Source organism: Zosterops lateralis (genome assembly GCF_965231275.1).
Source record: "Zosterops lateralis genome assembly, chromosome: Z".
Taxonomy (NCBI): Eukaryota; Metazoa; Chordata; class Aves; order Passeriformes; family Zosteropidae; genus Zosterops; species Zosterops lateralis.
In genome coordinates, this window is record NC_139800.1 from 8215905 (window position 1) to 8360083 (window position 144179).

The window sequence follows — 144179 nt, forward strand, 5'->3', positions numbered from 1 at the left end:
GGGATGTGTTGAGGAAAGCTATGAGAAAGGGAGGTCTGGAGATCTGGGAGCCACAGTTACACCCTCTGGAGCAAAGATGAAAGTGTGCTGCCTTTTTTTGGTGTGCTCTGGTGTGGCCTTAGTGCAGAGTGCAGCACAGAGGGTGAGGAGTGAAGCTCAGGTGCACACTGGTGAATGAATATGAGGGGCTCTGGAACAGGGACCTCAGTAAGGTTTGTTCTGAGTTTTGCTGCAGTCACTGTGCTCCAGAGAGGCTGATAATAAAAAGCATGAGCATGACTCATCCCTCACCAGCTGATGGGAGGCTCCCTTCATGGCTCATAAAGGCTGCATGGATTTAGCCTAAATGTCTCTGTAAGCATCAGAACTCAACTGCCAGGCACCGCTATTGCTCACGGCTTGTCATTTGACAGTGTAGGTTCTTCTGAATCTGATTTTCTAATAAAAGATTCTAAATTTGAACATATATTTTGCTGGCAGGTAGACATCCAAATGATAGTGCTGTCCAGGGAGTAACTCATGACTAAGTCTTACTGGAATTCACAAAATTTGCCTCCTCCTACTTATTTAACTTTGCAGCTCGTTGTCACACGTATGCCCTGAGGGTACTGAATACAAAGAAATGTGGAAAGCAGGAAGAGAGAGTGGGCACCACATCATCTGCTTTCATCTGTTGCTGAACACCTCCTCATAAGGGGCCAAGAAGAGGATGTGCTTACAGCTGGAATGCCTATGAGTTCAGGCTGGAGCACCCATCACAGCTGAGATCCTGTAGCTGGCTAGGTCAGCTGTGCCCAGAAAAATATCCTCATTCCTTTGTAGTCTGAAAGAAAGCCTCTCTCATCAAGACCTCATCTTGCCATCCTGCAGTATAGGAATGACACCTTTCCTCTACACTAATTATTTGGAAGAAGAGTTTAGACTCCTAAGATTGGGACAGTGTTCACAAGACAATAAATCACCAATTTTTCCCTGGAAAGCTTTAATCAAAAAACCTGTTTCCTTTCCAACTCTGCTATAGATCAACATCAAATCAATACTGTAAAATAAGCCCTCCAAATACATGTTTCTCTATTAAATATGGGTTTGACCATTTCCCATTTTGTTACAAAAAATGCTCACCAAGACTGCTGTAGATAACATCTATTTGATTTAGGTTGGTCTGAAGTGAATTATAAATTTTGAGAGAGAGGCCATGTTTTGTAGCATTATTATTGGCAGGTAGAGGGGGAGGAGAGGCAGAAGGAAGACAAAAAGAGGTCTGTACTAAATCTAGTGGAAGCGGCATTCTGATCTTCTGGGTTTCCTGGAGTGGAAAAGGAAATCTCAGGGACATTTAGCAGTTTGAGTAAAGACCAGTGAAGACTGGGTTTTCTTAAAAAAGGTTCCCAATTTCATCTCTTAATTAGTAACTGATATTACCTGGGTGTTATTAAAAAAAAAAAAAAAAAAGAAAAAAAAAAAAAAAAAAAAAGGCAAAAAAAGAAGAAGAAACCAAACCAAACCAAAACCAAAAAAAAACCATCATCAAAAAACCCTACAATGACAAAGCTTTGAAAAGGATGCCTTGAAATCCCATCACACTGACCTGTTCTTACTGAGAGGGTTTTTTCCTACATAATCTCACCATTTCATTAGTTCTTTACTCATTTTCATCTCCCTAATCTGCAGAGTATTCTAGCTTGCATTTTTGATGAAAAAAAAAAAAAAAAAAAAAAAAAAAATTCCCAGGACAAGGGATTTTTGTTTACTATTCACTAGGGCAGAGATTTGCTGGACCACTGGGATCTAGAAGCTGTGCGGCCAGGTCCTGTAGCTACCATGACAGTGGCAATGATGTGAAGAGAAGTCACCCTTGTCTCTGGGCTGTCAATGCCATGGTGTGGAGTCTCTACATGGTCATGTCTGCAGTGCTGAAGTGCTGTCAGCAGCCTGCACCACCAGGCAATCAGCTCTCCTCACTGGAGTCTGCCCTGCACAGGCACTGAAGAGTGTCTGTGCAGTGCCACAGTGCAGTCACCCCTCTGACAGACTAAGTGCTGTCTTTCATTCTTACTTTACAGCTGCATCTCAGCCCCCACAGGGAAGGATAACACTCGAGGCCCCCATAAAAATGGCACAGCACTCTACAGCAAAAGAAATGTTTCTGTTTTCTGTTCCACTCATTCTTGCTGAAAAGGCAGGGCTGTTGACACACAAAGGCACACAAAAGTGATGTACAGTGGTTAATTATTCCTTAGTTCACTTCCCTTTTTCTTAGAAATACTTTTACATTATTACATTTTTACTCTCAATAAAGTTTGATGCCAAATCTGATATGGACCTATGGTATGACTTGTATATTAATGCTTGGCCCAGATCATGTCATTGATATTTCTTCTCTTCATTGCAAAATAACATAGTATACTTACATTTTCACTTAAACACTTTAATGATGTGTTACTGCTGCCTTGAAAATCTTTTTCAAGTGTGGGTAGACCTTTTTCTGGAACATTAGCTTTCAATCTAAACCCTGCTCTAAGAACAACTGCACCCTTTTCATGCTGAAAATACATCATTCAACACCTCTCTTTCCACACTGAATATTTTTGGTCTCTAGCTTTTAAGAAATGCTGAGTGAATAAAATCATAGGTCTCATACACAGCCCTTCAATGGTTAAGTAGAGGTAATTCTTCAGTGTGCTGACTTCATCCCTGCAGGCATCCCTTCAGACCCTTGGTACACTCTGTCTTTCCTTTTTCTGATGCAATGCAGCCAGTGTTATTGAAACACTCCATTGCTGATTTACTAATTAGCCTTTATTACCAGAATTGGTCTGACCTTATCTACTTTCAGTACTATTCTTACTGGCTCTGTTCCTCCAGAGCATTCTCATCTATTCCCATGTACAATGCATATTCAGGAGCTTGTTTGGGTTATGAGTCAGAAGATAAGCCTGTCTCCCAATCTTCAGCTGGAGCTCCTGAGGGTTAGCTGTGATCTCCAATATTCTTTACAGTAATTGCTATTTTTTTTTTTTACAAGATCATTTGAGGGATCAATATCTAAAAGCAGCAGAGATATTATTATAATTTGCTTGATATTTGTTATCAAAACTATAGACTACACAGAAAATTTTGCAGGCATAGAAGTGCATGTCCTGAATACTTTTTCCTGCTGTTGTGCATAGGGTGAGTCTTCAGTATGAGGTGAACAGTGTTTGCAGGTTAAGTAGGGTTTTTTCTGCCATGTACTTCGTCTGACAAGGATCATGAAGGCTGGTGGGAAGCAGTTGTCCTACCTTCTACTTCCTGAGCAGCTGTGCCAGCAGGGCCATGACATAAATAATCAAGATAACAATAACTTAAACCAAGCACTAACCAGCCCAGGAAATCTCTCTGCTGTATGCTGCACTGTCCCACAAACCTGCTTATTTGCTCACCAGCCTCAGGTGATATGCAGGAAGCCTGGCTGGTTCACCAGCAAACAGCAAGGTTACACCAGATTATGGGTTCATTTACTGAATGTCTAGGGTTGCTGCAGGAAGCCAAGGAGCCCAGCCAAGGAGAAAGTGGGTGCTATCAGAAGAATTGTGTGCAGAGCACATTGGAAACTGCTAGTGCTTGGAGATTAAAACAGGCAAAAGAGCAGGGTATTTCTCTGAGAGGCTCTGATTTGTTCATTCCATAGAACTTGTCTGGTTTCTTCACACACCTGAGCCTGCTCCCTTAGTGGACCAGCAGCACCCTAAAGACTTCAGGGCCAAAGCACAAGGAATTATGTATTTTAAAATTGTTATTCTCACCCTGCATTTCAGTAATGTCACCACGTTAGTGTGGTAGCTTGTCAATGTTAATGTTTTGCTACCCAGACAAAAAGTAGGAGGAATTCCCTGAATTATGTAACTACATTACTCTGATCACATAATTTACACAGAGATTTGGGAAAGAATTTGTGTAAGACACATTTTTGCATTGGAAATGAAAGAATTTCCCACAAAGTGGGAAGTACCTCTTCCCAAAGGCTCTCTGCCTTTGGCTTCCCCTTCTCCCCCATCAGCCAGATGCAATTTATGCTGCTTTTTTATTATGCTTATTGTATTTTTAAGCACAATGCATAATACCTCTAACACAACACTGTGGATAAGCTTTTGTCATGTCGTCTCCCATCTTTGCAATAGAGGCAGAGCAGACAGCTGGTGCATGGCCTATACTGTAAGCAAAGAGGAAAAAAACATTTTCTTGTGAGGCATTGTTAAATACTGACAGCATAGAACTGCACAGTTTTGAGCAGGTTTAGAGCATATTGTAGTGTTTGGAGGAACACCTGCAATTTTCCCTGTAGATTTTGTCCTAAGAGAAGATGGTGCTGTCATTATTCATTCTCTTTATAAAGCTATAGCAATTTGGCAGTCAGTCCTTTAGTTAAGGGAGAAGGGGACTGTGGTCTTTACTCAGATGTAGCCATTTTTCAGAAAAACACAGCTGACAAAGACAGAAGACTTCCCAAAGAGTACACATATCAGGATCAGGAAAAAAACCTCTGAAGTGCTCCAACAGTGGAAGCTAAACTCTTCAAATGAAGAAAACAATCTTGTGGTTGTGGCCAATATCCTATTCCCAAGCAGAGGCTTTTGAAAATAAATTAATTTATCAATTCTTTTGATTATGATGGAACAACAAAAAGACTGCAAGAGGCTGACTAAAAAAAGGGAAAGTGAAATTAAGAACTAGATACAGTACTAGATGGTGGGAAATGCCATCACCTACATCAGAACATCCAGCAATGGAAGACTGGGAGGCTCCATCCAAAATTTTAAAAACACTCAAAAAACACACTTAGCTCCCCAGAGATTTAAAGCAATAGTCTATTTTTTGAGTGAAAATACTCAAAAAAAGAGAACAAGAGACTGATCAAATTGATCAAATTACAATGAAGGGAAAAGGCAAGGGGCTGACTTGAGCAAGGAGCAACTATAAAATGTGAGACAGTTATTGCTAGATTCCTAACCATGATGAGAAGCAATGGCATTCACAGGAAAGTGACCAAAGCAGCCATGTAACTCCACAAAGATTTGGGCAAGTCTAGTACACAATCTTCCATTTGAAGACAGAGCAAAGATAGGATACAAAAAGGAGTTGCTGCCAGAAAATGTGGTGGGATAAACAGTGAAAGCATGCCCAAATAGAGAGGATACAAACTTCAGACACTCTGAATGTCATGAGGAAAAAGGTCTACAAAAATGGAAACAAAGGAACAAAACCACAAAAACAAGCAGGCATCCAAGGAGTGAAAACTTGTATGTACATGAACTCACAGTAGCACAAAAGAAACCAAACACAAAAGATACAAATGAACAGAATATGTCTGTAGGGCTCAGTGTGGCAGCAGATACAAGAGAAGGGCCAAAATGATGTATAAACTGCAACCACCAGGAAGGTTGGAAGGGTACTCTGGAATTCATCTTGTCCAACCTCCCTGCCAAGGGGGCTGTAAGGTAAGTAAATTACCATATGTTTGGTGTTGTGGGTTTTTTTTTTTTTTTTTTTGGTTTTTGGGTGTTTTTTTTTTTGTTTTTTTTTTTTTTTGGTTTTTTTTTTTGGGCAAGAGTATCTTCCAGACTTGTTGTATATGATAATAGATAAAAGAGTTTGGCTATTGTAGGAGCTGCTCCCATTATAAGAGCCAAACAACCAACAATGGGAGCCACAAAGAGAATGAGAGAATGGAGAAGCAGATCATGTTGTCAAAAAAGCCACTGGTTGGATGAGTAGCATGTTACTTCCTCAGAGATGAGGCAAGCTAGCTGTCAGAGACTCTTAACACTTCAAACAAAGTACTAAAAAAGCTCAACATCAGAGGTCTGCAAAAGGAGACAAATAAACTGAGTTGACAACAGCAAAACATGCTGGCAAACAGTGCCAACAGTGGATATTAATAAATGTCATTAGAGCTACTTTACCATATTTGGTATGTCACTAGGTTGGTAGAAATGGCAAAGAAACGCATTTGGGGTAAAAACTGAGGGCAACTCCCAATGTTACCAGAAGGATATATAAACAAAATTCCTACAAAGTCTCATCATAGCGGATGATGTTCTGTTAGCAAAGATGCAATCACTGGGGGAAGGCCAATGCAAATCATGACAGAAATCTCCTGTGACCATTCAGGGGATGCAGGACTGCAGTTGGAAGTGGTGTCACTGAAACACTGACCACATAAGGCTTGTGGCCTGGCCTTGGGAAGGCAGAAATAAGAACACTCAAACCCACATTAAACGGATGCAGTCAGTTTACAGACTATTAACACTGTTAAACTAGCTTCACTTATTTCTCCAGAATTTTTAGGTGAAACGAAACTTTCATGATTGCTATTACACTAATGAGCCATATAGTTACTTTGATGTAGCATAGCTATGTCACATCTCAGACATTACCTACGCACCCAAAAATATTGGGACTATCACAGAAAAATGTGATAGAGAAGAGTCCTACTTCAGAAGTGGCAGTAGGTGCCTTCTGCATTGAAGGCCACACTGACACAGGGGCTTGCATTTTGCACATATAGATGTGAAAAATACATGAGAAATATGTTCAGTTTGTCCAAGCACTGGAAACCTTTAAAGAGAAAGTGACCATGAATGACAAGTCTTTAAAAAAAGACCTTACTGGAAGTTTCTGGAAATTTTCATCACGTGTTATTTATACTACAGAGCTGGCACTTATACAAAATACACTTCAGTGTACTGAGGTGTGCCTAGCTGGCTTCTTTTCCAAGGAGATATTGTGACATGAAGCATGGCAGCTCATCAACTTGAAAGGAATGACTTCATCCACTTGAAAGAAATAAAGGAAACGATGCGACACAGAATGCTTCAATTGAGGTAGTTATGAGGCAATTTCAAGACAGAGGCTGAAAGAGTCAGAGAACAATCTGTTTAAAAGAGCAAATTGCAAGTGTTTCTACCAATTGTTCTGTTGAGAGGATCAACAGTAAGAGCAAGGCATGACCTTCCTCTGAAAACTGATGAGATGGAATGAGTGGACCACAGCAACATCACATGTGAAAACAACCATATCACAGGAAAAGCTTATTCTCTAGGGCATATTTGAGCCAATATAGAATAAAATCTGGAAAAGCAGAGAGACCATAAACACTTGATCAAAATATCCTGTAGTAACTTCTGATACAAGTCAGAAAATTCAAAGGCAACAAAGCACACCACTTGTCTAGCAGACCTGTCTTCACTGCAGAAGCGGAACATTTTATTGCCATTTTCTAGTGTTCTTTTAATAAAATCTGCTTCTCAGACTCCTAGAGACCAGAGACATGGAAAACATAATCACAGCAACTGCCCTGGGTAATGCAAGGAACACATGAAGGCCTTCAATCCCACGGTGTGGTTTCATGGGGGAAAAAGCTTCATTCAAGCTACCTGTGTCTGGGAAGTCACATCCATCGGATCACTGGTAGTGGAAGGCCAGGTAGAAATGGGTTTTTTTATGTCCAATATGAGTTTTTGTGGTTACCACAATTCACCACTTCTGCAGTAAAATTTACTGAAGGCATTTGATGCTCATATCAAATATGTGATTGTGAAAACCATAGCAGAAAAAACCCACATGCAATTGTAGTCTAAAGAGGGGCTTCCATTTTTGACTGTGGTGGATTCAGGGTTCAAGTTCTTTACCCAAGAGGGAGGACACACTTTCAACTGTGGCTTCCATATTACAGAAGAACATCTTTAACTGAAAACATGTTCTGTGCTGAGTCCCTCAATATTACTCCTGAGTTTCTCCCCCTTAATCCTTTGTTTTTCTGTTCTTCTGGGGTGAGGAAAATGAGGAAAGGAAACAACTATTTTTGGTAAGGATAGGTTGAAAAAAATCAGTGAGAGCAGTGCCCATAGGGGTGTCTCAGGCCATAGGATATTATCTCAAGCATTCTTCCAGCCTGAACTACTGCAGCTTGGGGATATCCTGACTTAAATGTGCATCAGATTATTTGTTTTATAGTGGGTATTTGTCCAGTGTACCCTTGAGTCCCTGTTAACCTTCAGTAGTTACTGCTTTGTCACACTCTTGTTTTATGCTTGTACACTGAGCCCAGCCACCTGCCTTAAGCTTTTGCTTGATTTGTCCATGTGGAGAGTTATAAACTACCCTTTTCAGTAAAGAAAATCCTTGAAGTGGCACAAGTATCATAGTCTGTAGCTACATTAATTTATAGGAAAGTCCTTGCTGAAGACAAGAAAAATAAAACATTTTAGATTTTCATTTTATCAGCTCACTATACCAATGGCATCACTTCCAATTTATATTCTATACCCACTAAAGATAGTTATATACTGAACAGAAACTTACATCCAACAGGATTTATAATTAAATTACATTAAAACATTCCTCATTCATTTTTTCATGGTCCTTGGACATCAGCCTCAGGCTGCAATTTTCTGAGATGTCCTGAACACCAGCTGATGTGGAAGCATCTGTTTGTCCTGACCATCACTTATTATCCGTAGGCACACAAAGCTCATTCCTAAATCTACCTGTGGGAAGCTCCAAAACCTCTAATGACAGCCAGAGTGGGCTGGACACAGCTGGCTGGCAGCACACACTCTTCCCCACGCTGAACCATCTGCCACCACCTGCACTTCTTCTCCAAGGACAGATTTGAGAATAAGGTTTGAACCTTAGAGAGAAGATAGGCCTGGTATTAAGTGTTAAAAAGTTAAAAAGGCCAGAACTGCCTGCCATTGCAGACAAGGGACTTTGATCTGAGTTCATGGCAGAGATGTTAATAGCTAGACTGGAGCAGGGCTTTTTCTTTTTTTTTTTTTTTTTTTTTTTCAACCTGAGGGAATTTTTTAGGCTTTCACAATTCTTTTGTAGCTCAGATCAAGGTAGAAAGGTGAAATAATGGAAGCCAAGACAAATACTCTTCCCCTCTTTTCTTCTGTGTCATGTTTTTCAGTGTCTTTCACTTTTATTTTTCCTTTTTATTTTAGTTTTGTCTTTAGGAAGAAGTTATGTGTCATCTTTGATCTGCTATCCCTTTCCACTGCCCTTGCCCTTCACAGTAAATGTCCACACTTCTTGCTGGGTGCTCTCACCACCTCCCTAAAAACAGTGGGGCTAAGCTGGTGTAAGGTACTCAGCACTTTCCCTCTAATTGCTACTATAATACCTACCCAGCATGATATAACAAATGGCTAAAATTTTAAATTTAGAAAAGCCTAAATGAGATATTTCAAATGTAAAGAGTCTTTTCTGTGCATTTCAAGGCAGGAAGGCCTTCCCTGGGTATATTGTTGTGAACATTAGAATTAGATAAAGCTCTGCTTTGGTGGCTGGGCTGCCTCTTAGGTAAAATGCAGTGAAGTTCCAAGACTGATATTTGTAAAAGAGAAAGAGGAGCTGAGCTTTTGCACCCTACAAGTGACTGTAAAGGGAATGGTCTTGTAGTCCAATGCTGGTTACTCCAGCAAGTCCAAATGAGGTTTAGCACTTTTGAAGGGCAAACCTTTTTATCACGGGCTCAAGCATAGATCCTGGATTTATCTTCACATGCAAATGTTTGTGCCCAACGTTTTTATAAAGACATTTACAGGTATAGCCTTCACCAAGATGGCTGTGGAAGTGTCTGGACTTTTTCTCAGACTATGACTATGTCATGTAGGGATCTATACTGCTGTAAGCTTCTTCTCAGAGCACCTTCAGAATTCTTCTGGGGTCTGGTATGCCCGTCCTCTATTTATCTCCTTTGTTAACTCCTTTGATTATTTTTCCAGTTGATTTGCTTAAATTTAAATTAACTTTGTTGAATTTCTTGATTCTCAATCTGTACAGAAGAAAAAAGGGCAAACACATTACTTCTTGTTTTACTTCCATCACCAAAGTACTCAGTATAGTCATGTCTGTGGTGGGCTTATATGTACTCTATTAAAACAAGATTTAATGTCCCATTCAAAGACAGAGAGAAGTTTTATTTAAAAGAGATGTGTTAAGCTTAGCAGCTGCTGCGATATTCTCTCTTTGGTGATACCACAGATGCTGAAGGATAAACACACCTGCAGGAATACAAATACTTAACATCAATAAGGACTGTCACCAAGGTGGAGATGTGCACATTCTGTTCTGATCACATGACATTTCCTTAACATGTTGCCTCCTTTCTCATTGCTCATTTGCACATGAAGCAGATTGTAAGAGACACTTTACAGACAGGGAATAAGTTGTCTTCCTCTTGAAGAACACTTTTGTGCACTGGTGCCCCTGCTCTGTCATCTAAGAGCCCTGCTCAAGGTCCATGACATTCTGGTTCCTGGGCCAGATGAGCACATCAAACCCACAGTGCTGTACCTTATTTTTTGCTCTCATCACGTCTCTTTTAATGACAGGACACAACATTCCAATTAAGACCTCTAGGCTGCACCTTCTCTTGGTCCAGCAGTGGAAGCACTGCTAGTTAATGGCATTACTGCAGGAGCTGGCAGTCGTTGCTGCACACTGGGAGACACAGTGCCAAGCAGACAGCAAGCACAGGGCAAAGACACTTTTCCCCTCTTGCAGCACAGCAGAAAGTGGAGTCTTAGGCAGGTGGAAGATGGGGAAGCAGAAGGAGGGAGCTGGCTAAGCAGAGACTGTATTTGTAGTGAAAATAGCACATGGGTAGTCTAATGCTATCAGGTGTCCAGGGACAACTGCAAAAATCAGCCAAGCCTCCTTCACCTGCAAACTGCAAAATCAGCTGTACCTCCTCAGTTGCCTTCTGATTCTGCCAGATACCACCTGAGTGCACAAAAAAACCCCATCAGGTAGAACAGAATCAGAGGTCTGCTTGAATCCACCTCTATGCATGCAGAGATGGGAACAACTAAATAGGACTGTACTCAGGGATGTGCTGGATTCCCTGAAACCCCAAGAATTTTGTCACCATGAACCCCACTCAAAAATATCCCAGAGAAAACAATCATGGTCCTGAAAGGTTTTCTGGGCACCTTAACTTACAGCTCCCAGGGATGGCCACCATCCTAGAAAATTTTGCCAATGATACCAGGAATAGAAGTTCAAACAGGGACCTGATTCACTGACGTTTGTTCTGTGAAATCTCACACTGATGCAATTTTGAACAAATGCACATAGATGGAGTCAACCCACTTCTGCTTCAGGCAAATAGCATTTATTTATTTTCCATGCCCACAAATTAGCAGAACCAATCTGCTTTCTCCTTTAGCCTTGCATGATAGGCCCAATAAGCTCATACAGAAGTAAAAAGTGATTTTTGCAAACCAACATTAGTACATTTTCAAGTCAACCCCATTTTTGCAAGAATCCTAGAAGATTGAAACTGCAACAGAGCATAAGCAAAAGGGATGACAGCAAAATTAAAAAAACCCAGTTACTGGAGATTAAAAAAAAAAAATCTGATTAAGAGAAAATGACTGAGCAGTGTTTTTAATGCCTTGGCTTAGTGCTGATTTAGCAGAGAGTATGGGAGAACACTTAGCCTTGTATCCCTAGCTCTGGCCCAGATCAGTCCTTCATGTAAAGAAATCCCTTGAAGAAGTTTAATGAGGAGTGATGGCAAGGACAAGGCAGTGGGGACCCTTGGCAGACATCTGTCCTGTTGGATCCCAGCAGGAACACACAGTGCAAATGACACAGATACATAACACAGTGTTTCATTTGCACTGCAGGGCCTGTGTAAAACAGCTTGCTCCAGTGTCTTCCAGCTCCTCCACTGTCTTCACGACGGACAGAAAAGTACCAGAACTCAACATGAAGGTGTTGCACGTTCCCTGACAATGCAACAAAGTGCACTTCAAGCACAAAAGAGAGCTCATGTGTTTGCATACAGGGCTGCTGGGCTGGCTGCAGCAATGCACACTCTCACTCATCTCCTAGTTCAGTCTTCAGCAGGTTTTTAATTTATTTGCTCAGAAGTATTTATCTGCCTTTTATAAATCTCACACTCACAAGGTTTCAGCAATTGAAAAAGCTTTAAACCATTTTCACCTCCCTGCTTCATTCCCATGTTGAAAGAGCAGATACCTCGTATGCATTATTGAACACTGAAGTCAGGGAAAGAATAAAAAAACCAGAGAAGCTAAATCTAAGCAAAATATAGTCATTACTATTCTTACACAGCTCAGTAAGACCTAGACAAAATTGTCCTGTGAAACCCAAATTGTGCTGTGCACCATTTAGAAATCAGAAGCTGAGGAAGATCTTTGGCAATGTTTTGTCAGCAGATAAGCTGGCTAAACATTAACCTCTTTTTTTTGCAATCCCTAATCAGACGTTTCCATTCAGAGGTTTCCATACAGCTGCTCTGTACTCTGAACCTTGAGTTAATGTATCTCTATTTTACAGGAAAGCTTTGCTCACATTGCTTTTGGACTCTGCAGACTTGACAATGTGACCTCCTGCTGCCAGCTCAGGAGGCAACCTGATGATGCCTTTGCTTAGGTCATGTTAGTTACCAAGTTCACGTCAGGTCTAGTGCTTAGCTTGCTAAGAATGACTTGTGGTTTCCAAATGAAGTGCACTGTCCTGAAATTAGGATTTTACTGACTGAGAAAGAGGATGATGATTTGGAAGGTCATATTAGATATACAAAAATATTTCAAAATTCCGGTGCAGGAGTGCAGCAATCCTGGAAAAAGTTGCTTTCCTGGAAAAGCAGACCCTGCCAATAGAGCACCTACAGGTTCTCAAGAATCTTCTTCCATAGGAAAAACCACAGACATATTGGTGTTTATTGATAGTATATCAATGTGGTCTATTTTTTACATGTAAATAAGAAAGAAAGAGAGAGAGTAGCTAACTGTTGTCATTTATCAGTATTAAGTATTAAAAACCAAATACAGATAAGGGGCACAATAGCAGCAGAAGTGTTAGATTTGGACTACGAAGAGTGAATTTTAATTTTGGTATTTGAGAATGTTTTGTGGTTTCTCAGTGATGGGGAGCAGATGCAGTTAAACAGATTGTGGGACATATGCAGGGTCCAGAGGTCAGAGCAGCTCAGTGGCTTTCTGGTTTGTGATGGAGCCTGGGCAGCAGAATTTGGTGGGCAAGACTGGAGGATCTGAAGAGGAAGATGCATGGAACAATACTCTCTGTCCATCCTAGCCTGCCTGAATTCTGGGAAAGTTCTATGGGTAGTGCTGGGCCAGCAAACCCCTCCACAGTGGAACCATTCCATCTTCCCCTCCCAAATTCTCCAGCTCTGGGACTGGCTAAATACAATGAGAGCTTGAGGATGTTCTGCTTGCAGTGTCTTGGATACTAGACGCACATGCTCAAGTATTCCTCTGCAGACTTGGTCTGTCTCTCCTGTGTCCTGAGAACCTAGTTTTGAAAAGCTTTTCCTCAGCTTCTGCTTAGACATTTAATTTTCCAGGCAAGAAATATGGCTCAGTCAAAATTCAGAGAACAATTCCTATGTGACACAATACTTCATCACATACTTAACTGTAACTTTAGCAGTGACCTGAAGGGGATGTGAGCACATACTCAACTTGCTGTCCATGCTAAATTATTTTCCTCAGCAAGGACTGACAGGAGGATCAACCCCCAGCTGAACTGAGGCCTTGTCAGATTTTATTTCTTAGAGTTCAGCTATTTTTGCTGTTGTTTATCCTACCCCTCCCCCCCCCCCCCCCCAACAGCACAGCAGTAATGCAAGAATTTCTTTTGCAACACAAAGAAAAATATATTTTATGTATTCTGCCATAACTCAGTAACAGTAGAAGATATACAGGCCACTAAAATAATTTATTTCTGTTGGAAATCACAGATGATTTCAAGCTGAAAAAGCGAATGTTTTTCAGACTCACAAAAGGTGAGAACTCAAGGATGATAACTGCGACTGCCTTGGGTCTTATTGCAGCCTTCGTGCAGAAGCTCCTGGGTAAATTAGATCTTCTAACATGCAGTTCAAGGCAGTAAAGCCTCTTTAGAGGTTCTTACAGTACTGCAAAGCAGTGGAGTGAAGGCAGGACCAGGGATTATATTTATTCTTCCAGTTGCATAGCTCCAGGCATACTGACATGAGGCAAGTAAGGGACAGTAGCAGAGTACAGGGTCAAATGCAGACCCACATTAAGGACACAACACTAGTGATTGCATTAGCTTTGGATTTGAGTGCAGATAAAGATACTGTTCTCTGATTGCATTACAGCTTGGCCAGGATGAGCTCTACACCAGCTCTTGGCAACCACAATTCAAGCCTGAGGATCTAAATTTTAGGCTCATGCAGAGGAGAGCAGTAACACAGAAGCCTTCCCTCTCTCTCCATGTCCTTTGTGTATGCACCATGCAGTGTTAGCTGCAGCTAACAGCTGTTTGTAAGTGTGTACTCCTGTTCCAGGCACAAATTCTCATAGATCAGACCCAGTCCTGTGCATGTAGGAGGGAGCAGACTCTCAACATGGACCTCAACTCTGACCTAATACCCTGCTCAACTGCCTTTCCAGCCCTACATGGCACCCCTCCTGAGGCTTTTCCTGGAGGGACTGGAGTCCTCCAGTATCCTCCCTCTCCTGCCTCGACTAAAAGTAGTTTTCTCCCAACCATCCTTCCCTTAGAGACTTCTAGAAAGTCTTTCTACAAGCTATTTCTCCTCACCTAGGTGGATCTTCCTCTCTCCAGGATCTTTCTGTGCTCATTTAAGAGACTGAGAAAATATTTCCATTTTAAGTAATCATACACAGCTTTATTCATCAATGCCCTGTGACACACTACCCTCATGAGCAGATTTTTTACCATTTTTGATGTCAGTTACAGTCTACCTTTCATTTACATGTGTCCTAGGCTTCTGCTATGCAAAGGATTTCCAGCATACTGAAGCAAAACCTGGTAACTGTTTAGGACTAAGCAGTATTATCTGATTTTTTTTTTTTTTAGTGTCTTGAGAATAGTAATATACATTACTCTGCAGTAAAGCCATTATATAATGACCCATCTGTGGAAGAAAAATTCTCATGAACCTAGTGGTAAAGGGACAACCCATTTTAGCTGCCTATCTCTTCTAGATGAAGCAGAAGAGTATGGCTAGATTGCCCAAAACCGCCTCTTCCAGGAAGCCTGGTGAGAAGAAGAAGTCCACGGATGGACCCTGGATTTCTGAAATACTGTTTAGTATGGACAGGCTGCATCACTACAAATGTCTGTATCTGTTTAGATTTACATCTGTGGTCACTGAGGGATAGCAGAACCATATAGTGTCATGTGCAGTTACAGACATCATCCTTCTCTGTGTGGGAGGAGACAACACAGTTTTCATTAAACATTTTCTTATCCCAAATGAAGAACAACTGATCAATAAACTGGAAAGCAAATCATATCTTTTATTCAGACAAATGAAATCTCAAACTGAAGTATAAGCACAAAGGGTCAGACTCTGATGGCCTCGAGGCCAGAGAACAACACTAAATATGAGATGGTGGAGGTAAATATTGGGTGCAAGGGAGATAAGGGATTAGCACTGCCATAAGGCAAAACAGAAAAAAAAAATAGAATGAAAGAAGGAAACGTGAAAGGGATCAGTCTGATGAAGTACTGTCATGGTTGCATTAGAACTGAGTGGGTTGTCCTCTGCAGAAGTATGTGAAAAATGCTTGCTGATATTCTGTGTGTTGATGCACTGACCCCTCTCTCTCAATGGATTTGCCCATTTCAGATTAACCCATCTGAAACTGCATATGTTTGATATATATGATATGTTGTTATATATACTTATTTTATGTGTGTATATTACATACAGTTACAGGCCATAGACTAGAGACCATATAATACATGTTCTCTGCTTTAGTGGCCAGAATAAGCAGCAGAAAAACAGCAGTGATGTTTTAGGATATCCAACCTGCTGAGTAAACCACCAAAAGTATCTTCCTGCCCTCACAGCATATGGAGTAAGGATGCACCTCCTCAAGACTGAAGTGGCTCCGCAACTCTTGTTTTCTTTGCTACTGTCTGAGTTTCTACCAGTTCACCTGATTTGTGCCTCTCTCAAGGCAACAATGATGATGTGAAAGCTGCTCTGTGAGTTTTTTCTTTGAGTTGCCTGTACTTACAGGTGATCACAAGATTTTGGGTTGTTAGTTGTTAGTGATAATTGTTAGTTGTTAGTTTCAATGATTTTTTTTCTCTTGCAATTTCCCTCTTTTGGCTGGTAGGCATGATTTATAGCTTGATTTATTTTTTTTGTGCAAGAGCAATTAATAATTTCCTTTCTGCATGAAAACTTCCAGACACTCTTTGGTGGCTGCTTTCTCCTTCAGGTTTGCTGTTTCAGATGATGTAATAGGTCCTAACAATAACAATTAGAATTGTTGACTGCTGGTCAACAGTTAGAACACCTGGGACAGTAGGGCTGGATGGAAGCTGCAGTGGTGGTGAGGGAAAGGAGCTGAACAAACAATGCCAACAATGCCCTGCTTGCTGCTGTGAGAGCCAGATGCACACACAGATGCAGGACTGTCTCTGAGGGTGCATCTCTCCCTCCATCTCCACCTTCCTATGGAGAAGAACTCAGAGTGATTATGTGCAGGACTTGATAAGCCTTCATTTGTTTGAGGAGCCATTCTCTTTAATCAAGACATTAGGACAGGCCCTCAGCACACAAACAGTAAATGATATTAATCTGCCCTTTGCTTATTTTACACCAAAATGACTTAATTATGTGTGTCAAAGACAGACATCCTCCTTCCTATCCAGCTCAGTATGCACCACCAGCAACTGCCAGTGTTGTCCCTGAAGGTGACTGATTCATTAAGAATTCTTTTGAAATCTAGCCCCACAAGCTTTCTGCTTTGCCACAAAGCATAAACTCCGATTTATCTTCATAACCATGTGCAACTGCAAGTATAACTGACTGTGACAAAAATAATCTCCCATCACCCAGCCCCAGCTTTTAACTCTGTAGCCATTTTTGAAGCGTGAGCCAGACATAGGTACAGTTCTGCTGCAGAAAGGTGAGGTTTGGAGGTCAGTATTTTCTTCTGTGTAAACAATGTACACAATCCAAAATAGCTTACCATTGTACTCTTTCCTAAGACAAAGCCTCCAAATAAAAAAGTGTAAGCAAAAGACATAAAAAGAGAATCTGGAACATTCAACTGAAGCTGAGTTTGTCTGTCGTAACTCCAGAAGCATGGCCCATTCTTGTAAGCATGTGGAAAGAATTTATGGACACTAGAGGTTTGATGACTGACTTGAGGTCCTGCAAAACATGGTCAGTTAATAGTAAAATACTTGTATTTTATGGATGAATCTTCACATTCATGCAATGCAGCTCTCCATTCTGCTGTTCACAATGCACTTCACAAACCTCAATTTGCATGATCTCTAAGCATGAACAGGAATTCTCTTATTTCCACAAATGAGGAAAGTACATCACACACAGAAAAGTCAATTTTCCCTCAGCCACACAAAGTCAGAAACTGATTGCAGGAGCAGGTGATTCATCTTCCTGTCCTGAACCACCAGATGACATCTGCTTGTGATACCTTGAGTTTTAGCTTTAATGTTATTCAGATTCTGTGCTGCCTAGGTGTGTACTTCTGAGCCTCGTATGAAGTGTTAATAAGTGTAACTCTCTTCACAGAGTAGGTAGACAAAACAAATCCTTTTCCAAATGGAGACCAAAGTCAATGGTTACAAGTTTTCAAGACCAAAAGCAAAAACAACAGTGCATTAAAGAGAGAAAGCAAGATGGATGGAACTTCATAATAAAAAGCTGTAATTAGACAATTAAACCCAATATGGAAATGGACCAAAACTTATAAAAGTGTGAGACCTCATGACTGGTTGTCCATTTTGTGACCACTTTGGGTCCACCTTTTGTGTAGCCCTGGCCAGGCTCTTGTGCTGCCCAAGGTGTATCCTTAAAGACCTTTTAATAAATATCTACTTTATTCTCTTAGCTCTGTCTAGTCTCTGTTCCAGCTCAGCTTTCCCAAGGCATCACTTGGGATGAAGAAAACAGGTTGCTTTTGCAATAGTAGGTCATAATTGCTCCACCACAAGGAAGATGGTAAAGCCATTTTTCTTGATGTTTATAGATATGAAGGACACTATTTTAAAAGTTTAACAAAATGTGAACTATCATGATGAAATGAAGTTCCATTCTCTGTCCTTCTTGGTACTGGTATTAAAAATATCTTCTGTGCCATTCTGAAACCATGCCATTTTGTACCTATTCTTACCCTCTAAGAACTTATGCCATGAGCTCTGCGGATATGTTTGCTATTTTTGATAAATAGTTTTGTGAAGGGTCTTAGATAATGAATGTATTGGTCAGTCCTACTGCCTGTATAGGTGGTTCCAGAGCCTTTCACAAGTCAGGAGGATAGTGTGCCAACTCCTGACAAAGACCAAGATCTGACTAACCAACTTCTGTGATAACTTATAGGGACACTGCACAGAATAGGTGTTATCTTTCTTTCCTGAAGTGCTCAATTTGAGACAGATTTAAAACAAGGAAAGTGAGGGGAAGTAAAGGAAAAAATTCCAAACCCATGACCTTAATAAGAAAATAAAGAGAAATTAGTACAGCAAGAAAAGTTTTAAATAATGCAAGGATCCAGTTCTTCAAGTAGAAAGAGGTTTCAACGATTTTAAAATATTTAAACTAGAAAATCTACAGTAGGAAATATTTCAGATAATTCATTGCAGTAGAAAAAATATTACCAGAGATATGTGTGAAAGAAGACTAGGATAATTCAAACCCAGGATGATGAGGGATTCATAGTAGGCTCCCTGTTATTTTCTGGGCCAATACTTCTTATCATTTCCTGAATCCAGCTTTTCTTCTAATTCTGTTGCATTTTTCTAATGTGTCAATTTTTCTAATTCTTTTGCATTTCCAGCTACCCTGGAAGCAAAAGGAGTGAGCATGCTGGCTGAGGAAACAGAGGCAGACTGGCTGTCAGGAAGGTATCTGCATATGAAATGCCAACCAGAGCACCTTCCAGAAGAGAAGAGAACAGAGGGAATGATGCAGGGACCCTGCTGTTTTCCTTGGATGAGCTGGGCAGAACTTTGCTCTTTCATTTCTGGGACACTCTCTCTTCTTTGTGCTTTGCTTTCCTGTCTCATCGAGAGAGGTAAGAAGGAAAATATTTGGATGTGGCTTGATTGGAAATAATGTCTTTTGCTCATACACACACACAAGAAAGAGAAACGTAATTGAGGTGCTAGGCTAATAAAAGGAGTGCAATGCTATATATTTACAATGGAGCAATTGGTGGAAAATCATTCCAAGAAAGTATAACTTCCCCAGAGGAAGTGTTTCCTTCCATCTTACAATTTCCTGTAGGCTCTTCTAGTCTTGGGGATATAAGAAAAAAGGCTCTCATAGAAGAACAAAAGAAATCATCAAATCATAGGATGGTCTGGGTTGGAAGAGACCTTAATAATAATTTAATTCCAAATCCCCTGTGATGGGCAGGGGTGCCACCCATTAGATCTGGTTAAATGAGAAATAGCTTGTCTGTCAAATGTAATGCCATTTGTCTTGTAATCACTGCATTCAGGAGCTTTCTTTGCTCTCTAAAACTCTCTTCTGGGTTCAGCTTTTTGGGGGAGTGAGGTCATTAGGCATATCCAAAATGATTAAATCATCTACATTTCCCTGAACCTTTTGCTTTGCCACCCTGTGGCACATCTGCAGTGTGGTGGGACAGTGAAGAGTGGTTGGCACAAGTAGAATAAATCTCACAGGTACAGTATCATAGGATGGCTTTTGCTTGTTTGCTTCCAGATGCAAGATATTAAATGCATTTTGGGGTTGCCCTTACATATCAAACACAGCACTCACCATTCTTCATAGGAGTCCAATGTTCATCTAACACTCAGTGTTTGGCTCAGGCAAACACTCTGAACAGTCTGAATGAGACAGCTTGCTGAATTATAATCTATTCTGATGCTGTAGGAGCAAACTCCTTTGATGTAGAGACATGTCACAATGTTGTTTGCTCATCTACAGTACTTGTACTCAGGTATTTTTATTCCATTTGGTCGTCACTCGAAGTTCACTCCCTTCCTGGTTTTTTGGTGCTAATCAGGATGAATGTGTTTCAAAAGTTTCTCCTTCAACCTTTTCTGAGTAATTTCCGAATGGAGATCAGTATCAAATCCTATGAACAATAAATATTTTTAATAGACTTCAGGTAGATGCTAACATGTTAGCACCTTAACATGTTGCAAAACTATGATTTAGTCTCAGGAGTTTACCTGCTGGTCAAAAGATTTAAAAGATAATATTTCTCTAGTTGCTTCATAATCTCATTACTGAGAAGTGTTATGGTGACAAGCACAATTTATAGAATCAGTCAGGTACAAACGTTTTTCTAGGAGATTCCAAGCTCTGGTTCAGGAGAACCACCTTCCTCATGGCAATGCAGAAAAACTCTCTCTGTAATGCTGTTAATTGGTGTTTTTCATTAGCATTTCAATAGCTGTGGCTAAAATGGGTTTGACTTATATGTGGTCACTGGTTTCTTGCAGCACTTCTCTGATACTTGGCTCTGTTAATGTGCTGAAATACAAAAGAAGGGGAAACACACCATTTTTTGTTTCCAGTGTGGTCTTCCACATGGAAAAGTCTTCTGCAGTGCCAGGAATGCCTAACATTTGTATCTGCCATTGACAATGTGCAAAATCCCTGACATTGTGCTAAGCTGATCTCTGGAGAGAATGGGGAGCACTCAGGGCTGAAAAGGGATGTAAATGTCTGGGCACTCTAGACTGTGGGAAAGAATCAGACTGCTGCAAAGACAGAACTGAAACTTCATCCTGCCTTTGATCCATCCATTTTAGAGGATGTGGGGAACACTTGAAGCATATCAGAATCTGGTAATCTTTTCCATACCTTCTGTTTTACTCTGCTTTTTCGTATTTAAAACAGATTTCTTCTACAGGAGTGGTTTGGGGACAGCTTGCACTCCAGTCATAGCAGTCCTTATTGGTATTTAACTATAATCAGTTTTTTTGTGCTTAAAGAAGGGGGCAACAGTCCTGCAATGTACCCCTCAACTGTGAAGCAGTGAAACATTTTGTGGATGAAGGTGGAAGAAGAAGTTAACACACAGAGAGGAAGTATTGCTCTGTTGTGTTCTTAGGTGTGAAGGCAATAGTTCTGTATCATACATCTATCTCTTCATTCACTCTTACTGTAGTATAAAATGCCCTAATTGTCTCTGTGCTTCTCTTCTTTTTGGAAAGTATATAAAGAAGAGCAGCAAATGATTAAAAGAACCCTGGTGCACTAAATAAATAACAAAAAAACCCAAATCAAAACAAAAAACCCACAAAAACCAAACCAAGCCGAACAAAAAACCTCCCATGAAAACCAAACCAAACAAAAAATGACCCAAAAAACCCCAATCAACCAACCAAAAAAAACCCCAAAACAACCCAACAAGCCCCTAAAAAAGCCCAACAAACCCCTCCCGCTCATAAAAAAAAAAAAAAGAAAAAAAAAAAAAAAAAAAAAAAAAAAAAAAAAAAAAAAAAAAAAAGTAAAAATTGAACCCATTTGGATTTTTAGGAGAATTTATGCTGTCTGCTTTAACATTATGAATACCAATTATTTTTGGGTACACAGAAGAAGGTTGGTTACCTTCTTGTTCAAGTAATTACAGAAGAAGCTTTTTGGTTTGGCTGGATACTTAGGGTATTTCAGTCTTCCTATTCTTAACTGAAAAGAGTCATACACAGATCCTGAGAGTTCAATGAAAAAATAAAGGTTGGGGTGATGACCTGGGTTGTAAGTTTTATTTGGATTACCCAAAAGAGCAAAAGTCTTGAGAGAAGCAGAAAAGCTGAACAAGCATACTGATGATTTCAGTCAGTAAATTTGTTTCCCATAAATACAGTCATTAATACACTTTTCAGTGGGGAAGGATTTCACATTAATGTTCCTCATCCTACTATTCCTGTACTTTTTTTGTAGAGGGCCTAGTCAGCTGTGTTGATGCAGTAATTCATGTCTTGTGTCTCTTCAGCCTGATCAAGCCTTTAGCATAGGGACTAAAACCTCCAAAACACTCTCTGCTTGGCCCAAATATAGTCCTTTCCCAAATCATCAGAAAGACTAGTTCAGTCCTTCTTTAAGAGTCTGTCTTCAGGCTGTGTTCTCTTTACTTGCAGCACTTTGCTTCCTGCAATGCTGGTGAGTTAAAGGTTATGTATATCTCAGTGAACGAGTGTAACTAGTGGCAAAAAACTTCTTCAATGAAAAATTATCAAGCTGGCAATAAGATGATTCACCAGCTGCCTTGTGAACAATTAAAGATTTCTTCAATGTCATATATTTTAGACAGAAGACCTTTTTTTAAAATGAAGCAATTAAAATGTAATAATTCCATCATAAAATTTCGTTGAAAAATAGTGGTGTCCTTAGGAGACTTGTGGCTCCTAATCAAGGCTAATAATAGCAAAAAGGGTAACTGATCACAGCAGAAAGGTAGAGCAGTCTGTGTGTTATCAGGCTGAGAAATTAAAAGATGAAATATCCATAACTGGTAAGGAGTTGGCAGTTAGAGATCTGCCCTGTTATTGCAACCTCTCACCACTTTTAAGACAAGGAACAGTTTGATCAGGGGTTTTCAAATATAATTAATTTATCAGCAAAATTTCTCTCTGAAGGACAAGACATGGCTTGGGCAGATGGGTGAGGTTTTAGCACGTGCTGGGAAGAGGGAAAATGCCTTCTCCACAGCAGGTTTAGCTGAGGCAGTGCTTGCCTGAGCAGGGCTGGGGATGGAATGATCTACTCCAGGTGGGAGAGACAGTGGAAGAAGTGGTCTGTAGACAGCTGCAGCCATGGGGCAACAGCCCAAAACAAATATGTAACTAGGAAAGACATTTTCCTGACAGAAAGTGCAGGTTCTGAAGGAGCACAGAAAAAAATAGAAGAAAGAGATGGAAAAGGCATGTGTGTAGCGAACAGTTAGTAAGAGGAGAGAGCTATGCAATGAGCTTTGAATAAAGTCCAGGTTTGAATTTGCCAACATCTTGTGTGTAATTACACCCAAATAATTTCATCTTCCCTGTGTTTTTTTTTCTCCTTCACACTATGGTAATGTCTCTTGCTCCAGGTTTGCATGTGTCCTGATTCCAGCCAGGATACAGTTAACTTTTTGCAGTAACTGTGATGGGGTGTAGGCAGAACACAGAGGTTATTCTCCACCATTTCATACCACTGCTGGGAGCTGGGGAAAGGGGCTTTCACTTCTAGAGAGAAGGGGCTGCTTCTAGCCAAAAGAATGTGGTGGAGGGAGCTGTCCAGTATTTTCTACTTTGGGGGGTGTTTGCCCATGTGAATAACTTATTTTCTTACAGCCTTTGTTAATAACAATTTTCCTGTAACTGTTTGATTTCTTATCTCATCGCTGTTTCCGGTAAATTGTTCTTATCTCACTCAGCCCACGACCTTTGTGTTTCGTGCCTCCAGTAGGAGCAGCATATGGTTGGGAGAGTCTCCATGGGTCTCTCAACTGGGAAGTACCATTCCTAAGTCACAGCAGCATGGTTCCAGCACAGGAGAGCCTCAGATTTCCTGGGACCTCCAGACACCATGGCAATGAAATATTACCTTACTGAAACAGAAATAATGGAAAGGAGGCCAGGTCCAAGCACAGGCCTGGAAAATTAAGGTAGTGGTGCACAAAGAAAGCACAAAATGTCCCAAATCTTTTCTAAGAAGGAGACATGCTCATGGCCTCTGAAATGTCTGGATGTCCTTCTTTTGTCCATCCTTTCCTTCTTGCCATTCCCCTTGTATTGTGCCTTCATTTTATCACTATCAGCCAACATCCAGCAGCTAAACTCTGCACGTGTCATTCGCAACTAAAACTTGCACAATACTAAAAACTGTGCCTCTGTTTCCATGGAAACAAAAGCTAACAGCATGACAATAAAATAGGAGAAAATCATCAAAAGAGAGCAGTTGAATACCTTTATCTTACTTCTGCTCAGTAGTGGCAAGAAGGCAAATGTTTTCCATCTAGAGCAATTTCCAGTGGTGGATCTCAAAATTCTTTCCAAGAGTAAGTACTGCTAGCCTCAAAATGTCCTTGAGGAAATAGTTCTCTCATTTCCTAATGGACAAACGGGCTTTTTGGGCTCCCTTCCCATGTGAGTGTGAACGTCCTTGTGTGAGATTGGGCCTTTCAGACACTACATAGCAATGTCTTATAGCATGTGACATGACAGGACTATATTAATATGATCAGGAATAGATTCCTGTAGGAGATGACTCATCACCTCATTTTCCCTCAAGAACAATCCTTTTCCTAGGTGCAGAAGGAAGGAAAATGGCCTTTCCTGGCTTTGTGGGAATACAGATTGAAATTAAATTTCACCAAAAATAACAACAAGTAGGGTGTCTGACTTTTATTCCCTGCACCATTCTCAGATGAAAATTAGATCAGGGAATAATAAAGCCTTTCAAGCTCCTTTAAAACAATTGCCTATACCATACACCTGACCTTCTTCCTCCCATTTCCATGGAAACAGAGGGAAAAAATGCAATAGAATGGGACAGGAGACAATTATGTCAAATACATGTAATAGCTCTTACTAATAGTTCTCACTGCAGTTTCAGGTTGGGTGCATTTTAAGGAAGAAGAAAGTGAAAATCTGACGGGTATCTGAAGGTGGATCACACACCAAAACAAATTTTCTGCAGATAGTCAAATCTCTTTTTCTTTATCATTCACATCATGATAGACTTCATTGCATTGATGTGAGAGTGATTGAGCACTGGAACATGTGGCCCAAAGAGGCTGTAGAGTCTCTTTCTAGGGAGATATTCAAAACTTTCTGGGCACCGTCCTGAGTAATGTGGTCTAGGGAACTCTACCTGAGCAGGGAGGTTGGTCTGGATGACCTCCAAGGGCTCCTTTCAACTTCAACCATTCCGTGATTCATAAATCTCTTGGGTCTTGGTTGCACCAAACTTGGCCTTGTGGAACAAATATACCAGAATAGGCACAAATAAACACCACAGCCTTAAAACAAATCTCAGACACTTTGGAAATAAACCTGTCAATCTATTTGTGGGTCTATGCACTTTTGCAATATCTGTGCACTTCTGTATTTCACTGGGTCAAGCATCCAGCACTGATTTCATATGCAAAATTCCATATAATTATCTTTGCTTTCTGGGGTGATACAAATGCTTTAATGAATTATATTAATCATTCTAGATGGTACTACAGCTTAATGGGAACACAGCAGCATTTTTCCTGTTGGTGAAATATGCATAAATGAAAATTTGTGTATCCATCAACAATGCATGGGAGGCAGCAGGCTCTAGACTTTGGCTTCTGGTGCAAAAAGGCACTCAACTTCCTCCTTTTTTTTTGGCAGAGAGATGAGGAGAAACTAGTGATCATGGGTTCACACACACTTGTTTATTTTGTGTCACTTACAGAAGCAATAAAATATTCCAGAGCAGTCAGTAATATACAGCTGCAATATTTCAAATAGATCAAATTGACATAAGGAAAAAAGGAAGGAAAAGACTTCCAGAAGCTTTTGATGTCACCATTGGATGGAGACCTGCACGTGCATGAGGTATCACATCTGCATGGTCTGACTGTTGTGAAGGTCTGTTTGGGCTCAGAAGTTTGCATGTGGGCAAGTCAAGAGTTCTCCAATGAAACCCTCCAAAATGAAGTATATCCTCCTAAGAAGCAAGTGATCTCACACAGAAGGAAGAGGAGGAAACAGATTGTTAGGATTTTTGCCCAACTAAACAGAGCTCACTCTCAGGAAAGACTCTTTGATCAAGAAAACCAGGTGGCCTTAAACAAAAATTTTGTAAGATGCTGCAATTCTTCATTACAGTTGCTTCACAGCAACTGCATACTATCTTCTGTCATTACTATGGGCCATTCAGTCAGAAAATACAGGACAAAAATGTCCTAAGTTAGTAGCAGCCTCCAAAGTCTCTTGTTAAAATACCCAGTATTACTCATAAAAGGACACTGAAGATTTTAGTGAGAAAAGGAGAGTTGCTGAGGACATGAGATGGACAGACTTGGGGAAAGAAGAGCTATTTAAGGCTCTTAGAAAGAAGAGTCTGCTGGCAGGAGGAGGAAGGAAGCAAGTCACTGGGTATAGTCTTGGAGCATACTCATTGGGAAAATGCAGAGTAAGTGGTCCAGAATATCCAGATAGTGGAGCTGTGGTCTGCTTATGGATATTCTAGAAGCAGACAAATAGGCTGATTTAACTGGATAAGTTATTAACCAGTAATTGCTCTTTCCACCTGGACGATTAAAAACTGTTTATCTTTGTAGCCCATTTTGTATTTCTTCACAGACCTCACAGGTAAATGCAGGACTGGTTACTTAGGTAAGGCATTTTGATAAAGGGACAAGGTAAATTAGTCAACTTGATTACAGTGGCTTCCTGCCCAAGGGCATTTGACAAAGATTACATTACACAAAGAAATAATTCAGATGTGCCCCTGAAACAACCACATGACTAGCTTTGACCCTTTATAAGAAACCTTGTCAATTGCCTACCTGCACAATTAAAAGTCTGTGTCTCACTTCAGACTGAGTAGAACCAGTTCAACTCTCCTTGAACTTTACTCAGAAAACTTTGAGTTTAGATCCAGTAAAGAAGATGCATCTTTACTGACAAAACTGAGATGTTTTTGCAAGGTTGATCTGAACTGTAGAGAGCTGTTAAGTGATTGTGTCCTTTAGGTCCAGCAAAGGAAAGAAGGAACTGCTGCCTAATTTATTTACCCTAAGATACTGCACAGAAAGAGAACTGCTGTCCTGGGAGAGGCCTACCTTTTGTTCTAGGAAACAGCCAGAACAAGGTTGGAAAAAAAAAAAAAAAAAAAAAAAAAAAAAAAAAAAAAAAAAAAAAAAAAAAAAGTGCAGCATTAAAATTCACCTACTCTTTAAACTGTTTAGGAAAGCTTTGCTTTCTGCTGCATCTAACTTTGCAATAAAGAGATGACCTGGAATTTATCCACCAGAACACCAAAGAAGGCATAAGGCAGAGTGAGGTATGGTAAAGTTGAAGGCGTTTTTGCTTGACTCTATTTTGGAAGTCACATGGCTTTTTCCCAGGAAATCCTTTGAGTCTTTAGAAGAGGGAGTTGGCTACTTAAAGAGAGAGAGTCCTGCACCATCTCTGGATGTCAGGATCCCAGGAGCTGCTTTCAGAGCTGTCTCTTTGTCCCTGAGACCAGCTCAGTTCTAATCCCCCTGTGGTGCAGTGCCCCAGACTGCTGTGTTGCAATGCGGGATGGTCCTGCTGGGAGGTGGCACCAGAGGTGCCCTGCTCAGAAATCACAGCTATCAGACTAGGGTGAATATGGGTGTGGGGCCATCTCCTTAAAGAGATATAAGTGCAGCCCTCTTACTTTGACTTTTCTGCCTATGAGCTCAGGAATGTAACCTTGGAAATGCTGTTCAGTTTTCCAGATACTACCCTTTGCTTCCCAACATTCTTCACTAATCTTATCAGCAATGCTGTACCGTTTTTGCATTGAGCTAGATTGCCAAAATAGCTATTTACTTGGGTTGTCACTCAAAAGATCTGGTGTCTGCTCCATACTCTGCTACCAAGATCATCTGCAACTGTGAGCAAATCCCTTCTTCTATCTGTAATGCAGAGGTGAACTAACAGCAAAGTGAGGGGATTTAATCAGCTAATGTTTTGCTTGTTCAGATGCAGAAATTATTATGCCCCTGTAACATGATAAGAAGTAATGCAGTGAGTGAAAAACACAGATAAGGTCTGCAAAGCTTCAGCATAGCACTGGAGAACAGAAAAAGAAGACACAACCTTCTAGAAAGTTCCATCTAGTCTTTCAGCTGCCCAGAGCCTGTTGAAATATTTTAGCATTTATCAGATCACACTGATACTTAGATTTATTTACAAAAAAGCTGTATAGCTATATAGTTGTAATTAAAAACATAGGTTGCAGTTTTAAGATAGTTTGAAGCTCAATACTTTATATATACATATATATCTACACAAGCATAACACACTCTCTTAGATGTATACATCTGTTTCTCTCTGTTTTAAAGGAGTGAAGATTACTTCTAGTATAATAAAAGTCTTAACTGAAAAAAACCCAAACAAACACAAAATCAGGTCAAGCCTAACTCTCTGCCTTTCTAAATGTGGTAGAATTCAACCAATCTACTCAAACCATACTGAAGAGACAGCAGACCAACAACATAATCCTTGTTACTTTAGAAAACCATGCCAAAAATCAAGCCTAGACTTCTAAAAACTTTTATGGTGCTCACACTCTACCATTTGAATTATATTAAAACAATTTTACAGAAAAAAAATGTTCTATCAATTTGTTTACTTTTCTACACTCTAATTTCCCTAGATTATTTACTGTGCTTTTCACATTTGTCCCCAAACCTCTAAGCCTTTACTTTTTACTGTTGAAAACAACTTATGAATGACCCTATTAAAAGTCAGCATATCCTCAGACTCAGGTTAGTGGTACATTGGCTCAGCTCCTCCCTACTCAGCAGGTCTACAAGCAATTTTCAAATTAATCTTGCCCACCTGGCTGATCAGTGACTATACCCATCATGTGAACTGATTATGTACAGCTCCTAGAGAGATCTGACATGTTTCCATGTGTTGTGAAGAATGTCCATGTCCTGAGTCCCTCAGCCATTGTGGTGTCCCTACAAATATCCTCAACCTCTGATCATTCTACAGACTCCTTGGTCTGTAGAATGTCCCTAAATGTCACATCTCACTTTTGGAAAAACTGCCTGACACAGGACTAAACTTCAAATGAACAACTTCTCAGTTGTCTTTCAGCCAATACTGAATCATGGAATTATTAAGTTTGGAAAAGGCTGCTAAGATCATCAACTAAGACACTAAGGCCCTCCCTTACATTGCCCCAAAATTCCACCAATGAGTGCTGTAGAAGTTGACCAAATTGAGAAACAAAAAGAGATTCAGGAACAATGAAGAATATAGGAAAAGGGCAAAACCACTAAATGATTGTATTGTCCAGTTTTGTTTTGACCCAGAGTGTTTATTCCTTCTAATTGATCCTAATTACAGAACTGTTTTGCATTACTATCTACATGGCATAATTAAGTTCTTTTCTTATTCTGAAGAAAAATGTGGACCTATTACTTGCTGATAAGCATGAGGAACCTTATCAAAATTCTTGCTCAGATTCTCTGTGGCAAGAACCAGAGCTGTTCCCTCAGCTCTCCAAACCTGGACTGCTAGCACATCCTATCCACGAGTTTGCTGCTGTGGTCATTGCACTGACAGCCTTTTCTGAGGACATTCTCACTAAAATGATCATCAATAGTGTCACTTCTCCACTCCGCTGAAATCTTTGTGGATGTAACTCCCAAAAGTGGCCAAGCACTCCCAAGGACTGAGCTGCTATAGACAGACTGTTTGTGACCTTCATGTATTTCTGAGCACTGTCCTGCCAGGGGCTCCAGCCTGACTCCAGTGATATTACAGAATATTGAAGGAATTCAGCACCCTGTACATAGGGCTTGGCCCAAATAAAGAATTCATTGCCTTTGGATGAAGCAGTTTAAATTGACTTTTTTTTTGGAGCATGAATGACACTCTCAAAACAAACTGTTACAAATGATGCAATAGGTATTAGACTAACTGTGAAAACTAGGAAAAATTTTTTTCAGAAGAATTTTATAATTTCAAATTAAAAAAAAAACTTTACATATTCATGAAACTGTCAGTTTTGTATACATTTTTTAATGACCAGGAATTGAGAATACCTGTGGCCATTTTCAAAAACTTTACATTTCTTGCTACTTCCCAATCACAGGAACAAGTGCAAAAGATTCCTCTTAGTCCCACCTACACATGAGTACCCTTCCTTTCCTCTCTCCACTCCTCCTCTGTGATCCTCATTATCAAATACAGTTTAATCTTCCAAGACTTCTTACTCAGCAGGTACAATTCCAGGAACAGGAAAGTCTTTGCAGCCTTTTAATGTGACCGTTTATTAAACTCTGTGTGCTGGCCCTGCTTCTGTTTTAGGTAGTTGCTTACATGCTCTGCAGGCACTGGATTTTGATCACATCTACATCCTGTTGTAGCAGCCTTTGTGGTCTTTGCCCTGCTTATTCCTCTTCTCTCCCTCCCCTCCAACATCCTGCCTCAACTCCAGTGAACACTGTATGATGGCAGAAAAATAGAAGTTATAAATATTTGCAACACCTCACAATCTACCTTGGAACTAAAAAGACCAAACACTTTGCTTGTTGTTTTTTTTTTTTTTTTTTTTTTTTTTTTTTTTTTTTTTTTTTTTTCCTGAATCCTATTTCTTTAGGTCTTTCTGCTTTTTAAGTTGCTTCTGTAAACTTATAGGGCTAAAATTATAACTTAATTCTGGTTTTGCATCTTGTTTATGATAGTGGATTTGTCCACAATGATACAGTAAGTTGTTAGTGAGATGACAATGGGTTTATATGCAATAGGATAAAATGAAGTTAAACAGTGCCAGCCTGAAATAAACATCATGATTTTTGGAGCTTACTGATAAGCTCTCATCCAAGTCATTAGTTGATCAGAGCCATCAGAATAAATGGATTATCAGATTGTGTGGACTTCTCAGTGTTTCAGCAGCTATCCTGTCAACTGCAGAAAATCAACTTTTTTCTGAAGTTATTCAGTTACATAAAGAACCATTAACCCATCAACATATAGGCTGGACTACTGGAAAACAACCATGTGACACCTCATTTTTGAGAGTATATGTTTCTCTCATTCTTCCTGGCTGTACTACTAGTCCTCCATCTGACAACTTTTTTCTGTAATCCAGTCCCAAGGGGAAAAGCAAATGAAGATACTTTTACATCGTGCAGTGCTGAGAATCCCTTTGTTACAGTCCTGTTTCTCCTTTTTACCAGAAATCATCTGCTCTGATTCTGCTTATGAGCACCCATTTAAATAGGAAAAAAAGCAGAGATCTCTATCTAGATTCCATTATGGTCTTTTCCATTATGTTCTGGAGGCATTACAGTTTGTCTCCTTTTTATCTAACTATGAGTCCTATGGGGGAAAAATTTAACCATCTTTGAAATGTTGCATGATACTAGATGGATTTAGGACTACAATATTTAGAGAAATAAAGAATGTCATATCAGATTATGTAAACAGAGAATGAGGGAGGGGAGGTGAGCACATTTTAACTTTGTAAAAAAAGTGAAATATCTCAATCACTCTGTGGAATAACACTCAGTGGAATCAATGTTGTTGAAGAATAATTTTTGCAGTGCAGCCTTAGCCTAAATACATTCTCCGTGCTGCTGTAATCTGTATTGGTTGGCCACAGATTTTTCAAAGAAGATGAAACATTGTTCTCTCACAAATGTCACGTTTATTAAAAGATTTCATCTTCTCCTGTGCTATGTTTGCATCACAACACAAATCATCAACTTGCTTTGACCCTGACACCATTTTATAGGCTTAATAACAATAAATCTATGTCCTGAAATAGTTTCTGCAGATTACAGCAATCAATCAAAATTCAGGGAGCCTTAAACCATTAATGTCATTGGCAATGATCCAGCACCCTGGGAATCCATCTAAATCAGCCATTATTACTGAAAATGCCTCTTAAGAGCCTTAAGATAAAGGTAGTATTTGGGAGCATAAATTGCAGTTCTATTTTTATCAGCCACTGAGGGATGATTTTCATGGTGATGTTTTTTGTATCTGTTTAGAACAAGACAAAGCCAGAACAATTCCTTCTTTTGCCTCATGCAGCTCTTTTGGTTATTGTTACAGAAAAATAGAAGCCAATACATAGCAGATTGCTTTGCCTATGTGAGACGTGTTTGTTATGTAAAAGAGTCTCAGGATTTTTCGAAGGAAAAGGAAAGAGCTGCTGTCAAAAGCCCTTGTTGTGCTTCATGGAGACCTTTCTAGTTCAAGGCAGTGATCCTAAGAGAAGCCGTGCCCACTTTATGAGACTACAGGTATCTACAGGTTTGGTAATTTCACATTGTGAAGTTTTGTTTTGCAGAGAAACAATGCAAGACTTCAGGACAAAGCAACTTTTTCACTGAGAGATACATCTACAACTCTTCTTCTCAGCATTTTCTGTAAATTACCATTAGCAAAGTAGCTGAAAACCTTTCATGTAAAATCAATGGCAATTGTGTAACACTGCACAACTCACATTAATTTATCTTTTATTGGTAAAACTGTTTACTTTCTGGTTTGTGTGTAGATTTATTTTTTGATAGTTTTCTTTTACCTGTTGTAATGTGATTTTTAAAATATTATCTTTTACTTAACTGTTTCAATTGAAGGCTGCTAGTGAAAAAGAAGGGCCATATGCTTTGGAACAGGGTCTTTTGAAAGTGTCTAAACTGTGTCCTGCTGATTATATTGCTTATTGTGCTCTGACAGCTTGTTCCCACTCAACTGTGAGCACACAATGCACCTCAGACAAATCAATGAGGGCTCTGCCATCAGCATTGTTTTGAGAACAGCCATCATTTTGTAAAGACATGATGTCCATCACTTGTGGCAAGGGATTCAAGGCACCACTGAAGACTAGGCTGGGCTCACAGGTTTGCTAGAGGATGTCTGACTGCCCAGCAGCCTGACCCTGATGGACAGTGCTGAGGCAGTCCAGCAGTCTCCATCTTCATCCAGTCTCCAAGCAGAGATCCGGCCAGATGGCTGTACAGCATGCTAGCAAGCTCAAAGAAAAAAATGTTTAAGTCATGTTGCAGAGAGCAGCATTTTAATCAGCTGGTCAGATTGTGAAAGATGAGGTTCACTTTTTTGGTAAATTTTATGAGATAGGTTTAATAGAAAAATTAAGACAATTAGGAGATAAAAAAAAGCAAAGTATGGCCAGGGTGACATGGCACTCAGCTAAGCCCACATCCCACTATATCAGAGACATTTTTTAAGTACCCTTTCTATTGCATCAGTCTGTTGCATATTCATATTCTTCCATAAGCCAGTTTCCATATTCCAGGAACTGTTTTGCATGGTCCCTCCTTGGGTCCGCCTTTTTAGAGCATGTGTGTTTTGTGGCTGTGTCTTCATTATTGTCTCCATCTTGGGCCTTGGTCCATACTTTCTTCAGATAGTAGATGTTGATAGTTGGTATATCAGTAGCAAAGTCTTCTTTACATGCTCACTGGATGTTATCCCGACCAAACAGACAGTTTAAGCATACTTACATCAACCACTACCACTATGCCAAATTTTCTTTACTAATAGCAGAAATAAAAAAGATATATCCTATATTCTTACCACAATGTTATTAATCATATAGCACACATCTTGCCAAAAGCCAGCTTTATAATACACATTTATAACAGACTGTCCCTAACACAAGACCTGTCCTAAGAGAGAACCATTTTTTTTCCCCCAATGGCCTAATTCATCCACAGGTACAGGAACTGTTTCCTTCTTCATGACTTGAACTTTCTGCAGAAGAGAACAAACGTGAACTGCATGGACGAGTTTGAATCTTCATACCAATGAAATAAAAGATCACAGATAAAATCCTGTGTTGGAAACCATTTTTAATGAAAAGCACTGTAAATTTTTATCTAATTCAAAGGAAATATATCTACAGACAGGTTTTAAGCTTCCCATCTCATGCTGAAAAGTGGAATATGTAAGGGAAAAACTTTCTGGTTCCCCACTCCAGTCTGATTTGGTGGCTCCCTGTTTTTGCAACTGCTTTAGTTTCCTGGTAAGAGACCAGCTGAGTTTTGTCCTTGAAGTATGACATAGGTACTGTTGTCTAATAATAGTTCAAACCAAACTTCAAGGTGTCAAGGCAAAAACATTCCCACAGCTGACCCATCCCCAATGAGAAATCTCTAAACCTGGCTTCCAGTAACCAGGAGGTTACTGGGTCTATAAAATTCTGGTCCCATCAAAGCATGACAGGTTTCTTTACTTGAATCTGGATTATAGCTTGTGGAGTCTATGCAGTAGAGAAAGACAGTTGTAAGGAAAAAACAAACAAGTTATGTCCTTTCTCATCTGTTCTGTGACCTAATGGAAGACTAAGCTATGAATATCATTATCTAAGGAGCATGCAGCTAAATCTCCTCTGTTTCTTCCCTTAACCTTGTATTGTCTAAAATGGTACACTTGACCTTTTACATCTTTTAAATTTGATAGCAGTATCTTTTAAAAAGGGACAGGGAAATGTGACCTTGTCAATGTCAAATAAGTTTATCTACCATTAGATGCCAGTTCTTCTCATTTAACTGATTTACATTTGGGACTGCAACTCTCCCTGAGCTGGTGGCTGTTAATGGGGCCTCTTGCTGTGATGGTTGATGCAATGAGCTATAAATGCTACCCTTTATCTTAGCTTTTCCTATCCAAGTGAAACCAGTTACTGGAAAATCTGTTTGGTCAAATGGGTGACAAAGCCCTTCAATTGAACAACGTAGCCCTTTCTACCTCTGAAACTTTGCTACAGGCATTGCAGTTGGACAGCAAAGGTGTGGATTAAAAAGCTGCACATTCAAGACTTTGGAGATGGATTGCTGCTACCTTAATTGAGGAGCAGAACTAGAAGCAAAGTTTTTGTTAGGTTATTTCTGAGGCAAGTTTTCTAGACAAACTGAATAAAAGCATTCGGTTGAAAAGGAGATGCACATGAGAAGGAGAAATTTAATTTCTTGGAGTTCATTATATTCCTCAGTATCACAATTTTTTTGCTGGTCTAGGCTCTATCTCACAACTGCTACCATGACATGACGTGACAGGACAAATTCAAGTTTTTCTGAGTTCTTGCTCTTTTACATCTCTCTGTGTAACGCCTATCAGTTGTATGGGACTTCTTCAGGCTCTGCTCTACAGCCCTAATTAATGGTTGTGAGATCAGTATTTGAACTGGTGCTGTGGTGCAGAAATGAGCCATAAAAGATCCCCTGATAATGATGAGACCCATGGATCTGGGCAGTAACAGAGCTCAGGGATGTGCCAGGTAGTGACCTAATCCTCAGCTGAGGATACAACTAGCTTCTTCCAGAGTAGCATTTTATCTTAGCAGGGCAAGCAAAGGCTGATGAAATACCTATATATGGTGCAAACAGATTTGGAAGATTGAAATCCCTGGGAAGTTTTGGTATGAACATTTGAACTGTGAACATCTAAATCTTGACACGCTATCTCTGCTCTCTGAGGAGGGTTATCTTATCTAAAAGAAGTGCTAATTTGCACTGAGTTGTATTTCTATGTAATCTAAAGAGGAAGAGGTATTGCAGAATTGTGATGTCTGGTGTGTGTGGACTCCCTGTACTCATGAATGTTTACTGTTTAGCTTAATGTTTGACCTTCCAATTCTGTCTGTCTGGTTCTGGAAATCTGAGGGGTTTCATCTGTGAACTCTCATCTTTCCCCTAAACTGCAAATTAAGACCTTGATGCCATCACAGCAAAGGGGAAAAAATGAGCAGGATCATCTGCATGCAGAGTATCCTACACGGCACAGACAGTTCTTCTGGCACCTAACTCCATCTCAGAGATTTCTAATTCTCTTTTAAGAAGCAGCCCAGGTTTCATTACATTGCAGTCTGGTAAAACTACATAAAGGAGATTTGCTGACATAGTGACAGTGTTTATACCACAGTAGATAAATTAGATTATAATCTTACATCTGATTTTTACAAATATGTATATATATTCAAAAGAGAGTTCCTTGCAGTTAGTTAACCATATGCAGAAAATATCTCTGAGAGCTGAATTTAATTGTTGAATGCATTTCATCCTGTTCTACATTCTTGCAGATTTATACCAACAAGAGAGTGAAAAAGTCACAGTTGTGGGATAGTCCTGAAGAGTATGAAGAAAATGAAGACAAATTAGTATAGAAAGACCTGGCTTTAAAGTATATATGTCTTTCTAAGCAAATCAAACAAGTTCTTTCTGACTTTGGATTGGTTCAATCTTAGCAGATTTCAGCTTCCTCATTTACAAGTTTCACACTCCAGAAGACTCAAAATCGTTCTGTTGCTTCAAAGAGCATTGGGAGTGTCCCAGTTCTGCTGGTTCCAGCACCGGTTAGAAGTTATGCCAAAAGGCATCCCTTCCCCTCAAGGGCACAGCCCAGTCCCATGCCTAGTGCAGGGTAAGAGGCTCCCCAGGAATATCAAGTATCCTCTGTAGGAGCAGTTAGAGGTGTGAAGTTTTAAGGAATTTAAAATAAAGAGTATAGATCAGAAATGGCATTGAGCTACTCAGTGATTATTCCTACCTACAGGAACTAGGCCTTTCTGATCTGCTACAGCTACAAAATAAAGCAATCAAGCCTACAAGGCTTGGGCAGAGTGTGTTAAGAAAATTGGAAAGTGGGCAACGAGCTAAGTATAGTCATGTGAAAATGTACATTTAAAAAAATCTTCAGCATTTCTGGAGGCTTTTCTGCTCTAATCTGCAAACCTAAATCATGTACTCAATGATCTGGTTGTCCCAATACCTATCTCAGTCCTTCAGATTATTTCCTCACTGGATGATGGCCAGAGAGAAAAAACAATAGATGGAGGCAGGCTGGTGGTATAGGAGCGAGCAATATTTACACTATTGGCTTTATTGAGAGGATAATTTAAGGATTTATGCTTACTGCTTATTGCTTTTGAGGCCACTTCTGAAGCTGAAGAATTATTATTTTAATTATTATTCTGCTAAATATTGTAGAGAGGTGTTTAATAATCTCCAAACTGTCCATGAGGAGGTGTTGGTTCTCTCCAGATTTCCAGGAGATAAGGCTGGCTATCTGGTACTGTTGTTAAAGAGTTTCAAGGGATAAGGAAATTATGTAATGAGCAGTAGGATTACAGCTCTTTTCCATTAAAAAAAATAATGAAGATCTTGCATTAAAAAGTTGTTAAAAGTATCTCTGAGTCTTTCATTTCTGTGTAGCAATGTGTTGTCATTCCCACAGGGTCAAGGTGGAGTCTAGATGGGGACAGAGAAAGCTGAGAATACAAAACAATCTTGTCTGCACAGTTGTAGAGTAATGGTCTACAGTTAGAAACTATTTTAAGCATTTCAGCTTGATGTTTTAGTGAGGATCAGTACACCCAAGGCCTAATGAGACCTGTAGAACAGATTGGTCATAATAGAGAAGCAGCTTTCATCATCTCTTTTTTCATCTACATTATTCTAGATATAATGGGGAAACAACTTCAAGGAGTTACAGCTTTGAAGTGTCAAATAAAGACAAGTTTTTCCTTCTTTGAGATGAAATGTCAAGTGGAAGCATCTGTATTGTGGATGATAATTTCTGAGTGCAGTGAGTGAGCGGAGAGCTGACAAATATGTAGTGGAGGGTTTCAGAAAACTAGCCATGGTTTTGAATTACCAACCATACATTAAACCTGTACGTGGCCTAACACTGTGTGCAGCACTTAGCAGAGGTGCAACAGAGAAATATATTGCTTTTGGTGTTTCCTCTTTTAGGCCTTGCCAACTGTTGTGTAATTCCTAGTGGTGACAGAAGTCTTTGAATACCAAAAAGTTAAAAGGATCAGTAGGTGCTCAGCATTTCTCCTCTGAGAGGACTGAGTCAGCAGGCTCACTGCAAATCAGAACCCAGGGCAGTGCTTTCCTTCGTGAGGCTAAAGAGAAAATGGAGTTCTCTGGCCAACTCAGCAGCTCCTGGGGCTGCACAGGCTGGTGGTGCTGCCCCAGCATCCCCCCAGTCCCTGTGGTGTCTCCACCTGCATCCTTCTCTGGTCTCCACTCTGGGTCTGGTTTGACTGGGGCTTCCGCTGCACTGGGATGATCTGTTGGGCAATGCAATCCTGTTCAGTGCCTCTCTTTGGGTGTTCCTGGAGCATCTGTGTCTGAAATGTCCTGCAGCCAGAAGGAAAGGCAGGGCTGTCTTTGCTCTGGCCAGCCCTTGTGTCAGGACAGACTGTGTTCCCTCAGCCCACTGCTGCAAGCAGGCTCAGCAGGAAGGGCACACAGCCCTGATGAGAAGGTCTTGCTTGCCAATTAAGCCATCCTCTGTGGCTGCTGACATGGCACCTCAGTTTATGAACATGGGAGCACCAACACAGGGCTCCAAAGAGCCAGGCCCAGTCAGTGCTGGCCTGGTGGCAGGAACAGGAGTTGCTTGGATGGTTTCCAGACAGCCCCTGTGAGTGCAGAGCCTGGAAGGAACACCAGGCAAGTCATGCTGGCCAGCAGTGCTGTCCTGCCCCTGAGCTCAGTGGGTCACTGCACATTTGGTCACAGCATCGCCTCGTCACCGCCGCAGTCGGAGCCCACGGGGGCCACGGGAAGGTTCCTCTGCACTGGGGACACCCCTGCAGCAAATGGACACTCCCAAGCGTGGAAAGCTGCCACATCCTCCAGCTCCTTCCCACACAGTGTGTCTCCCCAGCTCAGTTTAGGCACGTTCTGGTCAGAGCTGCTCCAAAGCAGAGGTGGCTGCAGCCAGGGGCAGGACACGGGGCTCGGCTGCTCCGTGTCGGCATCCAAGGCACAGGGCAGGGCCCTGGGAAGGGACAAAGAGAAAGGGAAGTTTGGCTGCTCCCCAAATGAAGTGTAAAAACAGCAACACCATTACCATCCATGCCACAATCATTTCATGGCCCTGAAGGTGTAGCCACAGTGCTTTTTTTAAAAAGAAGACATAAATGGAAGGTCAATTCATGATTTATCACAGAAGGGAATTAAGTCTATTCCTTAGTTACAATGGCTTATGTGCATTTTTTCCTGACAGAGAGATTAAATGAATCTCTATTCTCTAAGTCCTTGCACTGCAGGGTTCCTGGTGCACCTTCCTCCTACTCCACTCCCTCCCTCCACCCAGCCTCCAATAGAGTTTAAAAAAACTACAGGAGGGATCTTTGTGCTGCTCTAATCACCCCTCATTTGTGCTGGAAGGAGCTCATGGTCACGGCTGCTTTACAGGAGGCCAAGCAGAGGTCAGGCTCCTCAGAAGATCCAGCAAAGCATGGTTTACCTTTCCCTGCTGCTGTTTGCTTACTGAATATTCTGAGCTGGATTCCCCTGCCCACTGCAACTACCATGTTTTAAAATTTTGGAATTGCTAATGCTTTTATTTTCAAAAGGAGATGACTGCTACAAACCTAAGCCCCACCTGTAGCAGAGTCTGACTTTGGCATAAAATGCAAGGTGTGGTGTAACCAAGAGCTGAACACCAACTGGAAGTGGTCCAACCATGAGCATGGTGAATGTGTCCATCATGTGCACATGGACACCTTGTTCTTGCCCTCTGAAGGAACTGATTCCATGCATGAATCAGGAGGAGAATTTCCACAGAGAATTTAATTGTCAGAGAAACAAAACAGGGCTGTGGAGAGCCAGGGGCCCATGGGGCAGGTCAGGGAGAAGCTGGAACCTCAACACCTTGTGCTCTGTCCCATTTTCATCCCTGTAAAAGTGAGAAGCAGAGCTGGAAAACTGAGGGCCAGGCAGTGCCCTCCAGGTTTGGACACCTGACTTGCATCCTGGTGTGGCAGGACTAGTCTGGCAAAAGTTTCTGCCGTGCTCAAAGGATTTTCTTCTCAAAACTTACTCCCTGCCTCATTACAGTAGTACTTAAATACTTCTTAGGGGGTTACTGAAGCCTGGGGCCCAATAACCACAGTGATCAGTCTCTGATTTCTGATCATATATCGGGATAATCTGACTGTCATTTTTGCTGGGTTTTTTTTGTTTGTTTGTTTGTTTGCTTGTTTGGGTTTTTTGGGGAGGTTTTTTTGGGTGTTTTTTTTTTTTGTTCTGATCTTTTAAAACTTTTTTTTAATGGTGGCAGCTTGCCTAGTGAGGGATGAAGTGGAATATTGGTACTGCTGCAAGCCTTCTGACAGAGCTTCATCACAAGCATAAAACATGATACTGATTTTATGCCTCCCTGAGGTTTTTTGATAGCTGACACAGTTTATTGTAGCAGTGTTTTAGTTTCTCTCAGAGATAAACTGCAAGCATGATACAGTATTAAAAGCAAGAAAAAGAGGTCCTAGTCCAAACTGGAATAACAACCCTTGTGGACAGGGCAATTCCTAAGCTCCTCCAAGCACCCTTTGGCATGAGAGAGACTCCTGCAGCAGCCCTTTGTGGTCATGTACCCCTGCCTGGTGCCTTGTGCTCATACTCACATGACTTCCTCCTCAACAGAACCTTCACCACCAGCAAATCATCTTGAGGGCTTTCTTCAAAAATCTGACACAAAAAATAACTGGAGCACTCTTCCAGTCTCTCCTATTAGTCATAGCTTTAAAATATCTATGCAGTTTATTTTAAGCCACTCCTTCACCTAATTCCATGTCTCTAATCAAATTATCCTGCTGTTAGCTGTTCTCTCAGTAATCCTCAAATAACAGTTTTCCAGCTAAGCTGATTTGTAACAAAGTCTACTCCACAATCCTTAGTGCTGGGGCCAGAACTCTTGGCCCCTTCACTCTGACCCGCAGCTTGTAATGGCTTGGATGTTTCCTCTTGGGTTGTTTTCCCTAAACCAGTCGAGATGATGCCACACTGCTGAATTACTCTACAAGCAAAGCCCATTTCAGAGGACTTCAGAGTCCATTTACAACAGTTCTTGGCCTCCTTATATATTCCAGAAAAAAGGTGTCAAACGACATGAGGAAACCTACCAGCTGGGATGCTTTTTTCTTGCTACAGGAATGGCATTGTTGTTTGGTGGGGGAAAACCCGAGGGAAGGGAGATCAATCTTCTGCTCACTAGAATGGCTAATTGCTAATGAGCTTCTGTCTCTGAGTAATTTTAGAAATAAAAGAGCAGCTTGTCCACAACCTAATGGATCACTCTCACCATGATGCTGCTACATGCTTGAAATAAGACTTTTCCAAATGAAAACTCTTGTTAGTATTATTAAAGTAGTGAATATTATTAAAATACTGTCTACTATGGATTATAAATAATTAAATAGATGCTAGGGAAGGATCTAGAACTTTGGTCTCCTATATCCCCCAGTGAGAAATCTAATCATTGTGCCATCATAACCCTCCTAGTTGCCTATCATTGCTCTGGGCCACTGAATGTTTAATTATTTCCACAGAGAAGAATAACTCCCACAAAAGAGACTAGTATTGGTGGAGTCTGATATTGCTTTGCTAAACATAGTGTGTGTAACCATCACAACAATCTTCCAGAGGTACTGTGTCCTTGGTCATTTCTCCCAGACATTGAAAGTGGAAGGTCTGCAGCCACAGAACCTGGTCAAAATGCTTCTTTTAAGAGTTTGTTTTGGGTTTTTTTTTCATTCATCATGTGTGTGTCTAATTTTTTTACTTTTCATTTTCTATGGACTGTGTGTTCTCTCATGCCTCTCCTTCCCACCTCAAAGAAGCTTGTGGCAGAAATCTAAGAGATAAGGCTCTGCTGACAGAGAGAAAAGAAGTGTGACCAACAGCAATGACAAGATTGCACTGGATAATTTAATACACACTCACATGAGTTCTGCTTGCCTAATATGCTGTGTTAGTCAGTACAATAATGAGATGGCCACAAGAAAAACAGAACAGAAGGAAAAAGAAAGAATCTGAGAATGAAAGGACCTGCTCATATTCCCAGGGAGTGATGAGTAAATTTTTGGTAGACGAATATTTTAGGTGAATTATGTCTCCTCCCCAGAGTCATCTAGACAAAAGGATGATGACAGTCATCAAGCTTTCCACAAGTAGCCTGGTCTAACAGAAAAAGTGTCCTCCCAATTAACTTCTATTAACATAAAGGCAAAAATTAAGTACAGTGGCTCTAAAGCTGCTGGATGTGACTGAGGAATCAAGGGATAGACAGAGTTTAACAGGCCTATGTAGCACAGTGGGTCCTCTAACAGAGCTTCATCTAGTGCCTGGAATGAATTCCAGATGTATCTGCATTCCACTGAACAGGAGGAACTGTGATATCTGCCTTGAAAATTATTCAGGATTATATGTATATTACAGTACTGGTATGACTCTTTAGCTAAAAAGCTGGAGGGAAAAATTGGCTTGTCACTGTGTTAATTTGAAAGTTGTTACTTTTTTTTAGCTTTGTCTAAAAGAGGGCTTTTTTTAGTTTTGTCTCTTTGTTATTGTTTTCTGTTAATTTTGGCTTTTTGGTTTGTTTTGTATTTTGTATCTGCGGTGTATGGAAGTAGAAGGAGCTTCTATTTTACTCATACTTGTTCAAGTAATGAAGAATGACAAAGGAGACAAAGGGCAGGAGGGAATAAAAATTTAGAAATTCATCAGGTGGAAATGCAATGACTAATCAATGATAATTCAGGGATTAATGGGCTGAATCCAGCATGATCTTAGGGCTTTTGTTTTCTCTCCTTCCACTCCAAGACAAAACTTCCCCTTTGGCTAAATACATAATGAAATAATGAATGAAAAAATAATGATATAAATAATGAATAAAATTAAATAATGAAATAAATAATAATAATAAAAAAAATTCCTCATATTTATCCTACTTGGTGTGTGTTTTCCAGAATGGAAAGAAGGAGGAAGCCCTGTCTGAATGACTGAAAATTTAAAGAACTAAATTATCAGGAAAATATTTCTAACCAAGTAAATGTCATTTTCATGCAGTATGAGTTCTGAATATACGGGCAGGCAAATACTAAATCTATTATAGTCCATTCCATATTGGATGGCAGCTAATGAACTCTTGGCTTCAACATGTTAGGATAGAGTGTACCTTAATTCCTCTTCCCCTTCCTGTTAATGGGAAGAACAGCAGCTGGGAGGAACATTTGCTGTGGGCAGAGTGTAGACTGCATTAAGGATCAAACATTTAAACAGAACATTTCAACGGGGATGCAGAACCCATTTAGATTTCAGCTGTGAACATGTTTCATCTTGTTTAAAACTGAGCCTCTTAGAATGCCTCTGCAAAAACTGAGAAATGTTAGAAATTAAGATTGTATTTACCCTTGAAGTGAAAGGTCATAAGAATGAAATATGAATATCACCTTGTTTGTTTATGTTAACAAATACATGGTGTAATTTTTGTACATGTAGTCGTGGTACTGCACACTCCAGAGTTTGAAATTGAATCTCACAGACTCTTGTAGAAATGGCATTCCCACAGATTTTTCCTGAATTTTTGTTAAATCAGTCATGAGCTCTGGTAAACTAAGGGAGGAAAAAAAAAAAAAAAAAAAAAAAAAAAAAAAAAAAAAAAAGTAGTGTTCTAAATGTGAACCAAAATTCTGGAAAAAATGCAAAGCATAACTAGACCTGACATTTCTGAATGTAGAACTATGTGATCATCTCTTTCTATTATATACTTGATTATTTCCTGTATAATATCTTCTGTGGTTTATCATTCCTTCAGTTCTACCATCAGTTCTACCATCTGCCTGTAGTTGTAGCAGCCATTTTTTGTTCAGTTCTCCTGCTGTATTGGTCTGCAATGAAGTTGTCTAATCACCCCTCAGCATTCACGGTTTCCCAGCTGAAGGATTTCATAGTTCATTTACATATTGTTTGTATTCAGGTGTTTTAAATTAACCACCTGTTAAGTTTGTTTGATGCCCTTGGACTTGGTGTTCTAAGAAGCAGTAACTGAATGTTCTCTGTTTGCCTTCTCTCTTGTCTTTCACAAGTGGTTGTACCTATCACACCTCCCCATCAACCTCTTTTCTGAACTAAAGCAACCTAGTTGAGCTTATGTCCTCTTTCAGGAAGCAATGCCACACCTTAGACCACATTTGTCATGCTATCTCTACATTTTTCTAGCTTTTTCATCTGCTTTTCATCTGCTTTTCTTCATGACAAAGAAGACAACAACCATATATAGTCAAAGACTCCCACTGTCTTTGAAGCAGCTGAGCTATTTACCAACTTATGTACTGAGCCTCTTTGGGATGGGTATTATGTAAGGGTTTTCCCACAGGTTCAAGTTTGATTAGGCAACACTGATGTATGAAGTTCAAGAAAAAAAAGGTGGGTCTGTATGGGTCTTCAGGCTGATCGTCCTCATGGTGCCAGGAGGGGCTTTAGCACTGACATTTATTCACTTGTCCTGGGTGCCTGAATAAACAGTTACAAAATAACCCCACAAAAAACAAACTACACCAAAAACCCCAAGAAAATAAAAACAACCAACACCCAAGCAGCTTTTAGAAAATTCTCTTTAGAATTTAGGAGGAAATGTTTTGCCTTCATGACTAATGAAAAACCCACTTCCTCCCCACACCCCAAACCAGCTATCTCCACAAAGAAACAGAGACAGAAAATTTTGAATTCTCCAAAATAAGGTAACCTCCAAGAGACTATTTTCCACCACCCCTTGAAATTTGCTCTCATACCAACTGCTTGCCCCATCCTGAAAGGGTGGGGCTCCTGGTGACCAGGTGAGACAAGCATCTGATCAGATTGTCAGTTTGCCCAATCTCCTAGTTTATTTTTCAGAGAAGAAGAACTTAAAAAGACAAAATCCACCTTGTGTGAACAATCTATAAACAAAATTTATAGTTCAGATTCAAAGGGCAAAGAGATCAAGAAACTTGGTCAACTGTAAGAACAGTCAAGCTCTCTAAATGGGAAAGACAAGTTCTCTTTTCCATTGCAAGTATTATTCAGGTGCAGTAGGTGCAATCAGTCAGACACAGAAGGGGAAAAGGTTCCTATGACAGTAGTACAAAAGCAGTCCACAGGAACTTGTGGCAGAAAAATTAAGGGAGAGAGATAATATATGTTTTCTCATTCACAAAAGCAATATCATCAGATCTAGATAAATTATTGTAAAAGTTGTCAAATAAATAGCCTAATGAATATGGTCACCATTTTGCTGGTTGAACAAGATTTGAACAAGTGGCCCTCCAATAATTTGCAAACAGGATTGTCTGAGTGAAGTTTTAATGTGACTTTTCTTCTGCTTTTTAAAGCAAAGAAAACCTTTTAAAATGAATACCTGTTGGAACCTTGGGTAGTGAGAATTTTAGACTTCCTGTGCTGACAGGCACTTACCCCCCCAAGAAAACACTGCATTTGACCTGAGGCCTTGGAAAGGGCTTCCAAAATTGAATTATAGCACGGAGATTATTGGTGCGTAGTTTGAATAGAAGTGCGTAATATCACATGGTGGAAAACTTAGAGTTCAAGGTTTTAGAATATAGTAATATGTAAAAGGCAAGATGGAGGTTTTAGGGCCTTAAAAGGCAATTTATCCTTAAAAGGCCTTGTAAAGAGATAGAGAGGGGGCCATTTTTACTTTGTTAACTAGAACTCCAGCCTGCGAGACTGTAGTATAAGTAAGAATTAATAAACCTCTGAGTCTGAACAGGAAACACCGTCTCTTGAGCATTTAATCCCGACTCTAACAGAAAAGAAGGAAAAAAGAGCAACATTTAATGGTGCCCCATGCGAGGATTGAACTCACGACCTTCAAATACCCTTGATGCAATTTTATCACTCGTAATTTTTGCACTTTGATACTGCTCCCTTGGAAGTGATAGGAAAAGTCTTTCTCCTTAACAGACTATGCCAATCACTTTAATTTAACACCAAAAATAGTGACCTGAATGGCCAGATCCACCTGTAGGGTAGATAATTCTGGGGAGGCATTTTGTGCTGGGATTAGATGGAATCAGTGAAACTAAAAAGATTTTCGGCACACACAGCTCCATCATGTATATTTGACCATTTCTAGTTCACACCAATTTCTATTGTGATTGGAGTAGTTTGGAGGGAAGAGGCCTGAAACAAATAGCAAAGGGTCTTTTCTAACTTGGAGTTTCCAATCAGTGTAATAGTTAGTTATGCTTTATGGTTAGTCTTTTATGGAGCCATAAAAGATTCTAACACATTCACTGGACTTTTTTTTTCTTTAATTGCTGTGTTCAAAAGTTTGTGTTTCCAATCTAAAAGACTAGGCTGTATTGAGCTTTTTCAGTACATTGGAACCCAACCAAAACACCTCTGATTTCGAATGGTTAAGGTGTGGTTATGAAAATACCCGTCCACTCTGGTTTCTGTGTCATACCCAGATCTGGCTAGGTTTGGTTTCCTGTTCTATTTTAAGATATATATGTCCAAAGCAGGTGGTCTGTCATTTCTACAAATGCATGTGATGGTTTTTCATGGTGGAAAAATCTCTCAGACTTTGGTATTTTGACAACCAAATCCAGACTCACATTGCAGACAAATTAAGACTTAATATGTGAATATTGATCTAAAAATACTTCTGATCCAGATATCACTTCTTGAGCTGTAATACTTAGTAAAAACCAAAGAACTCAAAATGCCTGTAAGAAAAACAGCACCACTTTTATAAGTATACAATTACCCGTATCAGCCAAAGCCTTCCTAGTTTTCCTGCTCTAGACATGCAGTAATCATTGAAGCAGGGATGTGAATTCAATCCTCCCTGTTCTCTGCTGAGTGACATAATAACCAGACATTATAAACAGTTTTCTTTATCCAAATGATTTTTTTTTTAATTTTATGTTGGAGTAAACCCACCAATGAATTGAAACTATTTCTGTAGTGTGGTGGAAATAGCATAAAGCATACACCTAGAGCATCTTCTCCCTGACTTCAGCCTCTGCTCTCTGAAGACTCTCCTAGATTTCATATGCACTTAAGTGACTACTAAGATGGTCACTGTGAGCTAACAGGCTATATAAGATGGAAAATGAAGTCTTGCTTTTAGTTTTGAACCTCATTTTGAACCTCATTTTGACTTGGCCTTGGTGATCCTTGTGAAGATCCCTTTCAACTCAGAATATTCTGGGATTCTGTGATCTGTAAAGGAGTTCTGCTGAATTCATAACCCTCATTTCATTTCATATGAAATAAATGAGGGGTTTAAAATAAGAATTTCCCTTAAAGAAAGATTCTTGTTCAACAATAATATGCGCATAATGAGCCTTTCCTTCCTAGTCCCTTTCGAGATTCATGACTAAATTAGTTTCTAGGAAAGGACAGAGAATGATGACATCTTGTTGCTGAGTGTGTCATTTCTATGACACAGGAATATAACCCTGGATTATCAAATGCATCAGCACTAACAAATACACCAATAACTTTGAATTGATAGGATGTTGGGCTGGAAAATTTTATCCTCAATTATCTGCAGAGGATAATTAAAAAGATAAGTAAATTCAAGGTTTTAGAAGACTGTGTGGACACCTGGTCATATTTTTGTGCCTTAACCCTTCTGCTTGCATTCAAGAAGACTCACTAGGAATATAATCCACTGAGAATGGGTAGCTCAGGAAAACAATGGAAGAAAACTTGGATTTTTTGCATCTCGTGGTCCTCCTCTCACAGTGGCAGCCAGTGCCAAAGTTACAGCACTAGGTTTGCATCAGAAGCTTTAGAGGTGAAAATGTAGATAAATTTCAGATATGAATTATGTGCTGGGACCCTGAAGATGTTGGCTCAAAGAAGAAAACATACATGTTGAATTGGTCACACATCAGTCAAGGGCTACATATGTATTACAAGACGGGAGAGCACTTTCTTTGAGTTTCTGGATGAAGTGTGTTTGTCACATCCATCCTGATTTCATATTAGGGCATAAGTCAGTCACCACCTTCCCTCACAATTCCGTTGCCAGAGAAAAGTGCGTGTGGGAGTAGCTTTGGCTACTTCAGCTGGTTTCCCAGTCAGCGGCCAGAACATGAAATTTTGAGAGCAGTCAAAAAAGACCACAGCCGTTTTTTTTTTGACTGGAGATAAATATATCAGATATGATCTAGAAATCATAAATATTGTCTTGGTTTGAAAGACAGGTGTCTGCCAAGGAATGTGGGAACATCCCTTGGAATGGAGAATACGACCCGCCCCCTCCCTGCAAAATATTGCAACTTTGAAATTAAGGTGCTTTCAGGCAAAGATATGGGAAAAGGAACAGCAGTTCTTGAGTAGTATTTATGTGTACAATGAGGCAAACAAACAACAATGAACAAAACCCCAGCAAACCCAATGAACAGTCCCTTCCCTGCAGTTTAATCCATTCCCATTCAGTGCAGTTCCAGTCACTGCCAGCAGGGGCGCTGCGGGCTCCCGGCCGGGCAGGGTGGGTGTGGTGATTCCTCCACAACTGCAGGGGGCACTGTGGCACAAGGGCAGGGACCGCACAGTAATGGTGGCTCAGCCCAGATGGGAAGGGATGGCAAAAAGGTTTTCTTTACAGATTCCAGTCGACGATCCCAGTGTCCCTCTGGATAGCAAAAGGAGTTGTAGCAGGGACCTCAGAGCAGCAGGTGGGATGGCAGGGATGAGGGAAGTCCTGGAGTAGTAGATGAGATATACCAGAAACTCCACGGCTGTGGCTGGAACTGCAGGAGGCCTCAGCAGGCACAGGGCCTGGGGCAGCAGCGGAAAAACATCCCAGAGCAGTAGTGGAGGAGCAGCAGGGCTGGGCAGTGGCAGCCTGGCTCCTGAACACCACAGGGAGAGGCTCCCTTGGAGGGGGAAAGGCCCTGGGGTTTCCCCTGAGGCTCCCCAGTGATGGTGAAAGGTCCCCTGCCTAACAAGTGCAGTGCAGTGGTCACTCTTATAAGCAGAGCTCTGCTCACTGCAGAAGGCAGGAGACAGAACCCCACAGTGGTGGCAAAGTCTTCTGTGACAGCAGCCTCTTCTCCCCCTAAACACTGAGAGAGCAGGGCAGAGCTAGGAGCTGCCCCCAGCCCCTTTTCCCAGCCCCAGTCCTGTGGTATCTCTGCCCTTCCCAGGAGAATGTCCCTCAGCTACCATAGTAGAGCCAGCTGCACTCCTCACCCTTCTCCACCATGGCTTCTTTTCTTTCTCTTGAGTACCAATTTTAATTTTTTTTTTACCAACGAAATGGTAGAAAATACCCTGAGAGAAAGAGAACAAAAAAGGAAAAGTCCAAACTTCCAACAAATTTGTACAATAGAGATGAGATCATTCAAGGTCCACAAGTGTCTGTTCTGGAAAACCCCTACAGCAATTTGCTTCACTTGGGCAGCATGGTTACCTCTTTACTGAGGCATTAACATGGGTTTCTTTGGTTTCTCCAGAGGATTTTCCTCAATTTTATACCAATTTCAAAGGATACTTGAATTTCAGAAATTTGAGGAGAGTGGCATTTTAAAAGGAAGACTATTCATTGGCACAGCCTGGCTAAGAACAGAACATTTTTCATTAGTTAGCTTGTCTTCAGGCCTGAGGTCATGTTACTGGGTGTATTCCACTAAGAAATATCAGGTGAGCCTTAGGTCATGGATATTACAGTCATTGTGTCTCCAACAGAGGCATGCTGAAGGGAGCATGTGCATACCCATTGGTATAGTGAAAATAAGGGAGTTCATGTATAATAAGTTCATGTATTGCCACAGCTAGCCATCTTCCCCAGAAAAAGGAGCTCCCTTCAACCCTCTTAATAGAGGACGTGCTCTTTGATATGTGATACCAAAACAAAAAAATCTTACTATCAAGACTTTAATAGCAGTTCTTTTCTTTTGCTGTCTGCTCCCATACTCTGGAAATGGCTGTTTGGAGCCAGGATTACTCTGGAGTTGCCTCACACAGCTGTCAGAAGGGTACACAGGCAAATTGTGTCTGGTTTCTGGCCACACCCTGCTGGAAGCACATGTGGCCCAGCCAGATAAGAGGCATTTTTTCCACAGGAGAACCATGGACAAGACCTAGCTCATCTGTGCCTGCCAAGATTACAGTGTAAATTTGACAGACCATGACAAGATTTCAATATTAGCAGCACTGTTATTGGTAATGAAGATCAAGACATTTTGAGATATCAATGTCATTTAATCGTATTTGTACACACGTGGCTTTTTTTTTTTTCTTTAAATCAGTTTGCTCTCTCATTCTGTCTGAAATACTCACAGCCCTGCAGGAGAGAAGCTATAAACATTCACTCACAAACTAGGTCAGTCTGTTTTCACCTAGGATCAATATGATTTTGTCCAGAAATCTACAGTGCCTACCACAGAGAGGTGGAATGCTGTGAACCCATTCTGAGGATTTTACTCACCTATCCTGAGGAATCCTGGTGCTCAAGAGTTGTTTGTCAATCCCTGGCTTTCTTGTTTACATTGCTCTTATCAGTAGAGCAACAGGCTGTTTGCATAGCAGCTTCTCTTCTTTCATCTCAAGACTTCTGAAGCCTCTCCCCAAAATGTTCCTGCCTTTGACCTGACACTGGATCTGCTCTAGCAACTGAAGATATTCGAGGTCTTATCTTCCGTTTCATTGCATGGAGAAACTCCCCAGGGTGTTTGAGGACTCTTCCTTGTAGAACATTCTGCACTGAAATGTTTGGTTTAACTGGAGTAGGTATGCACACACTCATGTACCCAAAAAACAGCACAGGACCTGCCACCTTCTTGAATTTTTCATGTAGTAGATGCCTGGGGGATTTCACACAGCTCTCCTGCCCTGAGGTAGAACTTAGTCTGACTGGGAGGTAATTTGACTCAAGTCCTTCCTATCTTAGTTTTACTATCACAATACCCTGCCCTGTGGTCTTGGCTGTGAACCAACTGGAAGGAAAGAAAGTCAAGTTCCCTAAATTTCCCCTGGATAAGAAAAGAAATATAGATGTGGTGACTAACAAACTGATCTTGGAAAAAAAAAAAAAAGGGGATCTTCTTCATCCATGTCTTTTCAGTGACCACATGGCTGGCAAGAGACCAAATTATTCCTCAAAGGACAGGTCTACAGCCCTCACAAAGACAGGCTGTTGGGAGGCACTGATAAGCCAGGTCTGAGACAGTGCCAAGTTTTTCCCTGAAGCAGCCAGAGAAGGCAGTAGTATCATGGCATTACTGTTTATCTGGATTCCTCTGCGCGGAGTCCAGCATTACATTTCCCAGGAAGATAATGGGCCAGCATAGTTTTGAACCTGTCACCCTTGCAATTATTATGAAAAACCCAAGTTCTGTAAACCAATTGAAGTTCCAGATCCAAATTAATTGTCCTTTATCATTATGCCTAAGAGCAGAAGACATTGCAGCTGGTACTGGAAAGACTAAAACTGAGCTGCCTATCAGCAGGGAAGAGACAGTTCATCCAACCTTAGCTGCATTAAAGGTGCACATTTAGTATAAAGCCATTTTCCTGGGCTCTCCTTCCAGTCAATGGAACAATTCCATAGAGTGATTCACTGCTTCCTGAGAATAGTGCCTGAGGTAGGTGGGGTGAATCACTCTGGGGAATTGCCTGTCTCTCTCTCTGAAGAGTTTTGCCAGAGACCTTTGACGACAACCCTTTCTTTACGTGCTTAAAATTAGATGAGATGAATCCCACCTCTAAATGTTCAAACTCACTGTCTTTCTGAAACAAGAAAGAGCTGCAAATTGCATGAGGATGCAAGCAGCTGATGTTTTTAAGTGAAGCTTTTACCCAAACCCAGTCCTGCAGAGATTTCACAAGGAAGATGGAAGGCAACTGGATGGTGCAGTCTGGGTGAGAGGTGCTTTCTCAGTCTGCAGTGAGAGGTGCGAAGCTCTTCCTCCCAACTTTGCTCCCTGGTCTGGCTCCAGTTCTGACACCTGCTGATTTGCATTTCCACATCATGCTCTGTGACATCTCTACTACCATTCAGCCATACAACAAACAAGCTATTAAGAGTTGCTATACCTTTCAGATAGGTAAAGCTCATTGCTTACTGCTCATTGCCCTGAATGCAGTGACAGGCACGAGAGCCCATGAAAACCACCACCTGTATGAACCACTTCCATGGGTACTGCCTGCACAGGGGTAATGGACAACCTTGTCACATGAACAAGATTCAATTCCCTGCAAAATTGACTCCAGACATTGACTCTCAGTGTGTTTGTTTCACCTAACACCCCACGGATGACTGCTGAAGGACTTCCACCAGTTCCAACATGAAAAAAAAAAGCAAAAAAGATGAATCCAGCAATATTTGTTTTATACCAAGCACAAAATGTTGGGGGGGGGGTGGGGGTGGGGGGGAAGTATACCATGTAGAAAACAAACATTTATAGAGGATGAAATGCTCTCAGGTAGGAATTAATTATCTTTCTTCTCAGGCTATAGTCTTCTAATGAGTTAGGAATACCAGACACATGATGGTGAAATAATCATCTGAATTAACTATATTCATGTCCAGTTTTGTCAATATTTTTTGTTCAAAGACCTGAGAATGGTAGGCTATAGATCCTTTTGTGTGCTACCTTGTTAAATTTTAGTCCTGTCAATATTTGCACATTTAAATCAGTAGCCCTAAATGCCTCCATTTTTAATATGCAAAGCTAATTTCTTCATAGAGGACAGAATGGCACAAGTGGTGTCCTTGCAATGCCATTCTGGCAGAAAACAAGCCCTGGAATAGTCAAGGATAAAACCTTGCTTTTTCAAAGAAGGGCATTTCTGGTTATCTGATTGCTTGATCAGAGGTCAAAAGGCTTGTCCCTGCAAAGATTATCCAAAGTTTAAATAGTGGCTGATCAATTAATATCTGTTTATCTAGAAGGTCCCAACAGAATTTCTCTTTTTGGCAGTCTATGTATTTGAGGACATAGGTCCTCTAAGGGATTAAAAGAAAGACACCAGAACCACACAGTGCTCCCACAGTTCCTGCTTTTTGTTGTCCCAGAGGCAATAGGGAAGGCCTGATGCCTCTTGCACAGCCCACATTTGTCTGGGAGCATGTCTGACCTCCCTCCCCCACAAACCATCCTGTAGCGAAAGCAAAACCACTTATTTTTAGCCTTCTTTCCAGTCAGGGATTGTGGCAAGTCCCTGCTGCTTGCTCTTTCCTCAGTTTGCACCCTCTGAATGAGGGAAGGGGGCAGCTGTGGTAAATGTTAGGTGTATCCTAATGGCAATCATCCCAAGAGTTCCCATATGAACAAGAGTGGCTCTTCCCTCATGAAGGCTGGGAGGGCCCTTACGGGCAGAAGAACTCTTCTGTGCAGAAGTCTTCTTCAGAAGAACTGCTCTCCTTGCCCCTGCCCTCCTGTGCAGCCCTGGGAGCACCTGTTGGTCTGTCCATGGAAATGGCAACAGTGAGTTTCAAAACTTTCCCTCCCCTTTTTGGCTTCACAGCTCAGATAAAAGGATTTGTGTGAGGTTACTTGCACACAGCTTTGCACTAACCGAGCAACTTTGGGAGAAAAAAAATCCCAACCCATGAGCATTCCCAAGCCTTTAAAAATATCACACCCGCTTGTATCTGCACAGAGACAGATTTAAGCATTTTTCCATATGATTCTGTGACCATCAAAGTTTAGCAAGAAAGTAGAGAGGGAAAGTGGGGGAGTGTTTGTCTACAGACAGTAAAAATAGAATGGCATTTTTGCAAACTACTCTTCTGGTCTGCCAAGAGTGATTTCTATACAATGTATGATACTGGCAAGAAATCTGCCAGTCCATAGATTTTTCTGGATTATGATCCATCAGTCTTAATTTCTCTCCAATAGATGATGATAGATGGCACAATTCATCACCTAGCTCACCTTATTTTCCAATGATGATGCTGTGGCTGCAGAAGCCTTTGTGGTCCCCAACATCAGTTCAGGGGACAGGAGAGAGATAAACTCAGTGTCAGCGTAAAACAATCAGCCTTCTGAGAAAAACTTCAACAGATGCAAGCCCTGGAGATCAAGCCCCACTTGCTATTTAGCAGGCTAAAAATACAGTAATAGCCCTTAGTCTAAGTTTCTAGTAAGAATCTCTAAGGGCCAGTGACAGTGTTGTGGTTGTTAAAAAGTGTTCAAATCTGAGCTGAATATCTCAGTCCAGGGTATTTCCACATTAGTGTGAGCAATATGTAAGAAAATTTTAGAATGGAAACCTTGGACAGAATGGGAATAGGAATCTCTTTCTTCTTCCAGAGTATCTGGCTGACTTCCCTGTAGGACTTCTCTTGGGGCAAGATATGAGTGAGCTCAAAGAAGTCAGATACCACTTACCAATAAGTGAAGGGAAGCAAACAATATTCACAATTGGCCGTACCAAACCCCCTCCTTCCCATACTTCCCCTCTCTCCTTCAGTCTTATGCTGGTTTTCACAATTATATGCAAGACATGATCTGGTAAATGACTTTTAGCTGCAAAAGCTGACAGGCTGGCTTCATGGAAACCAATGACAAAACTCATGCTCTTTTCAGAAGAACCATAACTTTATCTGCACCGCAAGAGGCAGATCACAGATCATGAGCATTGTACTGTTTTTGCAATAGCAGGAGATAAGCAAAAATGTCATTTTGTCACTGTTTGACATGAGATTATTTTGGAGCTATTGAACCACCTCATTCAGTTCAAGACACAAAATGGCTGTGAGTCAGCTGAAAGTATTTGCTCCCTAGTTCCTCTAATAATAAGAGCATTTGGGTATCATTTTCAAAGAAGGCCATGCAGAGACAAGAAAAGTTAGGCAAGGATGCTGGTAAATAGACATCACAGTTCTTATTGAAGCCTCAACAACTGAACTGCAGTTTCAAAACAACCTTTATTCTGCTTGAAGACTTATTACAATTTTTAAAGCAACTCAAAAACAAGACACAGCTCCATCAACTCTACAGCTTGAACAAAATTTTAAGGAGGCATGTTTTCACTGTTGCCTTGTAAAGGCAATTTACAATCTGCTTTACTCTCCTCCTCCTCAAGACAATTTTAAAACAAAGTAATCTTAATGTTTTAAAGACATGTAACAGAACAGAGCTTTATTTTCAAAAAACAAGAATTAAAAAAAAATAGCAGCATCTTGGGCAGCTAATGCAATCTCATCAGGACAAGTGCAGTGGAACCTTACCAACTCCTACAATTTAGTCTTAGCTGCAGTAAACAGAACATGATTCTACATAAAATGTTGCACTTTGTAACCTTGTCCCATGGGAGGCATTATGCTTTGAGCTGCCCATTTCTAAAGTGACCCTGAAAAAAACCAGTATCAGGATTCACTTTCCCAACTTAATACCATGCATAGCAAAAGCACTGTGTGAAAATCGGCAGTTTTCCCCATTAGAAGCATCTGAATGTTTTCCCAAGCATTATTATTTCATTGCCAATTACAAGACAAAGCCATTTTTTCACTACAGAACAGTTGACACCAAATAGAAAATCTGAAGATTTGGTTTTACAGATTGCTTGACAAGATAACGTAACCATAGAGACAAGCTTTTTTTTTCTTTTTTTTTTTTTTTTTCTTTTTCTTTTTTAGAAACTATCCAACAACACAGAAACTCAGTTTTCTAACTGTATCTGGAAACATGCTGCACCCACAAAGGTCTAGTGTGCATGTGTGTGTCTTTAAACAAAGTTAATGACATCACTTACTAAATTCATCAAAATGATCATGTTCTGTGAAAATGCATCTATATTGGGAACTGCTCATACAGAAACACAGCAAGTGTGTATGAGTATGCACAGATACATATCCCCAGCCTGCAAATTCATATTTCGCCTTAAGTAAATCAGAAACTCTTAATTTTGCTTGTGAGTTTTGGTTCTCTTTGCTATGTCTCATGCCTTTCAAAGGCCTTGTGGAAGAGATGCTGCAGTGCAGCATAACTCAGGGATTTAAAATAAAACAAAAAAGCTCCACAGCTCCACAAAAAAAAAAAAAAAAAAAAAAAAAAAAAAAAAAAAAAGAACAGAATAAAGCCCATCCATGAATTATATTAGTTGAAAAAAAGTATGCATCAATAGAAATACAGAAAAACACTGTGTTTCTTCAGTTATATCCCCATGCTTTTTTTTTTTTTTTCTGTATATAGTAGTCTGAGATCAAATCAAAACTGGAGTGAACAATATGGTACATTAAAGACAAACAACTCTGCAGTGAATAGGGCCTTTGGCAGGTCTTAGCTCTGTGCATTAAGGAGGGAGAGAAATGCAGAGGCCACACAATATGTAAGTACCAAAGAAAACCCACTCATGCCAATTTGAGGGCATAAATGATCCCTGCAAATTGCACAGACCCTGTGTAGGCAGAACATCCCCTTAAGAAGCCCTAAGCACTCACCCTTACAACATAGTGCTTATTTCTCATTGTTGCTTGTGCAAGGAAAGCAAGTGTCAAATCTGCACACACACTATTTTTTTTTCTGCTACAGCCACACACAAGAGAAGTTGCACAGCACACAGGAACAAATTATATTCCATACTGGGCTGGGCATGCTAAGGATATGGCCCACTGACATAGCAGGGCTTTTCTTAATATGAGGAAAATTAGATCCAAATGCTTTACTATGATAAAATTTCTTGACAAATGCTACGTGAAACATCAATTCAGATTACATATATTTTGCCTACAGAGAAAAAAAATACAATTTTACTCTTAAAATATTTAACATTCAGAAATTAATATATATGTCCGAAGAATATCTTGGATTGCTACAAGTGTTAAACTGCTGTATATTGAACTAATCTGTAACTTCAAGCCCAGTAGCATAACTGGCATGCTAGAGTACTTGTTGGTGTTTTTCATAATATAAACCAGTTATTAGTATAATAGATTCACATGGTCCTACAGGCCTGAAAAAAGTGTGGAATGAGGAAGGGAAGGCATGAAGACTAAACTTCTATTCAGGAAAAATATTTGGAATAATTTTCTAAGTGATGACTATCATGAAACAATATTTGTTGAATCTTGTTTCCTGATACAATTCTAGTAAGAAAATACAACTATAGGAAAGCAAAGACAACCCACCAAAAACAAACAAACAAACAATCAAACAAACAAACAAACAAAACCCCCCAAGAAACAGACCACAAAGTCAAAATAAAATCAAAAGCCTTACAGCCTCAGAACTGAAGTAACCATGTAAAAATGAAAAGATAATATAAAGATTATTGGAGACTGGCAAATTTCTTATTATTATTTCCAATAGCTTATAAAGCATTACATACTTTAAAATAAAACACAAGGATCTCTAACCACAGCTATTATGAGAGAACTCCATGGGTCTCACTCTTTTGATTGTGTGTGCAACTCTCTTCAATAGTAATGGATCTTATCTTTTGCATCTTGGGGGAAGAATAATTTCATACGTTCACTTAGTCAAATATTTTCCAAGATTTCTCTGAACTTCATTACTTTATTGATTTGCAATGCATGACTTTTGTCAGTGGTCAGGACAATAAATAACCATTGCAAACAATTGACAGTGAACTATATCAGGATTATGGGTAACTCTGTTTTAGTGAGATTTATGTATTTGTTTCCTTTAATTGAACCATGATTTTATAAGTCTCTGGTGCCCTGAAATTATGGAAGTGTTCACTTTGATACTGACCCAGGCTACAGACTTTTGAAAATACATATCATAGCCTAATCATTTTCAAAAAAGACATTTTCCAGTCCTAATTAGTTCTATATTGTATCCAAATAGTCTCAGTAGAGGTGGAAGCTTTTTTTTTTCCACAATACTAATATAAAAAACAAACCTAGGCAACAGATTAGAGAAACTTCCTTCATGTGAAATGAAAATACCTTTACAGGCTGACAAAAATTCTGTCATAGGAGGTCAAGAAGTCATTTATTTACTGTGAAGGTGGACTCATTCTGAGATCCAAACTATCTACACTCTACACTGCAGTAGCAAAATATCCCCATTTTTATCTGCAGTCTATCAAAGAAGGATACACTATTTTTCTTGTCTTCCATATATAAAGACAATCATGACAGAAGTTCAAAATGCTTCAAGAAGCAAATGTAGCATGGTACCGTATTCTAAAGGTAACTCTGAAACAGTATTGTTGGACTCAGTGATATTTTATAATGTTCATACATTTTTTTTATTGAATTAAGCAGCTTAGAAGCTTATCAGGCACTGCCCAACAAAATATTTAGTCCAAAAAAAATCTACGAACTTTTTAAACTTTGAGCTAGCAGCTCAATATTCTATACAATGAAAATTGTAAAATATTTCATAGTTTTAGTTCTCAAGCCAACTCTTGCTGGCTCCCTGTACATTAAAAACAGGACAAAAACCAAACAAACAAAAAAAAAAAACCAAAACAACAACAACAACAACAACCAAAAAAAAAAAAAAAAAAAAAAAAAAAAAAAAAAAAAAACAACACCACAAAACCAAAAAAACACAACAACAACAAAAAACCAACCAAGAAAATTATTAACAAAAAATAATCACCAGGAAAAATATCCTTAGGCAAAAGAAATTTTAAAAAAGAAGACAAGAAATAAGAAAAACAAGCCTAATCAGTAGATATGCTTGAGAGAAGACTGCAGCCTAAAGAAAATTCAGTATTGCATAGCATAGTCTAAAAATTCAGCTTTCAGCGAACAGAAAAGGAAAAACCGAAACAGTTTGGTATTGACAGTTTCCATCAATGATAGTTAGTCATCCAGTACTATGTACATTATTATACACTGTATGCCATTGAAAAATCCTGTTTTCTTCAGTCTTAAATATATTCTTAAAACAGGATTTTTTAATCATCTAAACAGAACACTTCCTGGCACTTTGCTATTACAGTTACTCTGAACAATATACTGTAACTGATGTCCTTTTAAAGTGTCCCTTAGAAATGAAAGTGCCACTCTGCTACATATCATTCACCAGAAACCAAAATAGAACCACAATGCTGTACGTCTGGATCCACTGAGTGCAGCAACACCATTCCAAGTCAGACTGTGACCACAAAATTCCGATAACTGAGTGACACTTATACCTTGTGTCTGGATAATCCAATGTTCTAGCTGGTAAAGCTTCAGAAGTGGTCGTAAACAAGCACCATGCTTAAAGGCCTCTATGTCCCTGCAGGGAGATCAGGTTTGGATTTTTCTCTTGTTTTTCTTTTATAATTATAAAAAAAAGAAAAAAAAAAAAGCACTTCAGATTACAAACATACATTCACAGCACAACACTGTGATCTCTCCCACTGCAGTTGTGAAGGAAATCTCTAGTCCCATCTGAAGACAGATAGCTTTGATACTGCAAATTCTTGAGTAAAGCTGAAAGGAGCCTTTTCTCTCCAGAGGCCTCAATGTTGCCAAATAATTTCTTTAAAAAAACAACAACAAACAACCCAGAGTATTAAGATCTTCATCGCCTCTGCTGTGCATATACTGGGTAGGCTAGTGTGACATTGAGAGAGTCATTGTGCTGCACAAGTGACGTGTGTTGGTAATGTAGCACCAGTTCTTTGAGCGAGTTGTACAAGTTATATGGCTCTGCAAATCCATACCCAGTAGGTGTTTTGTTTATCACACAGTGCTTTACTTCGCCATCCACCCTAAAAGAAAAACAAACAAAAACAACCAGATTTTAGTTTGTGCGCACGGTAAAACCAAGACAGAAAATAAGGTATTAGAAATACATCTTAAGATGCTGGTCAGTACATATAATTCCTCTGTTCTGTGGTGGGATAATGGTAGAAACCTATTAGTTTAGTCCAAATTTGTGAATGTCATCCTAGCTTAGGGAAGCAGGAGACAGGCAGGACTTAGCATGCTGCACAGAAAGGAGTGCACAGGTGCTTTGGTTTCCCTTCTGAGTGAGGCTCCTCTGTGGGAGTGGCACAGGTTGGACTTGTGTAGGAAATGGAGCAGCAATAAGAACAGCCTCAAGACTCCTTGACCTGCTTCTAAATGTAAAGTTCCAAGAGGAATTGTGCATATGCTAGTGCCTATTGGCCCCCAGCTGAAGGTAGGCCCTTGCAGGGTGGTTGTATCATCCACAAGTTGGGGTACATACACAACAGAGCAGGCGTAGCAGCCTTGTTTGCTGCTCTCTCGAACAAGGAATGTTCCATCTCGTTTCCCCCGCAGCAGGTTTTCAGCTTGGCTTCTGTTGATATTTCCCACATTCCATGTTCTCTCATCATGATGGGGCAAGTCCTCATCATCTTCTACCATAGAGTATTGGCTGTCGAAAAGGAAAAATGTGTTTGTGAAACACAGAATGAAATCCACCAACTAAGCAGTCTTTATTCTGCATCACAATGGTTAGCAGGATGCCTCCTTGCTAAAACTAGAAATTTAAACCAAGTGATACTGCACCATTTAAACAACTAGATAAAACTAAAATATAAGTTCTGTTTCTTGTTTCTTTGAAAAATACTCACATAAATTTTAGGACGAATATAAAAAGATGATGTGTTATTTTTCAGGGTATGCTGTACGCACGTTTGTATTTCTGCCATTGCTCAATGTTTTGGTAAATAGCAAGCCCAACAAAATCAGTACTCTCTGAGTCAGCTTCATTTCCAAAGATCAGAACACTTGGTCAGCAGTGAAAAATCATGCAATGTATCAACTACAGCTGCTGCTTGGAGAACCTTTTGAGCAGTTGCACAGGGAGACAGATTAATTATTTATAGGAGAATGGCTTTGTGAAAAGGTGCAATACTGGAGTGCTTTCTCTCTCTCTCTCTCCTTATAAGCAGATTATGAAAATAGCATGCAATACATGCTTCTCTACTAAATCAGCCAGAAACTATAAAGCTGATTCAGAGTTACAGAGAACCCTCTGACCTAAAGCCTGCCACGAAAAAAGAAGCATCTGGTTCAGATGGGTGGATGTCACTTTGGAATTCTGCAGTTCCAGAGCTCCCCAATCCCACAGCAGCCTGCACTGGTTGGCCCTGCCTCTTCTGCTCAGCTTGCAGTAAGTCTGTGTTGGGCGAATGCATTTATTCTCTCTGTAACAGGCTTTTAATTAGTTTTCCTTGGTCTAACAAAAGATGACTTCTCACTCATCCATGGTTCTGCCTTTCTTAAGATTCTCAAAGTAGTCTACAGAATTCAGCAATTGCACACAGAATTCTATTTTTTATAAAAAGAAAGGGCTCTTTTGTTTCAGATAACACTATCTCCAGGTCCCTTATCCCATCATTCTTTTGACCTGCATGACATTCACATACATTCAGTAGTGGCTCTGTTTTTGACCAGCATCTAGAGAAAGCAATTCTTGTTTTTCATCCTGGTTATTATATTGGGGGATTTTTTTTCTGCAATATATTCTAAAAGTTTAATTTTTCAGCAGTTACCAGACTTGCCTGCAAGGAGTATCATAGCGAGAGAAAATGGAGATTTTACTTTAAACAGTTTCACTTACTATTTTGATGCCACACTAAACCCACAGTGTGTTCTTTGTCTACTGTTTAAGTGATAGGAACACTAGTGGGAACAGGTGCCTACATATTTTACAACATCTCATCTTTGAGGTGTGCTAAGACTGAGGAAACTACATAGCTTTCAAATGTGTATGTCTTTTTTATCTCCTGCTTCTGCCACAGTGATAAGCACAACTTCCAGGATAAAAGTAGGAGACTCCATAAACCAAGCGAAATTAAAATAGATGTGGACAAAGCCAGAATGCAAGGCAGGATGCACTAGAGTCATTGTCAGTCTGCTGCTTTCATTGTATATTCAACCAGGCAGCATAAAAGGGATGCACAAGAAACAACACAGGCAGAAAATGTCGATACAAATATTACTGAGACAATTTTGATTTTTCTATTTGTTAATTTTTCAGTGTTACTGCACTTCAGATATTATTTTGTCTCTTGCTTTTGTTTAAATTTGCTCTATGTTTACACAACCCAAGCACTTTTTGCCTTTTTTTTCCCAGGAATGAAATGAAATGTATTCATCAGCCTAGCCTCTTGTCAGAACCTATAGTAAACTAAACTGTTTGAAGTGACAGAATACTATCCTGCCATTTTCCAGAAAAGTAAAACAGACCACAGAACCAGAAGATATTCCTCAGCACATGCAAATTTATCATCTTCAACAGCAATATGACACAATCACGTGGGTATCCCTATACTGGATAACATCATGGTACCCCCAGTAGAGATTTAAAAAAAGCCTGCTCATGCCTAAGAGACATTCTGATCAATTTATTCATTCATGTGACATCTCTCTAATATAGTAATACTCTATGGACTTAATTTTGCTGTTAAGAAAAAAGACATAGGTTACATTTCAGTGTTTTGCTACAGTAACTTGATTATGCACTTCCCTGAAAGAAGGAGGAGAGTAGAGGGTGAGACAGCATCCTTTCTAATACTTTCATTATGTAGTCTGTCATGTCGTAACAGTGTGCATTGTTACTGAAGACCTAGGCTTGAGATTTCCTCTGTGTGGTCCAAGACTTGAATACACTTTATCTCACTTTTGTTATTTAGGTGATTTGAAATACCAGAAACATCTAAATCTTCCAATACTTACTCTTCTGCATTTTCATTTCCGAGCCATTCATTCAGCTTCTTTTGCCGGACGCCTTTTTGAGTCAGCCACCTGGACAACAATTGCACATGAAATTAATTTTTAGTCACAAAAGTTGGACACCATTAAAAAACCAAACAACTTTAAATTTGTTAATTGATGATACTCACATCAAGTACTGGTCTCTTGTCTTCCTCAGCTGTATGAGGTCTGGTTTAATGCTGTTCATACGCTTGTCTATCTCTCTATATTCAGCCGCTTGCTTTTTTAAGTCTTCTTCTAATCTGCGCCTGCTGTCCACTATTTCACTTATCCGAGACTTCAGCTTTTCATAGTTGTGCATGATCCTAGATGGAACAATGGAGTAGGTTACATGCTGATTTCTTATTCATAACCATACAGTCTGCTACTTAGACACCTACAAAGACAGATTATTTCTCTAGATGCAGTTATAGCTTTTGCCAGTTCACATCTACTCTATTTGAAGCTTCTTTCCTCACAAGTGAACAATTTCAGACTTGTTATCTTGCTTCAGTTTTAGGCAGACCTATACTTGGCATCATTTGTTTTTTTCAAAATTCACACAATTTGATATGCAAAATCAAATACTGACCTTTGTATTTCTTTATCATTTCCTTCCCGTTTGAATTTTTCAATGTATTCCTTACTGTATCTTTCTTGTGTTTGGCACTGCTCTTCAAATATTTTAATTGTTTCATTAAATGCCTCAATGGCTGTTCTTTTCATTTGGATTTCCTGAAAAAAAAAAAAAAAGTTATTACAGTTGTTATCAGATAAAGGAGAAGATTTATTGACTTGTATCACAGAAACACTTCAGCATACTGTAAAATAATATCCTTTCAATATCCCTTTACCAAAATGTATTCTGTCTGCTGAGCCTCATGGCATAAATACAACAGGCCTGTGCAAAAGGCTACCATGGTAAGATTTCCATGATGAGGTTTATCAAGCAATAGAAATGCTAAAAAAAGAATCTGTTACAATCTTTGCTTTGTACAAATAAATTGATGCTTAAAGTCTATAATGGCAGTGCACTTTGCTCTTTGTATGAACTTAAATCCTTAGAGGCACACCTGGCTGTCTGAAATAAAGGTGGCCAGGTCTCAGGAGGTTATCTAGTTTACCCTACATACCTAGTTGGTAGACAAGTCTTACTTAGATCATTAGTTAAAGTTGGAAGCAAGTCTCCAATCTTCTTCAATTCTTTTTAGGAGCATTTCCTGCACACTTTAATAAGCAGTCTTGATTCTGGGTCTGTAAAACTGGACTAATTCAGTGGCACTACAAGGCATGGGTAATAACTGATTAAGCTCAAAGAGGCAGCTTTTCATTCCTGCATGTTTTCTACACAAGTCACCTCTTTATCGTGCATAGGTAAACCAGACCCTTCAAAAACTCATAATAAAATGCAATGCTTCCCTGCAAATGTGCCTTGAAAACCATAACTCAGCCTGATGAAGCCAGTATGCAGAAGTGGTGGTAAATCAAGACAGTTATGTACTTCTTTTGAATGGAGCTGTCAGACTTGGGCAGAGGGCAGCTGAGTTTACAGGTGGTGGCTGTTCAAACACGAGCAATCAATTGCATTACTCTGAGCAAGCACATCAGGGCAATGCAGTGGTGGTGGAAGAGGGGAGTAGGAAGATGACAGTAGGAATTCACAGTAATATTCTTCAAAATCTGCAAAGTCTTTCCACTCTCCATTTGGCTCAAATCTAGCTCACCTGAGATGTTCTTGTGTAGTCTTCGTACAGTCTGTCGTATTCTCTGCTTTTTTCTTGGAACTGGGTATTATATTCATGTAATTTCTTTCCTACTGCTTCAATGCTATCCTCTTTTACAACTTGATCCTGGAATGAAGAGCAGAAAGAAAGATATTTTGTAAGGAGACAATTATATTGCACAGCTTTTCTGGATAAAACTGCTTTAAAAATGCTTAGATAATTACATGGAAATATGATTCCTCTTTTATTAATATGGAGATACAATAAATGCATTATATGCAAATGAGAAATTAATGACAAAAAGGAATTGTGCATTGCAAGTATTTAGCTTTATACTGAAAATTACATATTTCACCATTGAGTGGGATAATTATTAATATATTTATTTCCTAACAGTGTATATGCAGTATTTAAAGTTTTGAATATTTACATGCAAAGCATGGAGTTGGCTTTAAACAAAAATACCAAGTTTTGTACCCACTTGACTTTTTTCAAACATTAACAGAGATGAAGTTCTTCATGTTCTGCAAGTTCTGCAATAATTTCTCTGTGTTTTAAGTGAAATGCAAAGAAAATAAACTAAATTACCTGCTGGTACTTAGATACTGGATAGAGTAATTTGACATCCAGTTTTGGATTATACTGGGCTAGAGATTCATTCCGGTAGTGGTTTATTAGCTCGACCACAGAGTTGAACGTTAATGGGTCAGAAAAGCCGTATTTTCCATCTCGGTGAAAAATTTTGATTAATTTGTTGTTTCCTCCTTTCCTGCAAATAAAGTATATTGAAAAGTTAGGCATGCTTCAAGTAGCATTTCCTAAAGAATACTCTGCTCTAAGTGCAGTTATTGCATTTTGCTATCAAGTATTACAGACCCAGTGTAACCAGAGTTACCTCAGTGTCAGTGTGTAGTCTCCATGCATTTTGGTTGAAGCATCTCGTACCAAAAAAGTACCATCAGCTGTGTCTCGAAGCTTCTCATTTACTTCTTCTCTAAAATGAAAGCAAAAGTAAACAATCATTTCAATTAGTTCTCACACACTTATTCTTCTTCACAGTGCTCTAAATTAATATTAAAATGTTTTGAAATAAGTGTGTTTTTAAAGGCTTCTATGTCTCTATATTAATACAACTATATAATACCTTATTTAAAATTGTTAGAGAACAAGTGAGATAAAAAATGGCATGCTCTTTTCTCTCACTACTGGACATAATTATTATTCATGCAAAGCTCTTTCTGCTTGTTCATACAAGCCTATGCAACTGGAGCAGCCAGTGCTGGTCTAATATACCTATATATAATCCAGATAAAATGTTGCTAATATATGGCACTTGTTAGTCTGACTTGCTGACTATTATGCCTACAGCTGAGGTTCTAAATGAAAGACAAGAACAAAATTCTTTCTCAGAGCTATCTTTTCATGCTAGTAATTTCACATAATAAATCTTAAAGTAACAGAACAATCAATTTACATTCTACATTCTAAGTGACTACCAGTAACTTTTTAGTCATATTCGGAACAAAACCAAACGTAGTATGTTTGTGGTGGAAACTCTCATAAAACTGCTCTTACAACTGTCAATATTCTACACATAATACATATACACAGAATAGCACAGCAAGGACAGCACAAAGCCAAACATAAGAAATAGAAGTCTTGAGTTGATTTACCTTGAGATATCCCCCCAGTACCATTCAGCGTCTTGTAATGACATGTTGTTATTCATGCTATTGTTAGTTACAGTATTAGGTTTCGGTGGCTTAGGAGGCAGTGCTGCAAATGAAAGGGGGAAAGAAAAGTTGTAACTCACTGAAAACACAACCATATAATCCTTGAATATGTAATGCACATTATTACATAAATTTTATAATTCTCTTAGTCCATTAAAAAAAAAGTACTCGTTAGCAAATAGAGTTCTCCATCATTAACATTCTTTAAGAGACACTACAGGAATCAAGAAATTTGAAAACAAAATAATTCAAAATAAAGTTATACTGTTTAAAAAAATGATGTTATCTCACAATAACATATTTTAAGGAAAATATAACACCATATTCAACTCCTGCCTCTGTGATGAAAGCATTTGAGAAAAAAAAAATCAGAAGTTTGCTTTTACCTTCTTTCACCATCTTTGAGTGAACACAAGTAATAAAACATGCAACTTTTCTTTTTTAAATCCTCCTATGTAACAATCTTAGAGGAATTTTGCTGTTTTCTTACCTAGACACTGAGTAATAAAAGATGCAAACCCATAGCAATACAGTACATTTGAAGCAGAATCAGGATTTTGTGATCCTCAGCATTCTGTGCAATGATTTGCAAAAAAATCCAAAAAAAACCTCCACCAGTTTAAGAAACCCATCTGTGACCCAAATATCCCTTGTGTTAATCTTAGTATTCTACAGAATAAATTGTGTTCCAAATGCCAGGACTGATTAAAACACTCCCCCAACCCCCCCTTTTTCAATGTCAAAGCTGCATATGTATACCAGTGGGTGCCAGAGAAGATACTGCAGCACTGACTTAGTAACAAGGGGGACTACACTGGAATCAGGATTAAAAATCAACTCAGCTCTTTCAGTTCTCCAGTAAGTACAATATTCTTGTCCTGTATATTATGACCAGGCTCAAAAGGCAATGTTTTTGAAGTTGCAAGGGATATCAGGATAGCGTAATACTTTCATGTAATATGAAGAAATGATGCTACAACAGGCATTCAATCAGTATTGCTAGATTTTAAAAATTTTTTTTCCTTAAAGAGTCCAAACCAATGATTTGGAATCACTGTTTCAGGAAATATGAGTGTTACTACAGCATCTCCTGTTAGGCACAGTGTGGAACAGAAAGAGCAAAAATAGTAATAAAACAAATACAATTTTTACATGATAAAATAGCAGGACTAAAACTACATCTGACATAATAAAATCAAAACAGAAACAGGTCAATTCAGTAAAAATTCAATTAAGTAAGCAGTCAGGTATTTTATATGTAAAGATTCTAATTACTACAACCATGCACTAATCCACAATTTTATTCTAATTTATTAAAAAAGGAAAACTACCTGTATCAATAACAAAGTAAAGAAATCCTACATATCCAGTATGAATTTTCCAGCAGCTATTGTAAACACCAAAATTAATTAAGTCTTCTATAATAAGACTGCAGTTTTACCTGGTGGATCCATTTCTATGTAAAACATCAAGTCTGTGCCACAATTTATATCTGTCTTAGGATATTCTATATCCAGTTCTTCCATATTCCAAACAGTATTGTACATTTGTATGAGTTTCACTGAGTAAGCTCAGATACAAGAAAAGAGTCAGGCTGTCTTTGTAATGGTGTCTTGGAATTCATTTTAAAACCTATAAGGGGCTGCACTGTAACCTATTACATCATAATCCTCAGCCAATCATGTCAAAATAATGTCACCAAACCACTCCTGCTTCCTCATTTTGCTCTACATTAATCTTAAAACAATTTCAGTTTTGGGAAGAATCTACATTTAGCAGAATTGCAACATAAAGCTAGTATTACACACAAAAGGAGCAAGTGGGCTCTCCTTGCCTGTGCTCCTGGCTCGTTTTCCTGGCTTTGCAGCATGGTACAGTCCAATCCTGGCAGGATGACAAAAGGCTGATATGCTGCAGGCACGTAGCTCTTACACACAGGCGCACACAACACACGCTCACACACAGGGCAGCTCCCTTCAGAGGCAGGTCGGTCACATCTCAGGTGCATTCTCCTGCCTGAATGCCTCAAGTTTGACATTCAGAAAGATTTAAAAGGATTCTGGAACTACTGCACATATTAGAGATGCATTAGAGAGGAGCATGACTGTGTGCACATCCATTACACACTCATTCTACACAAATGCACACACAGATGTATATGTCCACATTATGAGATATGGATTATGTTTTTAAACTCTGCATATTTCTAATATTTTTATGGGCACATAGGTCTGATAGTTTATATTACTACATAAAAAATGCTTACTGCAGAGATGTCTTCCTCTCTTACCATTATGTAACAAAACACAATTTGAATCAATCTAGATTAATTAATTTTGAAATCTAAACCCCAAATATTATAATCTTACATTTAGCTGATTCACTCAGACAATGGAAGAAAGTAATAACTGAGTAAGATCTTCAAAAATGGTTTTGCTGAACATAAAGAAGGCTTATTGTATTGTGAGAATACAATAAGATTTAGTCTGCCTTGTAACAGTTTCTCTAACCTATTTTCACTGATATATTTATCAAGTTAAATTGTTTTTGAAAGCAAGAGTCTCCTGTCAGTGTCTCCTTCGCCCCTTGACTTTATGTCAGTAGCATCCTCCAACCATTTAGAAATATTCCATCTTAACTCCCCCCATCACTGACTTTAACTCTCTCTGACCTCTTGGAAGAAACATGTACAGAATAGGGTATTAACTTCAGAGCAGAATGCTATGTAAAGCAATATGAATGCTTTATACTCACTATAATCTATGTGGGGAGAAAACCAGGGACCAAAAATAACTACAACAAAGGCTAGCTGTAGCAACCAACTGTGCATTACACCACAAGAAATTCTGGAACAGCTAAAATGTGCTCTATCTCACAAAATACGCATTAAAAAATTAACATAATTTATATGATTTCCAAATATTTCGCCCCTGCCCTCCCCTCTCACCCCTCCCCACCGCTCACCCTGAGCGGGTTATCCCTTTCAGACAAACATCTACATAGAAGAGCATATCTAGAGTACCAACATATACGAAAAGATGAATGCTGGTTTGTATTGTGCATTAAGAAGCTTAATTTTGAAGTAGACTTTCCCCTTCCTATTAAGGCATACTCCAAAGATTCCTTCCACACTTAAAATCATCCCAGATACAAGTCTGAACACTGATTTTAGACATTTAGCCCACCTGCTACCCAAACAGTTAACTTGCCAAGGTAATTATTTAAATCAAGTTACAAAGATTTCCTACAAAAACTGCATTGCTGCTTTTAGGTCTCATGTGGGATCAGTAAATTTTTATTCTATTGAATAAAAATTACTTTCAGGAAAAATTACCTCCCTAGAGTTCCACTGGTGGCCAAATTTAGGACCGAACAAACTTGCATAATCAGGTTAGTGCTCAGCTCACACTAGCCTAGCCTGCAGGCAAGAAAAGACAGAGGAGGCAGATAGGCTATCACTCATTTTGTATATAGCCTGTAGAGGTACTGAACTACTTGACTTAAATTCATGTATTTTAAGATTTTTAAAGCTCTACTTGGTAATCGGTTACAGTACAATACTTCCCCAAGATAATGAAAAAAACACAGAAATTCAAAATCACTTACTTTGTAAATTATGCATCGCAAATGATCACCCTCGTGAAACAGTCGAAAATACAATCCAATATTGGTTTCCTCTTATAAAAATCTTGCTTAAAAAGAAGCTCTAAAACCTCCATTTACTAGGAAGCTTCTCTGAAGCAATGAAGAAAAAGAGATTGCTCTGCTTTCTAACCAATGTTCCATAAAACCCCCTAAAAGAATTGCAACTTGCACTGAGAAAATCCAAGCCTTCTCTTGCTTAAACCTCTGTGGTGTGCAGAAGGCATCCACTTACTCTGGTTCATCATTAAAAAGTGAACCTGACTTCAGTACTGTGGAAAAAAAAAAAAAAGAAACCACCACCCTCAGTAGCTTGCACGTCTCTCTGAGATAAAGATCTCAGTTTCATGATTAACTTGGGTAGGTTCAAATATTTGCTGAGCCAGGGATTTCAGCTGGGGGATGGGAGCCAGATTCAAAGTAAAAGTTGTCATCAGCTAACAAGTGGCCAATGCGGGGCTAACTTTCTCATTTTAGCTAAGTAAATGAGAAGCCCATTGTAAGAGGCCTTAAAATAGTCCCTATCACTGGCTGCTGCATGGAGTATTGAAGATGAGAAAAGCACCATGAACAGCCAAATACAGGAAGTGGCTAACTGCAGAAAAAAAAAATAGAGTAAGAATTTTCCTTGAAAAGACATGCATCTCTAGAAGCAGCCCTGTGCAAGCAAAATAGCTTGCTTGCAAGCACAGCATCAGCTGGTACATGCTCATGCTGGATCACAAATACAGGTGCTGCTTCAAGACCCTTAGTCTGAGGCTGTGAGACCTTTTATCAATTTCCTGTATACTAAAAATATTTGAAAAAAACCACTATCCGTAGTGGTTTCCAGTATATCAGGACTGTTCTTTTCTTGGGAAGGCAGATGGGAAAAGGAACTGTACAGAGAGGGAGAAGGTTAGGTTAAATATATTTTCCTTCCCTAAGTGTTTGGTGGAGATTGAACTTGCTAAAGGAACAGAGCAGCAACTGAAGAGCCTACTTCCCTCTGCCTACAGAGGTTATCTTCTTTGCCAGTTAAACTTCTACAAGGAAATAAATTCAAAGTAAAAGAGAAGCAGACACATTAAGAGAAGGAGAGAAAGGGACTAATATTTTCCTCCCGCTTCTTGCAAACACTGAGAATTTGTTTGAGATCTGCTTGTTGCTTCTTAAGGCAGTTAAATAGTATCTGAAATTTTTTGCCTCCTTAATAATTCACATACCAAAATCCCCAAATCCTCCTATGCTGTGAAACACCACTTGCACCTAATAATGAAATCCCAAATATATCCAGTACATTTTTGATGTTTTGCACTTGATTGATTAGCTTCATCTATAACAATCCCTAGCTTCCCTAGTTTTAGGCTCTGCCTACTAGAACAATTGTCAGTTCTAAATATAATTTAAAGCAGCATAGTCATAAAGGTACAGCCTACTTCAAGTGGAGATGGAAATCTGTGTTTCTGTACTAATTCAGCTTCAGATTGTAGTTGATACACTTCTTTACTGTTAAAATTACAGAAAGGGTTGAGAACATTTCTTGTTTTGTAGGGCCATAATATGGCTGTATATAGTCAAAAGAGAAAAGACAACCCAAACTTGGTCCACTAAACTTTTTTATCAATTAAAAAAGCACAGATACCCATACAGAGATAATGAGTTCTGCATAATCCTGTAGGAGAGAATCAAGTGTCTTGTCAAAGACATGTGGGGCATAACACATCCACAGACAGACTCTGACACATGCACACATCTGTGTTTTTAAATATTGTCCTGTCTTGTCTTTTTATCTAAATTTCAAAATCTTTGAAAATTTGCCTACTATTCCTTGCAGTCATACTCACAGTGTTCTTCTATTAACACAGAACATTTTTTTCTAAAAAATTATGTCTGAAGCAGGAAAAGAACTGATCAGGTTTGACATGCTTCCATGTGTTTTACACATACACACAAATACCTGCACGCTGACATAACAACCTGCAAAAAGTGCTAAAAAAACGCTGAACGTATCGTTTCATTTTTTATCAAAATCTTGCAATTAGGTATTGAGAAACATAAAGCTTGTGTCAAAGCTCAAACCAAGGGTACAGCATTCCAAAGTACGGCGGTTAGCCAAGCGCTGTGGTTTCCGTTAGGTCAGGGATAAAGGGATAAACCTTTATTAGCTTAGGAGGGGAGCCCTCTGCTGGGTAGGACACGGATGCACATGGTCCCCCTGCCGAGGGCTCCTGCGTGCTCCAAGCCACGCTCGGCGCTGCCGGCGCTCCAGCCGAGACTCTGACATGATGCAGACAACTTCTGACAAGGACAGCATTCCTAAGCGTTTGTTTAGGTCCCCAGGACACTACTGACAGCACTGTGGTCTCAGGCTGATGCCTGCAGCAATACTGAGTACCTTTGAGGAGGAATCACATTCCAGGAGGAACTGGATGAGCCTTTACATTGCCCTGGCTCTAGCCATTATGCCACCACTGTGGGTAATACTTTTTGTAGCTAAAAGCAAAGTGTCTACAGCTTGGTGATGCTGCCAGGACTCTGACCTCATCCCCAACAAGTGAGCAGTTACATATAAGGCAGCCTTATAACCTCACTCATTCTTACCTGCGATGCTCTGAGTAGTAAAAACTACTTTTTCAGGCTGCAGTATTTCAGTATGAGCTGTTACTTACAATGTTACATACAAGTCTGGGAAACAGGGATGAACTGGGACAGACAAAGCAGCTCAGCTCTAGCCCGTGCACAGGCTAGTGGAGGCTTTAATTCATCAACAAAACGCAGCTCTTTCCTTTGCTGTAGCTTTTCTGCTCTTCACCAGCAATGCTATGAGCTCCCCACGTCCCCTTGCTCTCTTGCCACGTCCCACTTCCTCTTCATCTTCCTAAGACAGACATTATTCTCACACACCCCAACTGCAGAAAGGACCCCTATCTCCCTAGACTCCTCACCCAAAATTACCTCCCAGCTTTCTCTGTGTGGCCTGCCCCTGCAGCTGTGAGTGCTAAACTGACTCTGTTGCTCCAAGCACCTGCTGCACCTCTGTGGGCAGCTTTGGGATCTGCATCCAGGGCAGGCCATCTACAGACAGACAAACCAGGAGCCTTTAAGATCCTTGACAATAAACTGGAAAACTACCCCAGTCTTCCATACCTATTAATATAGCCTAATATAGCCTATTTTCCACTATTTGCCTTCACTATTCTGTATGATGGGTGAGATTCTCTGAGATCTGAGCAGCACTGTTTGCTAAAATCTGTTACAATTATTTTATTCTAGTAGTACTGTTGTGGATAGCAGATTTAGAGACTTGTATACTTTGTTTCTCACTGTATTCTTTAATTTAAAGTCTGCGCAGTGTACATCAAGCTGGGATGTCGTTCAGATGGGTTGTAAAAATCACCTACCTTGCCCACCAACACCATCTTTTGTCTCTCCTACTGACAAACTTGAAGAATGTGACAAGAACGAGAAAATTGATCTAATTTCTTCCAGCCTTATTTCTCCTGCAACTTTTGTCTTCATGTGCTACACAAAAATTTACAATTCTATTAATAGGTATTGTTAACTTTAATAATTTTGTGTAGGACTAAGCACTATTTTAATCCACCAACTAGAATCCATAGCTTGCTGATGAACACCACGCCAGACAAAAATCCCCAAATGCAACTGTTCTGTGGTAAGTCAAGTAATGGTCCAGGAGTAACTCTTCTTTTTGTGTTATGGCATCGAAGAAGCATCACTCTGTGTCCAACTGGAGAGGCATAATTTAGGATACTAATTTTAAAATACAGTAAGATGTAAAGTCCAGCTGCTTACTTCCTAGTGTTTTCAGGTAAGAAGTATAATTAGTGGGTGATGTGGTAAGGAAAAAAAACCCACAGCTGTGCAAAGATCTACTTGCTATTCAGGTCCATTATCTCTTAACACCACATTTAATGTATTTATACACTATGTAAGATACCACTAGAACTTCATGCACAACTTGTTTTAGACAGATCGTTCTCATCTTAACAAAAAGAATTAAGAAGGAAAGAAGCCATCATTCCAGCCTGTAAAAAAGAGAAGAAAGCTGGCAGCACTGGGTTCCCTGTTATCACTTAGTTGTCATGACACTATTTTCAATAAGTAAAATTCTTTCTGCTTAAGACCTCTCAAGTTCTCCACTAGCAAAATTCTATTTGAGACTGTAATTCTCAAAATACTTACATGACAAATAAGGTGTATTTTATTGGGATCTTCTTTTAATTATGGTCTATCTAAACAGTCTTTGTGGAAAATCAAGCCACTAAAAGCAATAATCTTAAAGATAACAATTCTGGAAAACACATCTTAGATTGGTTTTTATAGTTTATATGAGAATGATAAAAACAGAACACTTCAGATGTTCAGGTCACTGAATGATATTGATGCACAAATGGACTCATGGCCTAATCCTGCAAACTTACAGAGTATTACATTAAGATTCAACCTTTGAAAATTATTCAAACTTTTTACAGGCCTGAGGGCAGAGACTAGCTAACCAGACACTGCAAAGCCTGGAAACTTGTATCTGAGGGTTTTTTCCAGCATATTAGTACATGTACAAATGTTCTACTAAAAAACATTCTGGTAGACAAGATGGACTTTGAAATGCACAGGGAAGGAATTCTATTTTTATAACAAATCACACAAAAACCCCCTAGTAGGACTGTCAAAGCAAACAATTGCATCATGCTGTACAGAGCACGGTGGTGGGTTCATGATCCCTGGATTTGTTTAAGAAAAGACTAGATGTGGCACTGGGTACCATGGTTTAGTTGAGGTTAGGGTTGGGTTGGACTTGAGACTAGAAGTCTCTTCCAACTTAATGATTCTGATATCAATTAATGCAGAAGTAATATTAAAAAAATCAGATGTCCAATTCCAATTATTAATGTCAAATCATATAAATCTGATGGATACAATGGCATTTCTTCAAGTATTCTAATGACACTCTCGAAATGACTAGAGTCCTTGTCTGCATTAGTAGTTCTAACATCAACACCTTTCACTTTTATACTTTTCTCACATTAAGCAACTTGGGCAGATATGCAACCAAGTGATCTTTTAAATGCAACTTATAAAATTCTTTCTTTCAAACTCAAGAAACTGTTGACCCTACCTTTGTAACCTACCAACCAGTGCTTCTCAACATATATATTTACATAATCCAAAGCATTTGCAAACGTGTAACTATAAAACATGCTATTAGCATTAGACAATTAGAATCTGTTTCACTTTTTAAGGCTTGCAACATGTGACAAAGAAAATTGTTCTTTACCAATTAGCAGCTATGTGCTGATACTTAGTAAAAGTACTAAGTTTGGACTCTCCTAGTTGTTACAAAGCATTAGACAAAAAAATACACAGGGGCTCTGGAAATCCCTGTTTAACTACTTCACCAAAACTGAACAAACTAAATACCAAGCTGAAAACAGATGTGCACAAAATGTCAGGGGAAGTTTCCTAACTAACAGAGCTGGCAAGATTAGAAAAGCCTTTCAAACAGAGCATTAGGAACAAAAATTTTAGCCATTTTAAATTAATCTTCATTAGCTGATGAAGAGGATTATACAATGTGCCTGTCTGAAACACAGGAAATAAAGCATTTTTCTGCTGTGTTCTAGCTCTTCAGATCTTAAGTAACCATACAAATCCTACTGCCAAGAACTTTATTTTGTGCTTTAACTACAGAGGTGAGAAAGGTATAGGATGTCCAATGTTCTGTTCACCCTCCTTTCCTTGGTTAGGATATTCTCTGCTTATAAGCTGTGAAAGGAATTGCTTTTAAGATAATATGTAAAGTTCCCTGCATTAATAATTTCTTTTGCACATAGTTAGCAACTCTGCCTTGCTTCTACCAAATACTTGTTTCAAACCCAGGGATTTTGCATAAATTAGAAGTCTGCTTTACTATCTGATGCCTTAATTAAATGTTAACAGAAGCAATACAAGTAGGATCTAACTTTCCTGGATGGGCTCTCAATATTTTTCACATTATTTATCGATATTGAAAATAACTATTTTGCGCATCTGGATGAAAAAATACATGTATGTAGATAATGCCTCCGTAGTATATAGCAAATCTAAGAAAATTTGCCTGGGAGTAAATTGAGAGTTCAATAAAACCTTGAGAATCAGCCCACCACCACTGCATGTATCATAAGCATTCTATTATTTTACAGGTCTTAAAAAAAATCACAAAATCCTATTTGCCATTTACTGAAAGAGAACAAAAGTTCTAAGACAAACTATTGGCACTGAAATGGTTTTAATGAAAAAGATTATTTTTTATAAAACAAACATTGCACACCACTATAAAACATATTAACAATTTTTACTTAGCTCTGTAATTGCGCACTTCTGTTTTGCATTGTTTGATTTAAATAGAAAAAATGCAGGCACTTACTGTCCTTAAGTTGAATTTTAATATTTAAGACAACATACAGCTTTTTAAAATAAAAATATTTTTACCTGGTACGGGCTGTCTCTCATTCCATTCACTTGTGATTAAAACCTCTAGGATTTTTATGTGGTGTTCTGTGTTATCAGAGCTGCAAGAGATGGATTAGTCAGTAAGAGTGAGGAGAAATACAAGTTTACTTTAAATTATTAAAAAATTTTTGAAAGAATATACTACAATGCCCTCACATCAGAAATGAGATCAGAAAATTATTTAATCAATCTTATTTTGTGTATAAGTAATTCATATTTACAGTAAAAAAATATGGTAAAGATGACCCACATACCTTGCTATCTGGAATTTGAAAAGCAGAGGGCTGAAAATTTCAGCCAGAGACCTTGCATTCAAGAGATTTTTGCTGGAGGCTTGACAAACTCTGAGGAAATGTTTGAGCAAATATTGGAGTGTGAGCCAATACTGGGGAGGTATATTTGGAGATCTGATCAGTTTCCTCAGCAACTGAGCATATTCCTCTGAGCTCTGCACTTCTGCAAGCAAACAGATAAATGGTTCTTGAAACCAGCACAGGAACATTCAAGTAAAATGAAACTATATGTGACTTCTTTAGAAACACCAATTTTACAGAAAAAAAATAATTCTGTCCTTCATTAGAGCCACAAGACGTTTTCTTTCTTTTAAAAGAAGTGAAATGCTCAGGGAAGAGCAAAGAACAAGTATTTAAAAGTCAAATGGAAACAGATATGCATTTTGGTAAAAACCACAATGTGTTCAGAGTGTACTGGTAGAAGTCTGTCTTGTGTTTAGCGTCACACACGATTGGGTAATTCTGAGATGCACTAGATAAGTCTCACAGGTGCTGTTCTAACTTTGAAGGTTACCAGTAACAATATCCTGCCCTGAGATATATAACAGAATACTTGGCCCATGTGCTGAAAGCCTATAAGCTGTACTTGTTTGAAATGACCACTGTAGATGACGACTCTCACATGCATGTATTTCTCACTTCATAATCTGCAGCCCCAATGTAATACAGCACTACATGACCTCTAATACATTTACTTTGTCAGCACTGATAAAAAGTTAAAAATTAGCTTTCTGTATACAGGTAAGTCCTTGATTTTTTTCCCCCCAGTTCTTCTATGGTTTTTCTAAACCTAAAATAAAATAGCTACTAAAATAAAGTTACTAAAATAAAGAGGACTGTGTTATCCCTTATATTTTATATTATGTTTACTTAAATAAGTAACCAAATAATGCAGAATAATGTCTAGATCTGAACTGAAACAGCTTTCATGAAAAGGGATAAAGGAATACTTATGGCTTCTGAGATGCTGCCAGGTTGTGCAGAATTTTTGCTGTTCTGTGGCTCACAGCTGGACCACTAGTTATTCAGAATTCTAGTAAAAGCCTTTTTGTTTGACATTTGAAATAATGCAATAACCATACCTTGAGCTACAGAAATCATGTCACTGTAAACAGCTGCTGGAATGATGGGATTCGGCAGGTCCAGGATATACCTCTTGAGAGCATCTGATAAAGTGTGAACATCAAATGTCTCTAAATCTAACGAAGTGGTATCTAAAGAGAAAGAGCAACATGTTTTTTAGACTTCAGAAAGTGGAAAAAATACACAAGCTCATAAAAAACCAAAATTCCTAACTTAGATCTGGTTCATGGGGAACAATTCATAAGAATGTAAGACATCAAGAAACATCTTTGAGATGAAGAACACACAGAGTTCAACACCAGTTCATGTCCAGTCCCTTGGCATCTGATGAACCAAATGGTTTCCATAACTGTGTGTGGCCTTCTGTCACATACAATCCAGGGCTGAACTCAGTGATGGTAGTGATTTGCTGCATCTTGGCAATGTTATGTAACATCAGAATATTTTTAACAAGTCTCTGTTTTACGTGTAAATATTTTGTGCAAGAAGTAAGTACTAATCAAAGGTTTGGTCAAATGCAGCCTCTCTACAGGGAGCTACTTCTGTTGTGACTGGAAGTTTGATTAACATCTTGAGGATCCAAGTCTGCAAATATTTATGTAAGTAAGTAAGTCGAAACAAACATACACGTGCAGAACTGTGTGCTTGGTGTTTTATGCAGCTGTTGGGATTTATCTTGTAAAACTTGATACCCTTCCAGGATAGTTATGGCTTGGGATAAGGTTTGGAAGTGTCACATAAAGGACTACTTGTTAGTGTTGGAGCAAAGAATATTGGCAGCAAAAACAAAAATGGGAAAATACAGAAATCCTTGGTTAGTGAAAGGAAGATTGGAGTTCATCCTATAACGTGAAACTCTGGCACAGTGAAGTCCTAAGTGTATACAATGATCCACATCTTGTACAAGAATTTAGAAGCATTAATGCTGATCAACCTTCTATCTAGCAAAGTCCCTGGTAAAATAACTATTGAATCCATGTGTCCAATTTAAACAAAGGCAACAGGGAGGTAGAGGACTCAGATAAATGGTGTGTCTACCAATACTGTGAAATAAGGCAGCCAAGAGGGGGGGTAGTGAGAAACTTAGTACTCCACCACCTCCTTTGTTTTCCCCAACAAAAAGCTCGCAGTATGAGCTCAAATCTTATCAGACACCAAAGAATTTGCATGAGAGAAAAGGCATAATTAATGTCTCAGATGATATAAAACTTGCAGAGTGGGAATGATTTCTGCAAGAGCAATTATGTGTCAGAGAATCCACAAATTCTTAAAGAAATAGCTTTTAATAGTTTTGCTGCTTGCTGACTGTTTTTTATTTCATAAGCCAAGTTAAATCATACTTCTTCAGTGCTGACCATTTCTCTGAAGTATGTCCCAAATTACTATAATGAATACATGAGTAAGAATACACTTACTCTGCAACTCTCTGGGTCTAATATCATAAATAGACCTGAACTCCATCTGCTGAGCTGACAAGATGTAAATCAGCTTTGATTTTGGAGCTAGATAGTATTGTGTTGATGCTAACAGACAGTTATCCAATTATAAAATGGAGAGCATTTTAACCACATGCAGAACATCACACTAATGCAAGTTCACAACTTTGAGATCAAAGCTGACTATGCCCTCTGAATTAGCATTCTGCTAATTCAAAGAGAGCAGACAGAGGAAATGAGATCTCTACCCCTGCACCTGGATACTCATTCTGTCCTGGAAGATCATAATCCTATTTTAAAGAGAATTAAGAAAGAGACATTGTTACTAAAGGGAAAAGTTCTGTGTCTGTTACTGAAACCTAATTACATTTTCAGTAAGAATACATGTAAACCATGAGGTTTTCATCTTCAGAGACAGATAAACTTTTATGAAAAGTATAGCTCAGTTTAGAGACTTAAGAAAGGATTCAGATACATTAAGAGATACAGTCATATTGGTGCTACCGAAAATCTGGATTTATCTGGACTGAAAAACATAAATACAGCACTAAAAATGTGACTGCTATCATGAAGCTGCTAGCACCACATGCCCATCTTCTCTCCCTGCTTGTAGACATACACTTCTTCACTCCTACCACAATTAGCATAGGACAAGATGGTCTTTTTTTTTGGAAAAACAGACAACTCAGAGTATCATCTCTCATTCACTTTGCTAATGTTTGCAATTATTAAAAAATGAGGAGACTAAATCACTGTGTGAGTTTGCTTTCTCTGTCCTTTTGGCAACAAGGCATGTAACCATTTTCATTTTCTACCCCTTGTATTTTTGCACTCTTTTGGGCAAATGGAAGCTCACACCACACATTGCACCCAGTGCGCCAAGTCGTGGTCAAACTCTCTTTCTACTCTCACACTGAAACAGTGCTGCCATGCCAGTATATTCTGGCCTCAAGAACAAATTAAGTATACCAAAAAAGAAGAGGAAATCTATTTCAGGAAACTTGAATGGGTATCTGGTGTTAGTGGTGTAGTTGCATTTTACTGTCTGAGGACTCAGCCTACAACATTAATTCAATTGTCTCTTTCAGTTCAGTATCACTATGTAGCAGGTAGATAATGGACCTCTATTGACACCCCACCTACTGGACAGAAAAATGCACCACAGAACTGCATGGAAACAACTGGCCATGTGTTTACAAAATAATAACCTGCAGCCTTTCAGGAATAATATATCTTTACCTTGATTCTGAACAAAACATCGTGTTTTTCTCTCTACAGAGAGACTGTCAGTCTTTGAAAAAGTGAGATGACAAGAGATTAAAATAAATACTCTTAGAAAAAAAAGGTGCAGTGGAGTTATGAAAAAAGACAACTTGTAAAAGTTAAGAATATGTTTCGTATCAAGTGTAAAAGTTTGAAAACTTTTTTTACTTATATATGTCTTTTTAATAGTATATTATTGAGAACCAGCACAAATGAGTGAGAGTGGTATGACCATAATCTGTCTAGCGCTTTAAGGAAGAGAACTGTACTTACCACATTCAAAAATTTGTCTTAATTCCATTGCACTGCTGGAACCTTGTGCTCCATACAAAGCTGAGTACTCCAGACCTTCAAAACAAAATGAATGAGACCCGTTCAAGACAACATTAATATTTTGGTGACTGTTGCCCTGATGCTACATATTTCTGTTTTCTTCAATGAATACTTGCAGTATAAATTAGCAACGTTCTTTCACCTACCACATCACAGATAATATGATTGTTTTTTAAGGCTGTAAGACACCTCTTTGTGCACTCAAGCTGCTGTGTCTGCAGAGAGAGTTGGCCAAGAAAGATAGAGGTGCCACTAGTCCCACATGTTCTGTACAACTTTCCACTGGCCAGCTGTGGAAGGCCAGGACTAGGAAACAGATTCAAACTGGTGTCAGAGAAAATATCTGTATATATCACATAATGTGCTTAATAATACCCCTGAATTATTAGAAAAGACATCAGTGAAGTGTTTTCACATGAAAGATACTATTTACAACTTTTCTACATCAGTGAAAATAGAAGACACAAGGAAAGGGACCATATGCAGGGATGCAGAGCACTCATGATTTAACACTATCAATGGTGTCTCCTGAGAACAGCAGTTCCTCATGCAAACTGGTGCAAATATTGGCCCTTCACATTGATATCAGCAAACTACTACTCTTTCAGGAAAGAGGCATTCTTTCAAAGCGCCAGAGGCGTATGCCAGAATCTATGTACCCAAGGACAGCAGCCTGGTTCTCATTAGAATACCACTTTTGCTCTTGTTCCCCAGCTTAAGGCCCCTAAATGAGCAGGAGTCACTGAGCTGCTCCCTACCTCACCAGGGCTATAAAAGCAACATCAGAGGAAGTTCCAGAAAGATAGAAATAGGGCAAAAGAAGTATGATATTGTAAAAGAAAAAGGAAACCATCAAAAGAATGGGGAGACATCAGCAAAGCAGCTGAGGGAAAAAAAAACTCATAAAAGCAACACTGTCTGGCTCACTATAGAGCAGCAATAGGGAATTGTCTCCTGAAGAATAAAATCAGTTCTTGAAACCTTTTCATTCAAATTTATTTTTCTCTTTTTTCCCATGCTTTGGGGTAAAACATTACTTTCCTCTCTGTGTGGCTGTGTATTCAACTCCATGTTATGCTGGTGTTTACATAACCAACTAAAAGTGCTTACTGCTTAAAAAAACCAAAACAATACCAAACCCTTCTCCCTTACTTTCCAATTATACTTATATTAATTATTAAATGCCATTTGAGGTAAGCTTTGGTTTTATTCCTACAGTCCAAATGGCCTTTAATGAACAGAAACCAGTGCAAGAAACCTTAAAGGAAATTATTTTGGATATTAAGTAATGTGATGCATTATCAGCTCTAGAAAGAGGACATGCCAGGTCTGGATCCAATTCCTTAGTCTTGGTTGACATAAGCAAGAAATCTTTGGTAGATAATTCTTCAGCCTACCTTTCTTTTCAATTGTCTCTACTATCTTGACAAGAATTGGTGGAGCAACTTCAGGAGGTGCAAACTGCTCTGTAAGATCTGGAAGGGAAAAAGCTGTAAAAAAAAAAAAAAGAAAAAAGAAGAAAAGTAAGTTAAGCTGCAGATGAATGCAATTACTGTTATGAAAATCATGACATGTAATGCAGCCAAGCTAGCTTTTAATCATGGAACAAACATCCCACTTGTCAAGGCTAAATGAGAAAACTCCATACTTAAAAAATCCCCCCAAAAACCCCAGATTAAAAATTATGAAAATTGCATTTTTTATAGCATTTTCTTTCAGGGACATCGGTCCTAAATTCATTCTCCATATTGTCTAGGAAAAGAAAACACAAAAAAAGCTTGCAAACTTTGGATGCGCAGAAATACAATGCAAGTAAGGAAAGGAAAAAAATCTTTTGGTCTGAGATATTTACATGCACTGTGCACCAAGTGAAGGAACTAAACACATAACTGTCTGGGAGTCCCTGATCCCCTGAGTAAAACAGACTTACAAATGCTTGAAACAGCAGTAGGAACAAGTATTTCACACTCATACACAAGCTCAGTAAGTTCTGTGCATTTCAATTTTAAAGCATCATACTATTAACAGTATAGTTTACTTGAAGCAAGCATTTTCTTTTCTGCATGGAATGGTTAGGAATAAATAGCAGTATGATTGGAAAGGGACACTTCGCAGATTCAAATAAAACTGCACACAGGTTTTATACAAAGTCAGTTTTCATGCAATCAAGTTTCTTCATGGAGAGAACATTCTCCATAAAGGTATGTTCCAGCTCTGTGAGGAAAGATTTATCTCTAAACGCACAATTTTTTGCCAAAAGAATCATTCAAAAGTTTTAGAGAGGTCCTGTTTAACATTTGGAAAAAGGAATGTTTACATAAAGGTATTAAACTACTGCCAGAAACATCTGGCATAGTTTGATGGATTATGATTGATAAATCACTGAAGTAAATTGTGATAAATTAATCACTGAAGTAAAAATTGCCAGTTGCCTAAGCAATGGTGATCTCTGCTCAATTAAACTCACCATGGACAAACAGAGAGTAATTCTGGAACACACAAGGTGCCTGTATGGATATGCATAAATACATATACACGCACCCTCCACCCATATTTTCAAAAGACTGACACAAAATGATGATAACTAAGTAGAAGGAGAAAAAAAACCCCAGAAAACCATGAACAGAGAAATTTTAAAGAAAAACTCTGAGATAGCCAAAAAAAAATTATCAACTGAGAAAGAGAGAGTAGAAAATTTTGGCTGTTAATTCCCTCTATTTTGGATTACATAACTTCATAAAAATGCAAACAATTTTGCTGCAGTTTAACCCCAGCCAGCAACTAAGTCCCACACAACTTTCCTCTGGTGGGATAGGGGTGAGAGTCAGAAGTGTCAAAGTGAGAAAATTAGTGGATTGAGGTTTAGATAGTTTAACAGGGAAAGCAAAACCCACACACAAAATCAAATCAAATCAAATCAAGGTATTAATTCAATGTTTCCCATGGGCAGGCAGATGTTCAGCCATCTCCAGGAGAGCAGGGTTCCATCACTGGGTAATGGTGACTTGAGAAGCCAAATACCTCTCCCACTTTTTTATTCTTCCCTGAGATTTACTGCTGAGCACAGTGGTCTCTGGTATGGAATGTGTCAGTTGTGGTCAGCTGCCATGGCTGTGTCCCCTCTCAACTTCCTGAGCACTTGTGAGGTGGGGCATGAAGCAGAAAAGGCCTTTACATTGCATGAACCCAGCAATAACTAAAACACCACAGTGCTATTAGCACTGTTTCCAGCATAAATCTGAAATGCAGCTTCAAGATAGCTACTATGAAGACTATTATTCCTACCCCAGTCAAACCCAGCACAAATTTAAAAAAACAGTAAGAGAGGAAGGAAAAGACAGAAGTTTGGAAGTGTAGAGATGAGGAGTGAAATGAATTTCACTCATTACTGCTAACGGCAGTAATGGAAGTGAAGCATTCTGGCAAAAAGAAGGAAAAATTATGGTACCACAATGATGGAAATACTTTCCAACCCATTTATAACTGAGGATATTAGAAAAACCTCTGTTAGTCATAACAGTCTAAGTTAGGAGACCTAGAAGATAACCAGTCAGGAGTTTCAAAAGAATTGCCTATTCAGATCTCTGGCCTGCTGGTGCTTTTTAATGTCTTGAGGAAAATAAGAGTAATTCCCACAGATCCAAAGAGTTCTAATACCTGATCCATACTCTGAAAGGACAAGTAATGTGCCTACATAATAAAAGATTAGATCAATATGAAAAGGTATGCTATGAAAATACTCAGATTGTGAGATACTAATAGACTCGAGATTGCTAAGGGCTTAAAATGGATCCCTTACATGGTAGCAGAAGAAAAACAGGTCTTAAGTAGAATTTACATATTTTCATCTATGAAAGTAACTTTCTGGTCCCTTAGGGAGCTAGTTACATTAAATTTCTCCCTCTTCCATAGCATCAACAAAATTGCATCATCTCTGATGAACAAAGATGCTCAACTCCTAATTCCAGATGGAGGCAGCATGCAGCCACAGGCAGCAGTCTAAACTGAAACAGAGGAAAAAGACAAAGAAGGATAAATAGAGACAGAGGATGGAAGTCAAAACTGACAGACAGTTGAACCTCATCAAGTGACAGCTTGGCAGTTGAGGGATGGCCCATCCAGGCTTCTTCCATCAACCAAACTGTGCCTTGAAATGATGGAAGACATCAACAAGTACTATCAACAAGGTGTATTTAGAAAAATAATTCCAATTACCCCTGATATAGACTTTTTACATGAGGGATGGAGTCCAAGGAAAGCAAAGAGGATAACCCACCATCAGGGGAAGACATCAGTTTGGGAAGAAATCCCTTGCAAGGTGAAGACAAGACAATACAGAAAACAGTTTGTCTCCATGGGACATTAGGATTGAGGTGGTGTGGACTTCACCTAAATTACCTAGGCAGAGAGGGCCTCTCTTCCTGCAGCCTTTTTGATGCTCCATGCTTTTCATCTCAACTCTAAGTGGAACTTTAGCTTAAAAGCAGGTTTGTATCATAATCTGTTACAAATAACTTTGTTGTAGAGTATTCATCAATCAATAATATTCTTACTTAAAGTGAAAGCCTTTTGGAGGCTATGCATTTCCTTTTATATTTACACAAAATCTGTAATGTATCTACAAAACATGCATAAGAAGAAAATTCCACATTGCTTAAAATGAAAAGTTTCCAAATCTTCTCTGCTAGCCTAAAATATGCATTTTAGAAGTTCAGAGGATTTCTCTTCCTCTCTTCATTCCATTCCTTTCCAAAATTGGAAACTTATATAGTCAAAGACATTGCTGAACTTTTTGGTATGATATGAGACTTCAAGTGAATGACAATCCATTCTATAAATACATAATCTGTAAAACTGTGTATTTCACTGAAAACTCAGGATATTCACATCTCTTTTAAGCTCTACAGCAAAAAGACACAACAGAGAGATGCACAATGACAGGTACAAAAAAACCTGCAGTTATCAGCAACACAGAAGTTACAGAAGAAAACATCTAATTACAATGCTCAGCGATGTAGAAGATCATTCACTTCATTAACATGTTGAAGATAGCAGGAACAAATTAAAATCATGTAACCTCCCACCTGTCCTAGGATTTCCTACTCATTGTGTCACCTTCAATATAATTGATGCACAACATCATATTGACTTTTGCTTCAAATTTCCCAATTTTGGGAACGAGAAAGAGAAAAAAGAGAAAACTATGTTCATTTAAAGGCAAAAGGCTTCATAAGACACATAGTCAGAAAACCCCAAAAAGCTTAACAGCACTCAAAGAACTGAAACCACTTTATTACATTTATAGAGAAGACAGCCAAATTTGGGAACAGAGCACTTCAGTTTCAAAATGCTGAGAGGAAATCTCACAAGCCAAACTCAAAAAAACTACATTTAATTTCTGAAAAAAAAAAGTTTTTACTATAGAAGCCAGAATACAAGTTATGATTAAAGAAGTCCTGACTCTAGATAGGTGCGCCAGGAAAAAATACAGCATGCATGTTAAGATTTGCAGTGGAAAAGGAGAACTTTTTATATAGGTCAGTTTTAGTAAAAGACAACTAGAAAAAACCTCACATGCAACCTGCATTTAGTAGGTGATTTCAAAGTAGTGTTTTTCTTTGAAGAATGCTGTAGGGCAAGCAAAGATGTTTGAAGAACCAAATCCAGTCTAAAGGATTTGAGTAACTTTGTAGATCCCTTTGCTAAAATCCTGTATCAGTTTTTCATTCAAAGCAATATTTTCCCCCAAATGCCTCTGGGTTTTTTTTTTCCTTAATCCCAGGGTCTCCAAAATACAATGGTTCTCAAAACTGTCTCCTTTCTAGGTCCAGTAGAGGGTCTCCAGATAGTAAGGAAGCTTCTGATGACCCTTGATAAAAGCTGGATTTTCCATTAGCTTTATTTTTACCTTTCCTCAGTGAGAACCAGTGAGATGAATGACAAATCAAGGGTTCTCTCCAATCTGTAAACTCTTCCTTCTCCCTGTTACAGACAGGACTGAACAGCTCTAAGGCAATGGCAATGTGTGGGAGATGAGAGCATACCTTACATTCAAGGGTTGACAGCACAGCTACAAAGTGCAAGATGAAACCAGCACACAGCTGCACCTTTTGGAAGGGTTCTCAGTAAAAAGATATAGAGTTAGTACCTGGCAATGACAAGTGGAAATTTAAAGCTGCAATTTGGCTTCAGATGCTTCTGAAACATATCTTTCATTACTGCTAGAAGAAGAATGAAATTGAAATATATATATAATAAAACTCCTTAAAATGTACAGAACATATCATGAAAGTGAGTTTAATTTCTAAATATTTAGAACTAACTCTACTTGCAGTTAATATTACTCCGTGAATGTTCTTATTTTTCCAAAAATGGCATTAAAGTTTGTGCACACATTTTGCATTCGATGACAACGCTACATAAAAGTCTACTATTTGAGAGCTCACGTCTGAAGATGATCACAACATTTATACTCTTTATCCATGCAATTGCATCCACTAATATAATGATTTTCTATGGCTTTTTTTTTTGTTTGTTTGAAAGTTATACAATAACTCCAGACATGAAAGGTTTTACCAGTACTTAAATCAGCTATATTAAATATAAGCATATTAATTAATGCAGAAGAAGAAATGCAAAGGTAAGGATCATGGTCAAGCAAGTTGTGATAATGCTCCAACAAGATTAGCCAACAAACTAAAGAAATGATGCCTGCTCAAGCACCTAAAATACTTTCTCCAGCAGCACCTCCAGTACAATGCACTACCAGCTGTGGACAATGGGGGGTTTCCTATATAGTTCAACACCCCTGCTTGCTATTGAAAATTCTGGGAAACACAGGAACTTACTTTTTTATTGAAATACTATTATTTCAGCAGTTATGTACCCTACAAGATATTGGAAATGGAATTCAAATAGTGTTCCACTTTTATCACCCATCTTCTTTGAAACAGAATCTGAATTTCAATAAAGATCCATAATGTCTGAATTCAACAGCTCATCAGTATACAATGCTGAATTCCAGTGAAGATGTGTTGGAAATGAGGGCAGTTTGGCAACTCTGCAGGCCTTTCAGGCAGTGCTGTGTATTGAGCTGTCCCACGTGCTCCTCCAGGGTGCTGGCTGCTAGTGACTCCCCTATCAGAGACAGCAGAGCTTGGGGAGATGGTGCTGGGAACACATCAAAAGCCCTACCTGTGAAAACAAGAGTTCAGACCCTGGAAAAGTGGACAGCACTAGGAGGTTCATCATCAGACAGATGATGGCACAACCTGAAGCTTCTCATGGCCCTGTGGTGGCAGCTGGTACAGATGCTGAGCCTCAGCCATCGCACCCTCCCAGCTCCTGCTGTAATCAGCTGGGGGAGAAAAGGCCACATGAGCCTCACAGTACATCAGAGTGAAAGGAGCCTTACTGACAAAAAAAATCTTAACTCCTATGAGAGGGAATTCTGTGATCCGCTGTATGTTTCATAACAGCCTTAAAAAGTAGTGAGTTCCTGCAAAAAGTTTCTGTACAACAGTATGAAAGACTTAAAAAAAAAACCCCTAACCTCTAACTCTGGGGAAATTTTCCATAGAGATCTGTGCTTTGGGTTCAGTGTCAGACCAACACAAAAGATAAGTCTGGTATTACAACTGAATAGCAAAAAGCAACTCAATCTGAGATTTGAAGAGCTCAACCTTACCTTGACATTTGCATTTTCAGATAACCTAACGGTATTTACCAAAAGAACAATGTTCAGAACTGCCCAACTGCCAGTAGTTAAAGGTTTTAACTAGGCAAAGATGAAAGACAGAAAGGTGAGAGTGAAGAGAAAGTCAATGTTATTGTGTGTCTGACATAAATCAGGGACTACAATAGAATGCAAATTCAGTTGCAGCTGTAGCCCCTACTGAGATGATTTAGTTTGACTATAGTTAAATGCTACTAGAGGCTGAAAGTACCATTTAAAGTGTCAGCAGGAAGAGCTGTTTAGGGCTCAACCACTTTCTCCAGTACTGGTTTCATTAGAAAGATTTTAAAACACAACACCTTTCATGGAAAAACACAGAGGAGATTCAAGCTTCCATGAATTTGACACATCATTACAAGTGGCTTGATAAGTCTGCCAATGATTACTCTTCTCTTACTTTTGTAAGGTGTCATCAGTCAGGCAGGCTGCAGACTCAGAATGACACAGAAGCCTTGGCAGTAGAGAAGACTAGATTCAGGAGAACTGAACATAGGTGAAGAGTATTGCAGCACTAGAAAAAGAAGTGGTCATGACCACCAACGCTATGAGCCTTTGGGCTCAGAAGAAGTCCATTTATACGGAGGCAAAAAAATGTTAGAGACTCAGGATTTATTGCGATATGAATGACCCCAGAGCTAAGAAGAGAAATGCAGAACTGATGCCTGCTGGGGACTTTAAATTAGTGGGGTACAACTGGAAAGCTGAATGAAAATACGACCATTTTATAATCCTTGACTATCATGTACCCAGGACAGTCTGCTTCTTCCACTGGCCAACAGGTGCTGGGTATAAACTAGAGGACAAAGTGGTAACTTGATTTACATGTTCCCTGTCAACAGAACACTGAAGATTTTAGCTGAGAAATAGAGATCTGTATTGAGAAAATAGTTTATTACATCTGCTGTCATTCCTCTTTTTGCTCTGTCTTCAACTGAGGAACACCTGAGTAAAGCAGAAATAAATAAAGCCTTTCAAAGGCATCTCAATGGCAACATTTAACTCTCATGGCAAAACAGTATTCTGGCAATACACTTTCAGACTTCAAATATGTTTGTAAAGTAATCATGGTTCTGCTGTGATCCTACATTAATAACACTGAGTGACAACAACTTTTCCAAGGGGCTTATTCCAAAAGGATGACAAGAGCTGCTCTCACAAGCATGATCTACTGACTCGTCAGTCCCAGTTCACTGCCCAAAACTAAGCCAACATCTTCAGATTCCTCTGTGTAACATTGTAGTAACAACACAGCCCATACACTTGAAAAAGTGTAAGTTTTCCAAGTGCAAAAAAAAAGTGCAAACCAACTTTTATAGAAAAAGGTACAAAATTTGTCATAATATTGGGGCACTTAACAGAATAAGGCAGTCATTTTTTCAGAAGGACAAACACACGTGTATTAAGATTGGGCCATTTATAGTCTGACCCACTAAATCTAGAAGGGTCAGAATAAAACCTGAATGTTACTTCATTTTATCCTAGTAACACACAGTATGTCAAAAAGATACAGTTACCTGCATAAATCAATGCTGTAACTGAAACCAATAAAATACTTCGCCTAGATACTTCCCAGGGTTATCAGAACACATGCAAGCAATGCTCTGGTTGATAAAGTATCATGTGCATGGTGACTATGCAGGGAATTTTGGGGGGCCAGGAGAACTAATTCCTCTCTTCATCCCAGTTTATGAAGTTGTGCCAGCTGCACTCTCAGGGCTAAAAAGAACAAGGGCCAACTATGTGAAAAGGAGTGAAACAAGCCCTGGTAAATACAGATTACTACAAGAAAATAATCCATAAAGAATAGATGGGAGGACTAGGCAGGAAAAAACCCTCTGATTTGATATTCAAAGTCTTACTTAATAAGATATCAATTCTCTGAAAGAAATACGGATCTTTTTACCCTTCTCTGTCACAAAAAATGATTATTTGTCCTAGAGCTGCTGCATTAATCAAGTAAGAATTTCTCTAAGACAAAGCAAAATGAAAGAACAAAGAGATTGTGTCTGGCTTGAGGAAAGTTTAGTTGCAGAGATAAGCAGAAAATCAAAACCACAAAGCAACATAGTATAGAGAACTATATTCCTTTATAACAGTTTAATACTTTCAATAGTGGCTGATAATCATGTTTCACACCTATTAATTTAATATTTCATAAAGCCCTGCTTCTATCATCAGTTGAAAGGGAAGTGATAACGTCTGTACTGGGAAGGAATTCTGTACATAATATTCTATCAGATTAAACCTCAATAACTTTATGAATTATGAGCTGTCAGACACTTTTCTCATCTGCTACAGAACATACTTCTTAGAAATAGAAGCTATAATTAAGACAACAGATGTTCTTTGTTGGCTTCATCTGAAGCATGGATAATTTTTAAAAAGCAGCCTGTAGTTAAGATAGTATTCTGCTTCCCTCTATGGGTGAGCTTTTGCAATACTCTTCTCCTAAACAGAATTGAATTTAATGGCTGCAGCTATTTACAACTATTATTAGCATCATTAGAAAACATGAGCAGTACTATTCCAAGGAAAAAAAATTACTAAGTAAAATGTTCTGGCATGAAGGACACTGCATTATAATGCAATATATAATGCATAGTTCTGCAGAAGAAACTCCCTTCCCCAAAAAGCAAGGAAGAGAGATGGGAAAATCACCTGCTTATTCAACTCTTCTTTCAAGGATCTGTGAGATAAACAGAAAGAATGAAATAAGAAATTTGCAAGAATGTACTAAAATATGTTTTTTTACTTCTAAGTAGAGAGGGCACTTCAAAAGCTGAGGAGAACAGAGTGTGGGTCAGGATAGACATAGCTAGACCTGAAACCCAAGCAGGTTAGCACTGGGACTTTGACACTGCTGCCTTCCAGGAGAGGCACATCTCACCTCCCTCACGTGGTCTGGAGCACTGGCACCGCCTGAGGCTTCCCATGCTTTTCTCAGGCGTGGCAGACTGGCAAGTAATTATTTCTTACCCTTTACTCTCAGGGATCACCCCAAGCCCTGTGTGACATGCACAGCAGTAGTAGTGTTCTCACATTCCCTACCAGCATCACTTTAAATGGAAGGACAGGTTAACGTCTCTAAATAGAACAAGCCAGCATGGATTTCAGTGCACGATTCCAACAACAGAGAAAAAAAAATTAATAAGCCAGCACCTGTTTTTCACATCTTGTTGACATCCACAGGTTCCCTGCCAGCAGTTTTCAGTCAGAGAGATATTAGCAGATAGAGGTAAGCTGTGATGTAGGCAGCAAGTTACTGCATCATCACATGCAAGGAGATGATGACAGAGATGACAGAAAAGAAGGAAGGGGACAGGGTCAACCAAGTAGCTGAATCAATAAAGTGCAAAACTGCCTTTTTCATGAAGTGAGGCTTCATGAAAAGCCTCCTCTTCCTTCAGGATTGCTGTTCCAGGACTAGAAAAGAGCTGAGATCTACAAGAATTTGAGGATCTCAGCCTGCTCAGTTCTCCTCGGAGACACTAAATGACAATTTCAGCTTCTGGCAGTGGTTTGACATGAAACCATGCATGCTATCAAGAAGGGAAATACGTAACACTGAATGTTCAAGTGTAGTGTGGATAATGCTGGCATGAGGACAAACAGCACATTCCACTGGCAGCTGCATCTTTTGACTTACTTATCAAGTTCCTGGTGCTTCAATGTTATTATTGTCATAAAACATCCAGATTTTAGTAGTGGTACATAGAAATCCTTATTAGACAAAATCTTGATAGTTCTCTAAACAAAACCTCCCTTACTGGTATTATGATTAACTAAGCATTCCCTTAGAACTGTTGCCAGCTGCCTTCCCACAAACTACCTCATCATTCCCAAGGATATTTATGCCATGATTTCTATTAACTTCTGCACTCTAGACTTTTTTTTTTAATAAAGCAAGAGTGAAAATTTACTAAAAATACAATTTATTGTAAAGTGACTAGATGTAAGTTAATATATTCACGTGGTACCTTTGCTACAGTCACTCTGTAAGGAAGGAGCAGCAAAGCTCCCTCTGACACCTGCCATATTACACAGACACATTAACAAAACAATACTGCAAGAGCATCAACACCACCACCAAGGTCAAGCACTCAAAATTTAAGATCACGAAGAACTAAGGCTGCATGTGCAATTTCAGTTCTTGCTTTCACATCTTTTCATAAAATGACATAGAACTTTCCCCATGAAATTACACTGCCCATTTCAGTACACAAAGACCAGAGCTCTCAAGGGATAAAAAACTCAACTGACAAACTGAGTAATTTAGTATCTGGAAGATTATCTAAACTGTACAAGGACACTTGGTCAGGCAGTAGGCTTATATATTCCTGTTTTCCTCTTCAAACCTGAATTCTCTATCATGTCATCCCAGAATGGCTTCCCACGTAAAAGCACTTTGGTCCACAATTTGTTCCTGAGTTCTTCCTAGCAACTGGAAGAGGAAATACCTATCTGTTTTTTCCTGGAAATATTTGACACATAGGAGAGAGGCAGTTGCCTATCTTTTAAGGGACGGAATGCTGAGGTCCACCTCAAGAGGCACTTGAAAATTTTAGTTCTGGCCAACCAGTAGAATGCCATTGTGAGATTATTTTAATGACCTCTATCAGATAAAACTTAATAGATAAAGCAAGTTCATGTGCTGGAACCATTTTCATTTAAAAAGTAGTATGTATTTTCTTCTGAGTAGTCTGCTGCTATCCTACGAAGATTACTAGCCTCAATTCCCTTTCCACACATAAATGGTGACAGTTCAAAACTGTGCTCCAGTAGCATCTGCTCTTTGTAGCCAGGACAGGACTGTGGGTGAACCTTCACTGTGAGACAGCATGGCCACTGGAACACTGTCGAGAATGACCTGTTCCATCTCTAAAGGATCCCTGCTTCTTATTCCTATTTCCCTTTTGCCAGTAACATAAAGTTTCTTATGCAAGGCCATCACTGGTTTGTGATAGTATCTCTGCTTGAGAAGCACATTTAAAGCATTCTCTTTTTATTCAATAATCATAATACATAAAAATTCAGGGCAGTATGCTGTTTTGCTCTGAAAGAATGCTTTGTTTTGTTACCTTTTTGCTGTAGAGAAACTAATGGGAGAAGAATGCAAACAAATCCCTGTCAAGCTATCCACAGACAACAAATCTAGAAGAAAAGAATAGGCTCTTCACAACTGCAAGAAAAAGATAATGCATATCACTATGCTTGAGAAGTCAAGTTGTTTAGATCTGGACGATTTACATAAAAGAACTGGCAGAAGCTGCTGACTGATAAAAGCCAACACTGCTCCTTCATCTTTTGGGAATTATGGGAAACATTTGTAAGTACACAGAAAGTTAAAAATAATGAGTGTATAGCAGTCACCCAGAAAAAAAATGTAAACAATGGCAACAGCTCTCCAAGCACCATGACTTTTATTCAAAAAACTAATGTGTTTCAAATCAAACACGTCTCCTCCTCTAAAAAAAAAAAAAAAAAAGGAAAGAAAAGAAAAGAAAAGAAAAAAGAAAAATCTTAAGAGCCGTAGCTGTAGCAACAAGAATACAGCAATGCTGAAAGGCAGTCTTATAAGAAAGTAAAACTGGGTTAATCCTTACAGCCATTAAACCATGGGGTGATCTGACACAGATACAGAAACAACATTATTATGAAAATTCTAGACTGAATCTACAGAGAAGTAATTCCACCATCCTCTTCACCTTCAGATGAAGAAGAAAACTCTAAGACTCTATATACAGGATTTTTTTGACCCATATTGTACTCCTGTAGAGATTTCTCTGCATAGCAGTATCAGTGTTATTTTCTTATTTAAGTATGTTTCACACTACCAAGATCCTAAATAAAAAGGATGTCATGCAATATCAAGTACATGTACTCAATGCATGAACCTAAAGATCTCTCTTTCATAAATCATTGTTTGTTCACACTCCACTGCGGAAGTAGCTTTCATTCACACCTAGCACTTAAGGTGATGAATGAAATTTCACAAATCTTTACAAAGCTGTCAGGGTCCAAATTGGTTAATTAACTCTAACTGGCAAAAGACCTCCATTTGTGTACTGACCAGCACACTGTGTTATGAAATTCATATAGTGTAAAACCTGTTTACAGGAAGTGCATAAGAAAATTGAAAATGACAGCAAAGATGATGCTCATGAAAAACTGGCTGTGTTTTCAAATCACCATCTGCAAGGCAAAGACTAAATGAAATCAGAATAAGAAGGTATGGAACAAGATTTCAGTCTGCAGTGGGAGCATTCATTTCATTTCCAAAGAGACCAAAAGCAAGAGACAAAGCTTCTCTAAGAAAACCCAAACACTTCACATCCAAGAAATCCTTTTGCAGCCTTATAGAGTGTCTTGTGATCTAAAACAAAAAAAACCCAAACAAACAGTGGTGTATTTTAAAGGAGTGAGACTGAGCAGAATAGGATGAAATAACTGAAAGAAATATTTTTTAAGTGATTTTGGAAGGTATAAGCTACAGAAGTGCAAAACTAAAAAAAAACATAGATCTGGTTAAGAACTTACAACACATTCCCTATGATCTTTAGCTCCGGTGAATCAAATAAAAGCAGCTCTTTCATGGAATAAATGAGGGAGGCAGCTCTTTTTAGGTCCTCAACAAAGACCCAAGAGATGAGCAAGAAGCATTCTGATCCACTGTTTCCATTCCTTACTTCTACTCAGCAGCTGCCCTACACTGACCTACTCCAGCATGGTAGAAGGTGCTGTAGATATTCTCCAACTTCCTTGTAGAAAATTCCTGAGTAACAGGATCAGTGCTCTTTCTGAACTTAGAGTACTACTACGTGTATATGTGAGAATGACAAGAAAAACTAATGACTTGAATATTTAAGTGTTGCTAGTGTACAGATCTTCTAGAGGTCAGACACATAAAACATCCAAATCAGTCTTTCCACCATCCTGCTCCTGCTAAGAAGGTTAGCTGGTCTTCTAAGCAATCCATATCTGAAAATACAGTGGCTCGCTCTATCTATCTATCTATCTTAATTTCCACATAGGTACAGAGCTAAAGCAACCATCACTCAGGTGACTTGGAATATTGCTTATAGGATGCAAAAAAGGAGGAAAAATAAATTCCTGACTTTCACAATATGTGATCAAACATGTAAAAAGGCCTTCTAGCTATGACTCACTAAGAAATGGGTGGGGGATTGACAGGCTGAGAAGGCTGCTGGCTGACTGGAGTAAGCCTTCCTCCATACTGGCCAGCAAGGACAGAGAATTGACTATTCTGTCAAAATTCCAGGTATATTCTGGTTGTTTTCCTGCTATCCTGCTGGGTGTGGGATGGTGCAGGGGCTGAGGGGAAAAGAGAGAGAGGGGGGAAAGAAAGGAAGTCTTACATTTATGGTCATTTCATTACTGTACTCCAGAGGAATCCCTTGTCACCTTGCTGGAAGAAAGAACCAGTTACCTTTATTTGGCCCTAGCAGAAGGGAATGCCTTTTCCTCATTTCATTTGCCTTTTCAAATGTATTTATTTATTTATCTATTTATTTAAATTTCATCCATGCCAGAAGGAAAAAGGGTATCTCACTGGACTCTCAGATGGAAAAGCATTCCAAGAGAACCAGTTCCCTGCTGAGAACAGGAGAAAGAGAAATACATTAAACTGACCTGATTTTTCTAAAACACATATGACTCCTTGTTTTTAAGCCTAGTTCCCATGAACTGCCTGCATGAAGCTGGAAAAACTTGTCTCCTAAATAGCTCAGATGTGGCAACTTCAGAGAACTTTACTGAGGATTTTACAAGATAAAGCTCCTCAAAAATGACAGATGCAACAGACAGCTGGTCTAACTCACCTAAGCTCTGCTGTGCTACCACCAGGTACCTATTTACTGCAGGACTTGCTACTTCTCACAGGATTCTAGTCTTTCATGGTAAATGTGCCACTAATAGCCTCTAGAATAATTTAGATGTATCAGTATGAGCAATCATCTAAACTGTGGCCTTATTTAAAGGGAAAGTCCCTCTTATTTTTGTGTTTTAGTGGTTTGGTTTTTTTCAAATAGCATAGTTCTTGATCTCTCAGGGGAGCCAGCCCTTCTGCTTCTCTTTTCTTGTTTCAGTACACCAGTCTGCTTTTCACCTGTCAGCTTCCCATACTTCAAACCTTGCTTTCAAACTGAGAAGTCTTAAGAGACAGAGCAAGGTGGCAGGTTATTTTACAATGGCATTCAGCTAGGATTGAACAACACAAAGGACCAAGTGAAAATGCTAATCTGTATTACCTGAGGTTGAGAAGGAAGACATCAACAAAGTGCAAGGCCACAGATGGAGACTTCTCTAGATACACATACTCAACTTCTTTCTCTGCTGATTCCAAAATGCTGTAGGATAGTTGGATAGTTTTGTTCTAAACTCGTATTTTGTTCTAAACTCATATAAAGACTAGGTTGGGAGTTTTTTCCCCAGAATAGCTACAAATTACATATCACAGAATTAACTGCAGAAATTTAACATATACTGGGAGGCAACAGTGTATTTTGAGTCATGCTAATAAAGACAAGAAGAAAGTTTCAGAGCCTATTATATTGGTCACCTATGTCACAGTCTGACAGTGTAATGACTCTGTAAACATCCAAAACAAGCTGCACTTTTTTAAAAATTTGAGTCAGAAAATAAGTTGGATTAAAGATTTCTGATAAGCTGCAAATATGTAACCAAATAATACTTAACATAATAAAAAAACCCCAGTATTTTCCAGAACATTGACTTGATACTGAAATAAGAGAATTTCATGCTTTTACTTCTGCATGGCTATCAACTTGAGCCCAACAGAACAAATTAGAACCATATTCAAGCCTATTTTTTCCTGCTGGCTTTACAGCTTCCCCTTTCTGCACATTACACATTCCCTCTCTTTTGCTCTCAGCATTTGGACTCTTTCCTTCAGGCATTCTGTAATCCTGCCAGCCAAAGAGCTTTGCTTTTAGTAAGTAGATCTGCCAACTTAAACACCAGTCTCCTAAGGCAATCAAATAATGAAAAACACATGTATGTACTTGCACATAATCTGTCAAATACCTCTCTAGCCCACTACAAATGATTTTTGCAATCTGGGGTTTTCATAGGAGCATGCATTCATACATAGTTTTCAAAGATCAAATGCCACAGTTCTCCATAGTTGTGTGTCTTGTTTGTACACCCAAATCCAATGACCTTGCAATTTCCATATTAACATCTAAAGACATGAAAAACTAAAAACTTAAAAACACAAAGGTTGTGCAGAAAACTTCATATGGAGTAAGTATATCCTTCAATTTTTTTCAATTTGGCAGAGAGGTCTCCTGCAAGACAGCACAGATTCCTCCATGGCAGAACACTCTTTCCACGTTTCTAGTGTGTCTGGAAAGTTAATGAATAATCATTCCAGGTGTCAAGAGTATTTTTCATACCTCCTCCATTACTCATCTATCATCCACACTTGATGTCTTGACTTCCACTTTCTAAACTAGTGTTTCCTGAAAGAGGAATCTAACCTATGATGCTAGCAACAGAGTAACCCAGGAAAAACGTTGAACTTTGTCACACCAGGATGAAATTGCACTGCTACACCTCTTGATTAAGTAAAGTTGCAGTTTACTGCATGGCAAGATAAAAATGGGAGGAAAAGCATCTTTCAAGGAAGCAAGTTATTGATGAATATTAGAAAAACAAAAATCAAGTTTCAAGAATGGTAATTTGCTATGTAATGTCACCATTTGCAAAAAATCCTGTATTGTGAATCATGACTGTGATACAACAAAAAACCCTTCAAAACTAATAGAGATGCACCATAAAAACCTAAAGTAAGAGGTGCTTAACACACGCCACTGAAATGTTTTATTGTGAGATGTGCTTTATGCATACAAAAAAGAATTGAAACTGTGGATTTGCAAAATCATGAAATAAATAAGCTGACGCTAAATTATGCCACCATTTTTGTTGAATCTGTGCACTCACATTCTAGTAATTCTTTCAATTTTGATGCTTATATTTGGACTCCAGCTGGTGCAGGAAGAGGTATGCCAGGAAGATTTGTTCTGCAAGGAATTGTTTTGACATCCAGTACAGAGTAACTGAAGGCAGCCAAGGAATGAGAAGATGGTACTCACTCCTTGGGACAAATAGATTTACAGAGTCAAACCTAATGCATTTCTGGTTCCTGGTTTTAGTTATCACAATGCAATGCAACTGCTAAGGTTCTTACAAATTAAGGGGTTTTAGGAGTTACTCCCCAGGTACACCTTTTTAAGTAAAGATCTACATGGCCCTCCTATTACAAAGAGATTAAACTATCCTAAAGCAGTAGGGTGAGGGGTTTTTTGTTTGGTTGGTTTTTTTTGTTTGTTTGTTTTGTTTTGTTTTTAATTGTCTGTTTCGTTTACCTCATTCCTTACAGGAACCATGACAGCACCTTTGCTTACAACAGTGTCCTAAAGATGACTTAGTACTTGTCATTATTAAGTTCTATGAAACACTAATTAGTCACGTCATTGGAAAGAGCAGAAGTATCAGGAAAAAAAACCTGTTTCCAGAGAAAAGGCTGAAGGCTGTGAAGAACAGGTGGCTTAAGACCACAAACTGATCAACCTGAATGAAGCAAATTTAATTCAGTAAACATCTTGAAAAAAACAAAGCAAGAATAAGTGAGAAAAAGTGTACGACAACTATATCACTAAAAAATTGTATCTGATGGCATACACTGAAAGAAGTTGTACTTATATGTATAAACACAAGTTTTAGATGCAGTTTTGAAATCTTAATGTTCTTCTACTATAGTGTGCAGCTCATTGTCTATATGCACATACATCAAGGTGATAAAACTCTGTATTTATTCTAAATATAATATTAGTTAAGTAACAGAATATACAAATAAAACTGTCACTTCCTCAATTATAAGACCCCCTATTACTGTCACATTAGTTACCCAAACAGGCAGCCCTAAGGAAAACACCAGCCCTGACAAAGTATCTATCAGCTTAGAGCAAATTTTTAATGTGTTTCAATGAAGAGTTCTGAATATATTGAAAGAAAATAACTTAGTGAAAGTAATTTTTATACTGCCATCACCAAATACAAAAATAAATATAAAATACATAAATATAAAATACATAAAATATATGTAGTTTCCCAAATGAAAACATTTTACTATTAAATTCACAATTCTTACCATGTAATGGACATTAAAGGGATAAAAAGTTAAGTAATCTACACTAAATACATACTAAAGGAAACATTTTGGACTAATTAGTAACAGGCTTTAAATTCATCTAGAAGTCATGAGCTCAAAACAGGAATAACAGGGTGAAATTACATGCTCTGCATTAGCCGAGGACCTCAGAAAAGATGCTCACAACAGAGCTTCCCTTACTTGTATTCAAAATTTATGAAAGGACAGTCAGACTGTTCTTTACATCAGCGTTTATGGTGTAGTATTTCATGCACATTCATATTCTATGATTCTGACATACTGGAACCTCTTCCAAAAAGAGCTAAGATTTGTGCTCCAAACCCTAAAGACATTGGGAATTTTGCCTAACAGAACTAAGAGTAAGAACTATGGGATTTCTGCCAACACTGCTAAATCTTGACTATAGCTCTGAACCTGTTCCTTCTGAAGTCGAGACGGGTTTTGCCATCAATTTAAGGGAAAGTAGAATAGTAACCTATGGCTTCTTGTATGAGCAAGTCCTTGAAGTAAAGAAAAAAAATCCTCAATCATGTATAATATTTTCAAGAACATCAGTACTTTAAAATAATTTTATTTTTAGTTTGCATCCAAAAGGATTTTGAATAAAGGATTTTAATGCTCTGTTTAGAAGAGAGCAGCTCACATTAACAAGCATGGGCATGTTCCACCCAAACTTCTAGACAATTTACCACCGTATTTGATTGACTGGCTATTTAGTTCAAACAGACATTGAGAACTGAAAAAAAAAAAAAAAACAAAAACCCCACACAAAAAACCCCCAACAAAACAGCCATTCTCATCTAATTGGCATGTTCTTACTGTGTCATAATAAAACCCTATATATTTGTCTTAGAGGAAACATCTGGAGAAAAAGCATAACAGTTGGTAACTGTCTTCCCCTTTTTTGCTGAAGTGTTCGTGCAACTCGAAGTCCTGCATCCTAAATCACTCTGGAAGGCACCAGCAGCCCACTAGCTCTTTCAGTGAAGGTTTTAATATCAAAAATAGATGAGACTTTCAACTTGCCAAGAAGCAAGATTTTATGCTAGTTGGTCTGTAGTATATATTGTTCAACCAATGGTTTCATGTTGTCTCCAAAAACAACCCTGACAAAAATGGCATTCTGAAAATCCTTTATTTCATGTAGGAGCTGCGGTTTACACAGGCTACCAGAGAAGTTTTAGAGTTTTAAGCACTAAGTTTGATCCAAGAGGAAGTCAGAAAAACATGAAAGTTGCAGGGAATGCACTTTAATCTTTCAACCAACAGTAATGAATTACAAATACAGCAAAGAGAATTCAAACATTCATCACTCTGTGCCCTTAAGAAGCCCTTAGTCAATGAACAGAAGTCCTATTTTCTGTTATTTCAGAAGAAATTTTTGCTACTTGCTGTTGAGAATGTGTTCCTTAAAATTCTATCAATTGGCCAGGCCAGATTAGAAGGATGACTAGAAAATTTTTTATGCCTAGAACTGGCTTGCACTGGAGCAAAAGGCCTCCCTAAATTTGCTTATTTAGGCTATTGACTAGCTACACTATTCTGGCTTCAGAACAATTGAGTAGATTTACCCTGGCCAGAATATTTTCTTAATTGTAGATTTTACTCCTAAGTACCTAAAATAAGGTCTTCACAGGAGACCCACGTACCCATGGTGTCCTGGCACCCCACAGCTCTTTGCAGACCACATCAGGGCAGATTCCTCTCATGCATGTGCCAGTCAACTAGCAGCAAAGCAGGAAATTATGGAGGGTTTTGCCACAGTCTCAGTCACTCTTCACCTGTGCCAAGCAGCTGCGTCTTGGCAAGGAGACAACTCAAGGATAAGGTCAAAAACACAACATTCTCCTGTCTCTATCCAAGCACAGCACATGAAAAATTGCAATGAAATTTGCATGAAAAACATAGCACTAGAGAACTGGAATGAGTGCTCACAGTGTTGAGCACCATGTGCAAATAGGAAAAAGAATGAAAAAATTTCCCCTTAACTGCTTATTTCTGGAATGTTCCTGGATAGAGAGATAATGAAACCAGATACATCTGTGCAGACTTATCTATCATGACGCATAATTAGTGGTTTCTTTCATTAATTCCCTAATTTAAGTGCTTTCATCTACCTCCAGCAAAAAAGAGTTGAGGAAGAGGACTTGGAAATAAAAAAGTAACCTCACAAACTAAGAGGCTTCTCTTTGAGAGAGACTGCTGGAGAAGCTGTAACATGCCTAACTGATTTGCAGTGCACTATTCAAAAGTTCCTTTGCCAAGAATAGTCCTCCATGCTTATCTGCTATCTACCAATGTTATCCAAGCAGGATGAAGAGATCTTGGAAGAAATAGGTGATAGCATTTAAGTTTTCTCTCCTAACCCCAACAAATAAATTCCACTAATAAACAAGACATACAAACCTGGTGCAGCCATGCCTCCTGCTAGGTTGTGGTAACTCTATCCCAGCAAAAAAACAGCTCAGAGGTGCATTCCCTCTCAGACTACAGATCTCAGGTTGCACCACTCTTCCTCCCTTCCCAGGTGGCAAGCAGGAGGCTATGGAACTAGAGTGTTCAAACATGCATCCAACACATGCAACCCCACAGAGGAGAAAGAGCAAAGTAGAGACCACTTGAATGATACCAATCTAATGTGCTTGAATGGAATAGTTTGGCTTTTTCCACTACCTTTACAATTTTAGTGTTTGTTAGGGAAGCATCAAAATGTTCAAGGATAGCAGAATTAACTTTGTTTTTCTAAAACACAGACACTAAAAAGAAAAAAATAAAAGAAAAAAAAAAGAAAAGGCAAAAAAACCCACAGAGAAAAATCAACATCATCTATTTTACTGAAAAGATACAACAGTTGCTCAAGATGTTCTGGAACCTGAATGGACTCAAAGTAACCGCCATTCCTGCAAGATGTCTCCCTTCTGCAGGAGCATCCTCCCATCCCAGATGCCATGAAATGATTTGCCAGCACAGAAACTGGCATGTTTAGACCTACTGAAGGCAGATCTCACTTCTTGCCCTCAACATCCACAATCTCCAATGAAGGAATTATCTCAAATACTGGCCTCTGGGAAATGTTCTAACATAGCAAATGATGAGGAGTATACACAAACAGACCTAGTGGATTGTACAAGAAAACTGTCTGACAGCTAACTGAACTGTTAAAAACATTTTTCATCATTCATGTAATAGTTTATATAGTAGTTTTGAAGTATAAGATAGTCCCAAAAATATTTTTAAAGTGTAGAAATCATATGCAATTGCATCTTTCCCTGGATTAGGGCAGTAGTGTGTTTTTGAAAATCAGGTATCCTGTGAGGATCTTGTTATATGAAAAGCCATCAGCTTAAATAATTTTTTAATGCTGTCTTACATGCAAACAATTTTATGAAGTGGGTCAACATCTGAAAATAAAAAACAAGATCTCGATGCTATTCTTGTGGACTGTGACATACAGCATTTATAAAAGACTGAAAAAAGTCACGTTAGTACAAGAGGTTACTCCTGCTAATACTTCATGACAAGATTTCAGGCAATGTCTAAGGATGCAGGTGTTTGTACAGCAGAGTGGAAAAAAAAAGAAAACAAACAATAACCAAAACTCCAACAAAAAAGTCTACACATAATTGCATTTTAGACATGTATTTTTCTGAAAGCACAAACAAAAGTTAGCAACTGTTAACCAGAGATATTCTTTTTTTTTAAGCTAGAAATTTTCTCTAAGTTCTCCTGAGTACTCAGATTCCCACCAAAGTAATCTCAGGACTTAATACCCTTCTCCAGTTAAAATAAGCATGTCTTTAATATCATGTAATTCCCTTTGTCATTCTTAGCTATGAAAATAAAGAAGTTCTTTGTATTCTAGCCTTCAGATTGATTTCATGGATGTTCATCATGGAGAGCAGCTCTGGAGTAAGAGGCAGATGTGAAACAGTGCACAGCCAGCTGCAGTAACAGACCTGTGTTCTTTCACACAAGAAAATCTGGATGCATGTATGGCATCACACAACTATTTAAGTGGGCACAGTTATTTGCTCAGGGTGCTGAATGATCCATTCTTGGCAAACACTTAGTAGCACGTATTGCTGAAACTCACAAACTGATGTTATCACATGCAAGCCTAAGTAAGAACTATTTGCTAACCACTGAAGGTTTTTTTCATATGTTCCTGGATCACAGCTACAGGACCAGACCAAGATGATTCCAATGAGAGGTGTAGGCTAATTCACCTTTGCCATGCTTTACATCTGCCCCAGCTTTCATGTCAGTACAAAGTATTAGCAGACTAAATCAGAGTAGCAGAAGGCTAAGGAAAGGTAAGCAAAGCCAGTCAATATAAATGCCATTGTTATAATCATAGAAAGACATAATAAAATAAGTATAATACAAAACAGACAAATACTTGTTACAGCATCAAAATAGGAGTGTCTTATTCTTTCAGCTTCTTAATCCAAACTTAAGTGTAGTGTAAAAGAAGGCATTATTTTTATTAGATTAATTAGATTGATACAGTCTGGGAAAAGAGATTCATTTCAGTCACACAAAGCCTTTTCTGTCTAAGATCACCTTAGAGGATTAAAAGGTGGTTCTGTGTGCCCCAAGTGATATATTTTTCACAGAAATATATACTGTTCACTTAAAGTATTATTTTAAAAAGCTCTCTCTCTGATTTTTATCCTGTTAGGATTAAAACACAACGTGGAAGATGCTGGGTTTAGAGGTCCTTCCTCCCTCCTGCTTCCTTCCTCCTGCACCAGCAGGTGGGGCCAGGCATCAGCCATGAACTCGCCCGGGCCCTCCATCCACGTGCAGTTTGTGCTCTTGCAAACCTCATCCCTGTGCTTCCTGTGGTGCTTACAAAGCCTTTCTTAGTTATTATCAACCCTCACATTACCGCTGTGAAAATAATGCTCTCACTTCAGTGGAGCTTGCAAAAAAATCTTTGCAATCATCAGTGACAAAGCAGGTGGCAAAGACTTACCTGGCAGTTAGAAATTTGCCTAGAAATGTGATCACAAGCAGCCAGCAAGGCTCTATGCCAGGAACTTGCCCCATTTCTCAGTGCAAGTCAAACTCAACTGACATGAAAATTCACGACTGCAATGTAGTTCTGACAACTGCAGCAGGGCAAAAGCTTATACTCAAACTAGTTCTAAAAAGAAAGAAATCAGGGGTTCTGCCTTGAATGGTAAATATATTTACCATTTGTATTTGTCATGAGATACTGACTCATCACTTCATTCCCATAATTTCCTTTTTCCATTTGCCTAAATCAGGCAAGATGACTATTTTCTTCCCAATGGAGGCTCCAGGTTCTCTGCATTTCACTCACTCTTATGTCCCTCAATACACAAATGTAAATAATTTTCACAAATTGATTGTTACACTGGCTTTATAGCAAAACTAAAGAAACAAATCCTACAACACATCCAGTTAAACCATGCACAAACGGTTTTATGCCCTCTGTCAGTTTGGATCTCTGTCAGATATTGCATAACCTGGTTGGTGAAAGGAAAGAGTTTCCAAATGTTCCATGTCATTATCTTTGTGTAACTTGCTGATCTGTATCTGTTCTAGAAAACGGAAAAAAAGTTTAGGCTTTTTCTTTAAAAAAAAAAAAATCTGTTTTATAGCTCACCACAAGAAGGAAGAGCTTCAGATTATTTTTAGGCACAAAATCAGCTGAAATAGTACAAAGTGTCAACATAAACAACCCTTTTAAGTTACACAGGAAGTTGCAGGAAGCGCCAAAACATCAGAACAGACAAAATATTCATATAAAGTTCTGGTCAGCCCTTCTGCAATCTGATCTTCACTTCAAAGTGAGAATTTAGCATTCCAAGTTAAATCTAAAAGTATTTCAGTCAATCAATCAAAGCTTTATGCACCAAAGTCTGCCTAAGATCAGCCTTCACAAACCAGGTAGAGAAATGATACTGTATGAATCAACTCTAAATGCATGTGGTCGTATCAGATGAGATGAATGAACATTTGCAAAATGTATCTGGACTTTGTACAGCTTATGCACTTTTCATTTGCAAAGGGTTGAGGAAAACCAGCATAAGCCAGAGGAAGCAGCCTAATGTAGCTTCAATTACAAAGGAAAAAAAAAAAAAAAAGAAATCATTCCAAAAGAAAAGACTCCAGTCATGTAAAATCTTTACTGCTTCACATAAACTTTAGATGTCTAATGCGGGGAATAAAAATGACCCTATGCTGTGTCCCCACTGTTGCAAGTACCTCAATTCTCCCAGCTACAGCCAGGCACCCTTGTCTGGTGGGAAGAAAAAATGTGGCAGGTTGGGCCACTTGGAACCTCACAACAGTGAGAGGAATTACATCTGCTTTGCCACAGCTCTGACATGCACCAGGCCTGAGACTGGAAGGTGCTAGAGACTTCTTGGGGCTTTCATTTCTCTTTTATTTTCATATCCTTTCAGAAGCAACTTTAAAAAAAATCCCCACAAAATCAGACCAAACCTAGCTCTTTATTGACAAAGATAAGGGGAAGACAGGCAAAATGTAACAGTCCTAAAATTTCAGCCAAGGAATGCCAATTTTTGTCTTAACCAATGGTCCTAGAAACTTAAATAAGTCACTAATAAAATAAAAATATGTGGAAAGATTTAGGTGTTTTAATGGAATTTAAGACCACCAGCAAGGCAGGGAGGTTGTTTCCAGATTGGGTTTTAACATTTAGGAAGCTCCCTGTTTCAAAGTAAGACTGACTGTACAAGACACGGGCCTGATGAGCAGCTCTGCCCCTGCCACCAGCCTCAAGGACTGCAAAGTGTGTTCAGATGTCTGTGATTATTTGTGTATGAGTAATACACCAGTGTGAGTATTGGCAGCATTGGGCTTAAATACTCCAAATTATATCTAATACCAAACAATCTGGACATTGATGAGCAAGTGATCAGGCTTAATAAAGCCAAGGGAAAAAACCATTCAGAGTGAATAATTAAGTATTAATGTGTATTGAAAATATAAGAAAATGTTTTCTTCAAAAAAATAAACCCAGGTATAAGGCAAAATTAAAAGAACTTCTTTGATTATGCATATATATTCTTTGAAATCTCAAGTTTCTGATACTCTTATTCAACATATATGCAACAGGGCTACATAGAGAATTGACTCTTTAAAGAATTAAAAAGGTATACAGATTACAAATAAATGAAGTATGTTTAAGAAGTCTTAAATTACAGTTCCCCATTAATTTGACATTTTAATCTACAGTACTTTCAATTCATCAAGTAGTGAAAATGCAAACTTGACTGCTTTTGGTCAGGCAAGTTTCACACTGAACATTAATTTATTTGAAATACACTCTAAGGGTGCAGAGAGAAGTATCATCCTGGGAGGAATCTCTTGGCCTACTGCCCATTCCATTGGCTGCTGGACAATGTAACTGTACTACTCCCTGCCCCAAATAACATCTACAAAAATAGTGAAGCCACCTGGAAGTCAAACATATATTGCTACATTGCCCTTTATCTGAACTATATTTCTGCCCTTACCTCTGGTTTTACTGTAAATTTTTGTAGCATTCTGCTAACTTTAAAACTTTGTCTTCATATTGATTTTTATAATACTCTTTCAGTACAACATTTCCAAATTTGTTTCTAAGATTCAAAGCACTCTCTGCCTTAGATCTCTTCTAAGAGAGAAAAGATCTGTAAAGAGACAACTTATAATTATTTTTCCTAATTTCTTTTAGGAAAGCATACTTTATTTTAACAGTAATTAAGCCTGATGTTCAAATGTCTGTTCAGGAGAGTCTAATATCTGGCCTTAGGGCATTATGGAGGTGTCTTGCCTCTCATATGAAGCTTAAAATCTTTAATTCAAAACCAGCTATGGCAATGTTTTTTTCTTTTTTTTTAGGAGAAGAAGAAGAAAATAAGGTTGACTGCAGGCTGATTCTTAAACATTTTAGAGCACGGCAGGATTATGTGTGCAGAGTTTGAGGTGAAGATTCCCAGTTAAAACAGAACCCTTTCTTCTGTCCAATTCCTACAGTCCCCCAGTATTAAAAATAAACACATTGCACGGAAATAGTACTTTGTCTAAAAACAATAAACCTCACATAGGACATCAGATATAACCAGAGCCCCCCAAACCTGCAGCAGAATTTCCCAAAGTAACTCCTAGCAGCAGAAACTCCCATAAATGTCTGTTACAAACACAGTCCTGGGGCAGGCTTGGAAACATCAAGATTAACACCAGGACTTCCCAGCGCAGAGCTGTGGCCAGCTCACAGCATGGAGCTGTGAACAGGAGCATGGAGCAAGCATGAGCACTGAAGCCAAAGAAGTTACAAAGTGCTGCTTTTTAAACCAATAAACATCAAAGCAGGGATGCTAGTTGCTTTACCACAGCATGCACACGTAAAGAATGATATTTTCTTTCCATTCTCTGCTGCTCAAAGTGACCTATCAGCATTGAGGTGTCTATCAAAAAAGCCATATTTATTCTGCGGTTACAGAGAATGGTCTCAACTATCTCCACAGGTGGGTTAAGAAAAGAGTCAGTGTCACCTAAGCAGCGCACATTAATATCCAATACAAAGATCAAAGATGCAATAGTTTTTCTTTTCAAAGGAAATACTCCATTTTCAGAACTATGCTAATGAAAAAGAAAACATGAGGCTCTAATGACTAGTAATTAAGAGTTCAAGGGCTTCAGAGACAGGGACACTATAACTTAAAATGCCATTACCCTCTATATTATGCCACTATAACTTAAAATCCTCATCTGCACTCAGCTTCATCCTAACAATGACTTACACCTAGGCACTGCAGACTTACAAGCAACACTTGCTACAGTGCTTCAGAACATTGCTATATAAACCAATGCAGATTCACTCTCTATTAAGTCCCCACCAACCTAGAAATGCTTCTGCCAGGTTAATTTGGTTGCCACGTACATTTTTATGTATTTCTGCCCTTATCATTGCTGGGTATCAGCACAGCTGAATACGAAAACTTATAATATGCACAGGGGGATTAAAGTTGATAAACTGATACCACAAATTTGCAAGTGATGCTGCAAACATTTCTGTGTAGGCAATGTGATACTATTCATTACTATGGTGTCACTGTGAAAATCATAATCACATACTACAACTCTTATTACCTACAGTTAGAAATCCAAAGAATTTATGAAGTATTAGAAGTTAAAGAAATATAAGCCACTTTAGTCTTCTCCAATAGGCTGTAAAGTCAATTCTAAAATGTACTTGGCTTGTTCATCTGTAAAACCCAACTATATGAATGTCAGTAGGTAAAGGAGACAAAATCACTTGGAGGAAGAGTTTTTTTGTTTTGTTTTGTTTTACCCCAAAGCTTTTCCAACTATAAAAGAGAAGACCTGTTTCTTCTCTTAACAGAAGAATTCTGATAAAATTCTGAGTTCTGCTTAACATACTGTTGCGAACACAGATTAAAAAGCAATTTAGAGGTATTTCCTCTGTTTAACATTTTTTTATATAAGGCTGTCTTTTTCTACTGTATGCCAAATCCTCAAAAATGATAGATCTTAATTTTTCTCTATTATGATTTCATTTTTAAATATTCATTCTTACCTTTAATGCCACAAGTAACCTCCCATGACCAGAATATATCTTTTCCTGCTAGCAGGAGATTTGTGGTAAGAACATACTTTTATTTAGAAGGCATAGTATTGGACTCACCAAGAGCTTTCTCAATAGTGAGCTTGATGGACCACAAAAGGAAACACTTCCATCAGTTTCTTAGAAATCTAAAATAAATGTTAACCAGCTCTCTTTTTCCACTTAAGTTTTCACCATGGAGAATTATAAACACACTTTCCAACCTGTGAGAGGTATCTCACACTAAGTCACTGGTCTCTGTGCCTGAGATAAACCACATGAAACCACGAAGTGTGTGAGCTAAATATTACAATGTAAAAACAATTCTTACTTGACTGAAAGGAGCTGTACACTAAAAATGCTGACCAGCAGGTGCCATATACACGAATGTACACTCAGACAAGACTGTGAAACAAAAATACCTGAAACCATGCACCTTCTGAATACTGACCTTGTTGCTCACTCTCTGATTCAGCTCTTGCAGGACTTGGTGCTACTGGAAGAGGCCGAGGAGGACGAGGCTTTGGAGTGGGGGGAGATATTTTTTTTCTTCCAATGTATTCTACATAAGTTCCTGGGAAATCCCCCCTCTCCCCTGTGGTTTCATTAAAGCCATTCAACCAACCAATTTCTTCAGGCTTTGCTTCTTCCCCTTCACTGAATCCAAGTGCTAGTAAGGTACCTTTATTCACAGTTAATATATCTCCTAAGTGCAAGTCAATGTCTTCTTCTCGCTCTTTTTTGTAGTCATATAAAGCTCTGTATTGATATCCCTCAGCACTCATCTTGGCAAATGATTTAACATTCAAAAGTGTTATTAAACAGTATTAAAATGCAATTGTCCAGTTATAGTTTTATGTACAGAGAAATTCAAGATGAATTAAATGGGATGACGAAAATGTCCCTTAAGTAATAAAATCCAAGAGAGAATGAAAAACACCAGTCTGCCTTTTCACTGCTGATGTTTTTACCAATGTATTTACTCTTAGTCACTGTCTCTTGCAGAAGTTAAGCCTCCCAGTTCTTCTGTGTCTAGCAATATTCTTCCAAATAGTTCTTTTCCTGGGCTTGCCGGCACTTCTGTGTCTCCATACACAAGTTCAGCCAACTCTTCAGCCAGTCACGCTTTCTTCAGATGTATTTGCCACAGACTGCCCACATACCTTAAATATGCTGCCACCAAACTCTGCACACATGCTTTTCCTGGAAAGAGAAGAGAAGAGAAACCTGATGAAATCACTTCACATTTTCTCAATGATTGTGAGCTTTGTATTCTACCTATGACTAAAGCTTTCTGCAACCCTAGCAAAGACTGTGTCCCACACAAGAACACTATGTAACAATAAAATCAAACAAGAGCACAAAAAAGATCTCCTGCTAATGTTTGCTTTTTTATAAAGGATATATGCCTAACTTCTTGAATCAAATGTGTACCCCTGCAATACGAGGCATGCTTCCTTCTCTGTAACTTCTGGCTACTGAAGAGTCTCAGGGTGAGAGGGCTAAGCCCTGGAGCTATCCCTCCAGTGCAGTATCCAACCTGGCAGCAAGATTTATATATTATCTCCCTGAAGCCAGACAGCCACACCCCTTCTCCACGAAAGGTCTGTCAAGGCAGAGGAGGAGCTTACTGTAATTAGCACTGACCACTGGGGTATTCAGGCTCCTCCTGTTCATGACAAGGGTGAAGATGGGCAACAACCCCCATCCTAAAGCTTGTATTTCAAAAACCTTTTTGTCTTCTCATAATCTGCAGAAGAACCAAAGACTCAAAAGAGCTTTTACTTGATGACTACCATATTTCCCCTTTTTCTTTTTTAAAGAGGGGCTTTACCACTCCCCCATCTTCCAGATGTTTTTTAATGTGTTTATGGTATAATACTAGAAAAACAATCAGCAACTGAAACAGGCACACCCAGACCACCTAAGCAGCTCAAGCAGGCTAAAAGTATCAGGGTGTATGCTTAAATTACATTCAAGGCAAGAGAACACAGGCCTGAACTTTTGGCTCAAGGTTGCCCAACCATAAAGTAAAAGAAAAAATACGACTAAACCCCAAATCTATTTAGAGAACAGTTGCTTGAAGACATATAGAACAGTGAAAGCTTTCTAAACATTATTTCAACTGTTACTCATTTTCATCTACTTAAAAAAAAAGACAAGCCAAATCGTAATTTGAAATGCTATACTGGAAATCAAAGCTGCACTGAAAGTCCTAAACTACATCTGAATAAAATGAGAGAGCTGTGTAATACCAGCAGGTAAAATATTGACTGTGTACTATGAACTCAATGTATAGAAAGCTCTTTTTATTGTGAAACACTCCCTTTATTACACTGTAAAGAGACACCAGTAGACAGGGCTGGAACAGGGAACATCTGACAGCTCTTTTCCACACCATTTTTTCTAATGTCTCAGTCATCAAGTCCTTTGAAATATGACTAACTGACAAGCTAAGAAGTGTTTATAAGAATGCATATGGGCTTTCTGTGCCAGTGAATGAACCTGATCCCTAACTTGTATGTGGCTCTTCTGTCCATCAGGTCCCTTGCAGCATGTTGCACAACACCTCTCGTGACAGAACACAGAAAAAAATCTTGTTAAGTTCTTGAAGAACTTCCTTATCATCCCTTGCAACTAGTTTTTGTTGTAGGAAAGAATTATCTGAGCCTGAGTTAGACTTCCCATTTCAAAAAGCTTGCAAGCAAGTATTTATTTTAATAACTTGCAAATCTATCCACGTGAATTAGGCACCCAGCTCCCACAGAAGTTTTAATCAGAAATTTCTGCAGCCACTTCTAAAAAACCAAACTATGCTGCCTGCCTCATGCTACCGAATATCACAGACTTTGCAATTAACATGAATAGTTTCACTGATGTTTAATTTTGCCTCTTCTACCAGAGAAGTCTACCAACAAAAACTGGGGAAAAAGTATCAATGTATCATATAAATAGCAGAGAAGCCTTTACAAAAGCATGGATTTCTCCTGTTTCATGTAGCAAGAGGAAAAAAAATGCATTTACAGAGTTTTGATCCAAGTGTTATGATTAATACAAATGTTTCCAATCAAAACCAACTATGCACACAGCAAAGCCTGCTAGAAAATTACCACTCTGACTACTTTAAATACTCTGAAATATTTATTTTCTTTTTAAGGAAGGTTCAACAAGTGCTCTGCTACAACTACTTATTTAACTCCTACTGCCTATGGGCATTTTGGCAGCCAACGAAGTCTTCTAAACACTGTAGAATTCAACTGACTTGACCTACTCCTCTGATCTTTTATTATCAAATGCATCGTAGAAACTTCATGGCCATGTATTTAACATGAGTACTTCTGTCTCTTATGCATCTTTTGAAAATACAGAACTGGAGATGTTGTAGTAACATAAGAACTTCTTATGACAATTTAAAGCATATTTTAAAAACTCAAAACATTAGAAAAAACTCAATGAAGTTATGGTAGTAACAAAGTTTCCTTAGATCCAGTTTCCCTGGGGCTCAGAGCTGCAGCACCTGCTCACAGTCACTTATCAGCACCACCCTCGTACAGAGTCCCCAGCACCTGACCCCGGGTCTATGGTTCATCTACCTGGAGACACTCCTGTGAGTCAGCCACTCTGAACTTCTTGGATTTACGCCTTTTTCTATTGTTACTATGTGTCAGGTTCGCAGATGAACAAAGACTCCCAGTTCAAGAACCTTGCAGACAGACCTAACACAGGGACAAACAGCAGTGTTCCACACTGGCTCAGAAACTCCATAGTGTATCCAAAATGCCCTCTTAGGAGTGCTTTGCTAAGACCTTGTATAAAAAAAATAATCTTTTTACTCCAACTGAAGTTATACAGCTTCAGGCATTTTGACTCAAACTGACTTAAGTTGACTGGTTCTAAAATATGTAGCTTGGGCACCATGTTAGATAGATTGAAACAAACAAACCAAACACTTCAGGGAAGAAACAGTCTTACATTTGAGATGATGTATTACTGGATTTCCATTTGGCTGGTCAAATGGAAAAGGAGGAAGAAGTATTGTTGTTCATTTGTTTCTTATTTACTGTCTGAGAGCTTCATGCCACTAAAAGATTCCTGAGTTCAGGCAGAATTCCAGTCTGCCAGCAGAATGGTTTATGCTGGGCATTTCAGCAGTGATAAAACTTAAAATTCAACAGAAAAAACTCAAGACAGTCCTACAAATTTAGGTGAAAAAGGAAGGGGACATGAAATCTTCCCCTTCACCCTCCCCTTCTTCCCCTGTTAAAAATGACATCTGGCTCTCCCACTTCACTGGTACCCAAGTGTTTCCTCCCACACAAGCTATCATGTCTTCGGTGCCGGAGGATAAAAACTTCTACACTGCATATGCATGCACAGTGATACCAGAGGGGTGGGCTGGTGACTGCTACAGCATCCCTAAATACAAGATGCAAAGACTTTCTTCACCTTCATATTAACAAATTTAATAACCACATCTCCTCGCACTGCCATCTCTCTAATACTAATTGAAAAAACCCTAGAGGAATAGTGCCTAACACAAGCTTCCCTTCCACTGCACGATAAGCTTGGTAGATAGAAGAGCTGACTAGCACACTCAGGGAGACGCTGAAATAATGAGAACTGAATGGTAAGCGGGGAAATTTGCTTGGAGACCGACTCCTCTCCCCACTAGGTGTCTACACACCTGTGACTCGAACTGCAGCTTTCTCCGAAGTACAGTCTCCGAGCGGAGACGAGCAAATACCACATTAGAACACTATTTTCTGCAAGAAAGTGAGGTCGGCGATGTATCGCGAAGTAACACCCTTACCCACCGCTCCCAGTCTGAAATAATTATTTTGGAGATTCTACAACGAGTCTTTGCACGAGTTCAAATACATGCACATCGAATAAGTACCCTGAACGCTGTACATCATATCTCATTCTGGAATAGATCAAAGACCTTATAAAAGCTGCAAACTATGGACGAAGGCAGGTAAGCATCAAGACCACTTCGGCAGGGCAATTACATTAATAACGACCATTGAAAAAAACTCAGCCAAGCAGGACAGTCTGAACTCCCCACCGCTGCAGCGGGCAGGTTAAACACCCCGCAGCCCTGCACCGACACGAGGAGCCCTGGGCAGAGCAGCCGCTCTCGGGGGGACAGTGCCCGGGGTGCTGCCGCTCCTCCGGGGCCGGGCAGGGCTGAGCTCCCGGGGGCGATGGTGGAGCCCCGGGCACGGAGGACGCCGCGCCGACCGCTCCCTACGGACGGACAGACACCCCTCCCGCCGCCCTGGGGGCAGTATCCCGGCTCCGCACGCCAGACCCGCGGCTCGCCCTGCCCGTCCAGGAAGCGCCCTCGGCGGCGGGCCGGGGGGAAGAGGCTGCCCCGCGCTCCGGGCTCGGCCTCGGCCGCAGGGACGGCCCGCCCCGGCCGGCGGCGCCACAGCCCGCCCCGCACGGGGGAAAAAGTTGCGCGGGGCGGCGCTGCCGCTGGGAGCTGTCACCCCGCAGTGCCCCGGGCTCCGAGCGGCCTCACGGCCCCGCACCGCCCCCTCCCGCCGCGCTCCCCCTGCCCCGGCAGCCGCCCCAGGGGCAGCACCGCCTGCAGCGGATGCAGCGGGACTGGCTTTACCTCAGCAGCGCTGGCAGCAGCTGCAGCAGGAGCGGCGGGGCTGTCACCACTTCCCTCTCACCGGCGAGCAGGAGCAGCAGCCGCCGCCGCGACGCCCCGCTCTCGGTCGTGTGCCCGTCCCGTCCCGCCGGACCCGCCGCCCGGACCGCGCTCGCCGCCTCTCTCCGCTCCGCGCCCCGGCGGTGCCGTGCCCGCCGCCGGCTCTGCCTCCGGCCCGCCCCCGGCGCCTCCGCCAACCCGCTGCGGCCCCGCCCCGCCGCGCCCGCTGACTGACGGCGGCACCGCCCGCCCCCCGCCCCGCCAGGGCTCGGCACGGCACGGCACAGCACGGCACAGCCCGCTCCGGGCCCGGGCTCCCCGAGCTCCCCGAGCTCCCCACCGGGGACCTTTGGGCCGCCGTCCTCGGGCGGTGTCTGCGGGCCTCGGGCGCCGCCTCAGCGCGGGGAGGCCCGTCCGGGCCGGGAGAGGAGCACGTGCTGCTCCTGCCTAGTTCCTCCTTGGGGATTTTCCTCCTCTCTTTTCCTTCCCCTCACCGTCCCCGGTATTAACGTGGTGTGTCGCCTCGTTGAAGTGTGAATTTGGTGAAGCCCAGAACGAAACCAGCCAGCGTGGGCCGCGGGTGCCGGGCCGTGTGTGAGGAGCGGGGCCGGGCAGTGCAGCCCGCTGTGCCCCCTCATGGACTTGCCCGCATATATAAATAAATAAATAACCCTGTAATTTAAATGTAACTGCTCTGCCGGCGCCGCACTCCTCCTCATGGCCCTGTCACCCCACACCGGGAGCCCAGGCCCACACGCCCCTCAGCCCCAGCCCGGGTGGAGGCGGCAACAGAGGCCGCCAGGTGATCCCAGTGATTATCAGCGCCCGAGAATGAAGGGCTCCGTGCGCTGCAGAATAAAAATTGCCTATTCCCTGCTGCAAGGAGCACACCACCTCCAGAGGATCTGACAGCACCAGGGAGTGGCACAGCACCGTGAGCTTGCAGCAAGACGGTCGTGCTGCAGATGTATCTGCTACTTTGGGACAGATCTCCGTGTAGATACTAAATATGTGTGAAAATGTTACCACGACTGTTGCTTTGAAAGAGGACAATGTGGTCTAAGCAAAGATAGAACATGTCCAGGGTGGCAGGGAAGGAATGCAAGGGCAGCCGTGCAAGAATCAAGGTAAAGGTTCATGGTGTGAACATTAGAACAGGGGTTGGTCTGCTTAAAGGCAGCCAAAAGAGTGATAACACAGAACCTCCGAAGTGTCTGCTGCAGACAGAGTGCAAGGATCAGGCCTTGAAATACCTCATAAGAAACTGTACGTCTAGTAAAGCAAGACAGTCTGAACTTTAATAATCTAAAGAAGAGTATGTGTTGTCTGGGCAGGAGGGAAGAGTATGTCTTGTTTTAATCTGACATTCCGAAACAGTGGATTAGTTTATGGTCTGATCATGAACAACAGAAAGAAAAAGTGAACCAGTTTTACTGCAAGCTTCTGTCAAGTGCAATAGATCAGGTTTTGGAATCCTTAGACTTTTGGAGGTATTTATCTAGAAAAACGTTCTAAACCAAAAATTTTTATTTGTACTGGGTGTGGGGTAAATGTGGGAATCAATAATCAGTTGCAATTCCTTTAAAATATGTTCTACAGTGGCCTGTTATTCTTTGCAGAGGATTTTGCTTGTTTCCTCATTGTGTTCCTAATTTTTCGAGCTTCCAAGAGCCACTAGAAAAATGTTTTCTGACACCTGTTAACGATTTTTGCATTGATTCATTAAAATCCAGTTTGCTTCAGGACTGCAGGTGGGAGAAGATGACAGTTACCAAGCCCTGCAGGGTGACAGTGTGGATCTGACCCCACAGGGGTGTGAAAGAAAACTGCAAGGCTGTGTCCTTGAAGGCTCGGGATCCAAACCCTGGAAGATGGTAAAAATGCCTTCAGGGATCTATCTGGCAACCTCAAGACACAGAATGACTTATTAAATTAATACTTCTTTTGGAGTAGAGACTGCTGTTTGTACACAAGCAAAAGCGTTGTTTAATTTAAATACTGAACAGTAACGTTTTTTGAGGGAAAAGTAAACTCATACAGGGTTTGAGTAGTTTTTTGGGGGCAGGTGGGTATTTTGTGGGATTGAATATGCAGGCAGAAGCTGAATTAAGAAATAATGTTCCATTTCTTCTGTCCAGACTGCTGTCTCTGGCATTTGCTATTGCTGAAAGCAAAAACAGCATGGATTTTGGAGGGGATTAGGCAGACTGGCTGGTTGGAATGCCAGTCTTGGGCACTAGTCTAACAGTGGGTATTTAGGGGAACTAAAAAACCTCTCAAGTAGTGTTTCCCAGCTGATGAGACTAGACTTGTCCCACAGGTGAAATGCAGGGCTAGAATCAATGTCTGTGCTCTCTCCCTGCTGGCATGGTGTCTGTCAGTGGAGAGAAAAGTCTCCAGGGAAAGTTCCAGGACCTCCTTCTTGCTTCTCCTCTGCCCCTCCAGGGCACCTGGGTCTCTGCTTTCTTTACAAATTTTCTTCCCTGAACTTTGATTTTACCTCGAGTATCTCACTTGCTGCTTTCTCTGTCAATCAAAGAAAGAAAGGCACCCAAAAGAGAAAAAGTAGGCAACAGCAGCATGTAACTCTGATGCTCCCCTTGCTGGCTTTGCTGTCTTGCCTGTTGTGACCTCAGTCTCAAGGTCACTCCAGCTCTTTCACTCTTTCCCCATAGATCCCAGCAGTATCCCAATATCTCCAGGAATAATTTCCTATCCTTAATCTTGGTAGTTGAAAGTTATACAGCAAGGTTTGCCCTAGGAATGTTGCAAAGCAGTAGCCCAGGAGACAAAAAGAAGAATGCACAAGTTGAAAACTGTGTTCCTTCTTCTATCAGGTACTCTTCAGAGGGTCTTAAGGACTGCATAAAGCTTTTGCATATTAAATTTACAGTGGGCTTTAATGCATGTAGATGTGTTTGATTAGCTCTAGGTTTGTTGAGAAGGATATTCTTGACAAATTGAAAGGTTAAGTTATTGAGGCAGCATGTAAACAGGAGGGATTTTCAAGGCAACAGTCAGTGAAAAGCAAAAGGGTAAAATAGCGGTAAGAGTGCAGGATCATCAAGGTACAAGCCACACACACATGTTTTTGCTAGGACAAGTGTAGTCTCCATCTGTCAGGAGACCTTTTGAGCATTTCTGCCAGAAGCTGCTTAGGAGAATGCAATAAAAAAGTGAGGTCTTTTTCCAGTACCAGAGGCTGTTGTATGATATGAGCCTTTGCCTCTTATGTCTGTGTAAGCTTTCTGTGGTAAAGGTCATGCAGCACTGGAGAGGATCTACAGTGGAAGTTCCCTTTCCTCTAGGAAAAAAGTTCTGCTAGATCTTAGGAAGGAAATTTTAAAGTATGTAAACTGAGAGGAAAAAATGTGCTCATCAGAGGATTTGTGGGGAAAGCTGAGTATAGGATCTCTTCCACTTCAACTGACAAACTCCATATTTTTTTCTTTACTGGCACATTTTAAGCAGGAAGGTTTTCTTCTGTTTCTTATAGAATATCAAAGTAAATCTATTTGTGAAGTAAGATGCTTGGATTAATGGACAGTGTTAAGTTCATGGTTGGACTCAATGATCTTAAAGATCTTTTCCAATCTAAATAATTCTATGATTTTATCAGTGCTAAACTTGATCTGATCTGATCTCCTGTCTGAATCTTGACAGACAAAGGTGGAAGAGACTGTGCAGAGGAGTTTTATTTCAATATACCTTAGGTGTGATGAATGCCAATAGCATATGCCATTTACTAAGTTCAGAAGAGGGTCCTGTGGTTTGTGACATAATATCATACCATCCTGCAGCAGTGGGGTTTTCAGCCAGCTGACTTGAGGGAAGAAATTGGAGGAGAATCAATGCATACATCCATTTTACTCCCAAAGATGCAAATTATTTCATACAGTGTAGTTATACTGTTCTACTAGCACACATTGCTAAATGACTCATGTAAAATTCCCAAAGGAACTAGAGTCAGGAAAACAACAGGAAAAACTATCCATAGTTATTGTAGACATGAATTAAATGCAAAATAAATACAATGGATCACATGAAGGACAAGCATCAAAGACTGTGAATGGTGATGTTTTCCTGTCGTAGCCAGGACAAGGAAACTTTGCTGTTCAGAAATGTAGCTTTAAGTGTGTTTCAGAAGTCAAAACAGTAGCTTGAAAAGCAAGTTCCTTCAATGCTTAAAAGCTTTCTAGCATGTAAAGGAAAAGAATGAGCTAAAAATAAGAGAAATTCAGGAAAAAAAAGAAGCAAAACTTGCTATCTCATTACAAATCAGAGAAGTAAGCCTGGCAACTTTCATTTTAAAACTGGAAGGAAGCTGATTAGCAGCATGCCAGTCGTGCTGGGCATCACAACATGATTTGGCTTGAATTTATTTCAGTTCTGTGGGAAGGATAGAATGGTTTCTCTCTGGCCAAAACTGTGACATCAGCAATAAATGTTGATATCTCAGCTAATCAGACAAATCTGCCCTCACAGACATTTCCAGTTTATATTCATGCCTCAGTTGACATCTAAGGCTGTTTTCCATTCTTCAAGATACAAGGCACCTGAGGAGGTGATGGAAGCTCCATCATTAGATGTTTTTAGGAAGGTAGTCAAACATCTGCCTGGCAGAGACACTGGTTGTCCTGACTCAGCCAAAGAGATGGAATAGGTGGTCACTGGAGGCCTTCTATGATTCTGTAAGTGGACATATACATGAATTATCAGGAGGCACAAACCCTGAGAAGTTATACTTTCTCTTAAATAAATTTTCCCATGAGAATCAAAGTGGCCTAAAATTTGCTCTCCCTGATATCTGAAAGCCAGATGACAGCAGCTGTAAAAAAACAGGGCCTTGCTTCTGCCATGTGATCTTTTAGCAAAGAGTTTCTCCAGCCTGCTTTAGATCACAGTTTTAGAACACAAAAGTAGTAGAAAATAAGATTTTTATGTGTTAGTCACTTCTGGGAAATACTTTGTGTTCACGAAAAGTCTTCAAATTATTTTTATTAACCCCTGAAACTACTTCTAGCTGTCTGAAAGTTGACTTTTAATTTTTTCTTTAGTCTCAAAATTTTGATTAAATGTATGAAAATATACATTTTGTCAAGAAACTTTTTAAAATCTGTAAGAATTAAGAAATATAAATATACAATGTTTTTCCTTGTCTGAAGCACAGCATAATTGATAAAATAATGTTATAAATATAGTGTCTGCAAATGCAACATCTGTGTTTATCTTTCAACCATTTAAAATTACATAAACAAGGATTCTGCTTTTTATGAAATCTATGAGTAATTCCTCCTCTGCTCTTTCAGTGCTTGTATGCTAAATGATAGAAAAGTCAGGTTTGACAGCCATGTAAAACTCATGTCTTCTGTGTAGACAAGTGATAGAGAGTGAACAGAAATTTTAGTTGTTTTCTCAGGCACTGTATAATTTTTGCACTGACATCTATACTGACATTTCAGCTCTGTCCGAGTAAGACTGCTAGGAATAATAAGACCTCCATGTGTAATAATGTATCTAAATATCCAGGGCCATTTTTAGCTGCATTTTCTATTAAGACTGTTTTCCTAAAAGATGCCATTGTAGTTTTTTGGTATTGACAATGATCACAGAGAAATTTTAATTCAGGAGAAATGAACTCGGAAAAGGATGATGCTTCACTTAGGTTGAGAACATTTAGTCATTTTGTATCAGTTTTTACAGAGTGAGAGTTGTGTAGTTTCTTCCAATAACATCAAGGTGGGAAGTGTCACATATTGTTACAATTTTCTGAGATATCCTGGACCCTTGAATCAATTATTCAGAGGAGTCACTCATCACAGCACATCTCAGTATGGATATTTGATAGGTGGTACCCTCCCTTCTCTTTCAGAGTGGATAAGATGCAAGACCGAGCGTCAGAAAGCTTACCAATTTAGATGTGTTTTTGTAGAGCCTGTGAAACCCACTGCAATATGTGCATGAATAATCCAGATTCTGCCAGGCAGGAACATGTGCTGTTGCTCCTACATAAAATGCATCTAAAGTGACATATCCAGCAATTACAGTACTAGGAAGAAAATACAAAATTAGGGCTCATCCTGTGAAGCTAGTAGGAGTTCAGGGCCAAAAGAAAAATGTATTTAGTGTCTTCCTGGACTGGGAAAGTAGGTGAGTTTTTTGGTTGGTTGGGGTTTTTTGTTTGTTTGCTTTTAGGGGGAGTTGTTTGTTTTGTTGCAGCAATAAATAAATGATTTCTTGCTGTTTAAACTGATGGGTCAGAGCTATCATATTTTTAAATTTTGTGAGAAATTTGCAATGCGATTAATTAGATTTATCAATGCATTCTACTGCTAACTAAGGGTGCAGTCCTAAAATTTCAAGCTTTTTATTGCAAATATTATCACTCAACATGACAGCTGTCATTTGAGCAGGCTCAAAATGATAATACAGGAGCTGTGAGCTGCACCTTAGGAAGTCAGTCTTCCTTAAATCTCATTTGAGAAGGCCATGAGCATTGCCTTTCACTTTTTTTGTGGGAAAATGCATGGCAGCAAATTGCCTTTATTATTCCTACCTACTCCTCTTCCAAAGGAACAGCAAACAGAAGATTTTCAGTCCCACCTTTCAGCTATAGGATAGGATGATTCATCACAGGTCTCCTCAGTGCACATGGATACCAACCAACACATATGCACATGTAACTGATCATTATTTGTGCCTGCCATCTGAGTAGGATGTTTGTGTCACTTTATGGCAGCAGCGTAGTTGCTGTACTAAAAAAAGATGTGTCTTACCATAAGAATGTCACAAAACTATTAAATGAATGTCGCTGTAAAACAAGCAATTATAAGAACAATTGGTGTTTGGAATCTTTTTTTTTCTGTTTATATCGTCTAAATTTGAAGCTAGCCATGCTTGGAGCAAATTACAAAGTGGTCCTTCCCAACTAAATTATTCTGTGAGTCAGTAATTCTATGAAATTTTAATTTCTTTCAGTTTGACTTGAAATGTAGTAGAGTGAATATATTATATGTAACATTTCTATAAGAGTATTTATTTGGTATGTACTACTAGGAAACCTTTTTAATGAGATGAAAGTAGGATTTGACAAATGCATGTGAGCTAATATATTTCAATATAAACCGAATAAATGTTTAAATTGTACTTTCTTTGGGGAAAAAAAAAAGTAAAAGAATAAATTTTTTGGAAGGCTCATATCAAGACAATTGCATTGGGAATTTACTAAACTGAAAAACCCAGCCAGAGAAGCCCTCAGTTACTAGCAATAAAATAAAATGCTATCCTTGGTGTTCAGTTGTAATTTTCATACTATCAGCAAGCCTCAGAATAACAGAATTATTTGATGTTTTTACATGCAGCGAAAGTGGTGAAACCTCCTCCTGTTCTGACTTTATCTGTTAAGCCACAAAGAAAAGCTGGGGGAAGCCTTGGGGGAGGGAGAGCAAACCACAGTTTTCAAGCACGGTTTTGGGTCTAAGAAAAAGAATGGAAAGTCGAAGATAAGGATGGTAGTGTCTACCCATTACCCACCAATTTGTATATTGTTATTTCATAAGAGAACAAGTATTTCACTTCTCTATGACTTTGGAAACAGAATTCATTTTGAACAGAATACCTCTCAATAAGGAGAAGTGCTTCTTTTCCAAAGAAAGACAGGGAGACCAGAAAATGAACCTTGAACAGAGCCATGTAGTCTCCAGTGGTATTTTGTTACTGGTGAACGGGGTGGGTTTGTTTGATTTGCTGGTTTTGAGCAAGGATAGGTTTAGATGGCAAACAAAAATCAGTGTCTGGTACAGATACCATACTACCTCACAAATCATGATGAAAGTGAGCTATGTTGTTGCCCTCACCATCCTTATTTGAGTGTGCCAGCTGCCTGGAGCAGAAACTATGTTACAAAGGACAATTTATTCATGGAGCTTTCTGCTGAAAAGTACTTCTTCGATGTGATGCAGATGGGGCTTATAGTAGGGTCGCCAGCCTCTTAAGAGACAGGACTGCTCTCTGGCCTGTTTTCTTAAACATAGCTTTCTAAAGTAAAGCAATTTTGGGAACTTGTAGTTTATCAGCTGTGTCATATCATAACTCAGATCTCAGAGGGATCTTGTGATAGCCTTGAAGATGTAAGAATCAGCTGAACTCAGTACAGAAGTGGATTGAGACAGTACCCAATGTAAAATGTGGCACAGAATAAAACTGGTATTTGTGATTCATTTTACAGAGAAAGTCTTAAAAGAAGCAGAAAATGCTGATGGCTTGAGTTTAGGAAAAATTATGCCAAATGTATAGGCTGTGGGAACAGATTGATATGGTGAGGTGCACCATAGGAAACATCATGGTTAAACGTAGGACAGAAGAATTGCTGCTACAGCAAAACAATTTCTTGGAAGCTGATGAGAGGAAGTGCTATTAAAACAGTGTGACATGTTCTGAAACTGTGGCTATTCTTGTATGAGACTGAATTGAATTACTGACAAGGGTCTGGAGTGTGGGAAGAAAATCTCCTGTCTCAGCTCGAGCTGCAGCACCTGAGGGCTACAGTATACATCTTTTCTGGAAGGCCAGGGAGTAGAAAATGGTGGTCCAAGGAAGGCCAATATCTCTGCCAGGCTGTCATCTCACAGTGCTCAAACAGCACAGAAGCCTTCATAGATTCACAACTAAAATGCACGCAGAAGCTCAAATCTGAGTGAGCCTGTGGTGTGCCTTGCTCAAATTATGTGCCTTAGTGTAGCCACAACTGTCTCTCAAAATGAAAAGGAAATGGAAGAAGCTGGAGAACAAAGCTGGCTCATACAGGTCCACAGGAAAACTGAGGTACAGTGACAAGAGTGGTACATTTGTCTCTGAAAAAAGTTGTAAGCAGTTGTCCTTGGAGAGCATTTCTTCTTTGAGTAGAGAGAGGCAGAGGGAGGTCTGAGGGAACACTGTGCACAGCATTTCATGTACTGCTCTCCAGTGTTAAACTCAGGAGAGTTAGGGAAATATGTGTCCTGTCAAATTCACCATCAAATATCTCAGTTTTAAATCACTGAAATCTTCCTCTATGTATTTTTTCTCTGTGTGCGCACATGTTGTTGCTAATGGTTTACAAAATGTTGCAAAGAGTGCTAGAATAGCGTTTCAGTGATGGAATAGGGATCTGGAAAAAAAAAATCAAAAGAAAAGTCAAGGAGCTTATAGCCTACAGATAGTCTTTTCTGCAAGCTGGGAGTCCTCCTTTATTTCAAGCTGGACAGTATCATCTGTACTGAATTTTTTAAAGAACATTTCAATTCTCTGCTTTCATACAATGCAACCTTTATACTTTATACTTGAGTATAAACGGAGACATGCTGAATAGATGCCTCATCTATGTATCAGAGTCACGTACATTAATGTAAAAGCTGAAATGGGAATGAAGTGATTCCACTCAGCTTGGTGACCTTGTTTTCCACACACTGCTAATTTCATATTTATGGCCACTCTATGGAATCTCAGTGAACCTTGACAAGAAGGGGAGGCAATTTCTGGAGGTAGACTGAGATAGACTTCCCTTTCAATGGGAGTATTAATTCTGAAGCCTCAGTATTTCTTGAAGAGTTAATTCTTCTTCCATAAAGACAGCAGGATATTCAGTTTGTTGCCCTGGCAGCCTCTGTCAAAGGACATCTCATTAAGTCAGCTTATGCTGGTGATGAGGCCAGTGTGCTTATAGAAAAAGGAAAAAACTTTCCTCTCACAAATTCTAAATGAGATGAAAGATACCTCTATGCTAGTTTTGCTGCAGGGGTGTCTGCACAGAAATATGTGTGATCCATAGCTCTAATTTTTTTTTTGTTGTTTTATATCCTGTAGTTAGATATATGAGTGGGATCCAAGCCCCTGCTATGTTTATCTTTGAACAGGCATTGCAAAAAGAGGCCCAGTCTGGAGAGCTGTATGATGAGAGGTAGGTAAAGAGCTTAGGTCAACCCTCTGAGCTCAGTACTGTTTGTGGCTTCATTCTCCATGAAGACCTCTGTTGGCTTGCACACCTTGACCTTGATTCAGTATTCCTGTGTGGCAGGGCAGGGAAGCATGGTGTCCCCCAGGGTTGTTGCTAGGACTGGACAGTCAGGCTTGGAATCATGCTGGGGACTTCCATAATGAAAAGCCTGAGCCTCAGTGCTTTCCCTGCAGTCAGATTCCAGCTAGTGGCAGTTACTTCTGTTCCATAATGCATCAAGAAATACACAGATCCAATGGAGAAGGGTAGTGCAATGCTGAGAAACCTGCTAGAGCCTGGTCTTTGGCCAGTGAGTTCACACTTTACATATTAACTTTATCCTGTAGCAGTAAAGTCTGCAAATTCCTTCTTCCCATATGTGCTCACAGAACTTAGGCCTCAGTTAGCAGGTCTACAGCTTTACCAATTCAACAGTCCTAATGTTTCACCAGCCTCTGTTTTTTCCATAATCTGAGAAGAAAGCTTAAATTTCTGCACTTGCAGTCCACTGTGTCCAACTCACCTGGCTACAGCTTACGTGCTAGAGTCTTCTCATCTGCAGAAGAAGTGAACAAGATCTTGGTGGGGTACTGTAGTGGGTCACTAATTCAGTCCACTGGAACCTTGTTTCATGTATAAGAAAGAAAAAAGAACATTCTCCAACTTACATGTTCCAATACAATTTTTAATTCATAGATCTAAACCCCTAAGAGGCAGGTGCAGCCCTCTGTCATGCCAGAAAACTGCCGGCTGATTCTTTATTTACTTATGTCCACTACCTTGCATGATAAATCTGGATGGAGTACATTCCACTGGACATTCTTTATAATTTCAGGACCTACTTTACCTGTGTGAAAAGTTATTTTACTCCTTAGGAAACTACTGTCATATCTTGTCCCACAAAGAATCAAACCACACAGTCCCATGTCCTTGTGTTGAGTCCCATTGAAGCCTCCTTCCAGATCCTCACCTGAGGTGAACCAGCACATATTTATTTAAACCATTAGTTTTATTTATGTATTTGAGTTTATTGATAGTAAAACAATGCAGACAAGTCTGTTTAAAGAATTTTCTTTCTGGAATGTTATGAACTGAAGTGTTAAATATTCTCGGCATTATTCATCTAGTCAATAGGCAAGATTTAAATGAATTTTATAATTACATTACCTCACAGACCTATTAAATAATCACAAATGCATGTAAACATATTCCTGTATCTACAAATAAAAGTATTCTCCACTATAGGAGGTAAGAAAATACAGATTTAGTTATAAACACTACATACCATAGAAGTAGTATCCTAAACACTTGGACCCATTTTTATACTACCATGTAGGAAAATGAAGTCTTCAGCCTCTCTTTTTTGTATTAAGAGTTATTCCTATGGAGAATTATTCCCCAAATCTCCCTGCTAAGTGCTGATATTGTTCCTGGTAGAATCCTCTTTATATACTTGAGTGCTAAATTTTACAGTGCATTTTCTCATTTGTTTATAAGCTATCCTCAAACAAGCAATTAACTAAAATAGTGGCTTTTGTAAATGGAGTGTAACAATAGTTAAGAATTTATATTCTTCTGATTCCAGTGTGCAAGAATGTGAAAATGAATGACTAATTTGTTGTTGATATGAGAAGGAATTTTAAACTTTTATGAGAACATCTTGGCTGTTGGTGTGCTTATCTCTGAGAAAGAGAGCTGGAATTCTTCAGTGGGCAGTCTGTGAATACTATTGAGGCAGTGTTGAAAATAAAAATAATTGAGCTAGAATCTAGTAACAATTTCCTTTTCTGTATCCAGGATCCTTATCCAGAACTCTCTAAGCAAATTGTTAGCCCTAATGAAACAGGGTATTATTTCAGACCTAAACCATTCATTTATTAATTGAACATTAATTGCTTCTCTTATAGGACGCTAAAGTCCATTGTTACAAACAAGCTAAAAGAGCAATCTGGCTCATTTTTAATAAACATTCTCAAAAAGGTGGCTTAATTACCAATATAAGCATCATTGTGACTTTAATTAGGACTTTAGAAGAGATGGCTGTCTTTTTGTATTCTGGGGCCATTTCCCTGTGTCGTACTCTTAAATTTGTGCTTGCATTTAAAGTTCACCAATGTGATTGAGAATCAGACTTGGTGACTGCAGAGATGAATCAGTGTTCTGCCCTCACCACCAGCACTGCCTGCTGCAATACCCAAAGTATATTTTTGTGTAGGCCTCTTTTTAATCAGTGTAGCTGGTAGGCAGAATAAAGAATTAAGCCCTGGTCAGCTCCAGCAGCCTCAGCTCTGTTTGTCAGATATCTAGTCCAGAAATACTCTTCCACGTGTGCACTTCCAAGAAATAATTAAAAGTAATTGATACTGAAGCTAATACTTACCTCACTCAGTGTATCACAGCATATAGAGGGTAATGAATTTAAAGCACTGCCCCTCTAAGTGTTTTGGTACTACAGTTGATGATATAGTGGTCAGTAAAGAAATGCAGGGAATAAATAGTAAAGAAATATTCCCAGCAAAACCCAAGAATGATGATGTGACTTGCCCCTTATACACATACATGCTCACCCAAACTACCTACACTATTTTCACACTCTGCCATTTTCATGATCTTCTCCTGTACCAGCCACTCTTTTGTTCAGACAAAAGCTGAAATGACTAAATGTGCTGCTAAGCTCACAAACAATCTAGGAAAAGTGGTCATTATTGTGTTAGGCAGAAACAGCGACTTAAGACCTGTTTCTCAGCATGTTTCTTTGGTGTGTGCTGTAGCTGCTCGCCGTTCTTTTCTTTCACCTCACTAATTGCCACATTCTCAAATTTACCTCATTTTACCTTCCAATTTTTGCCCCAAAAAGAGGATACCTTTTTTTGTGCTTACATAACACCTAGGATTGTGAAACTTCCATCCACTCCAGCCTTCTTAATGAGGTTGTGGTATGAATAAGTGATGAGCGCAATCTTAGCTAGCCACTGCACTAACTCCAGTAGCTGAGACAGATTTCCATTCTTTTCCTATCCCTTGTAGAGAGACAAAATCCAGACTTTGTTGATCCCCAGGTATAGAGACTCATGAAAAGTAATTTCTTGGTCCTTCTCATTACAGCTGACTTTTTTTGTTCAAGGTGCAGCAAGAGCAGGAATAGAGAGGAACATGATGAACCCACCTCTGGCCAAGGCCAAACCAATCAGAGGAGGTTGTGATGCCTCTGTGATATCATACTTAAGAAGCACAAACTAAGTTACCATACAGATGTAATTGGGCTCAGAGAAGAAGAGTGTTAGAATATGTAAGCCCTGCAGATATCAAGGTTGGTGAAGGAGGGACAGGAGGTGCTTCAGACACCAGAGCTGAGGTTCCCCTGCAGCCCCTGGTGCAGACCATGGTGAGGCAGCTGTGCCCCTGCAGCCCATGGAGGTCCCTGAGGATGCAGAGATCCACCTGCAGCCCCTGGAGGAGACCCAGACCAGAGCAGGTGAATGCCCAAAAGAAGGCTGTGACCCTGTGGGAAGCCTGTGCTGGAACTGGCTCCTAGCAGGACCTGTGGATAGGGGAGCCCATGCAGCAGCAGGTTTGCTGGTAGGAGCTGTGACCCACAAACACTGGAGCAGGCAGTTCTTGAAGGACTGCACCTTCATGAAGACCTGCAACCCATGGGAATGACTCACACTGGAGAAATTTGTTGAGAACTGTCTGCTGTGGAGAGATCCCATGCAGGAGCAGGAGAAGGACTCCTCTCCCTGAGAAGCATCAGAAACAATCTATGATGAGCTGATCATAAGCCCCATTCTCTATCTCCCAGCACCACTGGAGGGGAGGAGGTAGATGCCAGGGAGGAGGTAGATCCCAGGAAGCAGGAAGGGGTAGGGAAAAGGTGTTTTTAAGATTTATTTTACTTCTCATTATTCTGCTGTGATTTTGATTGGTAATAAATTCAGTTAATTTCCCCAAGTCGAGCTTGTTTTGCTTATGACAGTAATCTGTTTGTGATTTCTCCCAGCTCTTATCTCATGAGTCTTTTGTTATACTTTCTCTCTCCTTTCCAGTTGTGGAGAGGAGTTATAGAGTGGCACCTGACATCCAGCCAGGGTCAATCTGTCACACGTGGTCTTGTCAGCTCTCTATGATTGACTTTGTTTTCTCTTTGGAAAACAATACAACTGGAAATTAAAACCATTTTAGTACAAAACTATCAACTTTTAACATTTTCAGTGGCATAGATATTTATTCTTCCATTTCTTGTCCTTTGGAGGAAAGTCTATTATTTCTTTCTTCTTGCAGTCTAACATGACTACTTCTACATTTGTTTGGCTTTAAATTTAGTGCTTCTCTTTACTTCATAGAATTTCACTTCTTTTACAGAAATGTAGAAAAATGTTTTGTACTTTTTCAAACAATGCACTTTCAATTACGTTAGATTGTAGTGAAAGTGGGAATAAAAATGTCCCATTATATTTCTAGTTGATGCTCTTCATACCAAAATTGTTACATATAGCTATTCTCAAGTGTCTTGAGTAATAACATTGTAAGTGGTTCTCCCACTCTTCTACGAAGGGTAGCATTTACATTCCCGTAGACTTCCCCACTATGCACTTTTCTTGATATGTCACATTAATTTAGATGCACTTCTGACAAGTAATCCACCTTTGTGCTTACAATAGGCAACTTTCTTTTTGTTTTAAGGAGTCTTATTCCAATAATTTTCTAGATTGGTACAAAAAGAAGCCATGAACATTCCAGTTGTTCTTTCTTTTTGCATGCACCAGAAAATGGCATCAGAGCATGTACAGTATACATGCTTTTTATGCTTGTAAACTATCATCCAAGTAAGTATATGAACACTGCTGCTGCCGTGTTGATTTTACACTGCAGAGGAGATGCTATTATTGGCTTCAGACTCAAATGTCATCTGGGTTTGGAGTCTTCCAGATTATGATTTCATCTCTGTAAATTCTAGTTTTCATAAGTCTGTTTATATGCACTGTAAACTGAAATATTCACTCTGAAATAGTTTCAGACATAAAATGCAAATCAAAACATTTTATGGTTGAGTTATGCCTGCTTCCACTCTTTTAAAAATTCTGCTAGTGAAATCACACAATTGTATTTTAGATTAGATGCCTAACATTTCCTGGTCTGTGCACTTCCTTTATCCAGACAAGCCACCGTATTCAGTTGAGCAGGGCATAGGACTCCAAAAGGGATGTTATTTTTGAAAAAACAAACAAAAAAACCAAACAAACAGACAAACAAATAAAATAATGCCATTTTGACTATTTCCAAGACACTCTTATAATTGGGGAATTTGTTACTTTAAATCAGTTGCCCCCTTTAATTTGCTAGCTACCTTTAAAGATCATGCAATTCCTTGAAATTCCAGGGTAAATGCCATTATAAGATAGTACAGAATGGGGGTTGGTGATTTTTTGTATGTCTCACTGAGCAAAATAGGTGACAGGAAACAGTTCTGCCTGCTTAGACATTCATCCAAGTCCTGCTATAAGGACTGGAAGGACATCCATTGACTTCACTGGGAACTGGATGAGTCTCTAAGCGTCAATAAAATCAAAGAATTCTCACAGTGAATCGGCCTATCTGGCACGCATTAAAATAAACGATTGTAAATTTTGAAAATGACTCTTCTTGCAGCATAGGCCAATTGGTCAGCTGCAAATTTGGCACAGCTGTGCAGCATGTGTCCTGGGCAGTCCACAGGAACATGATGTTCTTTTTCACTCCTGAGAGCTTTGGAGAATGAAAGAAAGGACTCAACCCATTGCTGAAGACTAAATGGTGAAATAATGGAGCTAAATAAAGAAATCAACAAAAGGCTTACAAAGGTAACATTTCTTTTGGAAGAAAATAAATTAACGAAACCCCCAAAAGATGAAACATTTTTAAGGCAAATGTACTGCTTAATTGGGTGTTCTGGAAAGAAAAGAACAAAATTCAGAGAATTCTCTGGCAGAAGCTGATGGAATTTGACCTTTATATCAATGCACTGTAGAAATCAGGCAGAATTCCTGAAAAAAAAAATACTAAGCATGTAATTTTCATCCCTTAGCCATCTGCGAGGGAAGTGAAACTCATCCAAAGAGAGGAGAAGCTACTGAGCCCTAGGCATCCACGCTGCTCTGAAGAAATGCTGCTGCCCTATCTCAAAATAGAAAGATGATTTTGCAGCACAGACTCCTAGATGATGCCTTGTGCAGTGGGTGTGAACTCTGGAAAGAACAGGTAGACTAGATTTTCAACTGCATATAAAGACAAAAGAGCAAAAGATTACAGTCGAATATCGTGGTTCATGTAATGTGCGAATAAAGCACAGCACATGCACACTTAGGCTTGAAAGCAGCCACTGAAAAACTGGTTTTGATTGCCCTGATTTCCCACAAAGGAAGCTTCTCATGCTTAGAAAGCTGGACCAATGTCATTAATGGAAAAGGAGCTTCACCACAATAAAAGAAATGTGAGGTTCAGTATCTGTACCATGCTGTTAAACACTAATCCCAAGAGACCTTAAGTCTAGTGTTCTTACAGCTCAGCATTTTGCAATTACATAGCAAAAGATAATTTAGACTTCCTTATTTCATGTCTTTGGGGGTAGTCTGCACTGGTAAAACAAGATATCACAGAATATATGATTAGTAACTAAATATCCCTGTGACCTAGATAGCTGCTTCTCTCCAAGAAAAGTAAATTCTTGAAGAGTCTCTGCAGTTGCTAGAAGGACTTAAGTATTTGTTTATTTTTTTTTTAAAGTATTAAAAGTCACTGTTTTAAAAAATGCAGTTTTAAATTAGTATTTTAATTTTGGAAGCTTTAGAACTCCAAAGTTTTCATCTGTGTTTTGTTTTGGTTTTCACTTCCAGCTGTTGCATGTGATCTGGAGTTCCCCTCCTCTGCTTCCCCACTGGCTCTGAATGATTAGTGACTGCATTCCACAAAGACCCAGTGTGACAAGAGCAGAATAATACATTTAAAGACTTTTTTTAGAGGTAATTTTAAAACTCTCTTTTTTGCTTATTCAGTTTTGGGGGTTTTTTTCAGCAAAAATATCTGATCACTAGTAGTTTGACTCATTGATGCTAATGGTCCATGTCCACCTCTGTTTCTATGGAAATGGATGCCAGCCTGAAGAGAAGGATATTATTTTAAACATATACTTCATAGAAGCTGTCACCTATTGGGTGTCGTTTATCACCAAAATCTGACTTAGAGAGGCTTCTGGTAGCAAAACAAAACCACTGCTAAATAGTTTCTAGTACTTCTAGTTGAGGACCAAATATACCAAAATATATTTTTCAAGTATATACAGAAGAAAATCCCAAGTCCACTGGCTTCTTGATCCTGATTGATTTTGTCTTGCACCAAATGGAATAATTCACCAGATCAGAAATACTGCGTCAAATGCTATGAAAGTAGGATGGGTGAATAAAGCATTATCAAAATGGGACAAGATTGGTTTGTTGTTCTCATAAAGAACCAGGAAAGGTGAGAAGGAAAGAAGGGGAAAAAAAAGGCAAATTTCAAATATCTGCTCTTAAAAGGAGCATAGACATCGTTGTCCCAAAAGAACATTGGCTCTCCGTAGAGGTTTTGCAAGTAAGTTCTATTGCAACATTTTTCTCTGAAAGCTATCACTCTGCAAGAACTTTTCCTTAGGCTGAACAGGTTGGTGTTGTTGTTGAGGTTTTTTCTCTGATTCATGGGTAAAATTCTGGTTGGTTCAATAGATAGCAGTATTTACAGCTGAGAGCAAAATTGTTTCTAAATATATAGGGAACACTTAAAAGCCTTTTCTTTTTCCCAGCAAAAGATTGAAAGATATAATTGAAAATATCCTATGCATGTCTCCAGTCTGTATATACATGTGCACACATGATCTTGGTCTCATATAAAACAGTGAGGAAGGATAACATGGAAAGAGTATTTACAGAGAGTGATATAACAAATACAAGTCACTTCCACTTTTTAAATTAACTTCTCTGGCACAATGTGTGAAGGCAGAACATATGTCCTGGCATGTATGCTATTTCAGCAGATTTTGGAATATTGCCACATGCTTGTTTTCATGACTCTTTTATGGGTTCTCCCATTGGCTATCACCTGGTTTTAGGTTATTTGAGTCAGATGTAATCTAACATGCAGCATGTGTATTTCAATGTCTGTAGCTGGGCATACTGTAGCATCTCAACAGTCTAGCCCCTGATAGATTTAACATACTGAGCCTTTTGTACAGTGCATGACCCATGGATTCCATATGTGCTTCTCATCATCTGAGATCTTGCCCTTTTCATGCCTCCCTTATTGTGTACTTTGTCCATGCATTTCACTGATAAAGTGGTAATGGGCTCCACTGAAAACAGTGCTGACCAGCTTGCACCTGGTTTGAGCAGCTGGCTTAACATTGATCTTACTGGCTTAGCATTGATCTTAACTTCAAGAAATATTTTTGACAATTCATCCCCAAAACCTTCTCTGAATAGGACCTTTGTCGTGGGACAGTTCCCACCTGGATGATGTACAATTATTTGACAAGTTTGGTTTTTCAGATTCACTGACTAGGAAGAAATTTTTTACTTGTTGATTTTTTATGCTTTCTGTGGAGTGGAGTAGGAAAAAGAAACATGATGCGGCTTTTTCTCCCCAAGTGCTATGGAGGTAGTAGGTCTATCATAAGCTACAGACACTCACTTCCCTCACTGAGCTGGTAGGACGAATTACAAGAATCCCGGATCGTAGTACTATGGAGAAAAGTGAAGTCACGGGACATGAACATTAGCATATATCAGATCAACCAAATTTAGCAATGTTGACAGTAGAAAGAATTCAGCTGAAAACCAACATTGTGTTTAAAAATTAGTTGAAAAAGCAATTTTTCTGTTGAAATGAAGTTTGCACAAAAAAAATCTCTCAACCAGTCATATCTGAAAGGCCAATACTCTGCTGATGGCAAAGTATTTGGTTGTTACTTTTGTACAGATGGCTGCATAACATTCACAGAAGGAATGATTCTAGAAGCCAGTTTTTCAAATGTCATCTTCTACATATGTAAGTGCAAATGGGTCCCTGCATATCACTTGTGCATGCAAATGATAGACCTAGCATTTGCACGTCAAGCACAGATCATCTTTGGGCATGATCCTACAGATGGACAGATACAGTGTGAACCACATTTATCCAAAGAAATGCAAGTCAAAATCCCTTTAGAAAGTCAGTCGCTTGGTTTCTATACTCCCAGCAACATACAGTTGCTGAGGTAAGCAGTTACTCCTACACAATTTTGTGAAGAGAATTTTTTATCCTCTGAGTATGCTCTTATTAATCCTGTTTTCCAAAGGCATGATACTATTTCGTGAGGCTGTGCACTGCAGAAAAGAAGAGAGCTTTAAAAATTAATATTGGTTTGGGCCATCAAGAATTACACACTTACCTCTGCACAAAAAATGATAGAAAGAAAATATGCTGGCTCAATATTAGGAGACAGGATTATTTAAAAACACATTATGTGATATCCTTGCCTTTAATCTGTCATGTTATTAATGATGCATCTTTGGCTGAGGAGCACATTATTTATGCTTCTGATTAAATTTAGCCATGCGAAAGTGGTTTTTTTGGGTTTTTTTTAGTCTATTAATTTGTAAGAATAGATTTTCTACCAGAATAGCTAAGACTAAGATATTTTGAGTCCAGGTCTCATCAAATCTAAGCTGATTTCATTGGCTTTGATGCCAATTATTTAGCCATAGACTGAAACTAAACACCTTCATTGAGACTCACAATAATCTGTAACAGTGTTAAACTGCTAATAGTATGCTATATATAGATGTGCTAATACAAATGTGATGGTTGGACATGCATCATATATCACATTGAAAGTTTTATTACTGTGTCACTGAATGCTAGAGAAGTAGAGAGGTTTCACTCTTATTTAGAGCACAAGCAGTTCTCCAAACAGTACCATTTTAAATGTGCAACATGCAATAAATTACCTTTTGTCTGAAGGATTTAAATAATATTTATATTTCAAAGAAAAACATCACAAAACTTTTCCTTGTTTAAAAACAATTCTTTCCATGCCCTCTTTCTGAAGGAACGGGAGGTCAAACATATATTTTTAAGCTTTTGTAGATATTTATTGTTAGCTTTGCTTCAGTATTGATATTTTTTAAAGAACTCAGTTAATTGTGCCTTATTAGCTCATTTGTCAGCTATTTGATATCAATAGTGTTAACACAGGTGAAATAAAGTTCATGGAAAGTGTTGTATTTCCAAAAAACAGACAGCTTAGCACGTTCTCTGTTGGTCTGGTCATATGACAAGGGAGCCTTATTGTAGCAATGGGGAACAAAGAGACACAGACCCCCTTATGCATCCAAAGGAGACCTCGTTTTTTGTAGAAATCAACCCCCTTTTACAATTATGGTTTCCACTGGACATAACCAAAACTTAACAGAAAGGCACTCATTGGACGACTTGGCTGCAGTGCTGCTGTCCAAACGTCTTATCACCCAACCAGCTTCCCATTCATATGCTGTCCATGCATTCCTCCTCAGAACTGCCTCTCACTCCCCAGATGACTTCCAACCATCTAGTCTGCAGCTGTGTCTTTCCCACAGGGCCTTCTGGTGCACATAAGCCTTAAGAGCCTTAAAAAAGTATAACCCCATATCCCTCACCTTATCAAGACATGCTTGGTTTTATTATTAGAGGCAAATCTCTTTGTATGTGGTGAGCTATTTGACTGTTAAAGTACTGCATTTTGGATAGTGAGCCATAAACCTGCTTGTGGGCTTTCAGTTGTTTAAAAAAAAATAAAAATCAAGGACTTTTATAATCACTCATGAAGAGGAAGAATTGAGTGCAACTTTTATTTGTATTCTGTAGCGAGGTCAAATGAATATTAGCTTTCTGACTGAAGGCAACACAGTTTTTAAATGATTTTAGATCTTTGCATGTGTGTAGCTAACTTAAGGCTTTCAGAAGTCATGGTGCTTTTATTTTTTTTGCATAATGATGGACTTACAGCACTTAAACAATGGAAGGTGCAAAAGATAATGGAGTAAATCTACATTCTGAGTCCAGGGAGAAGGACTAGAAGATCCAAAAGTTGACAGTGGGTGAAGTTTTCCTAGAGGTAGTAACACACCACAACAAAGCAAGTTGTCAAGTTGAGTGTAGCAACAGCTATATGAAATTAATATTTCCTTTGTTTTCTCTCCACAAATAGATTCAGAAAAAAAGGACCCCGTGACTTCTTCCCCTTTGAACTTAAATTGTTTTTTTCTGTCAATTTCTGCAGCCATCTGAAGGGTGAATATAACACAAACTTTGCTAAGAGAAATGAAAAAAAAAAATAAAATTGAGAAACTGAGTCACATCCTCAGTAATGAATAGTTTTGAATGGGAAAGGAATTGACCAAAGAAGCATGACATGAAAATTAGTGTTAAGGAACAAGATTAGTGTTTCACTACATAGTTGTCTCTAAAGACAGGATTTTGCAGTGGAGTCCATCATGTAATTCAATTCTTAGAGAGCATCTGAGAAGAACATTTCTTTCAGCTATTCTCCCTTAAGTCCCACCATACATTTTATTGAACATGAAAGACAAACAACTGTTATAACAATGCAATCATGTTTCTCCCACTTTGAAGCAAAATACTGGACCACATAATCTATTGAGAACCCTTCCCTTTTTCCTTTTCATTGATTATATTGTTGGAGGCAACTTCCCTGTGATCCTAGAGCTTTCTTTGATGAAAAAGCAAAAATGCATTAATTAAAAAACTATCTAATTTTCTGTCAGAAATTAATTAATCAGAAAATAAAATGAAGGAAAGAAAATGGTCTCTGTCTATTCTTGGATCAATGTCACTCTATTGCCAAAGTTAATTCATCGATGTGGAGATGCACTTTCTTCTTTCCTCAGTGTAAATCCTAGTTCAAGATTTGTACTGCCTTGCCAATAATAATGATCTGATGAATTAATATTTGACACGTTTGCAACTAAGTAAATTCAAAACTGGTTTTTACTAATAACATGGAACTGTGCAGCAGATCTGAATTCTCTGCTGGGTGTAACATTTCCAAGATAAGGCAACTCATTCCATTTTAGTGTACCCTTTACTTATGAATTTTAGGCATCCTCCTGTCAAATAGCTACAAAAGATGGAACTGCATCCAAGAACTGACAGCTATTCAGAATGGACAACAAACTAACATGAATTCACTTTGAAGTCACCAAATGCCAGGAGAAGTTATCATAAATCCTGACAATTTTTCTGGATGCTTTATATATGATAAACAAAAACCAGACAGCATTCTGTGGGCAGACATGATCTTAAAAAGCAAACTTTGCTCATCTTCTTTCCAGTGCTGTTGTTCCATTCAGTGGTTATTGGGCCACTGAAGTCTCTGTGGCATTTCAACAGCCTTTCCACGTGTTGGATGCCAGGTTTCTTACACAGAGCTCTTGAAATGACAGGTATCCTTGGTCAATACTTAACCATCCAGATTTCTTGAGGCCGAGTTCTTTGACTAACAGATGGTTATTAATGGCTTAAGGAGAGTTTCAGAATAAAACACTTGTAGTTAGGTAAGGAAGAATGACATTTTGAGATAAACAGCTCCAGAAGAATGGGTCTATAGGTCGTTCTTTTAAACACCACTGCTCTTCAAATATGATAAAGAAAATAATGCTTTGGCCTGAGAATTTGAGCTAAGCAGAAAGAGTAATAGTTATTTTTTATTTGTTGGATAAGGAATTCTGTACTCTTTTGACTGTATACTGAGAAATAAAATGCAGGTATGGAAATTTTACGGTTATCTCAGAGAAAAATTCAAGCACGGATGTGTGGCAGAAGGGAGATTGTTGTTTTGGAGTTTTGTTGGTTTTGGTTTTGGTTTTTTTAATATATATTTCAAATAGGTCTAGAAGTGTAAAAATGACATGTTTTGTCCTTGAATTGGTGGATTTCTGCATATGGATGAGAGAGGCAACCACCAGAATGTTCAGGTTCTTGAACAGGATTGAGCTCACACCATACAAGTGGCCACAGGTGCCACTTAATATTTTCAATACTCACTTTTACTGACTGACTTTTGTGGCTTGTATCTCTCTTATTCAGACCCTAGTTTTAACAACTGCTTAGTCCTTTCTCTCAAACACATTTTTCTGCATTGTGCCTCTAAGTGCAAAGTGAACAGCTCTCTCCTGTACTTGACACCATATCCTCTTTCAGAGGGGAACACCACACATTCAGTGGCATGACTTCACAGCCTCTATAGTCAGTCCAAAACAGCAGTCTCCTTCATGTTTTTCTGTACTCCTGGAACTCTTTGGAACTTGTTCCTGGGAGTGGAATGCAGACTAATAAAATTCCAGAGTACATGCGGTTTATAAATAAATTAAAGTACTCTCATGTGAAACACTTAGAAGGGTATTTGTGAACATTAACTGTAGGCATGCACAGATATATACCCTTAGTTATCATCTCTTGTTGACTTTAAACAATTCACCCGCCCACTGGTATACATGTGTAAAACACTTTCTCTGTTCACATCATGCATTGCTCTGCATTTTAGCAAACACCATTTAGAATCTCATTGGCAAATGCTTCTAGAGCCACATAAGCAAGAAAATTCCTACAGTATACTTCAACTTCTCCAAAGAATTTTACAACTTTCAGGTAGGGAGTCATATGTAACTTTCCCTGCCCTACATCCAGTTTTAAGAGTATTTCAGTAAAAGACAACTGAAAAATATTCACTTGTCTAATCCCAGTCAAGCATGTACAATTAAATCTATGAGGTCTTTCAACCAAGGAACAAGAACTGTCATTTGGGGAGTGCTATACACCTCATCTTCTAATTGCTATCCCACAACAGCTTCAGTCTTGTAAGCCAGTTTATGGCTTTGGGGAAAAAAAAAGTCAAATTGCAGATACAATAATCACTGAGTGATAAACAGATGTTTTTAATGCATTAATGTTGGAAAAAGAGAGAGTCTCTCTTTCTCTTATAGAAGACTCTCCTTTTTGGTACCAAATTTGTGCCAAGGCTGGGTTTTTTGTTTGGTCGCATTTTGCCTGTTCTAAGTAAAAAATGTCAAGTTATCAGTATACTCAACTTTCTAAATATATTTATAGTTTATATTGTATCAGATCTTTGTGATCCTGTTGCAGGGCAATAGGTAAGGCAGAATGGAGCCTCTGGACCTGGGAGACTGATGAACTGTACATGTGCCCCACTCTGCAGGTGGTAGGCCAGGTAGGTTTCAGGGCATAGAGGAGAAGGTAAATCTCATGAAAGTTCACTCAGGATTTGTGCATAGAGAGCTGGATCTTTATAAGGAGTAGATGTTGGCTCTAACCTGGATTGTTCAACACACTTTACTCCACCCCTAAAGGTAAGGATGTTTTCCAGGTACAGTGGAAGGACACTACATCTCAGCTCCCACTTGCAGAGCACTGTACATCTCAGTCCACTGCTGGCTGTATTTCTGCCTCAGATTTACTACTGCTTCTTAGGCAGATACTTCTCTGTTTAGAGCTCTTTCTCATTTGGCTTTGATCCCATCATCAGGAGTTTCCATTTTCAGTCTGTGGAAGAAGACTGCTACAAAATATGTTTAGTTTTCAGAACACATTGAATGTTGAGCTTGTCAGATGGAAGAATGTGACTTCAATAGTTTCAATAGATGCTATAAATACCACTTATAAAATAAGCTGCTCTTATTTCAAAAGTTTGTTTGAAAAATGCCTATGATTTACTGGCACTAAAAAATAAAATTAATGTAGATTTATGATTTCAAACCAAAATGGACTTTTGCATGTTCCTTTCTGCAACAGGGTAACTGTAAGATTACATAATTTTATTCACTGCAGAAACAGATGACAAAACAAGATGTACTAAGCAACCAACTAGAAGATGGCTTTTTAAGTGCTGACTCGAAGTGAGTTTGGAAACATCCCCAGTGAAAAAATTATGGCCAGAGGCCAGAAGCACAGCTCATCAAGAGAGGTGGGAATCAGACTGTAGAATGAAATAAAATAAAACACATTAAATTTCTTGTGGAATGAAGTCTTAAACCCCAGAGGATTGCTTCTATCACTGTGTTAATTTTGGTGTTGTCACAATGTTTTATTATAATTTGGATAGTTCTTTATAAATAGAAAATAGTAAATATTAAATGCTTAGAACAAAATCCAATTGTTACAGTAGAAAACTGCAGAAGCACAATGAAGTCCAAATAAAGTATCTTGCTTTAGTTGAATCAGCATGTTTTGACACAACATAAGTCAGTGAGGAATCTTCACATCTTATGTCACTATACTAGGAATAATTTTTGTGTTATGTACCCTAAAAGCCAGAAGGTACAAATGTGACCTCCTATTTAACATATCTCTTTTTTTTCTGGATCAGGCTACTCGGAAAACTTTGCAGCAGTGAACAGAAAATTCCAAAAAAAGTTCTTTCACTTCATCTAATAAATTGGTTTCTACTTTAGCTGAAATAACTTTTGAAAGTTAATCTCTCTAGGCTTTTGAAAGGTCTTCCATCAATGAGTTCTTACTGATACCACTAACAGAAGAGCAAATTGATGCAGAAGGCAAGATGCTCCCTTGGCAATACTATGCCAGTTGGTCTTGTTGTTACCTTGGGCTTCCCAAATGCAAAGATTTTTGTATCAATGAGTCATCCTATATGGCACCAGCTGTCAGAAGTAATTGCTCCCAGAACAGTTAAGGTGTTCTACAGCAAATATCTCTTTGTAGCTATGGATGCTTCCAGTACCTGAAATCCTGTTTGTAAAAGGCAAGGCAACTCTCATTATCTGCAAAATGTGATACATTTATCTTCCCTTTGCATATTAATCTGAATGGTGGATAGAAAATATATAATCTCCATTATATGAAAAAAAAAATGAGTTGTCAACGAGAACCTGAGTTCTCATTTCTAGGTAAAGCTCACAAATTCAACTGAAGAAATTGGAATTGGAAAATGGGGATTCAGGGTGCACTCCCCATCCACTGAAGTTATTGGCACATATTCCATTGCTGTTGGAGAGCATACAAAAGGACACCATCTAGCACACTTTGTATTGTATTTAACTTTCCCAAATGAATCAGTAACAATGAATGGCTTGAGTCCCTGACTTAGTCAGTTCTGAGGTAATGTCCAAAATTAGCTTGATCTTCCTGCATGCCCATAGATAATTAAAGAGCAGCTACATCAAATTTAGTCACCATGAAAAACTTAGGGATTGAATCTGCAGGACCTACATGGCTAAGTGGATGAATGTGGCTATGCATCTTGACAAAAAAAACACAGGTTACAGATGCTTATATAAGTTCTCATCACCTCTAAGAGTGTGAAGTACTTTCAGCTCTGGGCATCTGGGGCTAAGTTATCTAAACTGGGATTTGCAGCAAACTTTGCATGTGTATCTAAGGCTTATGCTAAAGTAGGTTATTACACCTCCACCCTTAGTCCAGCTGACTTCAATATTTGCACATCTTCTTTCTCCTGATCAAAATCAAAAGAAACACCCTTTTAAAACTGCATGGACACAATTGAATCCATCTTGCAGCCTGACTTACGAATTGCCTTGTTGACACAGGGCAAATCCACATCAATTACTCTGTCTGTAGACAGAGGCAATGCTAATTAAGCAACATGAAGTCCAGGTATAGAGCCCTTAGCTAGTTTCTTTGTGAGTACCACATTTAGCCTAGTGCAGACATTAGTCTCTGTGCATTCTTGGGTGTTTTGAGCTGTTACTGTAAGTTGCTGGAGCAGAAGTATTTTTAATTTTTTTAATACTCAAACTAAACGTTCTTTGAAACACTTTTGGATCTTTCAACAGGAAAAGATGTTCATTGCCTAAAAAAAGAGGAAGGTCTTAAATTTTCAAAGCCCAGAGATACATTCACCAAGAGAAGACCTAGGTTAAAGTTTTCTATTCATGTTGTTTTCACCTCCTTTTCTCAATATATCTAATAAAGAGGTATTTTGACTATTTTAATTTACCCAACTACAAGAAATTTTTGAATTCTATAGCTATTTAAAGCCATTCTATAGAATAGAATAGAAAATTTAAAGCTATTCTATAGCTATTCTATAGCTAAAGAAACTTTTGAATAGCTATAGGTAGCTATAAGAATTTATACTTGAAAATTCCAAATTCTTTAGATTTTTTTCATCCTATGACATTTTAACTTGATCTTCAATGATAAAATAAGGCCAGCATCAAAGTACAATTTGCTTATTATACTTCTACACTAACACTGATATTTCTATTCCTTCTTCCAAATATTTCACTCATTTTAATTTCTGTTGAAAAGGTTAATAAACATTTAGTAATTCAGTACTGTCAGCTCTTTACCATTCCTTATCTGCTGTGTAATGCAGAGTTGCAGAAATAACACGAAAGATACAGCACATAAGCCAGTATAGTGTTATAATCTCTTGGTTACTTATTAATAGAAATCATCAACTACTTCAAATCCTTAGCTTTGTTTTCATTGTAGTTACTGTAGGATTCTGAGTCTTCTTTTAGTAAAAACTATGGATTTTTTTTTCTGGGAAAGAAATACAGCTTCACTTGTCATTGCATCCAAAACCTGGATTTCACAAATGCTCTGAGCAATGAAGTTCATTGGTCATTAGTAATGCTTAGCATTTATTTTAGCAGGGAGCAGGATGACAACTTGAGGCTTGTTCAGGCAGAAATGGATGGAATACAATATGTTCTTCCTCACTTCGTGTCACATATAAATTATTAACATTCCTAAAAATTTCTCTCCCCCTCAGTCACCTCCTGTTATGCATGAAGAGTCATATTTTTTTCCAATGCTTTTCTTTTTTATACAGTCCACAGTAAGGGACTTAGCTGACAAAATGGAGGAATTATGCCAGCAAAATTGCAAGTACAATAAAGTTCCTTCATTTGACAAATGACCCAAGTTCTCCAATGTCTTCTGTATTGTTGATTCCAGTAAACAAATCAGGATGCAATTCAGGAAGTAAAAAACATGCCCTAGTCATGAACATTCATCTAAATCATTCCTTCTGCCCACCTTCTCCTACTCAAAAAGAAAAACCCAAACCTGAATGGGAAAGGCATATTACTATTTCTCCACCACCAGCAGACATTTGTGATAAGCACTGGTAGCATGGGCATCATTGTCCCTCAACATCCTGTAAGTGGACAAATGTTAACCTAGTACTGGATGTCAGTTACTTCTGCCCTCAAGTGACAGATCCATGTAGCTGAGCAGATACCTCCTGTGGGTAAGGGTTTCCAAGTTGGCAGTGTACCCACTGGCACTTGCAAAACAGAGTGTAAAAAAGCCTTTTACTGTTGCACTGTCAGTTCTTCTGCCCTGAACTAGCAACTGCTTTCCATGCTCAGTTCAGTGATGTGTTAAAGTCAGTACCTTACCTGACCTGGAATTTTCCCTACTGCTGTTGAGGTGATAATGCTAATTTTATGCAGTGTATTTAAGCAGACAGTTTGAAATGGGACTTAGAAGTCCAGGAATCAGTCTTCGTGTAGTTCAAGAATAAAAATTACAGAAAAGTGCCTTAGTCAGGGGCTTGGATGCATAAAATGAAAACTTCTACAGAGCCAGAACTGCAGCTGGAACTAGCCTCAGGTGTATCCACCAAAGCTAAGGCAATTCTGGATTGAATCATACCCTCTAAAATTTTGTTTTCTATTTGGCAGCATACTACTCAGAACATTAAGCAATACTCCCCAAGACGTTTTGGTGTTCTTCTGTGATCGGGGTTCACACTGCACTGCTGCTCAGCACAGAAGGAAACTCCCTGTGTGCCAGCTATGATGATATCTGCAGTAACACTTCTCATTTTGTGGGTTTCCTATCAACAACTAGCAGTTGCCCACTGGCCTCAGAACACACCTCGCCAATATTCAGCCACATGCTACCACATGAATACTGCTGCTTATCTCTGCAGTAACGGCAGCTGGTTTCCCAATCCAGCTGCAATCAAATGGTTTGCTGATCAGGTGTTATAATCATAAATATGGCAGTTAAGGCTGACAGACACTGCAGATGCTGATCCTTTTTTTCCTGTGCCACAGGGCAAGGTGATTTTTTCCTCCAAACATCTCCTTTCTTTACTTAATGCTGCTTCCTTCTTCTCCTGTTTACCTTTGCTCTTGTTCCAGAGTAACCAGAGTTACTCTTTTATAATTTTCTTCAGCTGTTCTTGTTCCTTGAATGATTCCTGTAGAATTGAATATATCTCTCTCAGTTTGTCATTAAAGGGTGAGCAATTAGTTTCCTGAGCAGTCTGATCTTTAAATAAGAAGCCCTTAATGCCCTTCAAGTCAAGCATAGAGACCAGGTTTTCTTGCCTGACTAAAATTTGTATGTCATTTTGGGTTTCACATAAAATGTGTGAATCTTTCTGTACAAGTCTTCTGTCCAGGTTCACAGTTAGCAGACAGGAAACTACATTTTCTCTGCTATAGCCTCAGGGCTCTAAACCAGACCCCAGATAATTCACAGCCCTTCCTTGTCTTTGAGCAAGACAACAAAATCTTTTGGTTATCACTTTTTTATCTTTCATATACGTCCTCCAATTTGTTTTGTAAATAGGCTCTGATCTTGTTTCATGTGTCTACTGAAGCATGTGCAAACGACTTGAGATGACCACTGAAGTTTTTTCAGTGTTTGTCTAGCAACAGGTAATTTAAACCCAGAGAAACAGTCTGAATTTCAAAGGGAATAGGTAAGAAGGACCTATATTTGTGAAGTGGGTGCAGACTATATACATGAGGTGTTTTGTCTTTCATAAGCTCGCACACTAATTTCAAGAAGAATTGCAACAAAATCATATTCCTAACAAAATTATCAT

The 144179-nt window shown here is 39.1% G+C and overlaps 1 protein-coding gene and 1 long non-coding RNA gene across 4 annotated transcripts; one reads left to right on the forward strand and one right to left on the reverse strand.

Annotated features, from left to right (window-relative positions):
* Nucleotides 1-54374: 54374 nt before the first annotated feature.
* On the reverse strand, nt 54375-109807 carry PIK3R1 (phosphoinositide-3-kinase regulatory subunit 1). 3 transcript variants are annotated; one of them, XM_083883299.1, is made up of 15 exons: nt 109108-109807; nt 81500-81592; nt 80043-80117; nt 77070-77201; nt 75949-76150; nt 75674-75753; nt 65501-65603; nt 64723-64821; nt 64416-64596; nt 63828-63953; nt 62696-62838; nt 62253-62429; nt 62086-62154; nt 59606-59776; nt 54375-59144 (listed from the first exon to the last, which is right to left on the reverse strand). In XM_083883299.1, exons 1-15 carry the CDS (start codon nt 109439-109441, stop codon nt 58955-58957), a joined length of 2175 nt encoding a protein of 724 aa, XP_083739425.1. In that variant the 5' UTR covers nt 109442-109807; the 3' UTR covers nt 54375-58954. The 3 variants fall into 3 exon arrangements, with proteins under 3 accessions (XP_083739425.1, XP_083739427.1, XP_083739426.1); XM_083883301.1 differs by lacking the exons at nt 75674-75753; nt 75949-76150; nt 77070-77201; ... (1 more) ...; nt 81500-81592; nt 109108-109807 and adding an exon at nt 69167-69500; XM_083883300.1 differs by lacking the exons at nt 75674-75753; nt 75949-76150; nt 77070-77201; ... (1 more) ...; nt 81500-81592; nt 109108-109807 and adding an exon at nt 67002-67152.
* Nucleotides 66364-79689, forward strand: LOC310922620. Its single transcript, XR_014592453.1, has 3 exons — nt 66364-66418; nt 77592-77669; nt 79595-79689. It is a non-coding gene; the product is annotated as an uncharacterized lncRNA (long non-coding RNA).
* Nucleotides 109808-144179: the final 34372 nt, after the last annotated feature.

What these genes read in the sequence shown, in the direction of transcription:
- PIK3R1 (XM_083883299.1), bottom strand. Translation starts at nt 109,441, where the DNA reads ATGAGTGCTGAGGGATATCAATACAGAGCTTTATATGACTACAAAAAA. An exon ending in GACTACACACTGACACTGAG is followed by an intron (nt 64,597 to 64,722) that starts GTAACTCTGGTT and finishes CTTTATTTGCAG; the next exon opens with GAAAGGAGGAAACAACAAAT. An exon ending in TGCTACGCCTGCTCTGTTGT is followed by an intron (nt 59,145 to 59,605) that starts GTATGTACCCCA and finishes TTTTTCTTTTAG; the next exon opens with GGTGGATGGCGAAGTAAAGC.